This window comes from Sturnira hondurensis, unplaced genomic scaffold, assembly GCF_014824575.4.
Source record: "Sturnira hondurensis isolate 20B ecotype Veracruz unplaced genomic scaffold, ASM1482457v3 Scaffold0020237, whole genome shotgun sequence".
In the NCBI taxonomy this organism is placed as follows: domain Eukaryota; kingdom Metazoa; phylum Chordata; class Mammalia; order Chiroptera; family Phyllostomidae; genus Sturnira; species Sturnira hondurensis.
In genome coordinates, this window is record NW_028092868.1 from 3029773 (window position 1) to 3158326 (window position 128554).

Genomic DNA, 128554 nt, shown 5'->3' on the forward strand with positions numbered 1-128554 from the left:
ATACTGTATGGAAGCCTGACAACCAAGGAGTTAAAGGAGAAACATTCACCTAGACCAGTAGGAGGGGTGGAGACAGGCAACCAGGCAGAGAAGACTAGCAGCAAGGCAGTGGTCAGAGGACCAGGTGGTCCCACATTCACATGCAAATAAACCGGGAGGAACAACTGGGGAGCAAGATAGACCAAGCAACCCAGGGTCCCAGTGTGGGCAAATAAAGCCTCAAACCACTGATTAAGAGTGGAACAAACCGCACTATTCTCTCTTAGGCCCCTCCCCCACACTCAGCAGAGCAAGTGGGTTGCTCCGCCCTGGTGAACACCTAAAGCTCCACCCCTCCACCCCTAACAGGTGCGCTGAGACAAAAAAAAATGCCCCCAAAGAAAGAATAAATCAAAGCTCCAGAAAAAAATACCACTGAGCAACAAAAACATGGCCAACCTATCAGATGCACAGTTCAAAACACTGATAATCCAGATGCTCACAGAGTTGGTTGAATATAGTCACAAATTAGATGAAAAAACAAAGGCTATGCTAAGTGAAATAAAGGAAAATGTACAAGGAACCAACAGTGATGGGAAGGAAACCAGGACTCAAATCAATGGTTTGGACCAGAAGGAAGAAATAAACATTCAACCAGAACAGAATGAAGAAACAAGAATTCAAAAAAATGAGGAGAGGCTTAGGAACCTCCAGGACATCTTTAAACATTCCAACATCTGAATCATAGGGGTGCCAGAAAGAGAAGAGGAAAACCAAGAAGTTGAAAACTTATTTGAACAAATAATGAAGGATAACTTCCCCAATCTGGCAAAGAAAATAGACTTCCAGGAAGTCCAGGAAGCTCAGAGAATCCCAAAGAACTTGGACCCAAGGAGGAACACACTGAGGCACATCATAATTACATTACCCAAGATTAAAGAGAAGTAGGGAATCTTAAAAGCAGCAAGAGAAAAGGAGAAAGTTACCTACAAAGGAGTGCCCATAGGACTGTCAGCTGATTTTTCAAAAGAAATCTTGCAGGCAAGAAGGGGCTAGAAAGAAGTATTTGAAGTCATGAAAGGCAAGGACCTAAATCCAATATTACTCTATCCAGCAAAGCTATCATTTAGAATGGAAGGGCAGATAAAGTGCTTCCCAGATAAGGTCAAGTTAAAGGAGCTCATCATCACCAAGCCCTTATTATATGAAATGTTAAAGGAACTTATCTAAGAAAAAGAAGATCTAAAATATGAACAGTAAAATGACAACAAACTTACAGTTATTAACAACCACACCTAAAACAAAAAACAAAAAACAAACAAGCAAACAACTAAAACAGGAAGAGTGCCATAGAAATGGAGATCACATGGAGGGTTATCAGTGGAGGAGTGGGTGGGGAGAGAGGGGCAAAAGGGTACAGAGAATAAGTAGCATAAATGGCAGGTAGAAGATAGATAAGGGGAGGGTAAGGATAGTATAGAAAATGTAGAAGACAAATAACTTATATGTATGACTAACGGACATGAACTAAAGGGGGGGATGAGGGTAGGGTGTGTGCAGGGCAGAGGGGAATAAAGGGGGGAAATGGGACAATTGTAGTAGTATAATCAATAAAATACACTTTAAAAAAAGAAAGAATCTTAAAAGTAGCAAGAGAAAAGCAGTTAGTTACCTACAGGGGAATTCTCATAAGGCTGTCAGCTGATTTTTGAAAAGAAACTTTGCAGACTAGAAGGCATTGGCAAGAAACATTCAAAGTCATGAAAAGCGGGACTTACAGCTAAAATTGTTCCATGTAGAAAAGATATCATTTAGAATCAAAGGGTAGATAAAGAATTTCCCAGACAAGAAAAAAAAATGAAAGGAGTTAATCATCACCAAATCATTATTATATGGAAGGTTAAAGGGAAAGAAGATCAAAACTATGAACAATTAAGATGGCAATAAATATGTAACTATCAACAATTGAATCTAAAAAACAAACTAAGCAAACAAGAAAACAGAGACAGAATCATGGATACAAAGAGGGTTTTGATGGTTGCCAGATGAGAGGGGGTAGAGGGGAATGGGTGAAGAGGTGAGGGTATTAAGAAGTACAAATAAATAGTTACAGAATAGCCATGGGGATGTAAACTATAGCATAGGAAATGAAGTAGCTAAAGAGTCTAAGCCCTGGCTGGTGTAGCTCAGTGGATTTGAGCATGGGCCTGTGAACCAGACAATCGCGGTTCGATTCCCAGTCAGGGCACATGCTTGGGTTGCAGGCCAGTTTCCGGCAGGGGCCAGTTCCCTGCAGGGGATGCATGAGAAGCAACCATACATTGATGTTTCCTTCCTCTCTAAAGATAAATAAATAAAATGTTTTAAAAAAAAGAGTCTATATACATGACTCATGGACATGAACAATGGTGTGGGGATTGCCTGAGAGAGATGGGGGTGCTGGGTGGAGGAAAGCAAATGGAAAAAAATTGGGACAACTGGAATAGCACAATCAATAAAATATCATTTAAAAATAAATAAAAGGAGACCAAGGAGACATGGCAATAAATGTAAGGTATGATCTTGTATTGGATCCTGTGTGGGGTAAAATGTTACTATGAAGGGCACTATTAGGACAACTGGTAAAATTTGAATATAAATTGTATATTAAAAAGGTTATATCAAGATCAAATTTCTTGATTTTTTAAAGATTTTGTTTATTTATTTTTAGGGAGAGGGGAAGGGAGGGAGAGAGGGAAAGAAGCATCAATTCGCAAGAAATACATCAATTGGTTGCCCCTCACACACCCCCAACAGGGAATTGGCCTGCAACCCAGGCACATGCCCTGGGAATCGAACCAGTGAGCTTTCGCTTTGCAGGCCAGTACTCAGCCCACTGGGCCACACCAGTTAGGGCAAATTTCTTGGTTTTTATCATTTTGCTTTGATTATATAAAAGAATGTCCTTATTTTTAGAATATACATTCTGAATATTTTAGAGGTAAAGGGTAATGTTCTCTGCAAATTGTAACCAATGGTTAGGAAATGTAAATAAATAAGAATGGGTACATGAATATATGTTGTGTGTGGAGAGAGAATTATAAAGCAAATGTGAAACACTGTCAGGAAGAAATATGCATGATAAATATAACAAGTTTTCTATGCAATAGATAAACACATTGTAGTTTCTTCAGATAACTAAACAGAATGAACAACCTACAACTAAGCACAGAAATATGGGCGAATCTCATAAATAAAATGAGTAAAAGAAAGTAGATGCAAAAGAATATGTGCTGTATGATTATATTTACATAAAGTATACATATATTGTTAGAAATCAAGATACTGGCTACTTTGGGGGTCAGGGGAACAGTGACTGGAGGGGTCTTCTGGGGGTTGGTAATGTTTTATTTCTTTTTTATTTTTAAGATTTTATTTATTCATTTATCTTTAGAGGGGAAGGAGAGAGGGAGAGAAACATCAGTGTATGGTTGCCTTTCGTGCGTTCCCTGCTGGGAGTTGACCTGCAGGGAACTGGCCTGCAACCCAGGCATGTGCCCTGACTGGGAATCGAACCGTGATCCTCTTGTTCGCAGGCCTGTGCTCAATTCACTGAGCTACACCAGCCTGGGCCTGGTAATGTTTTATTTCTTAATCTGGGTGCTGGTTATGTGGGGTGTTCAATTTGTGAAAATTCACTGACCTGTACACATTTCTGAATGTGTTGTAACGTCAAGAAAAAAAGTGTCAATACCAAAGTGTATTGATTATCAATAATTGCATAACAAATTACTCCAAACTTAGCATCCTAAAACAACAAATATCCATTATCTCACCTATTTCTGAGGATCAAGATTCTGGGAGCTGCTTAGCTTGGTGGTTTTTGTTCAAGGTCTCCCACCAGGTTGCAATGAAGATGTCAGCCAGGGCTGGCTGCAGTCATCTGACGGCTGGAAGATCTGCTTCCAAAATGGTGCACTCACAAGGCAGTTAGCGAGAAGACTCAGTTCCTCACTTGCTGTTGCCAAGAGACCTCAAGTCCTCATACTAATTTCTCCTTATAGCTGCTTGAGTGAAATGAGGACATGGTAGCATGGTAGCTACTTTCCATGGAGCAAGTGATCTAAGAGAGCGGGATGGAAGCCAGAGTGCTTTCTATGACCTATTGTCAAAAGTCACACTCTGTTACTTCCACCATATTCCATTTGTTAGAAGCAAATCACTGAGTCCAGTCCACACCCTTGAAGTGAGAAGTAGCAAAGAATTTGTGGACATATTTTAACTACCACGCCAACCTTATTTAATTGAGGCAAAAACAGTTCTTTCAGCATTAGAAAAAGAAATCTGAATTCTGAATCATTTATAAATGAGATACAGCTGCATTAAAAATTTGACTGCACAAGGGTTTATTGTTTAGAAAGCATTGTTGCCTTCCACAGACTTCAAGAAGAGGGGGAGGTGTCAATGAACAAAACGAGCTTTAATTACTGGAGTCATTTTTCTAGTTTAGAGACACTTCAAACAAGTAGGACTGGGAATAGGACATTAAAATTAATACAGATTCTCTGCATCCAAGTCTCAATCTACTTCATGAAATTAAAGAAGCTGAATATGAATCAGAAAATTTCCACTTAAAAACTAGAGCTTGCTACCTGGCTGGTGTAGCTCAGTGGATTGAGCGCAGGCCTGCGATCCACACGATCGCAGTTCGATTCCCAGTCAGGGCACATGCCTGGGTTGCAGGCCAGTTCCCAACAGGGGACACATGAGAGGCAACCATACATTGATATTTCTCTCCCTCTCTCCTTCCCTTCCCCTCTAAGGATAAATAAATAAAATCTTTAAAAAAAAAACCCCACCAAACTAGAGCTTGCTAGAAATTAAAAGAAAAAAATCACATCCGCCTAAATAAAAATATTGACTCAAAAACAGCTCCTCAAAGTTATCAAGTAAGAGTTGACATTATTTGAACAAAAGTCAGAGAACTATATTTGAAGTTAGGTTTATAGCTACCTCCTCCCATTCTCTTGAGTATAACACCAGAGTTGTTCAGCAGCTAGAAAAATTTGCGTAACAAATACACTTACCACTTAACAGCGGCATGTTTATGTATTTTTAAAAAATCATTATTTTTAAAAAGAACAAATAGTTTTACTTGCAATTAAATATATTTTAATTTTTATTGATTTAGTTTTTACTTTAATATTTTATTAATTTAATATGCTAATGATTTATGTTAAAATAATGTATATCTAACAATTATATTTTTAAGCTTACAATTTTATATTTAGTTATGTATTTATGTATGTTTGTCTTTCAAAAGTAGTAAAAACTTTTTTTTTTTAATCATCACCTGAGGACATTTTTTCATTGCTTTTAGAGAGAGAGGAAGGGGGGAGAGAGAGAGAGAGAGAGAGAGAAACATTGATCAGTTGCCTCCCAGATTCGACCTACCAGGGATCAAACCCAAAACCTAAGTATGTGCCCTGACCCGGGATGAAACTCACAGTCCTTTGGTGTGTGTATGGGACCAGCTCCAACCAACTGAGCCACCCTGCCAGGACTGAGCTCTCATTAATTCTAAGCACCTTCCCCATTGTGGTTCAGGCCATCATCATTCTTGCCTGGATTACAGCAACAGCCTCTTACCTAGGCTCCCCTCTTCCAGCCTCACATTTCCTCCAGCCTCTTCTCCACTAGAAGCCAGAGTGACTTTCTCAAATACATATCCAATCATGTCACTCCCCTGCTTAAGATTATCTATAGTTTCTCATTCTATTTATGTTAACATCCTCAACACTAACCTGGCCTCCAGTCCCTGAGGTGATTTGGTCTCTGCCAGTTCTCCGGCTTCTGTTCGTTTCTAGCCTGCGTCATATACCCTAAGATTCAGATGCCCCAAGCTTTCTAAACGCTCATTTAGAGAACCTCGTTCTCTCTTTTCTCCGGGTGCTGTTCTCAGCTGTTTCCTCTGCCTGGAGTAACATTTCCTTCCACCCCATTCCTTTCTCTCTTGGACTTCACCTAGCTAACACCTCTCTACTTGCCCCTCAGGTTTTGGCTTGAATAACACTTGTCAACCCCAGAATGGGGTACCAGAAATGTACGGCCACATTACTTTGCCTTTTTCTTTGAATGTATCATCCACCAACGGGCATGTGGAAGGATACTGAATATGTTGGTTGAAGGAAGAAATGAGCTGAATGGCTTCTCTCAGATTTGTTGGAAGGATTGTCTAAGCCAGCTGGTTCATTTTCACTTTAGGTGGAGCTGACTCCTTTTCTCCAAACATGAGACCGGGGCCTGGCCCACACACCCTGGCCATGGGGCCACAGGTCAGGGCTCTGCAGGTTCCAAGTCAAGGCAATAGGGCACAGTCGGGGCTGAGATTAGGCCTCCTGCTTGAGGCATCAGGCAAAATGCTTTTAATTTCTACTGGCCTTAGAGATGTGAGGATGGAAGCAAACACATAGGGAAACAGAGCAAACAGTTGGAGTGGGACAGAGGAGAATAAGGAGAAGAGTATCTCCTCATTCCCATTGTGGCCTGGGTTACCCCTCCATTTTGGAGGACACTCTAAGCTCATTTCACCTGTTTACTTGTTCTAAACTCTAAGCTCATTTCACCTGTTTACTTGTTCCCTGTGGTCAAACTTACGGGGAGTTAGAGTATGATCATCCCCGGGCATGAGAGGCGAGAGGCAGGTGAGAAGCAGAACAGGCAAAAGCTGGAAGGCCGTAACCTGGTGCTGCCTTGTAGGAAAGGCAGGACGTCATCAGTCCGGTGACTCTCGTGCTTCATTCCAGAAATACTGAATAAGCACTCAGAGTATTCAAAGCAGTGCTTTTCAAAGTGCAGTACGTGGATAACAAAGTGCAGTGTCAGAATTCTCTTGGATGCTTCCTACTAACTAAATCAGAAGCTCCAGGGTCCAGGAATCTGCATTTAAAAACAGCTCTGTAGGTAAATAGCTCTGTACGTCACACAGTTCTAGGCATTGCGCTGGGTGCTAGGGACCTTAACACAGAACAAGGAACACATGGTTCACGAGTCCGTGTGTTTGTGTGTGTAAACAGCTGATCACAATAAGATGATGTGAGCGCAGGAACAGAACTAGGGAGATCGCATAGCCCGTGTGCTTATCCCAAACTGGGGGTGGTGGTCACGGAAGTCTTACAGAAAGGGAACCAAAGCTAAACCTGTACGACGGATCTGAAACTCTGGAGAGAAATCTGTACTTCAGAGTAATATGGGAGCCGTCAGCTTGTGGACAATAAGTGCAACCGTGGCCATGAGCGAAATGGCTAGGTACACAGTGAGAAGAGGGCGAAGGACCGACGTACGAAAGACCCCAAACCATGCCAGCCCTCCTTCTCTAACATTTCTTCCGTCCTTGCCTTTGCCGGTCCTTTCGCCCTTCGTGGAGCTAAACTCGCCACAAGAAAAACTCAAATCCCAGCCTTAAGGTGCAAAAACAAACGGCTATCGGTTCTGCTGGGACGCTCCCCCAGGAGCCCTGCGACTGCGCGAGACGTGCCCGCCCTGCGCGGTGACGTCAGTGCGCCGTGCGCGCTGGGAGTGGAGTGGGACCCTCCGGCCGGGAGGAGCAGAAGCTCCGGTAAGCCAGCCAGGGCGGGGGAGAGGAAGGGGAGGGGCAGAGAGACCCCTACAGTGCGGGGTCGCGGTCTGGACTCGTAGCGGGAGCCCTAGAGATGCTCAGCATCGCCTCTTCTCCCAGCAGGCCCTTCCCGGTCCGGCAATGGAGTTTCCGGACCTCGGGGCTCACTGTTCCGAGCCAAGCTGTCAGCGCTTAGGTGAGGGGCGGAGCGCGAGGTGGGGTAGGGCTGGGTGGAGAGGGGCTTGGAACTGCGGGTGTGGCGAAGGGTGGGTTCCGGGGGGCTGGAAATGCGGGAGAGGGGTGGGGCTCGAAGTTGGGGTCGTGGCTAAGGGGGCGTGGCTAAGGGTAATGGCCTAGGGCCGGGGTGGTTTGTTGGGAATAAGGTGGATGTTTTCCTTCCCGAGTGGAAGGCTTAACTGACCCGGAACGATGTCAAGTCCCCGCTGGACCTGCAGTCTGATGTACTCCCCGCAGATTTTCTGCCGCTCAAGTGCGACGCCTGCTCTGGCATCTTCTGCGCAGACCACGTAGCCTATGCTCAGCATCACTGTGGATCTGCTTACCAAAAGGTGGATGGGGTGGTCTGAGGGTGATGGGGAAGGGTGGAGGATGCATGCAGAATCCCCACAATCCCTTTGCCTCCAATTTTCTCTCCTTTATGGCCTTTTTGAAGTTCTTTCAGGACCAGGGATTTGAAGTGGAAGTGGGTCACAGACTGAGCCCTCTTCCTTAACTATAGGATATCCAAGTACCTGTATGCCCACTTTGCAATGTGCCTGTGCCTGTGGCCAGAGGGGAGCCCCCTGACCGAGCTGTGGGGGAGCATATTGATCGAGATTGTCGCTCAGATCCAGCGCAGCAAAAACGTAAGGTAAGTGTTGGAAGGGTTGGCCCCTCCAGCTGGGCCTATGGATGCCTGGAAACCGGAACAGCTATTCTGATTGGGTTGGAAAAGGGGGTCAGAGCCTCAGCAAAGACAAATCTTCCCACTGCGCCTCAGATCTTCACCAACAAATGTGAACGCTCTGGCTGCCGGCAGCGGGAAATGATGAAACTGACCTGTGAACGCTGTGGCCGAAACTTCTGCATCAAGCACCGTCACCCACTGGACCATGATTGCTCTGGAGACGGGCACCCAACCAGCCGGGCAGGGTAATTGCAGCTGAGTCTTCTACTTGCCTTTGGGGCTGTCCCACCCTTCTGGAACTGACTCAGCCTTGTTCACTACAAGGTGGGAAGCTTGATCCCTATCCCCTTTGAGTAGGCAGTCTTAGCTTCTTTTCAAGTGTATGTTTCCAGATTGTTTGGAGGAACTGCCCCCCCCCACCCCGCCCCCGACTTCTTGGGTTAGGCCTGAGGGAAGCGTGCACGCTGACTGCTCTTGGAGACACCAAGACTGTCTCTTCCCTACAGGCTTGCTGCCATCGCCAGAGCACAAAGTCTGACTTCTACAAGCACCATCCCCAGCCCAAGTCGGACCTTGCCTTCATCTACTTCTCCGAGCAGGTAGGCCTTCCCGTTTCTTCTCTCCCTTTTTCCCCTTCACACCTCTGATCTTGGCCTCTTGAATGTCTGCCTTAGAGCCACAGCCCGGTCTCCGTCACGGACTGCCCCTCCGGTGATTGCTTTGCAGAATGGCTTGGTGAGTTGGGCAGAGGTTGGAGGGACAGAAGCAAACCCACACAGAGTAGAGTCCGAAGCAGTTGGATTTGTTTCTCCTTCCGCAGAGTGAGGATGAGGCTCTGCAGCGAGCCCTGGAATTGTCCCTGGCAGAGACCAAACCCCAGGTCCCAAGGTACCTACTCTCTGGTGAAAGAGGGTGGGATATGAGCAAGGGCTCTGTTTGGTAGAGAGTTGGTAGGACCACTTAGACCTGTTGAAAGATAATAGTCAAAAACTTGGGCCCAAAATTCAGCTTGCTAACTATATGAGCTTTTTGACCAAGTTTTTTAATAGAGGTCTTAATTTCCTCTATAAAATGGGACTATACTAATCCCTTCCTTGTAGGGATGTACAGAGATTGAGATAATACCCGAGAGTACTCAGCACAGTGGTGCCTAACAGATCGAATGTTCACATTTTAGATATTATTGTCATCCAACTTACGCTGTCCCTCCCCCCAGTTCTCAGGAGGAAGAAGACTTAGCTTTAGCACAAGCACTGTCAGCCAGTGAGGCAGAGTACCAGCGGCAGCAGGTATGAGGATGGGGCAGAGGTGGGGTCCTGCACGGGGAGGGTGTAAGGAGTCTGGGGCAGGGGAGTGGTTCTCGCAGGTGGTTGGAAGTTTTGGAATGGAGGTTATCCTTCCATTCGCAGTGTGACCACAGCCCATGGTGAGCTCAGAAGTGATAACTGTCCCCTCATTTCCTTGACATGGCACCCTGTCTTCCCCTCTCCTTGCTCCAGGCCCAAAGCCGCAGCTCGAAGCCGTCTAACTGCAGCCTGTGCTAGGGCCTTGGGCTTGGGGAGGGAGGCTCACCTGAGGAGGACTGTGGCCCTCACACCTTTAGGGTCCACAGGGTGAGGAGGCCAGGAGCAGCCTGGAGTGAAGACAAGGATTGACAAAGAGGCTGTTTCCAGGGAGCATTAAGAAAATCAGCCTGTGGAACTGAGCCAACAGAAGGCCCTGCTGGCCCCTCCTGCTGCGTAAGAGAGGGCGGCTATGAAGTGTTCCCTGGATGGGCCCTCGGAGGATGCTGGCCAGGCCCACTCCACCCCCTGCATTGTGTCATCCATCCTACACTGGGGTTGCCCCTACGTGTAGGGACAGGGAGGGGCCTGGGAAGAATAAAGGACATGGGTAGTTAATTAGATATCCAAGCGGTGTGTTTCTTTTTTCCAACCAAAATCAGTAGAGTCCTGTCAATGCTCACCTGACCTGAGGGTGAACGCCCACTCCGGTGTGCCAAACCACGGAGTCACTGATCCGAGCACAGTTCATAGCTTTATTTCCTCAGAAAGGGCTTTCCTGAAAGGTCCCTTTCCCTCACTGTAGCCAGCACCACACCCCCAGAACAGGGTGAAATACGCCAGGGGAGAAGGACACATCTTACTCCCCTCTGAGTTGCCCTTTGGGAGGGAAGCGGCCACAACTTCGGTCACCATGCCTCAGACAGGTTTGGTGTCTTCAGAGACTTCTTCCTGGGCCCCCTGCTGCAGCTGCCACATATCAGCATATACCCCACCTCGGGACAGCAGAGCCTCGTGCCTGCAGCAAGGAGAAAGTGTAACTTAGCTTTACTACAAGAGTCCTCGCCACTAGCCACCAGCTCACAGAGAAGACTGGGGTTTGGCAAGAGCTCCTCCAGAAACCGCTGGGATTTCACAACCATATCCTGGGCCCACTGTGCAGAGGCCCAGCCCTGTCCACTCTGCTCTGTTCCTTACCGTCCTCTCTCCACAATGCAGCCATCCTTGATGACGAGGATCTGGTCGGCACCGACCACAGTTGAGAGCCTGAGGAGCCAGAGACCAGTTACGCACCACACCACCAGAGGCGGGCCCTGCTGCCTGCTGCACCAGTCGCATACCTGTGTGCCACTACGATGGTGGTGCGGTTGGTGCAGACTTTGGCCAGAGAAGCCTGGATGGCCCTTTCATTAGATGTGTCCAGTGCTGACGTTGCCTGCAGAGAGGGTCTGGGTATGACTGCCCCTGCCACCTGAATCCCCAGTGGAAGGAGCATGCAAGCTGCTGGTTGAGGCCTCGGGAAGCAAAAAGAACCTTGTTCATGCTCGAGCACAGGCAGGGCGGGAGGGGGGGGGGGGCAACGGCTGCCCAGGGCCCTCACCTCATCCAGCAGAATGATGTCAGGGGCCTTGAGGATGGTGCGGGCAATGGCGACACGCTGCTTCTCCCCACCACTCAGCTTCAGTCCCCGCTCACCCACCTTCGTCTCGTACCCTGTGAATATTGCCCACCTCCCAAGTCATACACAATAAACTTGGTTTCTGTGAGCAGATGAGGCAGGGAAGGGATGGAACAGAGGTGAGAGAGAGGAACAGGGCTGAACCAGGCCAGGGAAGCTCACCTTCAGGGAAACCCATAATGGCATCGTGGATGCCTGCAGCCTTAGCGGCAGCCTCCACCTCATCATTTCCAGCTGTGGTGCGGCCATAGCGAATGTTGTTGGCAATGGTGTCATTGAAGAGGACAGTGTCCTGGGGTACAACTCCGATGTGAGACCGGAGGGAGATCTGGGTCACCTGGGGCCAAGAGACCACATGCCTTGGCCTGTGAGATTCCCCACAGGCCAGGGAGGTAGGATGGGCCGGCGCAAAGCAAATGGGATGAAAGGCCCTGGGTAAAATTTCTGCTGCCACCACCCCAAATCCTAGGTGTGTGGGCGAATCACTCAGCCTCTCTGTTTCCCAGTGATGAGGAGAAAGTCCACTTCCTCTCCCTGCTTCCCAGACCCGAGGACCTCTGTGCCCTGGGCTGCACCGTACAAACCATTCTCGTGACCCTTCCTTGTTTAGGCCAGATGGTGCTAGAAAGGCCGAGGTCTCCCACCCCAGCTTTTTGCAGAGGTGACAGCTCCTCTTCCTGGATGCTCAGCACTTACATTCTTTTACACAGAGGCCCCTAAATGACAGTTTTCTCCCGAACAACCTCACCTGTGAAATGTCCTGACCATCTATTCGGATGCAGCCAGAGGTGATGTCATAGAAGCGAAATAGCAGACGCAAAACTGTGCTCTTCCCTGCTCCAGATGGGCCCACCTATGGCATTGGAAACAGAGGAAAACCATTCCTGGGCCCACTGGCTTTTAAGGCTTTGTCTCTAAGAGACCACCAACGTGCACATTCACTCCCGTGACTCATCATGACAGGGGTCTCTGACTCCCAGCCTGGGTTACAAGCAACCATGGGCACTGGAATAAGGGTAGGCGGAGGAGGCTGTGCCAAGTGGCTGGGTCTCTCCTTACCAGCGCCAGTGTCTGTCCAGGCATCACAGTGAAGGACACATCCTGCAGGTTCTCCCGCCTGCAAGGGAGAGTGGGCATGTTCAGCAGGCCTGCTGCACTCCCAGCGCCCCCTTCCAACAGCAGAGCACCTACTGCGCCCCGACCCTCCCCTGCCCAGGCTGTCTTCCCAAACAGCAGGGATGAGGGGGCAGGAAGGAAGTGTGTAAGTGGACGGTGGGAAAGGGGCCTCAGGGTGGCAGGAGGTGAGGGGCTCACCCATCGGCATAGCTGAAATGCACGTTCTCAAACTCAATCTGGCCCCTCTGAAAGCGAAGGGGCCCTGCTCCAGGAAGGTCCTTCACCTGGGAGAGCACCACCATTGCATGCCACAGTCATGGGTCTAGCACTCTTCAGACACAAGGAACACCATGCAGGCTCCCCCTCCCTCAAACCTCACCCCTCTGCCTTCACTCACTTCTGTCTCCTCCTTCAACAGGTCGAACATGTTCTCCATGTCAATGAAGTTGGTCTGGATCATCCTGCAACAAGAGTGCTGGTTGGAGTTCTTCTGAAGTGCTGGGGAAACAATAACGAATGCACCTGGACAGGTGAGGGCCAGGGATCAGGTTACCTGTAGTAGGTGCCAAACCAGTTGAGGGGCATGTATAGCTGGATGATGTAGGTGCCAAAGAGCACAAAGTCCCCAACCTGTGGACATCCAGGGAAGAGAATCAAGTCACAACGGGCCTTTGGTGTCACTCTGCCCACCTCCTGTCATCTCTCTACTTCCCACCCAGGAGCCTGGTGGCCCAGACCCAGGCTCCAGGCCCCTCTTCCCTGTCCCCTACACAATCCCCTCACCTGTAGCTTCTGCTCACTGACAAAGTACGCGCAGAGTAATGAGCCAGCGAGCAGCCCAAGTCCAATCACCAGGTTCTGAGTCTGATTTAGCAAAACCAGTGAAGCGCTCGACTTCCACTCCAAACCCTGTGGGAATGGTACAGGAAACGGGATTGTCACATATGTGCCTACTGTCGCTAAAGCCAAAATTGGGGCCAGGGACTTTCAACCTCACAGTCCAGATTTTACTCCTGTTGGCCCGGGCAGTTCCGTAAGGCTAGGTCATTGCTCTCAGTAGGCCGCAAACTAGCATCCTCACCTGATATTTTAAGATGGCCTCTCGATAGCGATCCACTTCGTAACCCTCCGCGTTGTAATACTTCACCTGATTAATTCAAAGCACCACTGTTTGACATGGCTGGAGCATTTGGCACCTGGATCATTGCCTCCAGATCCCAAATCCCTCCTACCTAATTTTAAACAGCACACCTCGCACCCCCCAACTCCTTGGCAGACACACTCCTCCACGTTTCTATGCCTCACACCACTACCACTGAGGTCTCTGTTACCGTCTCAAAGTTTAGCAAAGAGTCCACAGCTCGTGCCCGGGTAGCATTCTCCTGTGTGTTCATAGCACGTCGAAACTTCGTTCTCCACTCAGTGACCACAATGGTCAGGACTAGAGAGTGGAAGGAGGAGAGGAAAGGAGAAGAGATTGACACATCACTCCCAACAGCAGAGACCACATGTGTATGTCTGCTGCCCACTACCCACTAACCCTATACTACAGTCCAGGGACCCAGATTCTTAAGGGAGACTACCCTAAGCTCCTTGAGGGAAGGGGCTGTGTCCAAGACATCTCTGCAGCCTGTACAAAGCCTCGTATATAAAAATGTTTTGGGGCCCTGGCTGGTGTAGCTCAGTGGATTGAGCGCAGGCCTGCAAAGCACACGATCGCGGTTCAGTTCCCAGTTAGGGCACATGCCTGGGCTGCAGGCCAGTTCCCAGCAGGGGACTCACGAGAGGCAACCATACATTGATGTTTCTCTCCTTCTCTCCTTCCTTTCTTCTCTAAAGATAAATAAATAAAATCTTTAAAAAATTATTTTAAAAAATATAAATAAATAAATATGTTTTTGGCCTTGGCTGGGAAGTGGATTTTGGCCTTGGTAGGCTCAGTGGATTGAGTGTTGGCCTGTAAACCAAAGGGTCACCGGTTCAATTACCAGTCAGGACACATGCCTGGGTCATGGGCCAGGTCCCCAGTTGGGGGCACATGAGAGGCAACCACACACTGATGTTTCTCTCCCTCTCTTTCTCCCTCACTTCCCTTGTCTCTGAAAATAAATAAATAAAATATTTTTAAAAGATTTTACTTATTTATCTTTAGAGGAGAAGGGAAGGAGAGAGGGAGAGAAATATCAATGTATGGTTGCCTCTGGTGTGTCCCCTGCCGGGAACTGGCCTGCAACCCAGGCATGTGCCCTGACTGGGAATTGAACCGCGATCGTCTGGTTTGCAGGCCCGCGCTCAATCCATTGAGCTACACCAGCCAGGGCCCAATAAAATATTTTTTTAAAAGATTCTTCTTAGAAAATAAAAGAAAGAAAATGCTTTTGGTGACCAAATCAAAGCAAGCTGCATCTGTTTGGATGCACAGGACCCAGTGAGGATTCTCCTTGACCTGTAACCACAATGGGCATCTAATGTGACCAGGATGCTCTGGTCCTCCACCCAGGTTGAGTTAAGGTTCCCTTCACAGAGGAGCATGCTCACTACCATGTTGGGGAACAGCAGGGGACTATTCCAAGTCCACTAATCTACAGCATTCCAAACTGAGTCACCCAAGTGGGTCAGGGCTCATGCCCAAGGGAGTCCTTGAAGAGTGCAGGGAGCTGGTTTCACCAAGAAGCACTCACTGAGGTAAAGACTCATGCACAGGAACACAATGAGGCCAAACCAGGCGTTGAAGAACATGCTGAAGTAGACGATGCCAATGATGATGTCCGCCAGCGTGGGGATAATGTTGAATACCAGGTAGCTGGGAGGGGAGTCAAGTGACAAAGAAAGGTTTAGGGGCTCCGAGGCAGAGTTTCAGTGCAGTGCTTTGTTTTCAAGAGCCACAGACTGCACTCAAGCTAAATGCCCCTCAAGAGGTAGACGGCTAAATGCAACACAGCCTGCCCAAACTACAGAATGCTCTGGGTCAATCCTAATGAAGGAAGAAGATCTGCATGCTTGGCTGAGAATACGGCTCCACGCCGTTTTTGTTACTAAAGCAACTCTGAGAACGATTCCTGTGTCATGATACCACTTGTTTTGGGAAAAACCCGCACAATGGCATTTTAGCTCTGGGAGTCTGCACACATATGTAAAAATGCAAAGAAGCAGAACTTGTACTAAATGGAGAGGGAACTTCTAGAAAAGTGAGTGGAATTCAGGAGATTTGTTCACAGTTTAAGTTATTAGGAGAGAATATGTGCATTAATCTTATTAGAAAATGAAAGAGGGCCCTGGCTGGTGTAGCTCAGTGGATTGAGTGCGGGCCTGCGAACCAGACGATCGTGGTTCAATTCCCAGTCAGGGCCCATGCTTGGGTTGCAGGCCAGTTTCCTGCAGGGGCCAGTTCCCTGCAGGGGATGCACAAGAAGCAACCATACATTGATGTTTCTTTCCTCTCTCCTTCCCTTCCCCTCTAAAAAGATAAATAAATAAAATATTAAAAAAAAAAAGAAAATGAAAGAGGGAGGAGGGGCAGCTCCTCAGGTTGAGTCTGTTCTGACAGCCCCTCCATCCCTGCTTTTCCAGCCCCACCTTCCCCGGCTCCCTTTCCACAGGCCTGGCACCTGAGCAGTCCAGTGACACTGGATGTGCCCCGGTCCACGATCCGCAGCACTTCCCCTGTGCGGCGGCCCAGGTGCCAGCGCAGTGAGAGCTCATGCAGGTGGGAGAAGAGGCGCAGCTCCACCCTCCGCGATGTGAACTGCTGCACCTTGATCCACAGGAATGTGCGAAGGTTGCTCACAAAGCCTGGGGGGAGCAGGGGGAGGCCTCAGGAGGGCTGAGGGGCCAAGTGGCATCAGACTAGTACCCAGATGTGAAAAGTTGGAAAACACCAAAGAGCCCAGGGTAGAAATGCCTGTGGGAGGTGAACATCAGGAAGAGAGTAAAGGGTCAGTACAAACCAGGGTGAGAATCGCTCATACCTGTGCTGCCAGTGCCACCCCCCTGGAGGAACTTGAGAAAGACGTAAGTGGTAACAGTCCAGGCCAGGGAGTTCCAAGGTGCCTTCTCAGTCAGCAAGTTCACTATGGAGAAAATGAGTCAGAGCCCACTTATGGCCCCTAGAATTCTCTTCAGAAGAGGCTGCCCCAGGTACCAGCCTTAGCTTCTTTCTGACCACCCAGGTCCCAACTCTGTCACCCTAGATTAGGGTCCCCCCAGGTTAAGGTCCCCCCACCCACCAGGCCAATGAAGGACCAGGACATGGAGCTGTCACCCCCTTGCTCCCTCACCTATGTCCCTATAGAAGATGGGGACCAACAAATTCAGTCCCCGCTCCAACCCCATGAGCCCCAGGCAGATGACCACAACAAATTGCAGAGCTGGATTCCCCTGGGGCCACAGGTAACCACTCAGTAGGCGGAGCTTCCTGCCAAGGTCTTGCCAGGTAGACTGTGGTGGTCCCTCTGTCGACTGAACCTAGGGTAGTGAAGCACACAGGAGAGGGAAGCTCGGAAATCAAAAAGAAGTGCACTAGCCAGAAACCTCTGAGGGAAAATGTGGGATTATGGCTCCCAGGGGACTATTAGGCATTTTAGACCCATATGTAATCCCCAGTGGGGTCAGACAGGCTAACTCAGCACAATGTGACATTTGGGAAAGACAGAGTTTATTATGGTGGGGGAAATGATGGCAGAGATTAAGGCAGACATAAGATTCAGATACCAAAGGTATACCTGGTTCCTCTCTACATCTTGGTCCTCTTGATTGACACGAAAGGTGTATGACTGGGGACGAAGTCCAGGGGCCCAGAGCCCCAGGACAAAAAGCCCTCCAGAGACCACATACCGTAGCACCCACAGGCTAAACTGAACCTAGAATGAAACATATGTGGGGAGAGTATCAGATGGGGCCAGATGTCATTGTTACTACTTATAACACAGCTAGGGACTGCTGTAGGGCACACATCCAGGTCCGTCTTAGGGGCCCAGCATCTAACAAGCTGCAAAAAAAATCCACAATGACTCAGCACGGACACACCCCACCAGCCGGCTATCAGGTCCCAGCCAGTGCCTGCCCCTCCTGTCTCCCCTTTCTTAGAGTAAGCCCAAAGCTTGGAGCCAGTATGATCAGCCCCTGCCCCCCATGCTTCCCCTCTCCCCATGAGGTCCCTCACCTGCTGGCCCAAGTCTGCCCTTGCCCACCACCATTGTGGGCTGTTCCAAGACACCAGGGCCAAGTTTTCGGCTGCAAACGCCACAGTCCAGAGGAGCAGGAGACCCGGGCTGTGACTGAATTTGATCCAGGCGCCCATTGCTAGCTTCTGCCATGCCTGGTTCCGTTCCACGATGAGCAGCCCCAAGCCACAGGCGCTGGCCAGAGTCCCCAGTATGGAAGCCAGCAGCAGGTAACCTGGCAGCGGGGTCCCCTGGGCAGTGCCCACTCGACCAACCAGGCTGGCTAGCGGCAATGCTGCCTGAAGTGTGGCCAGAAGGAGCTGCAGCCCGTAGGGAGCAACATGAGGGCCAGCCCTCCAAGACAGTGCTTCGGCAACATCTGGCCGTTCCCGACGCTTGCAGGGAAGGGCCAGCACCAAGGCCAGAGCCCCCAGGGCCATCAGCGCTGAGGGCATGAGCGTGAAGAAGAAGCAGGGACTCAGGCCACCCTTTACCCAGGCTGGCCCCACGGGCCCTTCAGCCTCGCAGTAGTTGCCCACAGTCACCATGATAGTGCGTGGCCAAAGGCTGAGGCTGCAGCAACTGCAGGATGAGAGAACGAAACCGGCCGCTGGGGAGGGTCACGGACGCTGGGGATGGGGAGTCTCGGGTCATGGAGCCCCGGGGGGTCGCTGTCAGGGATGCACGTGGACGAGCCACACCGCCCACTCGCTTCGCGCACGCGCCACCACGCACTCACGCAGGGCACGTATGCCGTCTCCCGTCTGCGCCTTGCTCCCGGCTCAGGACCCTCTCAGGCTGAGTCCTTGCGACAGGAATGGTCATTGTCTGACTCAAGCGCTGTAATTCGCAGGAGCTCAGCCCACCGTGACTGCCTCCAGTTCCTTACCCAGGGTCCCCATTGGCCAAATGTCACTGAAGGGGCGGGGTAAATGGTAAACATGGGGAAGGCAAACTAGATCTGCGGAGGCAACTTGGTCACATGCTCGGAGCGGGAAATCTGACCGGCAGTCAGGCTGGAGACTTTGACCTCCAAGGAGTCAGGGATCGAAAATGGCCCTTGCACTAAGCCAGCTACCTCAGTGTGCCCGAGCCACCACATGGGCCAACTTTCCTACAGGGCCCGTCCTGGTCCCAAGCCACTTAAAGGGATCACAGGCACTTCCTTCTTCTGGTTCCCAGTATTATAGCTGCGCGAAACAACAGAGCCACAACCTGGTCAAATTCCCTTCTTTATTAAGGGTTATCAAGCTGTACACGGTCCCGACCGTTTTCCGCTGTGAGTTCAGGAAGCTGTGAGCTCAGGAAGGGCAATTCACCGTTCACCCGCAGCAGACCAGAGCTCAGTGAAGGGTGGGGCGGAGGGTAAGAGCTGAGTCCCAGCATGCAATACGGCAGCCCAAAGCCTAGGGTGAGGCCATCCTGTCGCCCCTTCGTCCACCTCTAGGGGACAGCCAGAGGCAGGCCACAGCTCTTGCTGGGAGGTAGACAGACCAGGGCACACTCCAACCCTGTCCCCTGTGTAGGTGGGGGTGGGGGTACAATAAGCAGTAATGGGGCACAGGAAGGCCTCAGTCTCCCAGAGCCATGAGGCTCACACAGAGCCCCATCCGAAAAATTGGACAGGGCAGCAAAAAAATTTGTCCTACTCCTGCAATTTAGAAAACTTCCCTCTTAGTGTCAAAAGGTAGCATGAGAGGAGCTGGGAACTAGGACCTCTACGCCAACACAAATCAAAAGCTGAACAGAAGGGGAACAAGGGAACAGAACCAGAGCTAGCAGCACACATGCCAATGATGTGCAGGAAGGAGAGGGGTGAGCAGGCTGCAGCACTGGGAGAGAACTGGGGGTGAGGTAAGGGCCACAGCCTGAGCTGCTCATCTGTTCTGGGCCAGGAGAGGGAGGCCACAGAGGTTGGGGGTCCAGGCCCAACCCCCCCATTCCACAGTTGGCACAGGTTCTCCCTGCTTGGCAGCTTCTGTGGTGGGCAGTCCTCTGGAGATTTGCAGGGTTGGATGCAAAGGTGGCAGTACTGGGGCTGGGGACCAGTTTCTAGCACCACACTCTGAGCCATGGGGGTTCCTGGGGATGAGCTTGCGTCCTTTGTGCCCTGGTTCCTAGGCCCCCAGCTTCTCTCCTAGGGCTGTGGTAAGCCCAGTGTTGGCACCTCCCTTGGCCAGGCACGGACATACAAACACCACACGCGTGGAGCCAGGCAACACTCAGAGAAGCCCTCCATGGCAGGCGGAGGGGATGGCAGGGCAACAGAAGCCTCCATCCTGGGGCACAGGGACCCTTGTCAGCCTTGTCTATACCTGTGGAGAGAAAAGGGTTGGTAGTAGGGACAGTCTTCGGCAGTTTCCCCAACAGAAGCATGGAGATAAAGGAAAAGGAAACCTTGATTCTTGGGGAGGTAAGTGAAGGAAAAATCAAGCCCTGGATTTCAGAGCAGATAGGAAAGAAAGAGGAGTATACTTTGGAAGGGAGGGTGCATTATCTGTGCTTGAGAGGCCCACCTTCCTCTACGTGAGAAGCTTTGACCTCAGCCTGAAAGTTCCTACTTCTGGCATTTTCTGGCATTTGTTACCAGGCCCTGGAGCCCTTACCTTGTGCACCTGAGGGGGAAGCTCATCCTCTGAGCCCTCCTCTGGCACCGGCTCTGGGTGCCTTGATACTGACTGTCCATCTTCAGCCCACCCTCCAAGTGGCAGCCGGGAGAGGTGAGAGGGAGCCCTGGGCACTGTGCCAGGATCTAGAGACACAAATGAACATACTCTTAGAATGAATACAAACAGGAAGGAGGAGAAGGGTTCTGGGGCTGCCCCGGGTGATGGCAGGGAGGAGTTACTCTCCTTGGCCTGGTTCCTCTGACGTCTTTCTTTCCTGAGAGGCCCCCAAAGAACCACCCTTCCCTGAAGGTTGTGTCCTCCTGTATGCCCACTGGATACCTGTGATGCCCCCATAGCGTTTCTGGAAGCCCCCTTGCAGGGCAGTGGTCTCAGGTGCTCCAGGCCGGGGTGCAGCACAGGGATAGCTGGCAGAGCGGGGGATAGGTTGGGGGGCTCGGGCACCCTCTGCCCCCTCTTCAGGGGCACTCTCCCCACTCTCATCACTTTCCCGGCGGTGCCACACATGCCGCTCCGGTTCAGCCTGAGCCTGCTGCTTATGGAGCTGAGAAGTGGGGTGTTCATTATTTGGGAATAAAAATATATCTGTCTGAAACAGCTGCTTCCCACCACGGACCAGCCACTTCCTACTTATACCACCTCACCAAGCATCACTGACCCAGAGTACCTATTGTGCCAGTAGTGCTCACGTGTACATGATGTTTCATGGGTTAACTCCTTAGCAGACCCCTGCAACGAGCTGTTGCTTGCACAGGTCACAGTAGTACTCATTGTATGTAGTTATTTGATTCAAGAACAAACTGCACATCTAAGTGCTGTGCACTCTTTTAGGTGCTCGGTATATAGCAGGGAAAAACAGACAAAGATCCCAGGCCTTGTGGGGCCAATACATTGAGGAGGAAGGGAGGGGAAAGGAGAGACAATAAACAAATAAATAAGAAAAAAATACAATATGTCAGATGGCGCTAAATACTATGGAGGAAAATATAGCAGGGATATTCAGAAGTGTAAACAATGGGGGCTTTTACTTAAGGTGGCCAGAGATGGTTTCATGGAAAAGGTAAGTGCAGAAACCCAAATATGGAGGGAATCAGATGGTATTTCAGGGAAGGGGATCCTTGCAGGGGAAACCACAGTGTGTAAAGGCCCTGGATGAGAATAAGCTTGGCTAAAAGGCTAGTAAGAAGCTGTATGTTGGAATGGAAATTACGGAGCAAGTAAATGACAGACCAGGGATTTGAATATACATCTTGCTTCTCTATGTCTAAAACCCTCTATTTTCCCCCCGCCATAACAAGGACCCAGCTCTGTCCACTATTCCAGGGATCCCCAACCCCAGGGGCTGTGGACTGGTACCTTCTGTGACCTGTTAAGAACTGGGCCACACAGCAGGAAGTGAATGGCGTGCAACAGGTGAGCAAGCGAAGCTTCGCCTGCATCACCACCTGAGCTCTGCCTCCTGTCTACCACTCCTCCACCCCCATCTGTGGAAAAATTGTCTTCCATGAAACCGGTCCCTGGTGCCAAAAAGGTTGGGGACAGCTGCTCTATTCTATTTTCCAACTGCCACCTTGGTTCTATGGCCCCACCCCTTGCTGCCCACTCACCTGGTGCATATAGAGGGCGTGCAGGCTCATCTCAGTGGATGCGTATTCTGATAGCACCAGGCTCTGCAGCTGTCCTTCCCACACGCTGCTCCCGGAGCTGGCTGTCCTGGCATCTACCCTGTCCCTCCCACCAAAGACATACAGCAGTCAACAACATTTCTGAGACCCACACGAGTTGCTGGGTGCTGTACTGCCATGCCCTCCCATCTTGGCCCACCTCTACTCACCCAGAGCCTGTCATGGTACTGGCAGCCCGGCCTGTGGGAACCTGACCAGGTTGCAGAGGGGAGAAGGAGCGCAGGGCAGAGGCAACTTCAGCTCTGTGCCTGGAACCTTGGAGGTCTCTAGGCAGTGAGGGGCCCCGGCAGGATGAGCCAGCTACCACATTTGCAATAAGGCTCAGTGGCTATAAAAGAAAGGGGTGAGTAGAATTCTCAGGGCAGGAGGGAGACCTCTGGGCCCCCCACTATTCTGCATATCAGGACTCAATGGCACAGACTGAACAGACAGAAGGAAAACTACAGGGATGGGCCCTTCCACCCCATGCCTAGTCCTTGACTGGAGTCCACTCTGCCCATCCACTCCCAGTCCCCAGGAACATACCTCAGACTCAGATTGTAAAGACTGGATGGATGTAAAGAGGGCATTTTCAGGAAGAAGACCCCCTTGGGCAAGGCCTGCTCCGTCCCGCTGAACCTGTTCCTTGAGGAAACCCAGGAAGGCTGTGCTCTCACGTGGCGGCTGCCAGCCAGGGTTGGTGATGGCAAAGTGCATGAGTGACAACTCTGTCTTCCCATCCTCAGCTTGTTGGTACACGGAGGCCTCGGTCTGACCAGCAGATAACCACTGCACAAGGAAGGCTACAGTGAGGACGGGCCTCTCATGGGAACCCTTCGGTACTTTTTCTGCTGGGGAGAGGCCTTGCCCCTGGAGGACAGAGACAGCAATGCACTGCTCCACCCTGTCTGGGGGCCCCGGTGCCTACCCCCGGAGTGGCCACATGCTGGGCTAACTGCCTGGTTTGTGCTTTTCTCAAGGGAGCTTCTTGGCCAAGGGTTCAAGTTTAGGGCTAAAATCTAACCCAGGCTCCTGTTTATCAAGCAGTGTGTGCCCTGGTACAGGGCTGCCCTTTTGTGATGTGTGTCCCTTTTTGCAGTTCGCCAACACCACCTCTGGCCACCTGCCCCAGTGGGTGGGGAATTCCTCTCCTGGTACCTGGGGATGCCCATGCTGGCGAACATCCATCTGGGCGAAGGAGCAGGTATCTCCAACTCCAACGACCTCCACAGTGAAATTACGGAAGAAGTCTATAATCTCCAGGGCCCTCGGACGCAGGCAGAAGATGAGAATGAGGGGTGTTACAATGGGGCTCAGTAACTCCTCCAAGATGAACACCTGAAAGGGAAAAGACCAAGGTCACCACAGCAGGAACGACCCCAGCCCTCACCACCGAGCTCCCAGCCAGCTTCTAGCAGGCCCTAACTCCAGCTCCACTCACTGCCTTGTACTGGAAGAGCTGGGCAAACTCGTCCCGGGTCTGCGAGCGGTGGGCATTACCCTGCCAGTGGTCAGGCATGTAGTGGATGTGAGCGAGGATCACGCGGAGCAGCTGCTCGGGGCAGAACACCATGTGCTGGTCCGGGATAAAGGATCTATGGGATCGGGGTTATGGTTAGAGGTCAGCCTTGCCAGGGAATGCTAGTTGGCTTGCTCCCACCTGCTACCCTGCCCACCTGCACACGGTCACAGTGACCCCCAGGAGTGTAACAGTGGTGAGGACGTGCTCCACAGCTAACACATCTTCGTCGTAGATGGTGAGAGCAATAAGCACAGCCAGGATGGAACCAGCAAAGAAGGCACCATTCTTGGCCAGCAGTGTCAGCAGAGGTGACAAGAAGCAATTCATGTACTTGGAGGCAGGCTTGTAGCCACGGTTCAGGCGGGACTGCAGCTCATGCTCCAGCTCGTTGAAGTGGCGGAGGTAGCAGCGGCCATAGAGTGACCAGCAGCGTGCTCCCAGGGCCCCTGGCTCCCGCTTCAGCACCTCAGCGTAGCTGAAGAAGGCATAGAGGATCTGCCAAATGAGGATGAGGGGACACAGCAGGAAGTTGGCAATGCCAATCCACAGGATACGGTTGCTGAGGCGCTGGGCCAGCTCCAGCCGTTGCCCCCCACGCTTGTACTCAGCCTTGAGGCTCCATTCATTGAGAAAGAGAGAACCAGGTCCCCAGAAGAGGATCAGCTCGAAGTTGTACTTGAGGCCACGGGTGAAGAAGACAACTTCCCCGAGGCCGGGCAGGCGGAAGCGCAGGGGCAGGAGGGATTTGTTAACCAGAGCCACCATGTAGTTCTGGAAACGGAGGATACGGTGGTAGATGTCCAACTCTGTCAGCTCACGCTTGTGGATGCAGATCTGGTGCTCTTTCTGGGTCTGCACAATGCGGGCCTGCACTTCCTGCCACGTGCAGTATGGAAGGGCTGACTGTGGGGTGGGGAAGAGATGAGGTATGGAAGGTGGGGTAGTTGGCCAGACCCCTTGCCCTGCATTAGCTATGAGGGTCAGGTGTCCTATGCTTAGCTGAGTGGAGCCTTTAAGCAGACACTTCCTGACCTCCCAATGACGGCTGAAGATGCCTGATGCCTGGGAATATGCCCCACCCTTCCCAAGCTGCAGGAGATGGCCTAGGTCGTGGTGCTAACTGCCGAACTTCCCAGTCTCACCATGGGGATGCGCAAAGCATGCAGATAGAAGGAGTGGATCTCCCAGTAGCAGCAAATGTTATAGATGAACTTGATAAGCCGGTGGACCCAGAAGACACCAGCAATGACCAGGATGGTGATGAGGGAGCCATTTTCCTGAATCCTGGTGGAGGAAAGAAAGGGGAAACAGGTGCCCTTAAGGAGTCTTGGCAGACATACTGCTCTGCTGGAGGATTCAGTGAGGCTGAGCCTGAGTCTGTGTTCTAAGGAATGTGTTACTGCCTCACATTCCACTCCATTCCCCACCTGCTAGCAGAACTACAGGCTCTGATGCCCTCCGAACGGCGGCCCTTACCTGGCACTACAGACTTGAGCAGGCAAAAAGGCATCTGGCAGAGTGACCTTGACGGGCTCGGTAGGGTGTAGACTGTGGTTCACCATCTTGTTGGCAAATAGGATGTCATAGTCCACACAGCTGACCAGAAAGGTAGTGAAGGCAACCACAAAGAGGAACTGCCTGGGGAGTTGGGAAGAGAGTACAGCCCGAGAGTCAGAGAGGTACCAGTGAAATAAAGTAAGACAGCAGTCTCGAAGCAGCAGAACAGGATTACAGAACAGCCTCTGGGAAATGGAAGGGCTGGAGAACTCCCAGAGGGCTATCTCTACAGTTTAGCTCCACAAACAAGCTCCTATTTTTCTCTTCTTAGCCTCAGGCCCTACAGAATCAATCTGCTTCCCCCACCTCACAGTAATCTCTGCCACAGTTTATAGGACTCTTTAGAAAGTCTTGTGATTGTTATCTCTGGATTCCCAATCCGATTTCCTTTTCATTTGGTCCTTAGAAACCCTTGGGGGATATTGGGGAGGGAAGGGAGGGTTTCCCAACCCCTTCCTCTTTGGCAAGGCCAGAGGGCTCCTTCCTCTTAGAAGGCTCTCTGCCCAGCAGCAGGCCTGAGGCGCCGCAGCCAAGGCAGAACAGAGACACTTCTTTCAAGTGGGTGGCATCTCCGAATGAACCATGCCCATCACATTGGAGCTCTGAGGAAAGAATCGAGTCTGAGTTATCTTCACGGAAGAGACAGAACTTGGGAAAGTTTTCCTCATATGGAAGATAAAAAAAGGCGAGGTTGTAAATTTTGGTGCCATTCCCAATCCCTGAACTACAAAGGTCTGCTGAATATTGAGCCCAGGACTGAAATGCATTGGCAGGTAGGGCCAGGGCTGAGGTCAAGGAGAGGAAAGACTGAGATGTATTCCTTCACCAAATCGTCCACCCCTTTTTATACTTACATGAGCTCAAAGATCTCCCCGATGAGCATACAAGTGAAGCCATTCTTCTGGTGTAGATTATAAACGTGTAATTCTTAAGAAAAAGTGGTTGGTAGAGATAGCAATTAAGAGCACAGACTTTGGTGTTACATACCTAGGTTAAGTCCTAGCTCTGTGACTTTATGGCCATAAGACTTTGGCCAAGTACTTAATCTCTTTAAGCTTCAAGTCTGCAGTGGTGTGTTTGGAATAATAGCACTTTCCTCAAAGGATTATTAGGTCTAAGATAATGCATGTAAAGTATTCAACCCAGAGGTGACAAAAAAGAAAGAGTCAAAAGACATTGTTATGGTTATTAGAATCCCATCAAAATGGAGGATCACCCTTGGAGAGTTCCCTTATAAATTAACACCACAAAGTGAAAGGAACATAGCTCTTGGTAAATGTGGGCCATCACTATTTACGATGATCATTACTTCCTCATCTTCTTTTAGCCTCAAGAGTTCCATCCCTCTTCCAGGGATTGTAGTCAAACCCACCCAAATTTCCCAACAGGGGCCCGGCTTAGAGAGGGGCTAAAGGTCCCAGGGCTCCAACACAGAGACACAAAGGATATTCGAGAGAAGAAGAGGTCAAGGTTTTCGATGTGGTGCCAAGGTGCTGTGTGCACAAGAGCAGAGATGTCAGAGCCCTGAGGGAACACGAACCCCTTGTTCCCCCAGTGTTCCTCCACCAACTCTCCCCCGTGCCCCAGCTCTGGCTGTCATGGCCAAGAACTCACACTTGCTCCCCTCAGGGACGTGCACCAATGGGTCCTCCTCTCCTGGGGGTGAATCGCTGTAGGAGGCCTCCAGGCGCTGGTATTCAGTGTCAAACTGCGCCATCACCACCGCCCCCTATCCACCTTATCTACCTGCCAGGAACGGGGAAGAAAAGACACTGGGTCAGCCCCTAGCACTGCGCGTCCGCTGCCCTGCCTACTAAATCCAGAGTGAGAAAGAATCTTTGGTCTCCACTACCAGTCTCCTTGGCTCAAAGACAGAGGAGGAGGAGTAATGAAAGGAGAGCAGCAAGCTCAGGACTTTGGAGACCTTAACTGACCAATGAGGTCAGTCATTCCTAGAGCCTTTGCACTTGATCTTAGCCAAAAAGCTGAGAAGCAATTCTTTCCCAGATCCTTTACTGAGTGTCTGTTGGGGCCTCACTGGCCTGAAGCCAGACTCTACCCCTTTGGGTGGGGGCTGTTTCATCTTCTATTGGTGGAGAGAAGCAGCCCTCCACCTGCCTTCCTGGAGAACCTGGTCTCCCAAGAAACTGGAAGTCTGGAAGCACTTTGTAAACAAAAGTTTGAAATAAGCACATGGCCTTACCAGCTCCATGGACAGTGTCTGCTCCACTCCAGCCCTTGATGCCCTGGCTCTGCAGCTGCCAGAAGAGGAGGTGTCAGGCCCCAGAGTAAAGAATGGGGACAGAAAAAACCCCAACCTTCCCAGGCACCCACCCACACCTCCTCCCCAACTAAGAGGAGGCCAAACATGGGGTAGGGGGGCATCGTTCCAATCTAGGGTTATGCATTTCTCCTCTGGTGGTACTAGTAGTACACACGGCCACTCATTCAACTCAGGGAGAGGCTTACTGAAAAGCTGTGAAGACTGAGTCAGTACAGGTCTGGGGTGGGAAGGCCCCTCTGAACTGTTTCTCCACTGCTTCACCTCCGCCTCAGAAATTAGGCCAACAGGGTCCACCAAGCCCCAAACCGAAAACCCAAGGTGAGAGTCACTTCCGAAGAGGCCCCTTCTGGTCGACCCCTTCCCCTGCTTCCCTAGCACCGAAGGCCCAGCAGGCGGGCACAGCTCCTGGATGCGAAGGCACGGGTCCAGGGCAAACCGTGTGTTCCGTAAGTCCACGGAGCCAGGCATGGTCTAGGTGGCACTCACCCAGTCCTGGAGCCCTGGAGCCCTGGAGCTCGGCCCAGCCTGACCCCGGTGGGATTCCCCGGGTTAGCGAGAAAGCCGGGTCCAAAGCAGCTGACCAAACCCCTCGGAGCTCACCACTCACCGGGGCGACGTGAACCCAGGGCCCATGGAACCCCGGCCGGCTCCGCCTGGTCTCAAGGCTTGCTGCAGATGTTGGAGGAAGAAGCCACTTCGACAGCCGCCCCCCAGGTGGGCTGGGTTGCTCCCCCACACCCAGCAGCCTCTACCCGAGCCCAGGGCGCCCCCGGGTCGCCCGTCACCAGGCCAAGGGCTCGGTCCCCTACAGCGGACAACCTTGCGCGCGGGCCCACTGCCCGGGCGCGCCCCCGCCGGCGCGCCCCCGCTATCAAAACATTCCGGCTGCGCGCCTGCGCCCCGCCCGCGGCGCCCCTATCCCCGTTACCCGCCGCGAGCTCACTTAGGTCTCCGCGGACACCCTTGGTCAGGTCGGCCCGAGCCCTGAGGTAACCAGTAACCAGTCTCGCGCTTCACCTCAGGAATCGTGACCCGGGTGATTCCAGGGACTCCGACGGTCCGTTGGACTCGACCTGATCCCAAGAGCTAGGCCCGGCGTCTGCCACTCACTGTCACCGCAGCCAGTCAGCCCAATGAGCACGGGGGGTGGAGACACAACGGGCAATTATTGGTCTCGGGGGCGGGACTAAGGGCTCGAGGCGGGTCTTGAGTCGCCAGAGGACCAATGGGAAGCTCGACGTGGGGCGGGGCCCACGTGTTGGCGCTACCATTTGTCCTCTTCGCTGCTCCGTAGTGACGAGATTGCTCTGCTGTTGCAGCAACCCGGGCTTGGAACTGGGGCTTCTGCGGGGCCGCTCAGCTGCTGGGGACCTGTGGTGCAACCTCTGAGGGCGGGGAGGAATACACGCGGAATAGTCTTTGCTGGAGCTGATCGCACGGTTAACGAAGAGCGGTCGACTAGGAACCTCAGTGATTTTATCTCTATTGAACTCGATTTGAAAGCTGGTTGATCCCTCATGTCACTCTTGAGTGGTCTGAGGCTGGGGGTTTGAGAAAGCGGGCTGAGGTCACGTATCTTTCCGTACCTGGGTGAGGGCTTAGGTGCCTTGCGGCGCGGTGCAGACCGTGGGAGGCGGGGGGAGGTCTGTTTTTTTCCTTATGCTCAGCCATGTCGCCGGCTCCAGCTGCAGCCCAGGCTCCTATGTCGATCTCCCTGTTTGATCTCAGCGTGGACGCTCCGGTCCTTCAGGGCCTGAGCCTGGTGAGACACCCTCCGGGGGAGACTCTGGCCCAGGCTCTGCGGACTTCCTGTCCAGGTATCCGGGAAGATTTGGGGTGGACCCACGAAGAACATGGCTCTTTGCAGTTTATTTTGCTCCTCCAGAGAATACATTGTTTGGTATTCCTGGCTTAGGAGCTCTTGTTGATATCTCTTTCCACGGGATAAAATTATCTTAAATTCACTCAATCTCTACGTTGTTTTTAGCACAGGCCCCTGAATTATCGCCAAACAAGTCTCATGCCATTGCTTATGTTTTATCTTATTAACACCACTGCCTGCAAAAACACTTCAAAATTCCTAGGTATTTTTCCAAAATTCCTAGATATAATCCAAGTTTACCTGGATTCCAATCAAATCATTCCTTCATGCTGAATATGAAACAACATATTTGATTTTGTACAATTTCAGTTTGTCTCTGGCTATGTTTTTTTTTTTTAAAGATTTTATTTATTTATTTATTTTTAGAGGGGAAGGAGAGAGGGAGAGAAACATCAATGTATGGTTGCCTTTTGTGCATCCCCTGCTGGTAGTTAGCCTGCAAGGAACTGGTTTGCAACCCAGGCATGTGCCCTGACTGGGAATCGAACCTCCATCGTCTGGTTCGCAGGCCCGCGCTCAATCCACTGAGCTACGCCAGCCAGGGCTCTGGCTATGTTTTTTTTAACCTTTTTAAAAAACAAACTGCACACTGTAATTGGAAATGTAAGCTAAAAAAAATGGCATTGGGGGAAGTGATTTTTGCACAATTAAAAAATAACCTCACCAAAATTTATGTTCTGCAAGATTATCTAAATCTCTTTGATTAATTTAAATACAATGCTTGACTTATAGTCATGTTGCACATATTTTTTCAGAAACATATTTATTGTATAAAGTGATTTTAGTACCATTTATGTCATGATTACTAGACTGTAAATTCCTTGAAGGCAAGGATATGCCATCTCTTCATTTTATATTCTCCTTTGCTTTATATATTAGACACTTATATATTTGGGCTCCCTTTCCACCTGTAATTACCCTTCCCTTATTTAGGTTCAGAGGAGAGACCAAGCCCAGAAAGAAAACCACTCCAGGGTCCTCTGGATATTTCAGGGAAGTTACTTTGCTCAACCTGTGACCAGACCTTCCAGAACCACCAGGAACAGGTAAAAGCTGCCAGGTACAGAACTAAAGGGTGGAAACAAGTAAAATGGTGGGTAGGGAGAGGTAGGTATTTGATACATCTTTAATGAATAAAGATCCACTTTTTCAAAAGGTCCTCACCCCAAGGATAGGTTTATTGATTTTGGAGAGAGAGGAAGGGAGAGAGAGAGAGAAACATCGAGTGGTTGCCTCCTGTACGTGCCTCAGCTGGGTATGGAACTCTCAGCCTAGGTAGGTGCCCTGACCAGGAATCGAACTCACAGTGGAACAATGCTCCAACCAACTGAGCCACCTGGCTGGGGCTAAAGGTCCATGTTTTGAATAAGGCAATTGGTGTTACCTCGTCGTACTTCCTGGTGTTCTGTTACTGGTCTTGGGTAGCATAAAAGGCTAGGCTGGGGCATATTTTCATATTCTGCTTCCCTCATTGATTCCTACCAGAGGGAACATTATAAGCTTGACTGGCATCGGTTTAACCTAAAGCAGCGTCTCAAGAACAGGCCTCTTCTGTCTGCCCTGGACTTTGAAAAGCAGAGCTCCGCAGGTGATGGCTGGTGGGAGACCTCTGTGGGAATAGGACATGGGGGTGGAAGAAGACCCTGTTTAGGAGCTGTGGAAAGTTGAAAGTTGGAGCACCGAACTTGGATGTCTTATGTTTCAGGAGATCTTTCCAGCATCTCAGGATCAGAAGACTCAGACTCAGCCAGTGAGGAGGACTTGCAGATACTACATGAGGAGAAGCCTGATCGATCCCGAGGCTTCCGCTCCCATCGGGTTCTTTTCCAAAATGCCCAGGGCCAGTTTCTTTACACCTATCGCTGTGTCCTAGGCCCTCGCCAGGCAAGTGGCAGCACAGGTTGTATGGTTAATTCCAGCTTTTGGTACACTCAGCCTAGAGTTTTGCTTAGCTTGGTCCATTTCTCACTTCCCCTCCTTCCTGTTGGGTGTGAGTGTTGTGCTTGACATCACAGTCTTGGATTGAGCGGCCTGAATCTTGGAAGGGTCAAGTGTAATGGAAATAAGTTTGGGAACAGACCAAGCTGGGTTTAGATTATGGTTCTACCACTTGATCTTGACTACATCTACAAGCCTCCTTATTTGTAAAGTAGAGACAAGCCGCAGGGTGGTTGTATTAAAAGAGATGTTGTTTTTGAAACAGTTAGCACTGGTGCTTGGTTTCTTACTGCCAGTTGCTGTAACAGATGTTTGTCCTGCTCTTCTGTTGTCAGGTGCCCCCGGAGGAGCCAGAACTGCTGCTACAGAACCTGCGAAGTGGGCGTCCCAGACACTGCGTGGTGCTCATGGCTGCGGCTGGGCACTTCGCTGGTGCCATTTACCAAGGGTGAGAGGGTGCTGGGTGGGGTTATGGATGGAGTGATGCTGTTCTTCTGGGAGTACCAGGTTTCCAATACTGAGTCTTTGTTGTCTGCAGAAGAGAAGTGGTGGCACACAAGACCTTTCACCGCTACACGGTTCGGGCCAAGCGTGGCACAGCCCAAGGACTTCGTGACGCCCGGGGTGGGGCCTGCCGCTCTGCTGGAGCCAACCTGAGGCGCTACAATGAAGCCACACTATATAAGGTAAGTTAGGCATCTAAGATCTGGTGGTCCACTAATGCACATTTTCAATTCATTAAATGTTACAATAAAAAGGTTGAACCTTGTAACTCCCAGTCTTTGTTATTTCTGGGTAGACAAAGGTAGAGTAGGATGGATCCCCAGGAATCTTGGTCCTTTCCTCCTCCTTTCTGTGTTAATTTCTACCTTTTACTTCCTATACATGGGGCCATTTTTTGGTTGGAGATTTAAAAATAACAAGTGAAAAAATACAGGACTGAGTTACTCTGTTCTCTAGGACGTTCGTGACCTGCTGGCAGAGCCAGGCTGGGCTAAGGCGCTGGGGGAGGCTGGGACAATATTGCTGCGTGCCCCCCGCTCTGGCCGGTCCTTGTTCTTCGGAGGCCAAGGGGCACCCCTGCAACGGGGGGATCCCCGGCTTTGGGATATCCCCCTCGCTACCCGCAGACCCACCTTCAAAGAACTACAGCGTGTACTCCATAAGCTGACCACCTTGCACATCCACGGTGAGCCTTTGATCCTGACCCCCAGACTCCCTAGACCTTCCTGTACCTTCTAACCCAAACCTCGGGCTCTCATTTCTGCATCCAGATGACTTCCTAGCTCTCGAACTGCAGCCCAATCACATCTTCATTGAGAAAGACCTGGGCTGGCTTCTCCTCAGCTAAACTGGAGCAACATCTTTTGTTTTATGGCAGGAGAAGACCCCCGGGAGACAGTCAGGTTGGACTCACCTCAGACACACTGGAAGACAATGAGAGAGAGGAAGAAGGCTATCAAGGAAGAACACAAGGTCCCCAGCGACGAAAATGAGACACTAGGGCAGAACGAGGACTCTCCCCAACAGGGTTTGAACACCATCTGTCAACTCTCAAGTCTCTATCTGGGTGTCTGTCCTGGAAATGCAATAGCAAATCCCTTGCTCTCACTTTCCCGTTCACAGATGAGCCTTTCCCAATATTCACGCGGGTCTGATTATAGTATGGGGTATAGGGTAGAACAGTGAGACATATTACTGAGACGTGTTTAGTGACCTTTCCAAATCTCCTGTTACTGATTTTGTTCCTCGATATATTACTAGTACTCAGAAAAGTCTTAACATGAAGTTGATCTTCTAGCCCTTGGATTGTAGGCCTCATTGGATACCAAGCAGTGCTTCCCTGGCTGCGCTCTTGGCCTGCAAAGCTGTCACTGCTCCTGTGCTTTCCTCTGTGTGCACCACCCCAAGGCTGCTCATGGGCGAGTGTAGGGACTTTTGTCACTGCCTAGCCTGGCTCCTTCTGGACTTGCCCTCATTTGGGCTGAGACCCTCATTTCATGTGACACTAATGGATTTAGGTCTTGATGTACTACTTTATCTTGGCTGACAATACAAATAATTTTATTTCAAGGTGATCGGTATTATCTCTTTATGTACATTCTTATGCATCTGGGGCAGCCCCTACCCTTCCACCCTCTGCTTTTTCTTCAGATGGATGTGACATGTCAAGTTTTTCCCTAGGTTCGGGGTCAGAAGGAGAAGATGGTTTCCAGGTAGAGCTGGAGCTAGTAGAGTCGACAGTTGGGACCCTGGATCTCCGTGAGTATGAAATATTGCCCAAGCGAAGGAGGAGAAAAAGGAATAAGAGGGAGAAAAGCCGAGATCTGGAGACTGGGGCAAATATGACTCTCCCCCAGCAACCTCGAGAAGAGGTCTTCTTACAGCCAGCCAAGGCACATGTAGTCCCTTTGGAGCCTTCCCCGGATGAGGCCAAGGTCCCTGGTCACTCAGAGCTCTGGGACATGCTTCTCGCTGCTTGCCGAGCTGGAGATGTTGGGATGCTGCAAAGCTGGCTAGCTGCTAGCCCCATTGACCCTGAAGTTCTGTCTCTGCTCAATGCCCCCTTGGGCTCCAGTGGCTTCACCCTCCTGCATGCAGCAGCCGCAGCTGGGAGAGGTTCAGTGGTTCGCCTGCTGCTGGAGGCAGGTGCTGACCCCACCGTTCAGTAAGTACGGGTCCCCACGCTGAGCCCTTCATATAGAGAAGATGATCTGAGGGCTAATGTTGGTGTTGGCTACTTGACAATATTTTCCTTGGTCTTGTTATGGGGTGTTGGCAGATGCACGAGGCAAGCTGAACCCGTTTGGGGTGTTTTCACACCTAGGGACTCCCGGACCCGGCCACCATATACCGTTGCAGCTGACAAATCAACACGGAATGAGTTCCGAAGGTTTATGGAGAAGAATCCAGATGCTTATGATTACAGCAAGGCTCAGGTCAGCTGGGAAAGGAAGCAGCAGCAGAGTGGGAAGGCATCATAGATCCTGGCTGAATCTTTTCTACTTTCTTACTGTTTTACGAAGGGTAGTTTGGATAGGCCTTACCTCATACTTTCTCGGAAATCCTCCAGGTGCCAGGGCCACTGACACCAGAAATGGAGGCACGGCAGGCTACGCGGAAAAGGGAGCAGAAGGCAGCCCGGCGACAACGGGAGGAGCAGCAGCGGAAGCAGCGGGAGCAGGAGGAGCGGGAGCAGGAAGAGCAGCGGCGATTTGCCTCTCTCAGCGACAGGGAGAAGGTGCGGTGGAGGTTCTCTCTTCCACAGTGAGACTTCCTTCCAGTGTGCAGCTGTCACTTGTAGGGGACTCTGTCCACCCTTGGAGGTTTGTCCTTAACGCAACTTCTCCCCTCTTCCCCCTTAGAGAGCTCTGGCTGCTGAGCGCCGACTAGCTGCCCAGTTGGGAGCCCCTGCCCCCCAGATCTCTGACTCTGCCATCGCCAATGTCCAGTATGTCGAGAGGCGGGAGTGATGGGTGGACCATAATGTTGGGGCGAGTTGAATGAGTGCCTCCATAGAGAGGTTGTTGAGGGGATTTCGGAAGTTCTTTGAACCTTTGGAGTGAAAACAGAAATGGCAAGAGGGACAGAGAACTTGGACTGGAAAGTTCCTGGGGTACCTGTCCACCCGTTTTTCTTCCTCTGTTCAGACGCTGCTGCAGCTGTGGGACATCCCTCCAAGGCCTCATTCCCTTTCACTACCTTGACTTCTCCTTCTGCTCCACACGCTGCCTGCAGGATCATCGCTGCCGCCAGGCCGGGAAGCCCTCTTCCTGACCTCTCATGGCTCCACCTGGGGTCAGCTCTAGACCCTGAGAGGGCACATTCACACTGGTCCTAGGTTTCCTCTTCCCTGAGAAACCAGAGTATTTGGAAGATTAGGGTGAGAGACACTCAGGAACCAGGGCAAAGATGGCCACGTAGGTGTGTGGAGCTGGTACTGTCTCTGGAACTTTAATTACAATAAAGTTTTTGGTAAGGGAACTGCACTTGTTCAGTTCTTGTGGCCTTTGATTCTTTGTGGGCACTGTGGCCAGTGCCAAGGAATCCATGTCCCAGGTGCAGGGTTACCTTTCTTTCAGTGCCCACTTAACTCCATTGGTTCGGGGGCACTTTGTGTGTCATCTGAGAGGGAATAGACATACGTCCTATGCAAGGTGCTATTGAGGATAGGACTATCCAGGAACTGGATTTGGGGTTGGGGAGGCACGTTTTCTAGCTCCAGCAATGTGATTTTGTTGAGCGCTCCTTTAGGAAACAGCAGGGGTCTTGGCACATAGAGGGTCTGTTGTGGCCCCCTCTTTGTCCAGTACCGGCCCAAGTTAAACCCATTGATCCAGACTTGGCCCTGCGGGGAGGGAGGAGAGAGGGAAATAAACAGGCAGTTCTCAAAGTGGTAGAATCACCCCCCTTTTGGGTTTATAATCTGAGGAATAATTTCTGATACCCCTTCCATGATTTCCCTGACTTACCACCCCCGACCCTGACCTGCCCCCCCACCCCCCAATGGCAATACCTTGGTCCATCCAGGTAGAAAGAGAAATGTGTCTCCACCTGAGTCTAAAACTTGAAATGTTGTAGAGTAGAAGGTGGGGCCGGAGGGAACTTGAGGATGCAAGCTTTTTGGCAATTGGAGGGGAAACCACCACTTTACAAGTTTATCGATTTTCAGAGGGAACATCAGCCACTGGGTAAGGATCATTTGCCCCAGAACTGGTGGCTCTAATAGGCCCTGTGAAGAAGGCAAATGAAAATTCAGCACTCAGTAACCTCTAAGGCGAAAGGTTCCCTAATCAAGCCCTGAGAGGCGACTAGTAGCCATGTCCACACCCCTACAAGACACTACACTTTGCTAAGGATGTAAGGATGTGGCTCTTCCTTTTATCTTCCATCAGGCCCCTCTCTTTCCAAGGGAGTGTGGTCATAAGGATATGGGGGAGAAGGGATGGACAAAGCTAGCTCACCTTGAAGTCACTGTGGTTAGACCCGAAACTGAGTCTCCCCATGTTCTCCAGCAAGACATCCAGCTTGGCCCCCATCTTCCCCATCAAAAATAGTTTGTGCTTTGTGTTTCGTTCCAGAACACCCTGAAACACCTGTAGATAAAGAGATCTATGAGGGGAAGGGCTCAGCATCTAGCTCCCAGCCACCAAATAGGAAGCCACATTAGCACACTTGTTTGGAGGGCAAAGAGAATGTAGCCCATCTGTCAATTACCCATCCGTTCTGGAACTCACCCTCAGTCAACTCTTGTCTCAGCTTATCCCTGGACCCCCTGCAAATGTGGGCAGGCAGTGGGAAAAGGTAGACAGGGGAACTTCAGGCTTAAAGGTGCTTGGGAGAAAAGGAAAGTGGGCCTCACAGGTAGCCTGGAATTAGGTGCATACCCCATCCACCATCACGTAGGCACGGTCATGGACTCCATTGTTCGGCACCCAGAATTGTGTTGGCTCAAGAACAGTGTGGCTTAGATAGGTCCGGTACAACATGAAGCCAAGGTCCTGGGTGTGGAAGATGACAACTTAAGATAAACTGATGAAAATTATACCGTGGGGAAGACGTGGAACTCGGGGAACCTTTGGCTATAGCTGTTGAGGAAAGTTGCCTTACCTACCAGATGTGGAATTATGCCTTACCTGCTTGACAGCCTCAAAGGTCATTGGCAAAACTGCATGGATGGGCCCTTGGGGGCATAGGAGGTGCAGAAAATCCAGCAAATATCCATCCTATTAGAATAAGGGGACGGCAAAAAAAAAGAATAAGGGGGCAGTATCAGAATAAAAGGAAGGTTTCAGAATAGGGAGCAGACAGGATAAAGGGCTACTTAGAGAATTGGACAGAATCAAGAGATGGAGAGGAGCTTACCAGGTACAGGGTCAAAGGTCCAAGCATCATCTTACGGCTGGGGGGAGGTAAAGGTCCCAAGGGAATTTCCTGAAACTGAGCCCAAATTCAGAAGTCATAGAAAAACCATACAACTCCTATTTCAAGACCCTAGCACAGGTTCTTAACCTGGAGTGCAGGGAAGGGCTTCAGGGGCCACAAAGATCCTGTAATTTTGCACATACTGGTGTGTATCTTCCCAGGGAGTCCCATTTGGGCAAGTGAGAAATGCTTCTGTGGGGTGCTCACAGGGCTCTGTGGCCAGACAACCACAAGTGATTCCTGGGAACCCTTTATGAACAATTTAGGCGCTCTCTTCCCCCAAATTAATAAAAGCCTTTAGGGCTTAATGAAGTGGTAGGGCACCTGGCTGATGACATTTCGAAGAGCAAAAAGCTTAGGTGTGGCGTCCCCTGCTTCAGATATGGGTGCATCATAGTCATAGCTGGTAGTAATCGGAAGGAAGCGTCCCTTCTCATCAGCACCTGTCGCCATCAGAGGGGGGCAGCTGTGGCCATATCCAGCTTTCTTCTAGATATCCTAATCCACCCAGCCTTCAGATTCGAATTCCTTGCTACGTCCCTGCTTTCCACCCCTCCCACCATCTGGACTCACCATTCCAGTATCCAAAGTTGGTACCTCCATGAAACATGTACCTGAAGTGGGAGAAGGTGGAGGGAAAGGCGCAAGCTGAGCCATGGAATCTCAACTTTCATCCCCAGCACCCAGTTCCAGATTCATGGTGACCCAGTGTCTGCAGTTACATGTTCACACTGGCTCCCAACTTCAGCATGTTCTCTAGTCCTTCGGTTACCGCTCTAACGGACCGCATGGAGTGATTCTGGCCCCAGTAATCCAGCCAGCCAGTGTAGTACTCAGAGTTCACCTAGTGGGAAGTGAAAGGAGCCATGAGCAAGATGGGGAACTGTACTCAACCCATTCCGAACCCCGACTCTTGCCTTAACTGCCCTCCCTTCTGGCTTCTCACCAATGGCCCGTGGGGTTCATATACCCTCTGCAGGGCAAACATTTGGGTCATGTTTTCAGCTGCAGAAAGGAGGCACAGGTGAAAAAGACATCACGGAAGAGGTGCCCCTTCCCCAGACTCCACTCCTAACCCCTGCTCAGGAGACCTGGGCCAAAATCTACAGTGGTATAGAGTCCCTCCAGAGAGCCACATCTGAGTCCTTCAGGCCCATCTGTGGTGAAGAGCAAGATCTTCTCCCCCAGCAGTGCACGCAGGAGCCCAGCCAGGTGCCTCATGTAGCTGAAGTCGCAGGCGCTATAGCTTCCGTATTCATTCTCCACCTGCCAGGAGAAAGGAAGAGCGGAGCTCAGCCGTGAGGTGGAGAAGGTTTGGCACCCCTGGCACCTCCTTCCCCTTGCCTGGTCAACTGTCTACTTGTACCTGAATGCTAATGATGTTGCCCCCATTGTGGTAGAGCCATGGATATATCTTGGGCAGCAAGACCTTGAACCAGGAGTCCACTGCGGCAAGGAAATCTAAAGGAAGGAGCAGTGCTCTGCTCATTAGGGCACCACCACCTCCACAATGCCCACCCCAGCACTGATGCTAGCGGCTTCATTCGGGGCTGCCTGAACTCTGGGCGAAGTCTGCGTCCCACTGTCCACAGCTGAACGTGGGAAGCAGTGACTCTTGTGAGAAGCAGTTCTCAACCCGAAGCTCTTATACATCTGCGTGGCTAGAAAGTTTGAGCACAGGCAAACTTGAAGCAGTGTTTCTTGTACATTTATTTTTTAACTGTAAGAAAAACGTTAAACACGTTGGCATGGAGCTACTGAGATCAGTGCCCACTTGAGATTGCTATGACGTAGCACAGGAATTCACAGAAGTGTAAGATGTCTGACCTGCGCCTCAATGTAACCCGACAATCCAGGGAACCTAAGTCATCAATTGAATGATCATTGTATTAGCTATCACGCCTTAAATTCTCAGCTGCTATTGTGATTTTTGTTGATTCCTCCTCATAGTCTTCCTGAGTGTTATTACCTTTGCCTGACACTTTCTCCTCACCCTCCTCTACCTAGCCAACTCCATCTCAGTCTTCAGGTCTTACCTTCTATTTCACTTCCTCAAGAAAGCCTTCAGTATCCCAGATTAGGGGAGATCCCCGTTACGCGCTCTCCTGTCACCCCATATTCCTCTTTCAAGCACATAACCAAGTGTAGTTAAGCACGTATTTCTATCACTGGGTCCTGTTGCTCCCCCGCTACTGAGCCGGAGCTTTGTCAGGTTCATTTGCTCGGTTCCTATCATTGAGGACAGTGCCCGCAGATCGCAGGTTCTCGAAGGCAGACGTGATGAAAGATATTTTGGAGGATATTTTTGTATTCTTAAAAGATGTAGCCCTGGCTGGTGTAGCTCAGTGGATTGAGTGCTGGCCTGTGAACCACGGGGTCACTGGTTTGATTCCCAGTCAGGGCACATGACTGGGTTGTGGGCCAGGTCCCTGGTGTGGAGCACGCAAGAGGCAACCACACAATGATGTTTCTCTCCCTCTCTTTCTCCCTCCCTTCCCCTCTGCCTAAAAATAAAATAAATAAAATAAAAAATATTTAATTCCTTTAGATTTTGTGTGTTCTGTATAAAGGAGACCCAGGTTTTATTGCCTTCTTTAATCCAAGCATACATTAAATTTCATTCAACAAATATTTATGGGTGGTGACCAAGCACCAAGCACTGTTCTAAGGGTTAGGGACATTGAATAGAACAAAATAGACAAAAATCTTTGCCTTTGCGGAATTTCCTTTCCAGTGAGGGGAGCAGATAATAAATGAAGAGGTAAAATATACAGTGGGTTAATGCCAAGGAGAAAAAGTAAAGCAGAGAAGGACAATGTAAAATGGTGCAGTGGGAGAGCTCAGATTTTAAAGGGTGGCCCAGGAAAGGCCTCCTGGCGAAGGCGATCTGCCAGAAGCCCCAGTGGGTGTGAAGAACAGCACTGAGGCCAGTGTGAACCATGAGAAGAGCAGGTGTCAGGGAGGTGACTGGGCCACCCGGGTAGGACCTAGTTGACCATCTGAAGGAATCTACGGTTCATATTTGGAATGAGATGAGAACCTGTTGGAGACGTTTAAGCAGAGGAATGACATGATCCGATATACAGTTAAACATATTTTAACAGGATCCCGCTGGTTGCTGTATTGAGAATAGACTACATGGGGGAAGGGCAAAGAAGGGAAATCATTTAGGAAGCTATTAAAATAATCCATCTGAGAGACGTGGTTTGAACCACGGTGGTGGCAGTGGAGATGGTAAGAAATAGTTGAATTCAATATATTTTGAGGGTAAAGCTGACAGAATTTTCTGATGGATTAAATGTGGGGTGTGAGAGAAAGAAAGGCATGAAAAATTATACCATAATTCCTGAATAAGAGTTCAAGTTGGAATTCTGATAAGAATCAGTTTCCAACTGATAAGTTGGAAAACAGATTTGCCATTAACTGAGACAGAACTGTCTCGGTTAAACGACTCCAACTGTCGGAATCGCTGGTTTGGAAGGCAATAACAAGAGTTTAGTTGTATCATTACAAGTTTTAGATCTGCGAATGCAGAAGTCAAGCAGGCAGTTGGATATATGTATTTGGAGGCCAAAGGAAGGTCCTGGAGATGACATACTTCAGAGTCATGAGCTATAAGATGGAATTCAAAGGCATGCGATGGATGAGATCATCCAGGCCATGAACACAGAAAAGAGAAGCATCCAAGTGCTGAGTCCTGAAACACTCAAGCATTTAGCAAAGACTGAGTAGTGGCCAGAAAGACGGTAGGGAGGGAGGCAAAGACGAGAACTGTGGCACCGTGGAAGCTGAGAGGGAAACGTATTTCAGGGGAGAGTGATCGGCTGTGCTGAGTGCTGCTGACTGGCCGAGGAGGATGAGGCCTGAGAAATCACCATGGAGTTAACAATAAAAAGGTCACTGGTTTTCTTGAGAAAAACAGATTGCATGTTGCTGTTTTTTCACTACTTTCTCTTTTTAAGTGTATTTCACAGTCAGTTGAGTTTGGGAAATGCCTTAAGGAGCATAAAGCTCTCCAGTGCCCTGAAAAGTAGTACAGCCCCTGGAGAGTCCTCAGCAGATACAAAGTGGTACTGGAGAGATCTTTCTAAAGACAAAATTAATCCCTTGCTCTAATGACTTCCCATCTGCACCTGAAACAAAATCCAAACTTCCTGAACTATTAGGCACCTCAGAGTTTAATTCTAAGTTCATCTTTTCCTTCTCTACACTCTTTCCCCAGGTGATGGCTCAGCACCCATAAATTTAAGTGCCATCTTTAGCTGGCACTTATTCCAAAATTTAACGCAGACCTCCGCCTAAGATCCACACTCACATAGCCTATTACTTACTTTAATAACCTCACTTGAGTTGGAAATGATAAAAACTGAACTATTTTCTCCCCCCCAAAGTTGTTCCTTTGCCGCTCCTTGTCCTCTCTATCCCCTCCCAGTCAGTAAATAGCAGCGCCATCGTGACTGGCCAGAAACTGCGTTCCTTTCTCTCCAGACCCTACTAACACTCTCCCCATCCCCACCCTTCCCGTTCAAATCAAGAAGTCCCGGTGATGTTATCTCCAATCTATATCCCAGTTCTGCTCTCTCCTCCCCATTTCCGCCGCCGCCGCCACCCTAGTGTGGGAGCCACTGTCTCCTCAACTATAGGCACAGTCTCCGAGTTGGTTTCTTCACCATCACTCTTACTCCCCCTCCCTCAATCCACCCTCCACACCCAGGCTGAGGTCACGTGAAAACAAATCCAATCATGTCACATCTCTGGTTACACACTTCCAATGACTCCACTATGCTGAGAATAAAATGCAAACTCCTTACAATGGCCTACAAGATCCTGCACCAACAATCACCATCTATCTCTGCTTTCACACCATACCACTCTCTTCCTTACCACTCTGCTCAAGCCATGCTGGCCTCAACCATGCCCTGTTCTTTCCCATCTCTGGGCCTCAGAACATCCTGTCCCCTCTATCTGGTTGTTCTCCCCACTCTTCATACGACCAGAGCTTTTCCTTGTCTCTGGTCAACAGAATGTCATCTTTTCAGGGAAGTATCTCCTGGCCTCTTTACCTAAAAGAGGCCCTCTGTATTATTCACTATCTCAACTCCTTATCTATTTTCTTGTGTGGTATTTCTAAAACTTGCAATATTACAGGTTTGAGTTCCTTTAAAAATCTGTTTCTTCCACTAAACTAGAAGTCCCGCTGCACAGGGGCTGGGTCTGTCTGGTTGCTCAGTTTCTAGCATTCTGCTGGGTATGAAAGAAGCGATGTGATCTCCAGTTTGAGGACAGTCTCTTGTGTTTGGGGCACCCAAGTGACCCATTTGTCATTGTTGTCTGCTTCTTTCTGTGTTACAATTTTTTTAATTATTTATTTTTAGAGAGAGGGGAAGGGAGGAAAGGGAAAGAAACATCAATGCAAGAGATATATCAATCGGTTGTCTCTCGCCCCCAAGTGGAGACCTGGACTGACTGCAATCCTGGCATGTGCCCCAACTAGGAATGGAAGCAGCAACCTTTCTTTCATTCAGCTCACAGGTGGGTGGGTGCTCAATCCAGTGAGTCACACCAGCCTCGAACCAGACTCTGGTTATGTGTTAAATTTTTCTGTCTCGACTTACCTGGATCTGAGGTCCTCAGACGAATGTTAGGTTTACGAAGCAGCCAGGATGGGAGACCCCCCTGAGACAAACATAAAGACAACAAAGCAGCTTGTGGGTTTTGTTGTCTGAGAAGTTAAATATTGTACTGAAAGTGGCCCTAGAGGATGGGCAGAAGGCACTAGCCCAGGGACCCCATCTGGATGGCTTTGGTTCTATCCCTTCTCCGACTAACTCACCATCTCCCACTCCGCACAGATGTAAGGTCCTGGTCTCAGTATGACCAACAGGTTCGCTAAAGATGCCTCATTCAGAAATGCAAGGAGATCCCGGCTGCCATTAAAGTTATAGACCCCAGGCTCTGGCTCATGGTAGTTCCAGGGCACATAACTGAGAAAGGAAGAGGTTAACAGGGCCCAAGGCGGGCATGGGGAGATGCCGGGGAGGCATAAGGGCTCCTGGCCTTGCAGGAAATCTCCAGGAAAAAGCTGTGGGAAGGAGGTACCGGCCCACCCTTCCCCACCCTCTGCCTGGAAATCCTGGAACTCTACCCCTCATCATACCCAGCCAGTGTTCCTGTCCCAACCCCCTTTTTAAGAGGGTGGTAGGAAGAGTAAATTCCACCCCTCTCCTGAGCTCTTCTTACAACTGTATGGTGTTGAGGCCGCTCATTTTCATTTTGAAAAGCCGGTCTGCCCAAAGCACCCGAGGTACCCGAAAGTAGTGAAGGCTGCCAGACACGTAGCGGAACGGGGCCCCATCCAGGAGGAATCTATCATGATCCCAATCCACTACGAACGACCGACTGTCTGCCTGCAAAGGGAGAGACAGTGCACAGTAGAGGTCTGGAGGGAGTGGGGTGCGGCGGTGGGACAGGTGGGGGTTGGGGTGCCGGCCGCTGCTCTGCTCAGTGTTTTGTTATTTTTCGCTTTCTCTCCTACGCCTCACCGCAAACTAGTTCAATCCTCTCATCTTACCTGGGGCAGCAGTAGCGTCACGGACAGCAGCAGCAAGGAGGGAAGACAGAGCGGCTTTTTGGGAGCCATGGCGCTTAGACGGCGGTCCAACTGTCACGTGGCGGATTCCTGGGAGGAAACCTCAGTGAGCAAAAAGGGGCGGAGACCACCTCAAGCTGCCAAGCAGTTAGCTAGCCTGGTTCTGTCTCCGGCTACTCTACTAGTTTGTAAAATCCTCTACATCTTGAACCAGTTTTATCAGCGTCACCTGGGAGCTTGTTAGAACTGCAGAGTCTCAGGTCCTACCTCAGACTTACAGAACCAGAATTTGTATTTTAACCAGATTCCAGGTGATCACAAGCACGTTCAAGATTAAGAAGCAGCCCTGGCTGGTGTAGCTCAGTGGATTGAGTGCAGGCCTGCGAACCAAAGTATCGTGGTTCAATTCCGAGTCAGGGCACATGTCTGGGTTGCAGGCCAGTTCCCAGCAGGGGACACAGGAGAGGCAACCATACATTGATATTTCTCTCCCTCTCTCCTTCCCTTCCCCTCTAAAAGATAAATAAATAAAATCTTTAAAAAAAAGATTAAGAAGCAGTGCTCTACTAAACTCCCCAGAGGTTGGGGGTGTCTTGTCCATCTTGAATCCTCAGCCTCTAGCACTGAGCCCACTCATGGCAGATGTGTGGGCCCAAATCTAGATGACTGTCAGAACCAGGGGGGCTAAGACAGGGTCAGAACCAAGGGAATCTGTAGGAAGATCATCCCAACCCTGTGTAAGGGAGGCAGTGGGGAGGCAGGTTGCAAAATGGATCTTTTATCCTGGAGAGGCCTATTTCAAACACCACCCAGGATATTCCATCTTCTTTGGATATCTACTCCTTTCCAATTTATCCATGCCCGCCCGGTCAAAGAGATGTCAAGGACAGCAGCTTGGTGCCAAGGCTTAGGAATTTGTGAATTTCTATTAGTCCTGCCTTCACAGTCCCAAGTGTGGGATGTGAGGACCAGGGTAATATTAAAAGTAATAATAATAATAATAACAACAACAATAATAATTCTGCCTGGCACTTATCGAGGGCTATGCATCAGCTATTTTGCCAGGCACTTCACATATCATTTAGTCTTCAAACAACTCCATAAGGTAGATAATTATCATTTGCTTTTTACAGATGAGGAAATTGAGGGACAGCAACATTAAGTACCCTGTCCAAAGTCACATAACTGGTAGAGGTGGAATTTGAACTAGGCAGTCTGGCCTCATGGTTCATGCACTTAACCTTAGGTACTAGTCTATTTTATAAATAGTAAAAGTTGAGGTTAAATTTGTTCGAGGTCACACACCTAATAGGCTTTATGAAACGACCAGATTTAGAGCCTCGTCTGGTTCAAGAGCCTCAACTCTTAATCAGTGAGACTAGGGTAGTGGGATATAGGCCGAGCCCCCAGGGTTGTGCAGATCAGAGCTCCAGGAATACAGGTGGCCTCCACCCACTCTTGGGCTACCCGGCGCGCCGGAGGTACGACGCCTCCTACCTCCGGCATTGGGAAATGGAGGTCCTGGGGGCCTCGGGCCGGCCCGGCTTTGCTCCCCCTTGGCCTAGGTGCTTGCGTCCTGACCCCTACTGAAGGCCAGGTGTAGAACCTTCACTCAGGTCCCCGAACCCGTCCTCCCGCAGACCTAAGCCGTCCACTGGTCAGCTCTGCGCCCCCACATCGCCCGGATGCCCGGCGGTTGCTAGGATACCGCGGGCTGTTACGCAGGCGCGGAATGATGACACACCACTGCTTCCGGTCCCTGGCGCTTCCCTCCTGTCCAGGCCAGGTCAGTGGGGGGGCTGGGCTGGCTTACCTGGGCTGTACCCGCAGAGGCCAGGGGTGGGCTCTGCAAGCGATAGATCCCAGCCTCCCACCCCCTGGGAACTACGCTATACCCTTGCCCACCTGACCCGATGGGCAGGGGAGCCAGGGCCGTCCGAAGGTGGGCTGGTGGTGGAGGAAGCCGTCTGGTAGTTGCTGCGTGGCCTGAGGCTTTAAGGCACCTGATCCCAGCCTCTTCGGAGATGGTATCGGCAGGGCCCGTTTTCTATAGATTCCGATACCTGGACCTGATCTCTCCACGTTAGTACTTCAGGGGTCGTCTAGGTTGTGCCCGACCCGCGCGATCCTGCCGTTCTTTCCCTTTCAGCATGATCCGGCGGGGCCCCAGCGCATCGCCTGGGAGAGCGCCCTCAATCTGGACGAACCCATTGGCAGCCTCAGACCGCCCTTGAGGAGGATGACTGAGACATTATGGGCCACGCGCTGTGTATCTGCTCTCCGGGAACTGTCATCATTGACAATAAGCGCTACCTCTTCATCCAGAAACTGGGGGAGGGGTGAGTGTTTGGAAATCACTAGTCCCCAGGATTATGGTGATTGAAGGACAGCCATCTGCACCTGATAGTGGCAGAAGGTTTTATTCTGTCACTTATCCTTTAACCCACCTTGCAGAGCCTTAGTGACATGCTAGTCAAGAAAGTAGATTCTGGAACCAGGCCTCCACCTTTCATGACCTTGATAGGCCATGGTTTCTTCATTTGCTTAATGGAGATAATTACTATCTTGCGTCACTGATGGGGCTGTGAGGATTAAATGAGATAATGCATATAAAATATCTCACCAGTGCCTAGTTCACAGCACTTAATAAATGTTAGCTATTTGTTGATGTTTATGAGCATCTGCAGAGCACCGGGTTATGATCACAGGGCTTCAAAGATTACTTTGCCCCAGCTCTGGAGCTCAAAGTGCAATAATCTTCAGGCTTCTCTTAGAGTCACATCTTGGGAGGGTTTCTATTAAATGGGAAAGACACCCCCTGTTCTCCCCAGGGAATTCCTCTGGGTCCAAGCAGTGTGGGAGATGACCATGGTCCTTCACTGACCCCTTTGGCCCACAGTGGGTTCAGCTATGTGGACCTAGTGGAAGGGTTACATGACGGACACTTCTACGCCCTGAAGCGAATCGTGTGTCACGAGCAGCAGGACCGGGAGGAGGCCCAACGAGAAGCAGACATGCATCGCCTCTTCCAACACCCAAACATCCTTCACCTCGTGGCTTATTGTCTGAGGGAGCGGGGCACTAAACATGAGGCCTGGCTGCTGCTACCCTTCTTCAAGGTCAGAAAGTCTCCTGGCTGTGGAGGGGTTGCAACAGAGGCACCGACCAAGAGCTATGTGAGCAGTCAAGTATGTGAGGAAGCAGAGGCTATGTCCTGGGTTTGACCACTTCAGATTTGGAGTTTAGAGGAATCCAAATGGGACTGTAGGGTGTGTGATGTGTGTGGTGAGAAGGTTGATGGGCTTTTGACATGGGGAAGGGACCAGGCTCCTGGAGCAGAGCCTTGAAAAACAACTGCAGGTGTACTTGTGTTACAGAGAGGTACGCTGTGGGACGAGATAGAGAGGCTGAAAGACCGAGGCAACTTCTTGACTGAAGAGCAAATCCTTCAGCTGCTGCTGGGTATCTGCAGAGGTCTTGAGGCCATTCATGCCCAGGGTTATGCCCACAGGTCAGTGGGAAGGCCCTGTATGCTTTTTGGGGCAGAAAGGAAGAGTTTCGTCAAGAGAAATGAGAAGTCTCCGCTCACCTCCCAAGGAACAGCCCCATGATTTTTTGCCCCCCTGAGACTCTAGTCTCCCTGTCCAGGGATGCTCATGGGTCATTTCCACTTCCTGACAGGGACCTGAAGCCCACCAATGTCTTGCTTGGAGATGAGGGACAGCCGGTTTTAATGGACTTGGGTTCCATGAATCAAGCACAGATCCATGTGGAGGGCTCCCGCCAGGCTCTGGCTCTTCAGGTAAGAGTCTCCAGGTTCCTTTGCCTACCTGTTCCCCAACCCTGACCTCTTCTTGTGCATTCCCCATTTTGTTACATGACCATAACCTGTGCCCCACTTTTGAGCTCTGGGGTCACTGTTCCAGGACTGGGCAGCCCAGCGGTGCACCATTTCCTACCGGGCCCCGGAGCTATTCTCCGTGCAAAGTCAGTGTGTCATCGATGAACGGACTGATGTCTGGGTGAGGAGCATGCAGCTGGGAGTCTGGGTGGGGAGGAGCACTGCTCTGTGCCTACTATGGAGTAGAGGAGGAGGTCTTTGGTTTCCAGTGCATGGGGCCCCAGGAAACATGTATGTCCCCATCCCCCTCAACTTCCTTCCTGGCAACTGTCACTGACACTGTACTTAATTGCGCAGGAAGTGGTATAACCCTGCCCTTTGAACAGGGGTGGTACGGCTGGTGCTGGGTCTGAAGACAGTGGCTAAACAAGGGGTGCAGAGGCGTCCAGCTAACTGGCAGTTTCTCTGGGCCCTGGTGGGGTCATGTGACTGAAGTCAGCATAGTCCTCTTAGCTCAGGTAGTGTCCTTTCACTACAGAATTAAGAGGAGAGTTATAACCTCCATTGATCCCCTTCATGGAGTAACCAAGTTATGCTCAGTCTCTAGGCTGTGTGTTATATGCTATGATGTTTGGAGAAGGCCCTTATGACATGGTGTTCCAGAAGGGTGACAGTGTGGCCCTGGCTGTGCAGAACCAACTCAACATCCCACAGAGCCCCAGGTGAGCAATAGAAGGGCACCAAGCGCTTCAGACTCTCCTTGACATTATTGGAGCCTTGGCATGACGGACGGGTGCCCCTTGGTCACCCTGCGGTCCTCCCCCAACAGGCATTCTTCAGCATTGCGGCAGCTGCTGGCCTCAATGATGACTGTGGACCCCCAGCAGCGCCCTCACATTCCTGTCCTCCTCAGTCAGTTGGAGGCACTGCAACCCCCAGCTCCAGGCCAGCACACTACTCAAATCTGACCAAACCAGTGGCCACGTTGAGGTGGCCCCTGTGCCTTGGAACCAGTCTGCCATCCCTTACTGGAACCTCTGTTCTTTCTATCCAGGCCTGCTCTCTTATGGTTGAAGGCAGGGGGGTTGGGGCAAGTCAGCTCAGCCTTCTATCTGCTGTGTTCTCTTACCCCAAGAACAACTGGACAGGGAACCTGAGTTGGGGTGGGTGAGGGTGGGGTATAGGGAAAGGGAAACTGAAAGAATATGGTAAAAGCTCTGAGCAGGACTGCTGGACTTACATCATGGTCTGCCTCCAAGTATGGGAGCAGGAGAATGTATAAATAAGAGAATAAAGTGAGCCCTGCCTGGTCTGGCTCAGTGGATTGAGTGCTGGCCTATGAACCACAGGGTCGCCAGTTTGATTCCCAGTCAGGGCACATGCCTGCATTGCAGGCCAGGTCCCCACTAGGGGTGCACAAGACGACCACACATTGATGTTTCTCTCCCTTTCTCCCTCCCTTTCCCTCTCACTAAAAAATAAATAAAATCTTAAAAAAATAAAGGGAAAGCAGCTTGGTGTGAACCTCAGTCTCATTGTTCCCAGAATAAGAGAGATACAAGGGGCCCAAAGTCTCGTTGCCACGTCCAAGGAACAGCCTAGAAAGAAGAGGGACTGGTGTAGAGTCAGGTCGGTTTAAAGTAGTCTTACTTTAAACCTGGCTGCTTGGCAATGGGCAGTTCTAGCTTGTCTAACTTAAACACTTAAAGCTGCTCTGGCTTGAGTGGGCTTCTACGCCAAGAACTGGGAGCAGGGGCCCCGAAAGGCCCATTCAACTCATTCTTTCCTTCCTTCCTTTCCCAGGGGTGGGTGGCTTAGTCAGAGCAGCCCAGCTGGTTTACCAGGCCAGTCTCTGGGTGGAGACACCTGAGGAAGCTTTGGGACAGCTACATACTAGGTCTCCCAGCCTCAGCCTGGGGGCAAAGGGAGTGGAGGTGGCAGCCATTTGGGTCTACAGTCTCTCCCCACTGGTTTTAGCTCACTCATGGTTAATGATTAATGAGGCCGGTGTGGTGTGGCAGTGTCCAGCTGCCACTTCCTGCCTACAGTGCTGAGTAAACAGAGGCCCTGCGTTTGCTGGGCTTACAACCTGTTCCCCAGGGAAGGGCACTGCGTCCCTGAATCACAGGGAGGGAAAGTAAGGGCAGGGCTGGCATCTCCTGCCCCTGAGATTGAAGCTTCTTTCCCTCAACCCTGCCCACCCCCAACAAGCTGACGTCAGTGTAGGTCCTGGGGTGCCTATTAGCAAAGTCGAAAATTTCCCTAGGGCCCTCACAGGAAGGTCCTACCAGCTAAAACAGAGGCTGAGGCCAGAAAGAAGGCACAAACAGAGGGGAGATGACCCGAGTTTTAATGGCACAGCCCTAGGCCCCAGCACAGCAGCAAGTCAGTAAGCTATGCAAAGCTGTTCATGCAGTAACATAAACAACTCCAGGAGGTGGCCCTGTTCCCTCCCATCCCCCAAGCTTATGACTAGGCTCCACGCCAAGGAACTCTGAGGCAGCTCAGCCCCACTCCCAAGCCCTTATAACACAGAGGTGCCTGGGCCAAGCCTTGCTTCCAGAGCTGATGAATGCAGAAGCCACAGGAAGAACAGTATCCTTGTCTTAACCCAAATACAGAAACTTCTGGACTGAAACTCTCACTTGGAAAGGAAGTGAAGACTCATATCCTTTGATAGTTTGTGGCTGGATGGACAGGTCCAGGATTCAGGCCTCATTTCCTCCCTGTCCTGGGTGTCCCTGAGGATCTTACATCAAGGACCATGGGGTCATGTTTCCTGGGCCTGGCAAGGGCTCCTTGGGAGGTCTCGCCTTCAGCCATGGAAGGGAAAAGGGTCATGAGCAGCATATAGTGAGGGCAGCAGCAGAAGCAGCAGCAAGCAGCACAAAGAAGGCAGCAGAAGCTCAAGTACTCACAGAGGGAACCAGAAACCGTGCAAGGAAACTGTTTATTTCGAAAGGATTTTGCAATAAACATAGTGGGCTCCAGGCAGCTGGTCTATTCTTCTCCCTCATCTTCGTCCTCATAGGAATCGATGCCTACTTCCTCGTAATCCTTCTCCAGGGCGGCCATATCCTCCCGGGCCTCAGAGAACTCACCCTCCTCCATGCCCTCCCCCACATACCAGTGCACAAACGCCCTCTTGGCATACATCAGGTCGAACTTGTGATCCAGACGGGCCCAGGCCTCGGCAATGGCGGTCGTGTTGCTTAGCATGCACACGGCACGCTGCACCTTGGCCAGGTCACCCCCAGGCACCACAGTGGGTGGCTGGTAGTTGATGCCGACCTTGAAGCCCGTGGGACACCAGTCCACAAACTGAATACTGCGCTTGGTCTTGATGGCAGCGATGGCGGCGTTGACATCCTTGGGCACCACGTCCCCACGGTACAGCAGGCAGCAGGCCATGTACTTGCCATGACGGGGGTCACACTTCACCATCTGGTTGGCTGGCTCGAAGCAGGCATTGGTGATCTCTGCCACCGACAGCTGCTCGTGGTACGCCTTCTCTGCAGAGATGACTGGCGCGTAGGTGGCCAGGGGGAAGTGGATGCGTGGGTAGGGCACCAGGTTGGTCTGGAACTCTGTCAGGTCCACGTTGAGGGCCCCGTCAAAGCGCAGGGAAGCTGTGATGGAGGAGACGATCTGGCTGATGAGGCGGTTCAGGTTGGTGTAGGTGGGGCGCTCGATGTCCAGGTTGCGGCGGCAGATGTCATAGATGGCCTCGTTGTCCACCATGAAGGCGCAGTCTGAGTGCTCCAGGGTGGTGTGGGTGGTCAGGATGGAGTTGTAAGGCTCCACCACGGCTGTGGACACCTGGGGGGCTGGGTAGATGGAGAACTCCAGCTTGGATTTCTTGCCATAGTCGACAGAGAGCCGCTCCATCAGGAGGGAGGTGAAGCCGGAGCCAGTGCCCCCACCGAAGCTATGGAAGACCAAGAAGCCCTGAAGTCCTGTGCACTGGTCGGACTGAAAGGCAAGAATGAGAAAGAGCAATGTATGTGGGAAGGGGCCTGAGGAGCTCTATCACTGGCTCCACAGAAGCCTAAATATCTCTGGAGCTAGGGCAAAGATTAATGAGTGTTCCATAGCAGCAGCATGCTCTGGAACATGTACAATTAGAGACAACTCCCTGAAAAAGATCCGGAAAAAGAAATGTCCCTGAGCATTAGCATCAGCATCTGGAAAGCTCCCTCCCTTCACACCAGAGTCTCACCAGCTTGCGGATCCGGTCCAGTACTGGGTCAATGATCTCCTTGCCAATGGTATAATGACCACGAGCATAGTTGTTTGCGGCATCCTCTTTCCCAGTGATGAGCTGCTCTGGGTGGAAGAGCTGCCGGTACGGGCCATTTCGGATCTCATCTGCAAAGGCATAAAACACATCGTCAGGGCCCAAACCACAAGGCTGTGCCAGCAGGGACCTCCCTCCCTCGCTGTGGTAGCTGCAGACAGATATGTGGAAGAGTGCATCCTTCTGCCAGCCTGAGATACCAGTGTGTGAGGAGCTCAGGCCCGCTGTGCAGGCCGGCCTATGATTAGATTGCCTTCTTTAGACTCCAACTGGGTGAGGAGTTTTCAGGGCTAGGAAAGACAGGTCTAGACACCAACTCTCCAGAAAGAAGCCTAGAGTCACTCTCCACTCCCCTCAATTCCACCCCCTTCTTTCTCTCACCGATCACAGTGGGCTCCAAATCCACGAAAACTGCCCGGGGCACGTGTTTTCCAGCTCCGGTTTCACAGAAGAAGGTGGTGAAGGAGTCATCTCCCCCACCAATGGTCTTGTCACTGGGCATCTGCCCATCAGGCTGAATCCCATGTTCCAGACAGTAGAGCTCCCAGCAGGCATTGCCCATCTGGACACCTGCCTGCCCTACGTGAACTGAAATGCATTCACGCTGCAGGATAAAGAGAGGGGACACAGCATAAGCCCTTCATCCATAAGTTCCACCTCTCCCCCCCCTTATCACCTATCAGCTAGAATGACTCAGTTGGCAAAAGTAGAGGCCTGGGGCTGGACACAGGTCAGAAAATGCTGGCAACCTGCCCCTCCCCCCCCCATAGGACTCCCCAGCTGGAGGCACCCGGTAGGGCAGGCCAGCCTCTTACCCTACTTCTCCATGGGGACCTTGTCAAGTAAGAGCTCTGGCTCCACATGACCCTGCCACATTCAGCGGACACTCAGGGAGGATGGAGAGGGCAAGTGCATGTGAGACCAGCAGAGACTGCAGTAACAGACAAGGACAGGAGACTTTTCAGCTGTTCCCAATTTCTACTCCCTCAAAACCAGCTTCCCCAGAACCTGAGAAAAGACAGGTTTTCCAGACCCATGAGTTTATAGTGAAAGACCCCCACGCGGTGAACTCTTTGCTTTGAGGATGAGCCACTAGAATTTCATACAACCCTCTCCCTCTTCTTTTCTCTGGGCTACAGAGGCATCTCAGCCTTCCAGTCTGGTGTCAACTGACCACCGAGACATCAGGGTGCCCTCTCCCCTACCTTTAAATCCCATCTGGCTCTGGAGATCAATCCCATCTGGCTCCTCTTCCCACCTCTACCCACACCTCCCCCCTCGGGAAAATAGCGATAATGCTGGTAAGCGCAGAGGGCACGTGCGGGCAATAAGGGTTGTGAGCACTAGGGCAGTCGCTGCCCTAGGCTCGCCCATGCCAGTCTGAAAGTAACCCCTGAAACGCCAAAGTGGTTCGGCGCCTTCCCTGACCCACACCGAAATGGCGGGGTGACGGCTTCCAAATGCTCAGAAAAGGAAGCGGAACCTGCGGTGAGGCCCCAAAGGTAACCCTCCTTGCCCGGAGCAGTATGAGTGCCCTCCTGCACCCCGGCCCTGTATTCGCCTGTCTTCTAGATTCTTTCCAATTACATCCCAGCGGAAAGCGGGGATTGGATTTCGGCCCCCGTTCCTTAGCTATAAATACCACCCCCTACACACACCTCTTTCCCCTCCCCCCAACCTGGCCTCGGCCCGAGCTCCCGCTCAGCGACAGCTGTCTCTGCCCGTCCGCGAAACCGGGCTCATGCTGGAGAGGGGCCGGCCCGCCTCACGAGACCGAACCCCATTCCTGGCTCAGAAGCGGGGTGCTGAGTCACGGTGTAGGGAGACTGTGGGTGAGAGGGATGTGCACACAGTCGGAGGAAAAGGGGATGTTGGACCCAGTAACCTGACCCCTTCCACCTTCTTGTGCCAAGCATGTGTTCGGTCAGTTCCAGGGACTGGGTGTGGGGGAGGCTGGCGGCGAGGGCAGCCAAGTGGGTCTCCCTCTCCCGCGGAAACTGGGCATAGGATTGCGTGACGCCCCTCAGGCCGATCAGGGCACAAATGCTGGGCGGAGCAGGAGGGGATTTCCAAGAGGGCTCCTCTTTGCTAGTGAAGAATCCCACTCCACTCCCTGCCCCTTCCCCAGCCTTCGAAAGTGGACAACACAGCCCGGCCAAAGTCAGTAGTAGGAAGGGGTGGGGGTGGGGGTACTGCGAACACCCTTGCACCTCCTGGAGATCCGGAACGCCAGATGGCGGTCCCCGAGCATCTCGCGAGGGGGGGTCCCTGAAGGAGAGGGGCAAGGAGGGAACCGGCAAGACCACGGTGGGGCCGCACTCACCATGATGAGTCTGAGTGGTGGGTCTCACGCAGAGTCCGGGTGACGGGTCTCAGTGAGAAGTGCGCTGGCTGCACTGCCGCACCGCTCTTATATGCGGGGGCGGGGCCGCGCGCTCCGCTCGCCCACTGGAGGCTGAGCGGCCGGGAGGCCACGCCCCCGAGGGGCAGGAGTCTCGGAGAGGTGGGGCGAGAGCGGGTCCCCTCCCCCACCGGGTCCCTCACCTGTCCGACATGCGTTCAGAGTAGCGACCCAGGGTTTAAAACCTGGTTCTCGGTTTTGAGCCGACCCTCCGGACTTTCGACCTCCGCTGCAGGTACGCAGGGCGCGGTGCCAGAGTGCGCCTCGCCTGCACCTGCGTCATGGGGGTGGCTCAGGTGTTCTGGCTTAGGCCAGATGCCATAGAGGCTGTTCTTCCGAGGTGGCTGCGGCGAGCCTTCGCGGGTGACCTCCCCGCCCCGCCTCCCTGGAGGCTCCAATAAGCTCTTTGGCTCTGGAGGGTCCTCGAGGGACCCCTTGCGGCAGCGCGCTGCCGGTCCGCAGCCGGGACGGCTGGCCTTCGCCAACGCCTGTGGGCGGTCGAGGACCGCGAGCTGCGCAGCCTGGGCCCCAGCGTGCCCACCCCTGAGAGTACCCCGCAGAGCTGAGCCCCGCAGCCTGTGCGCGGCCGCGGACCTGGAGAATCTGCCGCGGATCGGCGGGTGCCCGACGGATAGTGCCCTCGTTATCAGCATTGTCGCTCTTAGCGAGCCCTTGCCACTGCCACCTGCCCGCTTCTGTCAGAACCACCGGGGCTCTGGACTGAAGTCCTTGGAGCTAGGATTCACGTCCTGACTGCCCAGTCTTGGGCAAGTGACTTAACGTCACTCGGTCCTTGGCTTCTTCATTGCAGAAAAGGAGCCGATTCCACCCTGAAAGCATTGTTGTGAGCTATCAAAATGTTTGTTGACGCTGAAAGGAAACGAAGATTCTGATGTGTCAGATTTTGACTTTCAGATCCTCTTCTGTCCCTCAGTCACGGACAGGATCCCGACCTATGTCTGAACACACACCTTCAGCACACAGCCTTAGGGGGAAGCTATTCCTCCTCTCTGTGTTTCGTTTTCATTTCTTGCAAGAATCAGCTTTTCAATCTGCCTCTGTTTTACCTCCCGTCCCTTACGTTTTCTAGCTGTCTCCCTTCCCAGGAGAAATTCATCAGGAAGTGCCCCATGGGCCCATCGACACACCCTTAAGAAACCTGTCTCCCAGGCTAGTCCCTTGGAAAGGATTCATTTGCCTCTCCGCCACAGTGTTTCCCAGAGCCATGGCTCTCCGACAACATGACACAGAAGGATAAAATAACTAGCATGGCAACTTTCTATCAACAAAATAGCTAATCGACACCTTACTTAGGCAAGGCATGGAAAGGAATACAGTGAAATATGACAAGGTCTCTCTTCCCAGTGGACTTGCCATCTGCTTGGAAGAACAAGACTCATTCATAAAAAAGAAAACTGACGAGGGCCCAGAGTGAGGCTGCTTTGGGAAATGGGGTCATGGTCTCTGCAGAGCAAGAGCCCTTGGTGACCACAGAACACATGGCCTCTTGCACACCTTCCCTGGCTCTCTTTTCCCCTTGCGCACCCTCACCCCAGAGAAATGAATATTGGACAAGGTTTCAGCTTAGGCAAAACCCTAAGCCTCTTTGACTTTCAGATTCAGGATCTTCATTTGTAAAACTGGGGTAACTTCAGATTGTGACGTCCAAATGAATTTAGGAATGTGCACAGACATAGCAAAGCACTGGATACTTAGCCATGTGGATTCTTAGCCCATTTTATTCTTGTCTTATTTTTTTACTATTTAAAAAGATGTCATTTGTTTATTTTTAGAGAAAGGGGAAGGGGGCAGAAAGAGTGAGAGAGAAACTCAATGTGTGGTTGCCTCTTAGGCACCCCCAACTGGGGGCCTGGCCCACAAACCAGGCATGTGCCCTGACTGGGAATAGAACCAGCTACCCTTTGGTTCACAGGGGGACACTCAATCCACTGAGCCACACCAGCCAAGGCTTATTCATTAATTTTAGTGTGTGTAGCTCATCCTGCTGCATTTATTTGTATACATTTCCAGCTAACTACATAGCAAACTTGTTGAAGGTGAGGATTCTGTCTTCCTCATTTTTGTGGCCCTAGTGTATCTAGCATGGTGCTTAGCACTTGGTAGGCATTTGCAGAGTGTGTGTCAGATTAATTATTTCACATCAGAGATGGGACCAAACTTAGAGTAGAAGTCTAAGAAGCCAGAAGTTAAAAATTGGCAGCCTGGAGGCCAAATTCCCTCTAAGAAATGTTTTGTTTGGCCCTCACAGTGTTAACCCCTGTAACAGTTAGAATATGAACAAAAAATCAGGAATTATCTTTGCTTTGGAGCATTTCCAAGACCACCCCTATGTTAGGAGATTAGCTAGAAAGACTCAGAGGACTCAGCATAAAATCGTACCCACAACTAAGGTTTATTGCAGCAATGTAGGAAGGATGCACAGCTGGATTTTCAGGGGGAAAGACAAAAGGGGAGTCTGGAGGCATCTACGCCCTCTGCCTCCCAGAAGGGCTCACAAGGGTATTCTTCCTGCAGAATATAAACGGAGAAACCCTTCCCTGCAGTGTTTCTGCCCGAGGAAGCCCATTAGAGACTCTGAAATCAAGGCTTTTGTTGAGTGCTGGCCTCATAGACACCTCTGCCTAGCACACACTAAAATTCCAGACTCCTAGAAGAACAGCAGGTGTTCAGCACAAACTATATCGTTAACATGAACAATCTAGGTACCACGAGCCGTCATTGTCAGCTAAGTGCTGATCGGGAACATTGCAAGAGCCAAGTTCCCAAGTACCAGCCAAGGGCCTACCTTGTAAACAGGCCTTTCTAGGGATAGCAATCTCAGGCCTACTGTGTTGACTCTTAACAGCAGTCATAGAAAAATGCAGATTTCTAGCTTTTGAGGAAAAGACCTGAATGCTTGGCCATACTGGCCTGCATTCCCATTTAGCCACAGTGGTAGGCAGGATAATAGCCCTCTAAGGAGACCCACATCTGGATCCCCAGAATCTGTGGCTATTTACTTTACATGGCAAAGGCTTTGCAGATATGATTAAGGTGAAGATCTTGAGCCCTGGCTGGTGTGGCTCAGTGGCCTGAGCGCCAGCCTGGAAACCAAAGGAAGCATTGCTGATTCCATTCCTGGTCAAGGCACATGCCTGCGTTGTGGGCCAAGTCCCCAGTTGGGGACATGGGAGAGGCGACCATTTGATGTATCTCTTACACACTGATGTTTATCTTCCTCTCTTTCTCCCTCCCCTCTCTAAAGATAAATTTTTAAATCATTCCTAAAAAAACATCTGAAGTCATGGAGATCATTCTGGATTCTTTGGGTGGCCTCAGTGCAATCACAAGGATTCTTACAAGTGGAAAAGGAAGGCAGGAGGGTCAGAGTCAGGGAAGGAGAGGTCAGAGCAAAGGTCAGAGTGATGTGATGTTGGCTTTCAAGATGGAAGGCAGCCAGGGGTCGAGGCAAGTGGGCAGCTTCTAGAAGATGGACAAGGCGAGGAACAAATTCTCCTCTGGAGTCTAGGAGGGGCAGCCTTGCCAACACCTCAAGTTTAGTCGCGTAGGACCTTTGGACATCTGGTCTCTGAAACTGTAAGATAATAAGTTTGTGTTGCTTTAAGATGCTAAGTTTGTAGCAGTTTGTTACAGCAGCATCAGGAAACTATCATGGCAACAAATGGAGCTGGGTGGTGGCTGCCTTACGATAAGCAACAAGCTGCACCTGTTCACCCAGTCCCCACCATTCCGTGTCTCCCTGACACAGAAGACAAGTGCCTGTTACCCTTTAACATCACATGCTCGGCCAGAATTGCACTTTTATGTTGCCCTGGCCCAGGTAACAAGGAGTTTACAATCCCTGAGGAGGCTTCTGGCAGGGAAAATGGAGAGCACAAGGGTGGAGGGAGAACCACCCAAAGCACGTAAGTGAAATGCAGATTCTGCTTCTGATTTTGTGTGTGCACACGTGTGCACACGTGACTGGGCATGTATGTCCTCGGGATATACACAGATGCCTCTGAATTAGGGCCATAAGCACTGGGTGGGTGTGCAGGTAACATGGACCAGACTGAGAACTTTCAGACATTCCCACACATGAATCTAGAAGTTAATTTCAGACCCTTCTTCCCTCTTCCCGTCGAATCATCTATCTTACATGGGTGCCCAGCAAGTCACATTCTCTTTGGATCTCTTCCCCTCTTCCCCTTGCCCATTGCCATCTCCATCTTCTCTAACCCCTTCCCAGAACCTCACACGTGCATCTCGGAACAGTGCAACCAGATCCCCAAAGTTTCCAGTACTCCACCGACTCCATCTGGGAGGGAAGGGGCTGAGCCTTCGTGCACACCCTTCTGTGTTTTTCAGACGGGAGCACCTGCCAGCTGCCCCCCTCCCCACGGCTCAACCTTTCTGAAGGGATACTGTCTGCTCTCCTCCCCACTCCCCATGCAAGCGTGGTTCCCATGCTCCACTGAGATGCAGTTGTTAACTTCTCTGGTGACCTCCGTCTTGCCAAAGCCATAGGTCACATCTCTATCTTTACATTTCTCTGCCTCTCAGCTGTGCTTGACACAGCTGATCCTTCCTTCTTCCCTGAAGCGCCTCCTTCTTGGCTTCAATGGCGACCCCCTCTCCTAGTTTTTGTCATGGCTACTCCTCCTGGGTGGTCTTTGATGGCTTATTTCTAAAGGGACTTACCAGTACTCAGTTCCAAGCTCTCTCTTTCCTTTGCTTTTGTCCCTGAAAAAGCCACTGTTGAAAGTGGGTGATGAGTATATGAGGTTTTATATTATCTCTAATTTAAGTATACTTTAACATGTCCTTAATAAAAATTTATAGCATTTCTAGGGTTATCCAAAAGGAAAATACCTAGAGTATTTACATTCCCAAACCATAGTGAAAGAATGGAATAAAAAGAAAGAAATATCACCTATATGCGGATGACTCTCACATTCGTGTCTCCATCCTTGACCTCTTCTCTGACCTTCAGGCTCATGGGACTTTTTGTCTCCTTGGCATCAGGCATTAGCCATCTCAAAGTAGAGCTCTCAATACCCTCACCCCACCCCCTGCCAAGCCTGCTCCTGTCCTAGGCTGATGAGTCTGCGTGAACAATACCCCCTTCCACCCACGTGCTTAAGTTAAAAACCTGGGATTGTCAGGCATTCCTCTCCTTCCCTGTCTGCTTCTCCTCTTTTATTAGTTAGAATTTTTTCCCTGGCTGCAAATAATGGAAAGCCTAACTAACAGCAGCTGAAACAATGAGGATATTTATTATCCCAGAAGAAATCCGAGCGTGGGGCAGTTCCAGGGGTGACTAAGCAATGTCATCGATAACTCCAGTGTCTCCAGCACTTTGCTCTGGCATCCTTGGAGAGCTGGTGACATCTTCCCTCGTGATCACAGGATGCCTGCAGCAGCTCCAAGCACCCTGTCTTCATTTGACACTGTCCTAAGGCAGGAAGGGGGGTTCCTCCCATATCACTTTTATCAGAGGGAAAAACCCTTCCTTAAAGCACTCTGGCAGACTTCCCCTCGTATCTCACCAGGCCCATGCCCAAACCAGCCTCTGGGAGGAGGGAGTAGAATTATCATGAATGGTTTAAACTGCTCTATACTCACCTCTAGGTCTGGGGAAAGGCCATCTTCCTTGAGCAAGTGGAAAGGTAAGCAATTGAAGGAAATCAAGACCCTTCCAGTAAAGAAGTGGAGGCAGGAGGCAGGTAAGACTGTTGGGTGGGTCTGCCATACACATTAGCATATCATGTTACTTCGAACTCAGCTATTGATACTTCCCGCCATCCCCACTCTAGTCCAAGCCCCTCTCCCCTCACTTCTGGATGCCTACAGCAGTAGCCTCTTAACCAGTTTCCTGCGTCTACTCTCGAAGCCCTATAACGCAGTCTCCACACAGCAGTGGCAGTAACCTCTCCAGAACACAAAACGGGCCATGGTGCTTGCGGGAGCCCTCCCATCACACTTGTAATAAAACCTATTCTCCTTCCAAGTCCCCTTTACCTCTCTAACCTCACTTGTATAGCTCTCTCCCTCCCTCTCTTGGTTTCCTGGAACACGTGCAGCTCACTCCTTTGCACTCACTACTTTCTCTGCTGGAGCACTCTCATCCAGATCCTGCCAAGGCTGACTCCTTGTCACTCAGTCTCAGTTCCAATGTCACCTTCCCAGAGTAGTAGCCCCCACCTCCCATCTCTGTCTGTGCCATTATCCGGTTTGTTCTCTTCACGCGCTTATTGCTCTCTGCAATGGTCTTCTTTATTTGGGATGTGACTCCCCGTGAAAACGTCAGTTCCTAAAGAGTGCAGACTGTGTGTCCACCGAGGTATCCCTGGCATCTGAAACAGTGCTTGGCACATAGCAGACACAATACATATTTGTTGAAGGGATTAAGAGCATTGGCTGCCTCCTAATTTATGACTTAGATACATTAATATGCTTAAAAAATCTGTCCCTTTATGCCGTTATACTTAAGTCACCTCCCCCCGCCTGTCTTTAGTGTAATTTTCTTCCCAGAGTCGGTGATACCTTGGTTGACTCCGAGCTTGTCTGGGAGACCAGCTGGGAGAAGCTGAAGGGCTACACAAGAGAGTTTTAGGCCCAGTGAGCCTTCTCGGCCCCAAATGCCCCCATCTGGATAATAATTCCTCAGGGTGATAACCACTCAGGACTATGGCTTCATGGACCAACCCTGTGGAAAAATGGGCTTCCTCACCTTTGAAGTGCTGGTTGGCTGTGTCTTCTCTCTGGGGATCTTGGCCTCTGAGTTCCAGGTAGGAATGAGAAGACTTCAGTCCACAACCAAAACCAGAGTTAGCCATCTGGATATTCTGGGCCACTCCCTAGTACACCCTACCTCAAAATGACCCCCTGATTTGCCACAGCAACTGAAATTTCACAGTAGCAACTACTGATTGGCCAGAAATTCATTTTTTTCATATAATGGCTCTAATAGAGCTTAAGAGTCTTTAACTTCATTTGAAACAGTTTTGTTAGATTGTATTGTGAGAGTGTCATATCAGCATACATTTTGAAAAACCTCAAAATTGGTAAATTTTGTGTAGCCATTTTAATATTGAAGATGGAAGAAAATATACAATATTTTCAGCACACTATGCTCTATTATTTCAACAAAGGTAAAAACACAACTGAAGTGCAACAACAACCACAAAAAGATTTGTGCAGCACATGGAAAAAGTACTGCGACTGATCGAGTGTGTCCAAAAGTGGTTTTTGGCCTTGGCTGATGTGGCTCAGCAGATTGAGTGCCGACCTGCCAACCAAAGGGTTGCCCAGTTCAATTCGCAGTCTGGGGCACATACCTGGTTGCAGGTCATGTCCCCAGTAGGGGGCGCACGAGAGGCAAACACACACTGATTTTTCTCTCCCTTTCTGTCTCCCTTTCTTCCCCTCTCTAAAAATAAAATTTAAAAATCTTTTTTTTTAGAGTGGTTTACAAAGTTTTTTGCTGGAGAGTTCTCGCTGGATGATGTTCCACAGTCGGGTAGACCAGTTGAAATTAATAGTGATCCAATCGAGACATCAATTAAGAACAAGCAACTTTAGCCCTGGCTGGCGTAGCTCAGTGGATTGAGCATGGGCCTGCGAACCACACAATCGCGGTTCAATTCCCAATCAGGGCACATGCCTGGGTTGCAGGCCAGTTCTCAGCGGGAGACTCACGAGAAGCAACCATACATTGATACTTCTCTCCTTCTCTTCTTCTCTTCCCTTCTAAAGATAAGTAAATAAAATCTTTAAAAAAAAAAGAACAAGCAAGTTTATACCACACAGGAGATAGCCAACATCCTCAAAATATCAAAATCAATAAAGTTATTGGTGAAAATAAAATGTTTTTTTTTTTTTATTTTGTGGAAAAAACTAAACAGAGTCTTTGGCCAACCCAATACTTCCTGCGTAAGGTTGCTAGATAAAATTCTTTCATTTGCTAAATGTGGCATTCCTATTCCAGGTCATGGTTGCTATTTGGGAAAGTGACAGGAAAGATGTAGTGTGGTTTCCAGGCAGCATTAGGGTTCACCTGAGGTCATGAATTTGAAGTCAAATCCATCAACGTGGTTCTGGGTTTTTCCACGGTTTCTCTGGGTCCATGCAGGCACAGAGCTGGTGAAGACATGGATTCAACTAGGGTTGTGGGTCAATCAAATGAGGCTGCCAAAGCTAGAGGGAGGCAAGGGAGTTGGGGGTTATGCAAGAGAGTGGTCACCACTGACCATGAAATTTAAAATGGGGAGGCAGATATGAGGGACGATGGCAACTCTGCCATGTGGAAAGAGGAGAAGCACTGGGCTGGAGTCCCAGATGACTCTTAATTCTGCCACTAATTAACTCCCATGTGACCTTGGGCAAGACAGAGGAGGCTTCCATTTCCTTTTCTTCGTCTTGGGAATAGAGGCTCTGCCTTGCTTACCTCACAAAGTTGTTGAGGGACTCAAAGGAGATGAGGGGCGAAGCTGCCTTAACAACTACAACGTGCATACAGACGTGAGAGATTAACATTTTGATTTCATAATTTTGCCGAAAGCCGTAGGGCGAATTCCTCTGTGGAGAAATCAGGCCAGGCTAGACCAGCAGCAACTTGCACGGAAATAGGGAGAAACACTGACAAACAGCCTTGAGCCCTGCTCATCAGCCTGCTCCCTGCATGGAGGACAACAGCAATTCTGGACAAAGCGCTTAAGAGACTTTGTACTTTAATCCTCACAATACTACCTCTCCCTGTTATGCAGATGAGAAAAAAATGCAAAAAAATTTAATGCTAGAGATGGAGCTAACACCGAGCTCCAGTATCGTGTGTTCTTACCCAGAAGGCTCTGAGGTTACCTCTTGCCCCAGGACTCCTTAGTTCTAGTTCCCCACAGACTCTTCATAACCCCACCCACATCCACCTCGCTCCCCTATTTGGGCCCAGGCCCAGGACTTGCCTGCTGCTTGGTAACCAAGTCAATAGACCTGCCCTCCTGGGGATGTTTCTAACAACATTCCCACCCTGAGAACGGACCAGAAAGTACAAGGAGGCCAGAGGCTGTGGGTCTCTCGAAGACCCTAGACCCTTCCCTGTTTTCCTTCCAGCAGCAGACAGACAACCCCAGCCAGCTTCCAACCGAACAGCATGGTGAGTGGAGGTGGGGGGCTGAACATGCAAGTGAGGGTCCTAGTGGACTCAGGTGGGTGGTATGAGGGAGTCCAGATACTCATGGGGCTACAGTGTATGGACAGATCGTGTGGGGAAGGGAGAAGGAGACTTTGTGCCCCTTCCTAAAAGTGCTGGTACATGGGGGGCATGTGCAGGGGCTGAAGGACAGGGTGATGGAAACCAGGAGGTAAGTGTGAGCCTGGGCTCAGGAGCAGGACTGCTAAGGGGGTTTAGGGGTAGGGAGTGTGGGGTTAGTAGGATTGGGGCACAAACTGGAGGCACTGCCCTTCAAAGCCTGGGCCCCACCTCCCAGCTGTGGGATACATCCTCATAGCCCTGCCCAACTGCAATTACATACCAGTGGGGAGAGGGGGGAGGAGGAGGGAGAGAGAGGGTGCTCCCAGTCATTGAGAGGTGGCTAGGCATGGGATCATTTGATATCTTTAACCTGTCTCCAGACCAGGCAGGAGAGAAGAGCATTTAAGAGCATGGTTAGGGCCAGGGTGTCCCAGCTTCCAATAGTCCTCATTTTGCTCATGAGCTATTTGCTTAACCTCTCTGAGAGTCAATTTGCTCATCTATAAAATGGGTTAATAAAAGTACTTACCCAGGGGGGTTGTTGTGAAGATCAAATGAAATAATGTATATGAAGCACTTAGCATAGTGCCTGGAACCTAATTAAAGCTTAATATATGGGAACTAATCGACATAATGACAAAGCTTGTTGCATACAGGTAGGAGATTATGCTATTTTTACAGTCAAGAAAAAGGAGCTAGGGCAGCTGAGGTGAAGTAATTTGTTGTCATAGACAGATGGGGCTTTGAGGCCAAATCTGCATGACTCCAGGGGCTTTCTTTGCTCCAAACCTGCTGTCCCACCATAAGAACCATTGATCCAGCACTTCAGGCACACCTGAGGGGTCAGAAATGCCTTACGTGAACCAGCAGTTGTGGGGGCAATGACAGCATCTAGCTTCCTAATAGAGCCTGGCCAGGCTCAGAGGTGCGGCAGCCGGCCTTGGCCTTGCCAGGTGGTTGGTGAGCTGAGCAGCTGAGTCAGCTCTCTCTGGGACAGGGGATTTCTGAATTCCTCTGGTCTCTAAATCCCTCCCAGATTAATTCATTAACTTCTCTTACTATGACACCAGCAACCGAGGGGTAGGGGGGTTGGTAGGGAGACCCAACATATGGTGCACCCTAGCAAGTGTCATAAAACGAGCTAGGCAACGTGCATGTGCTCTTTCATTCAACCCTCAGGGGATTTCTAGGAGGGGGCTCTTACTATTGCCCCGTATTATAAGGGAAGACATTGACAGAGAGGTTAAGACTCTCGTTCAGGAATAGTAGAGAAGTAAAGGGGTTAGGATACAAATGATTGATGGATTAATCCCAGCCACCTAAAAATCATAGTCAATGCCCTTATGTCACTAAAAATGTCACTGACATGCTAAATTCATGGAGAAAGCACCCTCATTAAAAAGTTATGAACTATTTTAACCCTGGCTGGTGTAGCTCAGTGGTTGAGCTTGGGCCTTTGAACCAAATGGTCACCAGTTCAATTCCCAGTCAGGGCACATGCCTGGGTTGCGGACCAGGTCCCCAGTAGGGGTTGCACAAGAGGCAACCACACATTGATGTTTCTCTCCCTCTCGTTCTCCCTCCCTTCCCCTCTGTCTATAAAAATAAATAAAATCTTTTTAAAAATGTATAAACTATTTTAAACATGCAGAAAGGTATAAAGACTAATACAACGAACACCTGCTACCCATTTTAAGAACTAGAACATCTTCCTGGCTGTGTGTAGCTCAGTGGATTAAGTGTGGGCCTGTGGACCAAAGGATCGTGGTTCGATTCCCAGTCAGGGCACATGCCTGGATTGCAGGCCAGTTCCCAGCAGGGGATGCAGGAGAGGCAACCATACATTGATATTTCTCTCCCTCTCTCCTTCCCTTCCCCTTTAAAGATAAATAAATAAAATCTTTAAAAAAAGAAAAAGAAATAGAACATCTTTTCAATTTCATTCACCTGTACCAAAGAGAACACTTATTGCAAATTTAGTGCTAGGATTTTCCTTCACTTTCTTTATTTTTGCAATATACACACATTTTATGTGATCATATAGTGAATATATAAATTTATCTGTAAATGATGCATAGTATTTTTTTACAAGTTAAAGATTTATATAAATAGTATCATATCATATGATCCTTCTTAATTTGAAGTACATCAATTCAGGCTCCTGAAAGCAGTGATGAGAATTCACGTTTCTTTATTTCCTTCACGTTGTTAAGCCTTAGCATTTGGGGAAATTTGATGACAGTGTTCATTTTGTTTTTAGGGTCTGTGGTAGTTTCTTCTCAAGCAGAGAGGCACTCTGGTAGCACCCAGAAAGGTATTCTGGGAGATGCACCCTGGTTCCCCACTCACCGCACTGTCATACATCTGTTGATGTACGAATCTCTCCCTTCCCTAGACAGTGAGCTTCCTTGACTGTGTGGTAGATGTTACGTGTCCCCAGTGTCAGACATGTTCGGAACACGGTAGAGGCTCAGTAAATCTTTGATGGAGCAGGAGGGTCAAGCCTTCTTGATTCTCATGGGTCTCCCTGGGAAGGACTCTGACCTTTCGCTTTCCTTACAACAACAGACTTATCCCAGCCCTGCTTCAGGGGCCAAGAGTTCTTTGATTACCAGCCTGGAACCGTGTGGGGAAGCGACCTTTCTCTCCAGTCCCACCACCCTCCAGAACCACAACACACCTGAGAGAGGAAAGAGTGGCGTGTGCACATTCGTTCCGGGCCTACTTTTTCCTTCCTCACTGGCATTTCTGGCTGCCACATGAATCCAGGGCTCTTTCTGCTTTTATAAACCTCTTCCTTATCTTTTAACAACAATTTTATTTATTTATTTTTAGAGAGAGGGGAAGGGAGGGAGAGAAATACCAATGTGGGAGAAACATTGATTGGTTGCCTCTCACATGCCCGCAAATGGGGGGCCTGGCAGGCAACCCAGGCACATTGCCGTGACCTGGAATTGAACTGCTGACCTTTCAGTGACACCCAACTCGCTGAGCCACTTCAGCCAGGGCCTTTTCCTTGTCTTTGACCCCTGAAACTTCACTTGGATCTTGCTTCCCACACCAGTGGCCCCTGATTTCTTTCTGAAGAGGAGTGGGTTGAATTTGTGTTCTACCAGACTCATCTGATCCCTTCAACATTCTTAAAGACGCTTAGTCACTGAGCAAGACTCTATAATCTGAGGACTGCCCACATCTTCTGCTTCCCCTGAGGGTTTTGGCCCAGTGCTCCCCCCCCCACCCCCGCCAATGCCTGTTGGTGCTCACCGCCACCAGTAAATGCTTAGCCACAGGAGGTGGGGCAAAGAGAACAGAGTCCAGGAACCTGTGCCCTCAGCCAACCACTCAAGGAAGGAAGGAAGGCAGGAATTGTGTCCAGGCATGGTACCCTTCTCTCTGTTGAGGGTATTTTCTGCCCTTTGTCCTTTCAGCGTGAATGCATCTCAGTCCACGTGGGGCAGGCCGGCGTGCAGATTGGCAATGCCTGCTGGGAGCTCTACTGCTTGGAACATGGGATCCAACCAGATGGGCAGATGCCCAGCGACAAGACCATCGGGGGAGGGGATGACTCCTTCAACACCTTCTTTAGTGAAACGGGGGCTGGAAAGCATGTGCCCCGGGCGGTGTTTGTGGACCTGGAGCCCACCGTGATTGGTGAGAGATGGCCCGTTTCTGCGGTGGCCCTGTCCCAGGCACCACAGTGGGTCCTTCTATGTAGCTGAGAGCACTGGAGTCTGCGGTTCCCAATTGCTGCAGCCAGTTAGAACTCCAGATCTGAAGAACCCCTGTCGCTCAGCTCCAGCATCTCAATGTCACCCCGCATCCCTCTCCTTCTCATTGATGAACACTTAAAATCAAGGGCAATAGCAGCAGCATGAATGGGGCTCCTCCAGGGTAAAACTCAGGGCCTAGAGACCCCACTTCTACTGGGTACCCTGGGGGTCTGGGAGCCAGGCTGCAAGAGGAAGGGGCCTAAAACTGTCTTCATTGCAGATGAAGTTCGGACAGGCACATACCGCCAACTCTTCCATCCAGAGCAGCTCATCACAGGCAAGGAAGATGCTGCCAATAACTATGCCCGTGGCCACTACACTATTGGAAAGGAGCTCATTGACCTGGTGCTGGACCGGATTCGAAAGCTGGTGAGAGAAGGGCTGAAGGCTGCGGATTCCTGTTGTGCGTTCTGGAGCCCAAAGAGAGGAAGGGCAGCTTCAGCCCTTGGGAGAGCCTCCTGGAAAAGTGTTCAGCCTGCCGGATCCAGGCCCTGCACTCTGATAAGGGGAGGCAGAGTATGGGATGAAGTCTGGGGCTGGGTGTCTTCTTTATCTTCCATAGCAACCCAATGCTGGGCAGTGTGGCCGCCAGGGCAGACCTGTCCATGGGCTGCCTGGCCAAGCAATGGGGATCCATAAGCATTCCCAGAATATCACCTCGTATTATAAGGGTGTGGGCAGAGGCCCTGTGAAAAACAGGGGTACAAGTAATGCTGGCCCAAGGTTCTATGACAGACTTTGTTCTACCTCCTATGACTGTTAATCTCAGTAGAGAAAACCCTCCAGAAACATCCAAAATTAATCAGGGAGACACAAGTATGGATGGAGCTGGCAAATCACAATGGGAAAAATAACTACGTTACAAGAGTCAGGAGAACGGTCTGTTAGGGACCTTGGGAGGTTTTAGAGAGAAAGAGGAGTGAGGAAGAGACAGTGGGCTGACTTAGGAGGATCTGTCTTGTGCTCTTGGAAAAGTCTTCCAAGGATTCCCCTTTTGGGGAATTTGAAACAGTGAAAGCTGGTTCCTTCCTATTTGTCAGCTGTGTTTCACACCCTGCATTCTCTCTGCCTTCACCTTCTAGGCTGACCAGTGCACAGGACTCCAAGGGTTCCTCATTTTCCACAGCTTCGGCGGGGGCACCGGCTCCGGCTTCACCTCCCTCCTGATGGAGCGGCTCTCTGTCGACTACGGCAAGAAATCCAAGCTGGAGTTCTCCATCTACCCAGCCCCCCAGGTGTCCACAGCCGTGGTGGAGCCTTACAACTCCATCCTGACCACCCACACCACCCTGGAGCACTCAGACTGCGCCTTCATGGTGGACAACGAGGCCATCTACGACATCTGCCGCCGCAACCTGGACATCGAGCGCCCCACCTACACCAACCTGAACCGCCTCATCGGCCAGATCGTCTCCTCCATCACAGCTTCCCTGCGCTTTGACGGGGCCCTCAACGTGGACCTGACAGAGTTCCAGACCAACCTGGTGCCCTACCCACGCATCCACTTCCCCCTGGCCACCTACGCGCCAGTCATCTCTGCAGAGAAGGCGTACCACGAGCAGCTGTCGGTGGCAGAGATCACCAATGCCTGCTTCGAGCCAGCCAACCAGATGGTGAAGTGTGACCCCCGTCATGGCAAGTACATGGCCTGCTGCCTGCTGTACCGTGGGGACGTGGTGCCCAAGGATGTCAATGCCGCCATCGCTGCCATCAAGACCAAGCGCAGTATTCAGTTTGTGGACTGGTGTCCCACGGGCTTCAAGGTCGGCATCAACTACCAGCCACCCACTGTGGTGCCTGGGGGTGACCTGGCCAAGGTGCAGCGTGCCGTGTGCATGCTGAGCAACACGACCGCCATTGCCGAGGCCTGGGCCCGTCTGGATCACAAGTTCGACCTGATGTATGCCAAGAGGGCGTTTGTGCACTGGTATGTGGGGGAGGGCATGGAGGAGGGTGAGTTCTCTGAGGCCCGGGAGGATATGGCCGCCCTGGAGAAGGATTACGAAGAGGTGGGCATGGATAGTTTGGAGGGAGAGGGAGAAGAGGAGGAGGGGGATGAATACTAGGGGAATCCTTCATGTTTGCCCTAAATAAAGTGCTGTAATCTTATTGCCTCATAAATGTCTTCTTCTCAGGGAAAACCATGGGGTGGTGTGTGGAAGCTTCTTCTTAGCGAGAGTTAGGAAGGCAGGTATCTTACCCTGGGCTCCCCAGAAAGTAGATCTGATTTCAGACTTTACAATAACAAGGGGCACAGTTCCAGAAGCAGAATGGGGTAGAGGGGAGTAAAGCAGGGAAAGAGGGAGACTTCACCCTGGAGTATGTGCAGTTGAGTAAACAGCATCTAAGCACTATTCCCTGGGTGAGGGTGTATGAGTGGTGGTGAGGGAGGGGGAATCCATGCACTGACTCCATCCTTCCATTGGTTAAGCCTTCAGTCCATTAAGCATGAACCCCCTTGCACTTCTGGGTTACATGCGCGCACACACACACACACACACACACACACACACACACACACGAGCTGCAGGGTCAACAGAGAATCCCCAAGACAGGAAGTAAGGTGCTGTTAAATTGCATGTGTGTGAAGTTGCTCCGAGCCTCACACGAATGCAGCCAGAGCCTGGTGAGGCCAGGAGGGTGTGAAATGGTGCTTAGAGGAGTCTGATATAGCTGACATGGTCTGACATAGCTGGTGTCCATTCACCCTGTAGACTGGGGTTCTATCTTCTTCCGGAAGGCAGTTTGGGTTTAGAGGGAGCCGAAGCTGGCATTAAAGCAGAACAGTGGCACAGTGAGAGCAACCATGGGAGAAGCGTTGGGGACAGGCTGGGTGTAGCTCCCAGGAAACTCCATCAACACCAAAGAAGACAATTAACCTCCTGATATACAGAGAGGGAAAGAACTACCTTGGCTTCTTCCTTCCTCTCACCCTCAATCTCCAGGCAGTAGCTCCCATTGGCTGAATCAAAACAGAAGCTAGTTGGCAAAGGTGCCCACGAAAAAGAGGGTGCAGCCTGCAAGATAGATACAGAGCAGAGCGGAGAAGGTGGGTGAATGGATCTCAGAGAAAACAGGCAAGTATTACACACCCACGCCCAAGTCTAACACTGGAAATGGAGTGACTCCTGCCCTTCTCCAGGGACCTACTATCTGTCCCTGTCACTCTTGTCCCAATAATTACTTGGAAGTAGAGGACANGCAGTAGCTCCCATTGGCTGAATCAAAACAGAAGCTAGTTGGCAAAGGTGCCCATGAAAAAGAGGGTGCAGCCTGCAAGATAGATACAGAGCAGGGCGGAGAAGGTGGGTGAATGGATCTCAGAGAAAACAGGCAAGTATTACACACCCACGCCCAAGTCTAACACTGGAAATGGAGTGACTCCTGCCCTTCTCCAGGGACCTACTATCTGTCCCTGTCACTCTTGTCCCAATAATTACTTGGAAGTAGAGGACAGAGTGGAAACAACAGGGTGTGGTGGGGGAGGGGTTAGAGAAGAAAGTGGGTGTGCCCAGTGTAGCACTGTCTTCACTCTAGTCTGGAAGCATTTGTCCAGACAGAGCAGTGTTCTCAACTCCAGTCGGAGGGTTTAAGCTCGCAGGAGAAGGTTTGTCCCCGGAAGAAAGAGGCCTGTAGTTGTGTGTATGTGTGTGTCTGGTGCTGGTGGTGGACAGTAATTTAATTTGGAGAGAGTATTTAGAAGTCCACTTTGTCTGAAGAGCTCAGCTATATTCTCAAATCTGTTTATTTTTCCACTAAAAGGACTGACTTCCAAATCTTGACTCATGTCAAACTTGGGAAGGGAAGAGAGTTTTTTGGGGAGCATTTTAATGTCATTTATTGAGCATCAACTACGTAATGGGTCCAGGATCCATATTATCTTCTTTAATCCCGAGGTAAATGCAGTTATACCCAGGGGACTGGAAGCTTCATGGGAACAAGGCCTGTTCTGCTCTCAGTACCAGAATGTTGTCCAATATATATCAGTTAGCTGGATATCTGTGGAGCAGACTTGTTAAATGAATGCCTGTTTTATAGATGTGGAGACTGAGGCTCAAAAAGTTATGTGACCTGTCCAAGGTTACTCAGCTAGTAAAGGGAGGAGTAAGGATTCAATCCCAGGCCAGCCTGGGCCAAAGTTTGTGCCGCTGCCCTTCCCTTCTCCAGGTGGCTTCCTCTCCTCTCCTCCCCACAGCAGTCCCAGGCACCCCTCCAGACACCACCTCCTCTGGGCCTGCCAGGTCTCCAGTTCACAGACAGTGACTAAGGTGCCTAGAAGGCAGGGAGGGGGTGATATTCCCTTTGACACTACCCTGCCCAGGCACTGTGGTGGAGGGCATGTGTTGCAGGGTGTAGGGACCCAGTTTCTGGGCTGAACACGGACAGAGGCAGAGGCATCTTTGGGGCCATCAGTGACCTCTGAAAAGCCTTCTCCCTAACACCCAACATCTCACAGGAGGTGAGGTGAGAGCTTGGGAGAGGCCAGCAGGGAGGGCCAAGATAGGAGGTGAGTCTTCACCTGCCGGGATGGCTGGGCATCCAGAGACGTGGTTAGGCTCCCCTCCTGTTGGCTGTCCCCGCCAGCCTACCCTGGGCAGCTGTAAGGCCATCTCCTCTCAGACCCTGAAAGGCCTCTCAGCTAGAAACTCTGCTGGCAGGTGCTGGCAGGCCTAGGTTGGGTTGGGTGTGGGTGTGGGTGTGGAGCGGTGGCAACTCTGGCCTCTACAGGGCAGCGGGGAATGCCACCCAGCCTGGCTCCTGGGGACTCCCTCTGAGCAGGGGAATGATTTCATCCCTGATGCTTCTAAAGCCAGGCTACAATTATCTCCTGCAGGCAGACACAAGAGACAGATTCCCAGCCTTGGATCCCACCAAGCACCTTTATTTCCAGGCCTCTGATGTGTCAGGAACAGGCCTGTCTCCAAAGCTGCATTCTCACCATTCCCCCTTCTGCAATGCCACCTCCCCCTGCTTAACTCAATGCTGCCATTCCTTCCAGCTTAGGTCATGGTCACCCAGCACCCATCCAACCCTGGGGAGCTCTGCCTCCTCGAGATTCTCTTGGCCCCTACTGTGTCTCCATCACTCATTTGGTACTTGGCATGGACTGCCTTGAATGGTAGCACTTGGCTTCTTGTCAGTACCCTTTTTTCCCAACTAGCTTTCTAAAAAATTCTGTATGTATTTGTACAGTTATTGGTACATGCTTCAGAATTCAAAAAGTACCAAACATATCTACAAACAGCAAAAATAAGTTTATACAGTGAAAATGTTTCCTTTACTGGCTCTCCTCTTGGCAGCCATCACTGTTAACTTTTTTGTCAGTGTTTCCTTCCTGAGGCATCTATATATATAGTGATGTGTGTATACACATCTAGATACATTTCATTCTCTACCTGTTTTTTCCCCTTAACAATAAATCTAGGAGATTTATCTAAGTCTACATCAGAACATATAAATATGCCTCATTCTTTCTGGTGGCAATATATTATTCCATTGTATTCATTCCATTACTTGTTTAACCATTGTGCTATTGATGGGTATTTAAGTTGTTTCCAACTTTTTGCTTTTGAAAAGAATACTGTACCTCTTGCACATACTTCTTTGCACACAGGTACAACCATAAATTATTAAAATTGTAATTGCTGATCAAAGCATATGCACCTTTAATTTTGGTATACCTCATATCGCTCCCTTCAGAAGTTACACTCAATTACACTCCCCCACCAGTGTGTGAGAATGCCTGTGCTCATGGCCTTGCCTCAATGCCGCATTAAACTTTGTGATATTCGTCAGTCATCTGACACAGCTTTCTTGTAGAATTCTTGTTATGAGAGACTTAAACTTAAACCTCTTCGTATTCCTGCTCTTAATATAATATCGCAGACATGGTAGGTGCTAGACATGTCTAGGCAGAATGTCTGTGGAGATAAGAGAAGTAAGAAGAAACAGATTCGGAAGGTTTTGGAGTAATTTAACCTTAACCATTCCTCCCTCTCATACCAAGATCAGTAGAACTCGTAAACAGCAGAAACTAACTCTGGCAAATTGAAACAAGAAGTCATGGCCCTAGCCCGGTGGCTCAGGTGGTTGCAGCATTGCCCAGAACACGAAAAGGTTGCAGGTTCAGTCCGCACTTGGGGTGTGTACAGGAGGCAACCAATCAATGTTTCTCTCTCACATCAGCGTTTCTCTCTCTCTAAAAATTAATAAACATATCCTTCGGTGTGGATTAAAAATACAACTATTTTTAAGTATATTTTTTTACCAATTTTGCTATTACAGTTGTCCCGGTTTTCTCCCTTCTCCCCCTTTTCCCTGCACCCCCCCCCAAAAATACAACTCTTTAAAAAAAAGAAAGAAAACACCAAGAGACCTGGAGAGATACTGGGTAGCACACGGAATCCGTACGAGGGCTCCCAACAGGCCTCTGCAAACAGGTAGGCACCAAGGAAACCTAGGCAGCATATAGTCAAGGTCAGGGCACAAGACTGCCTGCCTGAAAGACCCCTGTCTCCTCTACCCCCTGCAGTGAGGCCCCCTCCCAACCAGGCACTGAGGCTGACCTTTTTCGTCCAGACACTAGAGGCCGCTGCTGGCTCCGCTGTCATCACAGAGCAGAAATGAATTCTCAACTGCCCCAGCTTCTCCTTGACTTGATCCAGATTCAAACTCCCAGTGGGAGCTTCTGACTAGGAGAGATTATGTCTTTTGCCTGCACCCTTGGAGCCGAGAAGTCTAGGAGAGCAATGTCCGGGCTTTGAGGCAGGTCGTGGCGGGCATGCCTGCCACCAAGACCTATGCAATGGGAATTTCCCAGATGTGGGCAGGAGGCCCAGACTGTGGACAGGCGGGACAAGTGGACAAACACACACCACTCTTCTTTTCTCATATCTGGCTCAAGCTTTTCTCTTCGGTGAAGATTTTCTGGGTCACTAGCCTAAAACACTCTTCTGGACTCGTATAACCATTGCTGCTTGGGCCAATAATGATGCCAGAGAAGACTGTGCTAAAACCTACTACTCTATACCCCACCTCTTCTGACTTTTAAACAGCCCTGGACGTTACCTGTATTTAGGGAGGAAAAACAGTTCTCAGATCTTCCCAAATCACAGAGCAGTGCCAGGTGGCAAACCCAGGTCTGTCTGTTTCCAAAGCCTTGGGGTTTCCCAGGGGGCTGTATGAGTGGGCTGGTATCTCACCAAGGTGGAGCTCTGGGAAGGCAGGGGTTGGGCCACCTTCTTCTTTTTATATCCTGGCAACATCTACTATGTAGAAGACACTCAATTAATGCTTGGTGGATTGGCCTGAATGAGATCAAGCAGGAGTCAATTCTGGAAGGTTCTCTAAATATCCCATGAGGCCTGAACTCAGGAATCACTTTCAGGTAGAAATCTTACTCAGGATCACTTTGAGCAGAAAAACCTTGAAACCAGGAATTCTCCTTCTCCCTCCCTCCCTCCCTCCCTCCCTCTTGTTTTCCTTTTACCCTTTAACCCCACTTCCCCAAATGTGCCAAAACTGTCAAGAAGAGGTTCACATCTGCCCATTATTAATCATCCAATGGTTACTTTTGAACCCCACCACTGCCCTTATACTCTAGTAGAAAAAGACACAAGCCCTGCCCTGTGGAATTTACAATTTAGCAGGGGAAGTGAATGTCCATCAAATACACAAATGCCATTTGTAACTCTGACAAGAGCGGTGAAGGACGGCGCCAGGTGCGATGAGAGGCAGGTCTGACCTCCTCAGGTGAGTCGGGGCAGCCTCTTTTGAAAACCTGGGGCTGGAGCTGGAATTCGAAGGAGGATTTAGCCCAAAGGGAACTCTGTGAGTCCTTGAGGTGCCGATTTCCTGCAGGGTGAGTAATCATGGATCATCGAGCCTGTTTCTAGAAAAGGGACAGGGACCAAGAACTAGGTGGCGTGCTCGTTGGTAAGTGCGTCATGCCCGGATGGAGCCGGCCGGCATCTCTCGGACTCAGCCGGGGATGACGTAGTCCTGGTGCAAGCCCAAAATAGCTGGCTCCGCCCCTATCTCCCGGCAACCCCTGCAGCACCCTCCCCCTCCCCCGTCTGTATGCCACCATCCCCCGGGTGACAGGCCAAGCCGGCCTCCTCCGAGTCTCTAGTAGTTTCGGTGCAGCTGACGCAGGCCTGCACTCACAGCTGGGCCGGGAGCGTCCTACGCAGTACCCGCGAGCCCGGCAGCGGGTGCCAGACGGTTCCCGGCGGGTTGCAGGGGCGGGGCAACGCAGCAGCCCGAGGACTCTGGGAGGAGGAGGTGCGGGCAGGGTGCCCCGTCAGGCTGGGGGCCCTGGGCCTGCCTGCGGAGTTAGGAGACTGCGGTAGGGCTCCCCGGGCCTAGGCAGCGAGATAGCCAGTGGCACCGGCCTGCAGGGGCCGATAAGGCTGCCCGACCGAGCCCAGTGACCCGCAGCAAAAAGAGCCGAGTTGGGCTCCGCTTCCCACTTGGGAGCACCTCCCGCCACTCTGGGGGGCTTCAGCCCCAAGGAGCTGCCCTTGGGTCTTTCTGCCTGACTTTTCCTTCTCTCCTACAGCCCCTCGGAAGCCAGCCTGACTGCAGACAAGTTGCCATGGCATCCTACTACGAGATCCTAGACGTGCCGCGAAGTGCGTCCGCTGATGACATAAAGAAGGCGTAAGTGCCTCCGCTGGGCACCACAATGCCTCTCAAACCCCTGGGCCCTGCCACCAGCACCTTGGGGCCCTTCAGAGGACGTGCCCAAGGAACCAGGTCTTTGACTTCTATAGGGAGTAAGGAGACCCCTGGATGGGTAGGAGAAAGTCTGTAGCTGTGAAGTTCGGCTGGGAGCTGCTCTGTGGGTCCTTCTCTAGTGAACCCTCCCTTCCACTCCTCTCCCCACCCCTAGATGTGGGCTTTCTTAGAATGCAGGGCAAAGATGCCCAGGCAATGTGACCAGGAGGGACGACTGCCCTTCTACTCTCCATGGAACTCCAGCCCCAGCGAGCCCCAGGGAGGGTTTAGGGCTGGGACCTTCTCCCCCTCATGTTACCGTCTGTTAATACAAGCAGTCCTAGCACTGGCTGCAAGAAGGGAGATAGGGAACCCCCATTAAAATACCTCGTCAGAGGCAGCTCCAGCAGCTGGGGTGAAAGGACATTGGTTGGCTAATGGGAAAATGGGTCATTCTGTTCCCTGGTGGAAAGTGGCTACATTTGTCCCTTTCCCCTCCCCTCCGAACCCACTTCCTGCAGGTATCGGCGGAAGGCTCTACAGTGGCACCCAGACAAGAATCCAGATAATAAAGAATTTGCTGAGAGGAAGTTCAAGGAGGTGGCCGAGGCATACGAAGTGCTGTCAGACAGTAAGGCCAGGGTCCTGGCGGGAGGTACCCATCACCCCCACTTCATGCCCTGTCACACTCCTTCCCAAAGCTGTGCCTTTTCCAAGCTGGCATTTAAGTGCCCCCCCTCCCACAGGGACTCTGGGGCTTTTTTCCCTTTAAATGAGCACCTATACTATGTGCAAAGCATTGTTTATTTTTCCCCTAATTGCCTGTGCTCAGTGCCTGCTCCCTAGCAGCGTGGGTTCTGACAAAGGAAAGGCTGCAGGGCAGGCAACCAGTGTGTCCTGAGCCGCCTCCGTGCCAGGCATTGGTGGGTGTAGCCTCCGTGAGTCCTCACAGCCATCCCACCAGGCAGGAGTTATCAGCCCCATTTTACTGGCAAGGAAACTGAGGCTGGGAGAGGCGAGGTAATCTACTCAAGGTCACACAACTGGAGTGTGAATCCAGGTCTTTTTTTCATTCATTCAAAAAATACTTATTCGGATGCTTATGGTGCTGGGCCCTTGCTGGGTATGGGGTAACAATGGGGGACAAGCAGGCACTGTCCTCATCCTGATGGGCTTATCACATTTCGCTTGGGAACACTGACATTAACCAGGTAAATAAATAGATGAGAGCATTCCAAAGGAAAGTTGCAGGGGGATGTGACAGGGACTAACAGGCAGCGATTTTTGTGGCCATGGTCCTAGAAGTCCCCTCTGAGAAAGTGACATTTAGGCTAAGCTCTGATCAATAATAACACCATCATAATAAGCTCACATTTATGGAACACTTACTACGTAGCAGGCACTGTGTCAAGCCATGTACATGAATTATCTCACTTCATCCTCAACAGTCCTAGGAGGTAGGCATTGTTATCATGTCCATTTTACAGATGAGAAGGAGTCAGTGTGTGAAAGGCTGAGCTGCTGCTAACACCTGTAGCCCCTGTCCCCTGTGCACCCTGCTGCCCCCAAGTGTCAGCCTCCAGGCAGTCCTCTGAGGGTCTTAGCCCAGCAGGGGAGGCCAGCATCCCAGAGGGAGGGAGAAATGATCTGGTCTCTCCTTCCAGAGCATAAGCGAGAGATCTATGACCGCTATGGCCGGGAAGGGCTGACCGGAGCAGGTAGGTGGGACAGTGGGGCCCAGGGACAGAGTGGATCAGGGAGGTGAGGGGGAGGGCAGATTCTTGCAGTGGATGTTTTCTCAGGGCTCCTGGCTGTGCCTTAGATGGGGTCCCCTGGCCCAGGTAGTGTACTCGCTAAGCCCCCTTCTCATCCTGCCTCTCCTCCAGGAGGTGGCCCATCTCGGGCAGAAGCTGGCAGTGGTGGGCCTGGCTTCACCTTCACCTTCCGTAGCCCTGAGGAGGTCTTCCGGGAGTTCTTCGGGGGCGCAGACCCTTTTGCAGAGCTCTTTGGTGAGTGGACTCTGGGGACCTCGGACTAGCTCGGCTTCCCCCTCCAGACCTGCCCTCCATCCCCTGGGACGTCCTCAAGGGGAGGCGGAGAGGGCAGCAGAATCCCACAGACTGAAGATTTTGTGTGGGTGGATCCAGTGAGAGCGAGGACAGAACCTTACACAGGCCTGAACTCACATGACCCTGTAGTGACACTTCAGAGACTTGTCTTATTAAACGATAACAATAATACATTGTTAGTCCCCCACAATGATAGCCAGGAAAGCAAGCCTCAAAGCCTCACGTGACAGTAACAATGCCATTACAAACAACAGCAGGTACCATTTTTTGGAGTGATTAATGTGAACCCTGTGAAGCAGATAATTTTATCCCCATTTGCAGATGACTGAGGCACATTCAAGTAATTTGCTTACAGACGCACGGCACGCGGGAGCGCGGGTCTCACAGCTGTGTCAGCCCGACCCTGTGCCATGCTGGTCTGTCGAAGGAGCCGCCTGTCCTCCCTCCCTCTTTCCCTCTCTCCTCCCTTCCTTTATTCTCTATTGTGGACAAAACTCACCAGGGACCTGTTTCATATATAATACTGAAAAGGAATGTAATTTGTAAGTCAATCCAAGCAGAAAGGAAAAAGCAATCAGAAGCGTACCCAGTTGCTTAGCAGCTTCTGTTTCTTGTAAGAAGGATTTACACATCACATTTTGGGGGGGAGTGTCTTCGCCAGATGATTGTTAGTCTGCTCGCTTGTTGCAGATGACCTGGGCCCCTTCTCAGAGCTTCAGAATCGGGGTTCACGACACTCAGGCCCCTTCTTCACCTTCTCCTCTTCCTTCCCTGGGCACTCTGGTAAGTGCTGTCCCTTCCCATTTTCACAAGCTCTGAGTCCTGGGTCACCTCAACTCAGCTTGTGGCTCTCCTAAGCCGCTCCTCCGGTGCCCCCGGAGCCCTGCCTGCAGGGAGAGCCCACAGGGGCTCTCGGGCCCTTGTCACTGCAGACAGCCCCCGTCTAACCAGCTCTCCTCCTCTGTCCCAATGCCAGAGTTCTCCTCCTCGTCTTTCTCCTTCAGTCCTGGAGCTGGTGCTTTTCGCTCTGTTTCTACATCCACCACCTTCGTCCAGGGACACCGCATCACCACACGCAGGTGAGGGCTCCTCCTGGGACCCTGCCAGGTGGAGGAGGAGCTGCAACCACGGGAAAGTCAGCCCCTTGGAGGCAGAGCCCTGTGGGTCCTGGTCACCGCAGCATCTCAGCACATACACCCGCAGCGCTCAGGCATGCCCACTGAGTGACCTGCGCTGCCTCCCACAGGATCACGGAGAACGGGCAGGAACGGGTGGAAGTGGAGGAGGATGGGCAGCTGAAGTCGATCACAATCAACGGTGAGGAGCGGCTCTGCCCCTCAGTCCCTGGCAGGAAGCCCCAGCCTCAGGCCCCTGAGACGGTGAGGAGCGGCTCTGCCCCTCAGTCCCTGGCAGGAAGCCCCAGCCTCAGGCCCCTGAGCCCCCCCCCCCCCCAAGCTGCTCCAGTCGGAACTCCCTCGGGGCATGGCGGGAATGGCCACCCCAGGCCAGACTGGCAGGATCCCGGACGGTCGTCACATGGAAGGGGGCCAGGACAGCAGATTGAGGAGCCTCAGAGGGCCAGCCAGTCACTGTCGTCATTAGCAGGGTGTGCATCTGCGGAACTACACTGTTTTCAAAGCGCTCACACATTCCATATCCCCGTATTCCTCACACAGCCGGGGGAAAGCAGGGCAGTTGGTGTTTGCCCTAGTTTTCATCTGAGGAGGCTAGGCCTCAGCACAGTCAAATGGCCGCGGTCCCAAGTACCCCCAGGCCCGAGGCTCTGTCCTACTTAGTGAGGGGGAAATCCAGGAATGAAACTCAGGATTCCTGGAGCTGAACTCTTGCCCCAACACCCAGCTGTCCCAGTTGTTCGCCATGGCTGCCCTTTTATGCCACTCGCCCTGNCGGATGGTCGTCACATGGAAGGGGGCCAGGACAGCAGATTGAGGAGCCCCAGAGGGCCAGCCAGTCACTGTCGTCATTAGCAGGGTGTGCATCTGCGGAACTACACTGTTTTCAAAGCACTCACACATTCCATATCCCCGTATTCCTCACACAGCCGGGGGGAAGCAGGGCAGTTGGTGTTTGCCCTAGTTTTCATCTGAGGAGGCTAGGCCTCAGCACAGTCAAATGGCCGCGGTCCCAAGTACCCCCAGGCCCGAGGCTCTGTCCTACTTAGTGAGGGGGAAATCCAGGAATGAAACTCAGGATTCCTGGAGCTGAACTCTTGCCCCAACACCCAGCTGTCCCAGTTGTTCGCCATGGCTGCCCTTTTATGCCACTCGCCCTGGGACCACTATGCTCTCTTAGTCAACCAGTGGAATGTTTTGACAAGGTAGACATTCTCATCATTCCCGTTTTATCGATGAGGAAAGGGCAGCTCAGGGAGGTTGAGTAACTTGCTCGAGGAGATAGCTTATACCTACGGCAGCACCTGAACACCTGTGCATGGTTGTAACCACTGTGCTAGGTGTTAAAACATACGCACAGCAGATCCAAGAGGGGCTGGAAGTGGTCGGAGTCGTTGCTGCACGTGGCAGCCTGGCAGGATGCCCCTGGCCTGGGCCAGAAGGCCTCACGGCGGCCATGACTCCTGCAGGTGTTCCGGACGACCTGGCACTGGGCTTGGAGCTGAGCCGTCGCGAGCAGCAACAGTCTGTTGCCTCCAGACTTGGAGGCACGCAGGTGCAGCAGACCCCTGCCTCCCACCCTGACAACGACCTCTCCGAGGATGATGAGGACCTGCAGCTCGCCATGGCCTACAGCCTGTCCGAGATGGAGGCAGCTGGGAAGAAACCGGCAGGTGGGCGGGAGGCACAGCGAAGACGGCATGGGCGTCCCAAGGCTCAGTACCAAGATCGAGGCATGGGGGGGACTCACGAGAGTGCAAGGGGTAACGCAGCCAAACCCAGCACACCCCTGGAGGAGAAGGCCTCTCGGTGCCTCATCCTCTGATTGCCAGGCTCAGCCCACCCCCATTCCGGATGGCCCAGGTCCGCTCACTGTTAGAACAGAGAGGGGTGTGGCCCCTCCAACTCCATGCTCCCTCTACAGGCCCCCCCCCACTCCAGGCTCCAGTGTGGACTCGGGCCTTGCCCTGCTGAGCTGACAGGTCCCTGGTGAAGCGCAGAGTGGGGGCCTCAGGGCTGTGGGAGGGCCTGAGGAGCCAGGATGCACTTCTTATTTGATGGGGGGCATCTAAGGGGCATTAGTGGTTTGGGGCAGGCCTTGTGTGCCCAGGGCTTCTGCCACCTGTGCTGCTGCTGATGTCAAGGAAGGAGGACTTGGCCTGGGGTTCTCTGAGCGCTCACCGGCAGCTACGCCGCGGGGAGTCTGCGGCTCTCCTTGTTCAGCTGCGGACACCCCACCCTGGTTTCTGTGCAGTGTTGAGCTCTGACTGTCTCTGTTGCTTCCCTTCTGGTGCTGCTTCTTCTTCCTCACACTCTCCTCTCTGCAATTCCCCGTGGGCCACGTCGCTTGCTTTCACTGCCGTCTGGCTAGGACTCCCTTCTTCCTTCCCCAAGGAGGCCTCAGTGTGACGAGGAAGATGCTGTGGCCCGTAGGGCCATAAGGTCTTCCGGGGAGGCTAGCTGGGTGGGGCGGGAGCCTCTCGGCCATCCAGATTCGGAACCGGAGCCCACTCCTCCTCCCTTCCTCTTGCTGCCTCAGCCTGCCCCAGGCCTCGGGACTAGGCAGAGGTGAGGCCGGCAAACCCTGGAGAAGTGGGATAGGGCCAGGGTGCCCCAGGAGGGAGGCCTAGGAGGGGACTGTGCCCTGTCCTACTTCACCATGCATCAGGGCTCAGGGAGAGGCCACAGGGCTAGCCCAGGTCTGCATGCTTAGTGGCACCATCCTCCACGGCTTGCTGCTGACCCTCTCTCCTATCACCCACCCCCGCTCTCTCCCCAGATGTGTTCTGAGCTGGATGTCCGGGATCCAGAGTTGATGCACAGTTCCAACAGGACAGCGCCCTCCCCTGTGCGCTGGGAGGGGACCCTCCATTCCTCTCCCTCACCTGTGCTAAGCATAGAGCTGGGCCTGGGCCTGGATGGTGGGTGGGAGCCGGGTGGGAGGCGGCAGTAGTCTTAGCCTATAAACTCTTCACTGGGTGTTTGGTGCTGTCTCTTGGGGACTACTAGTCCCAGAATGCAACACACCCTGACTCATTTGTAATAGATCATGCTTGTGGGAAACGGGTGTGTGGTTATGGAGCTGTGCATCTTGGGACATGTAGTTCCAGCCCAGGTCAGCCTGTCACTCACTGTGAGATGGGGAGATCTTATCCTTTGAGTCGTCCCTGGCAGGGGTGATGAGAATGTGGATGAAGGGGTAATGGTCCAAGCTTCCATTTCCCTGACACCCGTTGCTAGCACCGAGGTTAGAGAGGTTGAGTGTACAAATGAAGGCCCTGTGGCATCTGGGAGCAGCTCTTGTCCTATGGGCAGTGCTGGGCTGAGGAACAAGCTGGGATGGGATCACCAAAAAGCCGATGGGTGTGGATCGGTGGAGAGCTTGCAGAGAAGGGCCCTCTGGGACGTGTATGTCTGTGTCTGGGACTGGCATGCAATGGGCACTCCAGGCATGTTGCTGCTTGTGTGGCTTCTCTGGCCTCTGCCCCTGCTGCCCATTCTCTCTCCAACACCACAGCTGAGCCGCCTCTCCTCCTCCCTGCCGGGGGAGCCCAGTGGCTGGGGAGGGGAGGGCGGCGCCAGGGCATTGCCAGGCCCTGTGCCACTGCATCTCGGAGCCCCATCGAAGCCAGCTGGGCTGAGCTTGCACCAGAGGGAAACACTGGAAGCCAATAAAGCTGGGTTTCGAGAGCTCGGTGGTATGCTCTGTCCTGTGTTCTTCCTTCTAGAGTGGCCCAGGGACCTACAGGGCCGGTGCTGATGTGCCTCCCTTTATTGTCCAAACACCTAGAGATTGTGAGCCTTCCTAGCTGACAGCAGATGTCCCCTCTCTGACCGGGCTGCCCCCACCCCTGAGTGTGTTTGGAGCCCCTAGAAATGCTCACGTTCTTCTGCCCTCACCCCCTGGGCCCCACAGATGGCTTTCCCCAGACACCTGTGGTGCCCTCACCTGGGGACCCACCACCCAGTACTCCGCAGCAGTAAGGACCTAACTACAGTGTGACGTGACTGAAAGCACCAGGACCACCAAAAGCACGGAACTGCAGGAAAATGCATGTAGACTCACCTCTTCCCAGGTTTCCTTAGCCCAGAGCCAGTGGCGGGTCTCAGAGGCCCGCCTCCCCCACGTGGAGCCGCACAAGTCCTTGCCACTCAGGGTCCAGGTCCCCAGCTCATCAGGACCCAGGGAGGAGAAAGCCAGGTACCGCTCCTGTCCTCCAGATCCCTGTAGAGACGCCCCTGCGGCCACGGGACGAGCACCTGTCCACTGCCGAGCAGGGCAGTGCAGCCCCCCACAACTCCCTCTTCCTCTCCAGGACATGCTCGCCTTCATCTTCAAGAGCCCAAGGGCCTACAGTGTATTTTTCTCAAAGGAAGCAGCCTGCCCTGAAAGAATTTCAAGCCTCTGTCTTAGAGGGAATTTGTTGAAGTTTGTGCAGTGGCTGTTTTGACAAACTTCTAGCCTTTGAGAGGTCAAACATGCTGAAGTGGACGCACCTGAACCGAGCCCGGGTGAGGCGTAGAGGACCGCAGCTGCTCGCTGGCGCCTTCGCTCCCTGCGCGGGACAGGTGTTAACTGCCCCATTTTCCACGTGAGAGGGCTGAACCCTGGCGAGGTTAAGGGGCCCTCAGTCCCAAGTAGCTCCAGGCCCTAGGCTCATTCTGTCTCAGTCTTTGTCCATCACCTTTATCCAAGGGTGACACACAGGCGAGGGCTCCTCTGGGACCATAGCAGATGGCCAGTTCTGGGAGCCAAGGGACAGGGAAGAAGGGGTCCCTTGCCACCAGGTGAATGTCCGCTGTGACATCTCACAGGCTTGGTCTATCCAAGTTTAGCTAATTTTTGCTTAAGGTGTGGAAGGCAGTTTGTTTTACTTTATCCTCAATCCTACACGATGTACATTTATTCCTGAGGCCCAAGGACATGAAGCAGCTGCCCGAGAACTGAAAGGCAGTGAGGAGGTTCAGCGTGCCTGGGTTCGAATCCTAACTCCACCTCTTACAAGTTGTGTTACCTCAGGCAGGTTCCGTGCCACAGTCCCTTCACGTGTAAGATTAAACTTGAGGGTTAAACAAATGAATGTGGGCACCCGGGAGGCTGCCCGAACAGACGCAGGAAGCACAGAAGAGCGAAGGCCTGGCCGCCAGCTCCCATCCAGACCCCAGGGAGCCTGCGCGCACCCCAAGAACACAGCAGCCCGGCTCCAGACAGGCTGGGCTGCCGTCTGGAAGCAGAGCAGACAGAAGCACGTAGGAGTCGAGGTTGCAGCTGCACACACAACACACTAACTTTATTCACATTGATACAAAAGTAGAGTTTTCTAGAAATGTTCTCCTGTGCCAGGGGGAGAGTTGAGTGGCACGTGGCGGGAGGGCCGGGGGCTGGGGAGAGGAGCTGAGGGACAGGGCAGGGGGCTGGGGGCAGAGTGTGGGTCAGCGAGCCAGGGCAGTGGGCAGCAGGGGCTGGGAAAGCAGCGGGAGCTGCACATGGTGGCCCCCCCACCCTGTTTTGTCTACACTGGGGCAGGGCCGGGGTGTCCCCACAAACATGTTAGGAGCATCCAGAATGGTGAAAGATGGGGGCCAGGGAGGTCAGGCAGGAGAAGGCCATGGGTACGGTGCCTGCCCATGACTTTCCTCCTCCTGGCTGGCTGCCAACTCCCCCATGGGTCACCTGGGGCTCCAGCATGTGGGAGGCTGGGCGGGCCTGCCCCTTCCCACTTCCCTTGCCTTCCTTACACACTTCTCTGGGAAGGGGTGTGCCCTGGGGGGGGCCAAGGTGCAGATGGGGGGATGAAGCGTGGGTGCGCAGAGGGATGCTCACACAGGCAAAGGGGACGGAGCCTGGCCGTCCGCTGGGCGGCTGGGGGCTCACTGGGGCAGGGCCTTGAGGATGGCGTTCACCTCTTCCGCCACAGCCGTCAGGGCAAATTCAAACTGGTCCTGGGAGGGCAGTGGGAGGAGGGTCAGGGGAGGCCTGGTCTCTGCTCCAGCCCCACAGGGGTCTTTAGGAACGGGAGCTGGGAGGTCACTTGGAGGGGGAGTCCTCCGAGGAGGTAACAGAGGCAGGGGGAGGGAAGGCAGGGAAGGCAGGCTGTGGCTGGTTTGCCTGGGGAAGGGTGGCAGTGAGTGAGTGAGGTCTGGGTTGGGAGGAAGTCACCTTAGAGCGGACAAGGCCAGGCCGCTGGTCACGGACATGCTCCAGCGTGGCAGCGATGTCGATCTCCTTCACTCCTGAGTGTGGGGGGCATGGGGTTGCTCAGGGGGTGTCCAGAGAAGGACAGGACCTAGAGAGCTGGGCCATCCTGGGGTGGGAGGCTAGGAGGACTGGGTGAAGCCTGGACCAGGGCTGCAGGTACCACGGGGGCGGCCTCACCTTTTGCCATGCGGTTCAGTACCATGTCGACGAGGATGTAGGTGCCAGTCCGCCCTGCGCCATCACTGAAACAGCATATGGTGACACTCAGCTCAGCAGCCAGTGGGAAGGGGGAGGGGTGCAGGAGCCATGAAGGTTTGGGGCGGAGGGGACACTGGTGGAGACACTAGGGCTTGGGAGGGTATCAGTGAGCTGGGGATGAGGGGCTGGCCGGTCATAGCACCCGGCCCCGGAATGGGCCTTGAGTTGGGAGCCTGGGACCCACAGGGTGTCACTGGGCCGTGGGCCAATGAGAAAGGAGGGCCCGGGCTCAGCCCCGGGTGCAGACAGCAAGAGGAAATGGGAATAGGCTTCCAGCCTCTGGCCAGGCTTTTGTTCAACAGTTTTTTTTGTGTGTGAATGACCAGGTGGTAAACATTCCCAACCTTGTGGGCCATGTATAGTCTTAGTGGTGTATTTTCTTTTCTTCCTTTAACCCTTAAAATCGTGTGAACACCATTCTTGGCTCATAGGCCATTAACCAAAACGTGACATGGTGACTTTGGCCACGGGCTATTGACTGTCACCAGGCATCAAGGGGACAGGTGGGCAGTGTGCCTGGGAGATGTGCACCAGGATGTAGGACCAGAGGGACGAATTTGAGGAAGACCCCACCTCAGGGCCCTCTGGCCGGGACCCCTCCCATCCCCACCACATCCCACAGCCCCCTGCACACACCTGCAGTGCACAATGATGGGGCAGGAGCGCCCCCGGTAGCACTTGTTCACCTTTCTGCAACGAGAAATGGGTGAGGGTCAGGGGGCATCAGCAGAGGGAAAGGTGGGCCGAATGCACACCTGTGGGCCTCAGTCTCTTTTCTCCCACATGCCTGGGACAGAGGAGGAGGAGGGTTGAGAGAGGGGTCAGCTGGAGGCAAAGGGCCGGAGGTGGCATGGGTAGCTTTGGGCTTTCCTTGTCACTCGCAAGCTCTGCGCCCAAACTAGGCCCTGAACCACTGGTTTAACCTCTTTGAGCCTGGGTTTTCTCACCTGTAGGGTAGGGATGATAATAATAGTGACCTTCCCCTGAGGATTCTCACCATGATTACATGAGATAATCCACGTAAAGAACTCAGGACAAGGTCTGGCACACAGTAGGTACTTAGGAAATGGCAGCTACTACTGACAGTACAGAACAATATGAATAGCCACTTCTGCCAGAAGTACAGGGAAGACAGGCTTTCTGGTGAGTTCAAGGGTGCTAGTCTTGCCACATCACCGCTTGCCCCTCTGCCCTCCTCTACAATTGCCCAGGCTGACCCCCGACCCCTCGGGCTCCCTTTGGTTTGGCCAGCAGAGGACAGTCCTGCAACTTGGAACATTGTGCCGCTGCCTATCCCCTGGATCAACCTCACCTCAGTGCAGGGGCTCTGTGGTTGCGTCATATGCGGACTTGGGGTCCACTTGGACCTCAGACTCTTCCCTACTGCCCTGACCACAGCTTACCATAACCTTCTTGCTTCAAGAGTAACCTGCAGAATCCTGATCCCCACAATGGGCCAGGACTAGGGAGGACCTTCTTGGGGGTAATGGATTGTTTTAGTGCAGGTGTGGGACTTAGTGGTCCCCCACTCTGATTCCTCCAGACTCGCAGGGGCCAGGTACTTGGGATGGTTTCATAGGAATCCACGTGGTTTTCTAGCACATTGGCGTGTATGTCAGAGGGCTGGAGTTGAACAGAAGTCTCAGTAGTGGTTTCCAGTTGTTTAATAATAATGATAATAAATGCTATCTAGAATTAATTGAGCCCTGCTATGTGCCAGACACTTAAACTGCATTTCACAGACTTTATCCTATTGATTCTTGCCATAGTCCACTAGGACGGGTCATCACCCCCATTTCACAGGTTAGGAAAGAGAGGGAGGTCAATGGACTTGCTTGGGGTCACTTTCTGAGACTTTAAAAAATCATTTTACCTTCCCTCTGGCTGACCTTCAATAAATACTATGCTTATTAAATAGCAATTCATTTATTCTGGGTGTCTAGTGCCTAAAGCAAGGGAACAGAACCTTCTAGCTTATCTGTGCGCTCTTAAAATGGGTCCGTGTTCTCTGAGGACTTTTAAAATACGGGACAGGAAAGAGCTCTGATGCCCCTGGGGCGACTCAGAGAAGCCTGTGCCCCAGGCCCTGTGGGCCTTGGTAAGAAACCGTTGTCCTGAGGCTCAGAAACTACCCCTAGGCCCCCGCCCCCAGCTCTGCTCCTCTGCTCTCTGTCCAGCCTCCAGAGACTGCAGGCCAGTCTGGCAAGGGGCAGAGAAGCAGGAGGAGGCCTCAGGGCCGGGGTGGCCCCTGCCAGCGGCAACAGGCTTCTCAGCAACCTGTCTGGGGAGGGAAAGCAGTGGACGCTGGAGGCCCAGCCTGGCTGTGGCTTCCATGTCAGAGCAGGTAAGCCCCTCAGCTTCCAGCCCTACCATTCCACAGAGTCCCCAAGAATCCAGAGATCCTCAGGTACCCCCTTGGGTAGTATCTGTCTCTTCTCTGTGTCCCCCCCAAACCCCAGCCCTCCCAGCAGCCTTTGGGGTGGCCCCTGGGCCACGTGTCCTATCTGTCCTGCCCATGCCGCAGCCACACCTGCCAATGGTCACTTTTGTGACTATGCAACTGGAGCGAGAATGCTAGCTGCAGATCACAAAAATGACACTGGAAGCTGTGAGACAGACAGAGAGAGAGAGAGAGAAAGAGAGAGAGAGATGCAGAAGAGGGAAGGACAAAGAGAGGGAGACAGACCAAAGGAGGGGAAGATAGAGACATAGAAGGGAGAGGACAGAGACAAAGAGAGGCACGAATAAATAGGCCGAGATGGGAGGGGAGTGGAGAAAAAGGGGTGGGGAGAGAACAAGAAAGAGGTGCAGATGGAGAGACGCGGGTAGAGAGCAAGAGTGAGACAGCGATGCAGAGAGATGAAGAAATAAGGAGGAGAGGGTGGGGGGAGGGGAGACAGATGGGAAAGGGACCGGAGAGAAAAAGAAGGGAAGATGGAGAGGAAGAGAAATAAAAACAGGGGCAAAGAGATGGAGGGACATAGAGAACGGGAGCTGGGCAGGAGGGAGGGGACAGCTGACACAGAGAACAGTACCAGAGGCTGGAAGAGAGAGACAGGAGGAAATAAAAGGAGAGTCAGAGTCAGTAGGCAGGGGCCGAGGAGAGGGAGAGGAGAGAGGGGAGGAGCCAGAAACAAGGTGAGCCTCTCCTGGGAGAAGCGCGTGAAAGTGGAACCAGACAGAGCAGCAGGGAGAAAAAGAGGGCCTGAGAGGGAGACAGCAAAGACCTAAGAGAGCAGAAAAGGAGCTGGATCACAGGGGTGGAGGGATGGGCACTTCTGTGCTTTGAGGCCATCAGGAAGGGGGCGGGTCAAAGGCCAGGCTCTGGGTCCCGAAGGGTCAGCCTCCTAAGGCAAGGAGGAGCTGGTGGGCTGGGAGAAGGCGTGGAGCCCAGCTCCCGGCCCCCTGCTCCTGTGCTGCTCGCTCCGGGCTTCCCCAGGCCTGCCTGAGGACACCCCATCACCGCTCTGCCCGGCCCGCGACCCCCAGGGTCCCAGGGCGCTCACCTGCGGAAGTCCAGCAGGGGCCGAGTGGAGGCCGGAGTGCCCTCTGCCGGCCAGCTGAGGAAGTGGAACTGCGTGAGCGTTCGCGTCTCTTGGGTCTGCACGTTCTTCAGGTAGAAGCTCCGCACCAAGAAGTCCTCGCACCAGATGTGCTCAGACACCAGGTTCACCTGCCCGGGAGTGGGGACCGGGCAGAGCATGTCAGGGTCTCTCCAAATCCTCCCATCCTCTTACGCCACCACAAATCCTAAATCCTCCATGAAGTTCACCCAACCACCTGCCCCAACTGTCCCCAAGAATCCTAGCTGTCTTGTTGCTTATCTACCGCTTAGGACAACTGGTGGCTTTGCCACCCGGACATAACTATTGTGAGCTTCTTGAGGCCAGTATATCCTCCCTCTTCCTCGCATCGTGTAGCCAAGTGTCTGTATCGCACACACATAAACTGAAATTCTGTACCATTTTCATTTGGGATTTTTCTTTAACCACAAGCAAGACCAATAAACAACCTTTTTTTAAAAAGGGTGTTGAGTGTCCACCTCGTGGTGAAAAATCTACTGTGCTCATCTGGTGATGAGAAGCTTCTGTTGGCCTCAGGTCTTACAGGAGGGCCACCTCCCGTTGGCTGGGCACTGGTCTTCCTTTCGCCACCTTGCCTCAGCCAAGTTCGCTCCCTGTCCCCTCTTCTAATGAAGAAGTTTGTTCCTATTTTTCATAAGCAATGTGTGACTAGTGGTATTTTTTCTTCACTTTGGTCTCCAGGGACCTCAGAACTAAACTGGGCTCATTTAAAGTAGGGTTAATCAGGGTCTTGGGGCTCCCTTATCTTCCCTGTCTCTTGGTTCTTAGCTTCTGACCTCAGTTTCAGCAGTTTTATAGCTTTGTGTCTGTGCCATTCATGATAGGTCCTTACAAATGCTTTTGGGCCCTAAACTGGACAGGCACACCCACACACAGATATATCAGTGTGAATATATGTGTGTGTGCACATGTATGTTTACTTACATATATATTCACACATGTATGGATGCTTATGGTCCACTCTCCCCACTCCCATTGTCTCCTGGCCGGGGGCCCTGCTGACCTCATATATGTGGTACAGGGAGGAGCCCTCATCTGGCCAGTAGCGGTCACACTGCTTGACACCGTCCTCCACCAGTGGGGTCAGCATAACAATGACAGTGCAGCCACTCTCCCACACCATCTAGGGACAGAGACTCAGGTAAGCTCCATTCTTAATCCCTGGCCCCTGGAGAAACCCCTCCTCCAAGAGCCCACCTGCCAGAAGTCTGCGATGGTGTGGGACAGCGGGCCCTGTGTGGCTATGTAGGCCGGCATCCGAGGGTCGTGCTCAATCTGGGCACAGGGAAGACACAACATGAGCCAGGATGGGAAGTGCCTCTATGAAGAGGCTTGGTCAAAGGGAGAAGGCCAGGGTCTGGGGGATCCTGCGAACCCCGCACTCCCATGCTGGGATATCAAGCCCCACAATTCCAGGACCTCAGGTGGGATGGGTAGGGATCATACAGGAATGGAGTTTAGGGGAGAAGAATAAACATGGAGCACAGGACGGGGGAGGAGCCAGGGCCACTCACAATGGGGCTGGCGTTGATGTAATCACTCCGAGAAGGGCTGCTCTCCACCTTCAGCTTGATGCGGGCGTGGTCATCTGCGCAGACCCCACACCCCATCCCCAGTGCCCCTCCAGTTACTGGGGTCCTGGCACATCTGCCACCCAGCCTGAGCCAGGAGCCTGGCCCCTTCCCCCAGGCCCTCCAGAGCTCCCACTGAGAGAGGGCTGGCCCAGGTTGGCCAGCAGAGCTCACTCACATGGCACGAAGTCTGGGTGGCGATTCTTTTTGAGGTTGCCCTCCCCCTGGGCAGTGGCGCAGGTGTTGGGTTCTGCTTGGTAGGCACACAGGGCCTGCCACTCCTTGGCCAAGCGATCCCGGTTCCGCAGGTGGTCCTCCATGTAGGCCTGCAGGGACACTGCCGCCTGGCTCCGGCCCACTCTCTCAGCCCCACCTCTCATCACCTTGTCCCCTCACCCCTCTGGGCCCAGGCCCAGTCCTGACCAGAATCATGTGTCCCGTGGAGATGTCCATGTTGGCCTGGGCAGGCTCCTCGCACCAGGACGGCGTGCTGCTGTGCGAGCTGGGGCTGGCCTGGGCCGCATCGCTGAACTGGGAGGACACGCTGCTCACCCGGGAAGGCTCCGGCGGACCCTCTGCACGGTTGAACAGGGACTTTGTAGCCATGTGCTGGCGGCACAGATCCTGCAGAGAAAGGATTGAGGGCAGCCCCAGGGGCTCCTGAAGGCTTCCAACAAGATCTTGGGTTCAATCCTGGGTCCCTAAGTTGATCCTTGATTAATTTTAAATGACACCCCGCTCCTCTGGGGTAGAGTTTTCTGCGAGGGCCCTTGTCCTTTTGGGGGCTGCTCTGTGTGGGCGGTACCTATGACGACCTCATATATTATAAAGTGGTGTCCCAGGACCCCAAAACCACAGCACTGGGAAGAACTTAGGGACTACCTGCTCCCAATTCTCATCCATTCAAAACACCCCACAGCACCCCCACCAGGACTCCCCCAGCACCCCCAAACATTCCAAGGGATGGGTGCTCACACCCCATCCAACTCTCAGCCCTCATCCTGCGTGAGATCCAGGACCCCAAGCCCCTTCTATCCCCTTGCCTCAACAAGCTCCTGGGGTCGCACACCTGGTACTCAAATGTAGTGTCACCGTGGGCCCCCTCGGGTCCCAGGGCTGCCAGGCGCTCCTTGTCTCGTTTCCGAGCATGTTGCCGCACACACACAGCCACTGCCAGAGCCACCAGCAGCCCGGCCACACCCGCCAGGGCCACCAGAGTAAGCAGCACTGAACGCAGGGGAGATGCTCCACGGGCTGGTCGGGGAAGGACGGCAGCTGCCTCCTCTCTCTGTGGGAACAAGCGGGGCTTCAGTGGAGGGAGAGTTAGGAGCTGCTTCTCACCCCTGTCCCACGCCATGCTCCCAGCTAGGATAAATCCTGGGGCAAAGCTGGGAGGGCAGGGGCATGGTGTCTGGGCCAAAGGCCTCAGCTGGCCCCAAAGCCCTCCTTCTTGATCCACATCAGACCAACTTGGCCACAATGTACTGCCAGAGACTTAAAAGTGTTTGCATTCAAAAATGGACATAGAGAAGAGAGAGACCCAACACATTGAATGATAGACTGTGAGGAATCCGTGTTGGATGCAGAACAGAAATATATTTTGAGTTTAGTGTCCTTTCTGTGCAAGGTTGTCCCTTGGAATTTAGAGATTGCTCCGAAGGCTGTGGGTATCTCAGCCAGTTCTTGCTAAGCATGCTGCCTTCCTACATAGATGGAAGGCTGGTCCTGCAGGGAGGAGCCACTGGGGCCATCTGCTGGCCAGAAAAAGAACTGCATGGCGAAGGGCTGCTTTGGAGAAGCGCAGCTTTGGAGAAGCGCTGCTTTGGAGAAGCAGGCGAGCCAGCCAAATACATGAGGTTTCAGTTCCGGATCTCCTGTCAAGTTTGCCTGTATCTCTGGTGGGCAGTATCAGCCCTCTGGGGCTTTGATGGATTCCCCAATCAGCTCATACCTGACCCACTCCCGTCTGCAAAATCTGGAGCCGTGTCTGTGCCTCCAGTTGAGACTTCACCAGCCCTGTAGAAAGGACATAGGTCAGGCTCTCTCCAGCCTCACGTGGTCCCCACCCCATGCCAGTTGGCAGGCAGGGCCAACGTGGACTTAGAGTATTTCAAGGGGAGCATCAGTCACGGGCCTCGATATATCTTACTAGGGCTAGGGCTGGGGCCAAGGATTTACCAGCTTGCTGGGTAACATCAGCCAAAGACAGGTTCTGTTCATTGTGCCGGATGCGAAAGGTGAGAGCTGGTCCCACCACACTGCCGAATAGGAGCTATGTTACTACTTCACCCACCCTAGGCCCAAGACTCTAAAAGAGAGGCCAGCTCTGACCCTCTCCCCATTGGAGGAGCCGGTCAGAGACGCCCTCTGAGGGTGTTTGAGGCCAGGGAGACACTGGATGGGGGCAGCAGCAGGACTGGGTGTGACTGTGCCTTCAGTGCAGCTGGGAGCACCTCCGAGCCCACCTCAGACTGTTCCCTTCTTCCCCTGAGCCCCTCCAGCCACCTCCCCACTCACGCTGCCTTCTGGAGCCCTGCCCCCCCAGCCAGGTGCCGGCCCCACCTGATGTTGATGAAGCTGCCCGAGGATATGTGCGCGTGCTCAGCCAGGATCTCCAGCAGCTTCACTCCTGCAGCCAGACTCAGAGGCCTGGAGTGGGCAGGAGGCGGAAGAGAAGGTGGGGACCCTCTTGGCCACCTTCTTGAAAAGGCCACCCCCCTTTCTTCCTCACTTCTGGATTTCTAGTCTCTGCTTCCTTCAGGCAGGCCAGCCCAACCCCCAGGGGCTGGAAGGCTTCCCCAGGCTGGAGCCCTTACTTCTGGTCAGTGACAATGTAGCCATACTCCTCTGCTGATGGCCGAGCTAAAGGCCGCCCTGCAACTGTGGGCTGGCTCTGGCCCAGTAGACTTTTCTTCTCCATCAGGACAGGCATGATGGGGGAGCCAGCAGCTTTGGGAGGCTCAGAGGATCCAGAGTTCAGCACCTGCTGGGCTTCACTGGACGTGGGGTGGACAGTGGGGTATCCAGATAGAAAGGGTGTGGGGGATGGAGGCTCCGCCATGTCTCCACCCTGCACCTGCTCCTCCATTGTCTGTTTAGAAGAGATGGTAGAACTAGGTCTCTGGACAGTGGAGGGGAAGGGACGGGGCTGGGGAGTGTTAGGGGTCTGCTCCATGGACCCTGAGCTCCCTAGAGTGGTGACTGTTTCTCTCTGTATCTCCAGGGCCCAGTGCAAGGTTTGGTACAGAGAGGGCACCCAGAAAAGAAAGCCAAGTAGGTGAATAAACAAAGGATTAAATGTGTGGAACAGGATCAGTAGTAACCCCCAGGATGGGGCTGGAGAGAGGAGGGAATCTCTGGAGCATGGTGGATATAGGCAGGCAATGGTTTTTAGGCTTTGGTTTAGCCACAAAATCTTAGAGGTGAAACAGATAGGGTTCCTCAAGTTCCAGGGGCATCAGGACCCCGCCTGCTCACAGCTCCCCTCTTCCCCTAAGGATCCTTAGAGCATGGTTTCAAATGACTGTATTGAAAACAGCAATAAATCAAGAATTTTAGCTTCTAGTCTGAGCTCTGCCATCTACTTGAGATGAGACTTAGGCAATGGCTCGCTGTCCATGGGCCTCGGTTTTCCCAAAACGAGGGGTTGGGTGTTACAGATTCTGGGTCCTGATCCTGGGGCTTAGATTTCAGCAAAGGGGTCGCTGCCGTGGGGCATGTATGGGTCAGAGAGGTGCCGGGAACTCACTTTCTTAATGTCAGCTCCAATAGCCACAACCCCTCCTGCAGAGACAGGAAAACAAGACTCTGGGCACAAGGCCAAGGCCAAGGTCCACACGACACAGGTAGGAGGAAGGGCTGGAGGCCTGACCCTGTTACTTCTGCTGTGGCCTCTTTCCTTTCAGCCAGTGCCTGAGACTGTCATTGGTCTCATCTTTAGCACGTCCTCTTGTCCCTGTTCTTCAGCCTGAACTGTTTTATTCACTTATCCCTGTATCACTGGCCACACCTCTCAGAGCTTTTTGCGTGGTCCTCCCTCTACCCACGAACATTGCCTTCTCCTTCTGATTGGCCACGCCCCTTTAGGTCCTCAGTATCACCCACCCTCCCTTCTCAGTGCCTCCTGATTGCTGCTCACTCCCGCTATTGACTTCTTTCTTATTACTTCCACCCTCCAGTCCTTACCTGGTCTAACTCCTCAGCTCATTCCTGTACCCCTCGCTCCCTGCCCTTTGCTGGCAATGACCCCATGTGTTGAAAGAACTCTCTTCCCGACCCTGACCTTTCCCCTCTAGGCTGCTACATTTGGTCTTGAGAGGTGGGGCAAGAGGCCATTGCTAGTCTCTCTGCCAGGACACTCACCCGGATTTCGTCCTGCACCCTTGGGCAGCAGCTGCAGCAGGGTCGAGAGAGTGGAGAGCTGCTCAGGGGCCAGCTGATGCAGCTCCACCCCGTAGCCCGCCAGCACTGCTGCCAGTCTCTGCAGAGTTGCATCTGCTGGGAGCCAGACACAGAGCTAAGGGCTGCTGGCAAGATGAACTTCAGGGATTCAGATGCATGGGTTGGGGGTAGGTAGGGACTAGCACACTTAAGAGCTTTTTCGCAGATACCGAGACACTAATGCCCTCCCCTTCCAGCCCTTGTCCACACTTTGGGGGAAAGACCTTCCTGGGGCCAAGACCCAAGTTCATGGACATCTTGACTCTCCAACAGAAAAAGTCATGTCAGCGCCCCGCACCCCGCACCTGCAGCCCCCATATCCACACTGCCTTCCTAGTGCCTGGCGTGGATCTGGTTGTCAGCACACATTACTTAAGTGTAGGCATGACTTCAATGACAAATTAACAAGTGCAGGGACAGTCAGAAAGGAGCTCCCCCAAAGCAGCCCCCACAGGCAGGGAGTAGGTGCTGAGGACTCTGTTACCTGGCTTCTCTGATGGGGAAGGAGGCTTCTCCCCGAGACCCTCTAGTCCTCCCTCCTCACGGCCCTCTGAGGAGTCCTCCGCCTGACTGCTGTCCCCTTGCCCTGGCAAGCTTGGTGCCCTGGCTCTGCTGGGCACTGGCAGCTCCTCGGCCAGGTAGAGCAGGCCTGACTCCTGGAAAACCTGAGCAGGCACGGGGCCTGGAGGGCCCCCATAGGAGTAGGCAGAGTGAGCCCCGAACACGCCCTTGGGGGCAGTTTTGCCGAAGAGGGCGGAGGGTTCAGCCTTGGACAGGGAGCCGGCATTGCCCATCCCTGCGGAGCTCTCTGAGCCCCGGGAACCACCGCGGGAACCAAACTGTGAGAAACCAGAGATCCAGGTAAGAGCAGACATCAGGCCTGGGGGATTGGGGTGGGGTGGGGCAGTGTCCAGGGCTCACCTGATGGAACAGGTAGGGCTGCAGCAGGGTAGGTTCATAACTCAGGGCAGGGTGAGGGGGCTGCGGGGGCAGCAGCAGATGCTCCAAGAGAGGGGGCAGCAGCTCAGTCTGCACTGGGGACAGGGGGGACCCAGCCCCAGCTCTGTCCCCACCCACTGGAGGTCGAGGAAGTCGGTGTGGGGCAGCAGAGCCAGTGGGGATACTGTGTAAAAGCAGCTCCCCAGTGGGACCAGGTCTCCTGGGCACCAAGCCAGATCTGGGGAGGAAAGCACAATGCATGTGGGAAGGGAGAAGGCTGGCTGTGCAGGACAAGGGCATCCAGAGCCTACAAAGCAGAGCTGGTGGGGCCAGACAGGCTCAGCAGCTTAGAGTAAGCCTGACCTCTTCGGAAAGGAGGCAGCCTCAGTGGAGGAGAGAGTAACATGCAGAAGGGCTGGAAGGCCTAGTTGGGGGCAGAAGCTGTTGCCTCCCTGGTAAGCATGCCTAGGTCCCTGAAAGGGATCGGGTGCTAGGGGAATGCGAGGCTAGGGGTGGAGAGGGGGAGGACAGCAGCAGGGGAAGGCAGCCGGTGCCTCCCCGGACAAACTCTGGCTGCAGCTTCCCCCACTGCCTGTGTGCGTGTCCCCCCCACCTTCGCCCCCGCCACACCTGGCTCTCCATATAGGTCCAAATAGTTAATACTCTGCACCCCACCCCAGTCTGCCCACCTCATCCTGGCATCATCCTCCATGCCCCAGGCCCTCACTTCCTTTCCTCTGCTTTGCAGGGTCTGAACAATGCCCTCAGAGGCCCTAACCACAAAACAGTGGCACTACCTCCCACCATATACAATTCTGTGCAACAATGAAACTGAGCCTTAAGTAATGGACTGAGACTTCAGTCTAATTCTAATTTTTCTAATTATTCTAATTTTTCCATGGTGACTACTCTGATGACTCTTTTAAAATACCAGACATCCCAGTTTTTCACAACACTCAAAAAAATACCCCTGCGGTGCCTGGATCCTCAGGGATGAACTCAGCTCCGACTGGGAGTGTGCCCATTCTTGAACCCCTTACGCTCATGCCCCAGCCTGCTGACCTCGATGCCTGCGTCCCTCTCCCTTCCCTCTGTCCGTCAGGGAGACCACAGACTCCTCAGCCTGTGCTAGTGGCTGAGAAAGAATGCCTACCTGTCCCTTGGATGGGGCTCTGGGGGGCGAAGCCTGGGGATACGCTCCATCTCCTGGGAGATCACATACTGGGTGAGGTCATCGTGCCAGGACAACCCTGCCAGGGGACAGGACAGGGTAAGGTTGGCTCAGGGTGCTCTGAGGGCCCAGTAACAGGCATCAGTGGAGACCAGAACAGAACTCCCGTCCCTGCCGTGTATTGGGTTTGGCATAGCAGAGGGGCAGTGAGAGGGGGTCTGGACAGCTGGTGGGTGATCTGAGCTGTCCTCCCACCCTCAGGAACAGATTTTGGAGTCAGACTGCCCAGTAAAACTGGGTTTGAACCCTCTGCCATTTACTAATTGTGTGACCTTGGGCAATTTCCTGAACCTGTCTGAGTCTCAGTTCTATCATCTGTAAAGTGGGGGTTTATACCTCCTAAGATTGTTAATTAAAATAACACAATACAAAATGGTTAGAACAGTGCCCATCACATAGTGAACCCCCAGTAAGTGCCATTACTGTTATAATGATCACACTTATTCCTATCTTCTCCTTTTAGGTGATCCTGAACCTTAGTTTTCTTTCTTTTTAAAGTGGAAATAGCATATACTTCATGGGGCTATTATGATCATCAAATGTGATCAAGGAAATGAAAATGATTGCAAAATGCTAGGACACTAGAAACCCGTTTCACACCTCCTCCTCCTCCATCACCACCATCATCTTATCCCGAGGCGGACCTGTTTGATGTCTTCCCACAATGAAACTGCTCTTGGGAAAGATCAGTCACTTATTCTAAGGAGCAACCCCCCACTCCCCCCGCATTCCTTCTTCCCTGATCCTAGATCAACAGTCTGTGCTGGCTCTTAAGCCCTTTCTGGGGTCTGCCAGCATCCACACCTGCTTTTGTGCCTGTTAACGTTAGCTGAAGTGTCTGTGTTCTTATTTAAGGCCAATTCCTCCACTTGAGCCCTAAATTTCATCCCCTATTACCTATCCAAGAACATCGTCCTCACAGTTCTCTTATGTCCCACATCATCCTCTCCTGTTCCCAACGGCATGCAAACTCCCATCAGCATGCAAACATGATACCGTTTCTTCCATCTTAAAAAACAATGCTTGAGCTCCCATCCTCCGCCATCACCCCATTTCTTTGCCTTTCTTTATAGCAAAATTCCTTGAAAGCTGTAATCTATACTGGCTGCATCCAATTCCTTTCCTCCCGCTCCCTCTTAATTCACTCTATTAGAGATTTTATTCCCAATTATTCTTTTTTAAAAAAGATTTTATTTTTTGTTAGCAGAGGGGAAGGAAGGGAGAGAGAGGGAGAGAAACATCTACGAGTGGTTGCCTCTCACACACCCCCTACTGGGGACCTGGCCTGCCACCCAGGCATGTGTCCTGACCGGAAATCTAACCAGTGACCCTTTGGTTTGCAGGCCAGGGCTCAAATTCACTGAGCCACACCAGCCAGGGCTTTACTCCCAACTATTCTAACAAAACTGCTTTCATCAAGATCACCAGCAACTTCTGCATATCTAAATCCAGTGGTCAGTTCTCAGATGACATCTTGCTTAACCACCCCTTGTCATGTGACCCTTTGGTAACTGCTTCCTCCCTGATATACATTCACTTGGCTTCTAGGACAGCACGCTCTTGCTGTCTCTCCTGTCTCACTTGCCTCACTACCTCCCTCCCTTCCCAGTCTCCCTTCTTGGTTCCTCTCCTTCTCCAGGTCCTTTTAGGGCCCTTCCTTATTAACACTCACTCCTTAGATTATCTCATCCACCTCCTGGGTGTAATTACTATCTATAATACACACCAAAGAACTCCAAATTCTACCTCCACTCCAGATCTCTCTCTTTCTTTTAAAACCCAGTCTGAAGTACCCACTCTACTTGAGTGGACAGTTTAAACTCAATATACTCAAAATTAAACACTCTTTCTCCCAAGTTGATTCTCCTGCATAATTAATGTTCTTCATCAACCCAGCAGTTTGGTCAGTAAAACCTGGGAGTCATCTTTCACTCCTCCCTTTCTTTCATGAAATCACGCTCACTACCTTAAAAATACCTGCGGAATTCTGCCATTCCTCACTACCTCCCTGCAGCCATCCTGCTCCACATCGCATTTCTCTTTTCCATGACTTGTGGTGGTAGCTTTTAATGGTTTCTCTGTTTCTACCCTTGGCTCCCTAAATTCTATTCTATCTATCTATCTATCTATCTATCTATCTATCTATTCTATTCTATTCTATCACACAGCAGCAAGAGTGATCTTTTTAAAAGAGAAGTGAGATTATGCACCCCTATGCTCAAAACCTTATGATGGTTTCTTCTTTTCCTCAGAGTCAAGCCAACATCCATACATTCCCATGAGGCTCTACAGTGATCTGCACGCCTTCCCCATCACCTACACTGCTGCCTCCTTTACTCTGCCCCTCTATCCCTCCTGTACAGACCTACCGTAGAGGTGTTCTCCACGGTGTTCCTCAGATTCAAGCTCCTACCTCAGGGCTTTTGTTCTAGCTCTACGGTTGGCTTGAAACACTCTTGCTCTAGACAGCCTTCTGGAAAACACTTCCACCTCCCTGATATCTGTTTAAATTTCATAGTCTCAATAAGGTCTATCTTGATCACTTAATTTAATACTGCAACTTCCTACCTCACTATTTTCTGGTCCCTTTATCTTGCTGTAATGTTCATTTTTTTCCATGGCACTTAGTACCTTTTGATACACTGTTTGTATTGCCTCCCCTCAACCTTGAAGGTAAACTCCAGGAGACAGATCTGTGTCCGTTTTATTCCCTCCTACATCCCAAGTACCTAAAGCTATGCTCGCCACACAGTTAAGTACCCAATAAACACTTGTTGGATGAGTGAACTGGATGGTTGGGATGTTCTGGTCGAGGACTCCAGAATTCATGGCTCTGGAGCATTCAATATCAGGTAGTGGGGTGGTCCTAAAGAGGCGGGTGGGCCTCTTCCAGTGGCTTCTTCTAGAAGCCTCCTCTGGCCTCCTCCAGAAAGCCTAAGTGTGCATAGCCCATCTCTAGGGTTCCACCATACTTCTCTCTTGCCTCCTTCTCCAGCAAGGTCTGGGAAGGTGAGGCTCCAGGAATAAGTGTGATAGAAATGTCCCATGAAAGAAATCCTTGAATCAGGTAGCCCCTCATTCCCTCATCCTTATTTGATTAAGTTCCAGTCTCTTTCCTCCACGGCACCCAGACCTCACCTTGGGACATGAGCTCTCGGAGCACACCTTGTAAGCGCTGAAGAACTGGGGAGGTTACTTGCAAAAGGGGCCGGGCCTGCCCCACTCCCACCTGGCACTGTCCAAATAAGCCATCTAAGAGCACAAACGTTGCGTTAATAAGGGGCATGAACAAAAGGCCTTCCAAAGTCCAGGCTGCAAATAGGCAGGACTCTCCTCGCTTCCTTTCTTGGCTTCAGAGGGTTCTGTTCCTCCAGGCCAGTCACCCTGCTGCCCAAGCCCAGCACCCCTCCTCCCTTCCGGGCCTCTTCCCCAAGTCTTCATTGTGTCCCCCCACCTTGTAAATCCTATGCCCAAGCATCACTCACCCTGAATACAGACTTCAAGGTGAGAGCAGAGTCTGCGGTCAAACAGGCAGCCTGTGGAAGGACAGGTGAGCAGAGATTCAGAAAACCACACCCTCGGAACGGGCAGATGAATGGACAGGCTGGAAAAGGGGGGAGCAGACGAGCCCATTGTTTCATCCTAGGAAGGGTTTCAGCTGAGAGGAGAGGAGGGAAGAGGCCTGGTATTCTTAAGGAAACAGAGGATTTGGCTTTGGATTTTGAGGATCTGTGAGTCTTGGACTCTTTCTCTAAAAGGCTCAGTTTGACTAACTGAGGGATGGGGAAAAGGAGCGTTCCAGACACATGGAGGTAAGATCATACACTTCTAGCCTCATCGAATTACTATGGGGGAGTCCGTGGCCAAATTCTGAGGAAAAGGGGACTTTCCTTCCCAAATCTCCAAGAGCATCCTAACTATGATGGCCTGGGACTCAGAGGAGGTAAAAACCCTAGCACACCTCCTCTCTGTGTGGGAAAGGGAAATGGGTGGGGTGACTCTAAGGCTCCCCAAACCGTCCCTCCTGTGCACTCCCCGGGCTGCTGGCGCTGTCCGTGGTGCTGAAGCCCTGAGCCCGGGCTGCCCAGGGCTCGCCCGGAAGCAGTTACGGAGGAAGGACGGGTGACAGGGCGAGGAGAGCCTCTACGGGACGTGAGTTCTCCCCCACTCCAGCCTTCATCTATCCCCCTACCAGCACAGCGCCACAGGAAGTATCCTTCATTAAGCCGCCAAGCCCGTGGTGCAGGAGGGCGCCAGGCGGCGGGGCTGCGCCCCCTCCCCCACGCGCCCCCCACCCCCACCCTCCCCCAGCCCATGAGTCAGCGCTGACTCTGTCCGCTGAGATGTGAGTCAGCACCGGGCCAGGCTGTGTGGAGAGGACCCTGCCCACTTCACCCTCTTTCGCCCCCTACCCCGGCTCTCCCCCTCTCGTTGGAGACCAGATCACAGCAATGGCCCCTCTAAGCTTAAAGAGAAACCCCGACTCTCCCCTCCGCCTGCTTTTCTACCGGGAGCTGGGACTCCGATGCACACGCCCCGACTCCTATAGCCCCGAGCTCAGGGTCGCCCGCCCTCCTCCCACCCGCCTCTCCACCCTTCAGCACCGGTCGTCAGTTCTTTGGCGCCTCGGTAGGACTTGATTCACCCGGGGACTTGTACCCTATCTCTAAGTCCCTCTGTCCATATGCACCCCCAGTCCTCTTCCCAACCCCGCGATCTTCCCGAGCCCACTTCTCCGAGGTCCCGCCCCCGTATTGCCTGCCCCACCTCCAGGCCTACGCCCCTTTCCTCTCAGAAGCCCTCGCGTCTTCCCAGCTTACAGTGCCTGCCTGGACCCCACCGCACACACTCTGCCCGAGCGTCCCGCCTTCCAGCCACTTCCTCGCCCCCGCCCTCGCTGAGTTTTGCTCCCCGGCACCATCCTGCTCCACCCGGCTGCCCCTCTCCTCCTGACCGTGGGCACTAATGGCGCTGCAGCCTCCCGGGCGGCAGCTCAGCAGCAGGAGGCAGAGGAGCGCCCGGAGCCCCCCGGAGCCCCGGGGACCCCCAGGCCGCCGCGGGCGCCGCATCCTTCCGGGCTCCGTGCGCTCGTCCCGCAGCCGGCGCCGCAGAGACACGGGCAGCAGCCTGCCCGAGGGTCCAAGGCGGGGCCTGCCACTCCCCACCCACCGGAGAGGCGGGGTCTAACACGCCCCTCTCGCGGCACGCCGGCCAACCCCGAGCGGGTGGTGACGACATCTCCACCTTCGGCTCTGACGCAAATGCTCATTTGCGTCACACGTGGCGTAAGAGCACTGTCCGAGCGTGGGAGCTCCCCGCCCCCTAGCCCTCCCCCACCACACACTGTGTGCTCCTCCCTAGAATTCCCACTCGGCCCTACCCGTTTCGACGTAAGCTTTTCCCCTCCGAGCACCACCACCTCTATTACCCAGTGACAGGGTTGATGAAAAGGCTATAGTTGGGTGGGGACCGGGAAAGATGCGCGAGTGGAGTAGTAAAAACCCTAAGATAAGAAGCAGAAAAGTGAACAGAACAGGTGCTCTTACTCATCTCCATTAAGAGCGGGAATGGTTCTCCGTGTGTGCCTGATCCCAATTCTCAAAACGCCACCTACTGAGGATACGACTTGGGGCAAGTTGCTTACCCTCTCTGTGCCCAAATTTCCTAGTACGCAAAGTGGAGGGGATAATGGCTCCCAAATCACAAGGTGGTGGTGAGGGTTAGGGGAATTAACCACACGGGGGTCTCTTGGAGCAATGATTGCACTGTCGTTTACTAGACAATCGACGAATACTTGCTTTTGCTTTTAGCCTTGACTCTCCTTCTTTTGCCTTCTTCCACCTCGAGTCTATCAAAAAATCTCGCGGTTTGTCTGCAAAATACTCTCTCCCCTTGGTCCACGTCTCTCCATATTCATCATTTTGTCTCAACCACTGTGCTCTTTCTTCGCGACTACAGTGGTAATAAGCCAGCTGGCGTTTGGCTTCCGCTTTTGTCACTCAATGAGCCAGGGAGTGTGCTCGCTGAACTTCACCTTTCATCACTTTACTCCCTGAAAAGTAAAAGTTTTCCAAAATACAAAAAATGATAGTAGGGCATAGTAGCTCTAAGGAAGGGCTTATAGATTTTCTTAATTTAGTGTATCAAATATACCATATTTTACTCTACTTTTAGCACTTTTGTTTCCTCTTTAAGAAATCGTTTACAGCCATTAGGACATGAACTTATTGTCTTATACTCTCCTTCGAATGCCTCATCCACAGTTTTGCAGAGTAGGAGTTCAGAAAAATGAAATGCGACCATCAAATGGCTTAAAGTAATGGAATAAGCGTCATTGCTTAACTCTTCACATTGATCTATAATCCACCTGGATCCCGTTTGTGTGTGTGTTTTAAGTGACGGACATAAGTGACTTCTCCTCTACAAGGTTACCAAATGGTTCCCGAACCATTCATTGGAAAGATTACCCTCTGCTCCGCCATCTTCGTTAAGAAACGTCTACCCTGCACGTCTGTCCCTGGCCCTTAGTCTCATGGATCTGCCCATCCATCCTCCCATCAATACCACACTTTTTAAATGACTAGTTTCATACTAAGTCTTCACATCAGGTAGAGCAAACGATGACAACTTCTTTTCAAAAATAATTTGTCTTTTATTCACTCTTCACATTGTTGAGAGGTTCATAGTTATTTATTATATTATAATGTATCCAGTAAAATGTACAAACTTGTTTATACCTATAGAGCTACTATTAGCATATGTTTACAACTCCATGACCTCTTAGAGACACTAAATCCTAATACCTGCCTGTTTGCTTACACCTGTGAATATCTGATCACTGAGAAGTATAGAGCTCTGCAAATAGGATATCCCAGTGTTTGGTTGGGCTGAGCATGGGGGTAGGATTACCCACTCCCTTTAAGATTTTTTTCTTTTATTTATTCTAGATAGAGGGAAAGGGAGGGAGGAAGAGAAATGTCAATGCAAGATAGAAACATTGATCAGTTGCCTCCTGCGGGCACACTGACCAGGGACCAAACCCTCACCCCAGGCATGTGTCCTGATGGGGAATCAAACCCAAGACCTCCTGGTCTATGGGATGACACCCAACCAACTGAACCACGTGGGCCAGGGCCCTGTTCCCTTTTAAAATTGTAAGCTACAAGGAACTAACTGGCAAGAGCCATTAAAACAGTTAATGTGTGTACACTTTGCAGCACTTCTCTGTTGACTATTGGGAGCAGGATGAGTGGGAGAGCCCTGGCAAGAGCTGTCATGCCAAAGGTGAAGACTAATAACACAGCGGGGTGCGGGCCTGTGTGACATGGAATGGTGGGTTACTAGGCCACACAATGCAGCTGGGTGCTGGTGGGGAAGGCTGACCTTCCAGCTGGAGTCCCACCCCCACTTCCCCCACTTTAGGACTAGTCACAGGGAGGAAAACGAGACAGAGACCAGCCTCCATCAGCACCAAGGGGCTGTGCTCTCCTCACTCCACCCCCTTTTGTGGTCCCCCTTCTCTCACTTCGGAGGTCCTGGCCAGGCCCAGACCCTGCCCATCCTGCCTCAAGACAAGGCACAGGAAGAGTTGGCATGAGAGTCCACTGTAATGACCCAGATTTAGGTCATCCTAGAACTCCCCCCCCCCAGAGGACAATGAGGAGGGAACTGGGGCAGAGAACTTTCACACAGGTCTTGATCAGCAACGAGGTTGCGTCCCACAGTGGAGCTCAAAGGGGGCTCAAAGAAGCCCTAAAACAAGAAGAAACAAAGGATTGGGGTCAGTATGTGGCGAGGTGGCCCCTTCCTCTCCTACTCTTCTTCCCCAAATGCTTCCGTTTCAGCCTGATTGACGAAGCCCATAGTGACTCAGCCCACAGTGACTCAGCCCACCACTCACCTGTCCCCTTGGCTTCCACATATAGTTCACCCTCCCTCCTGTGATTTTCCCCTTGGGCTCAGGGTTGGAAAGAATGACTGCACCTTGTTTGCATTAGCAGAAGCACCACGGTAACCGGTCCCTTCCTGGTAGGTCTGCCATTTAGCTCTGAGTGCGTTGACCTAGCAACCAATCCAGACTTAGAAAGCCCAAGTGCCACCTTACAGGAATGGGAACCAAGGGAACCAGTTTCCTAGGAGAGCCTGGAAGCCCCCTGAGGTGCAGGCTGCCTCTGGATGGAGCGCACGGCCAGCTGGGGGCGCTGGTTCCACTGCCACCACCCCAGTCCAGGCCAACTCAAGTCTCCCCAGGATCAGGACGGTGGCTCCTTCCAGGCTTTTTAGTTTTTATTCTTGCTCTTCACAATCCATTCCTTAACATCACTAGAGTGGCCTTTCAATGAATTCATATGCCACACTATGAAATCCCCTTCCTTAAAATTTCCGAGTTAACTTGCCACTACACTTAGAATAAAATCCAAGTTTTTTACCAGGTTCCATGAGACCCTGTATGGTCAGTCCTGGGCCTGCTTCTCCAACCTGATCTTCCACCCCTGGCTTCTCTCGCTGCTCCTTGCACTGGCCACAGTGTCCTTGTCACAGAACACTTGTCATTGCAGTGCTTTCTGTCTGAGAGGCCCTCCCTTCATACTTTCTCTGGCTGCCACCTTCTCCTAACTGAGATTTCAGCCCCCCTCCCCCCACCAGACTTCGGTCAACGTGGAGGAGACTGATGTTTGGAACAGCCCAACCCCTACTGTGGTCCCAGAGAGGAAAGGCAGAGGCCGCAAGGGCCCCAGGGGAAAGGGCTGGGTCCAGTGCTGCCTCTGCCTGGAACCTGCTATGCAACTGTGAGCAAGTCCCTTGACCAGCCTGCACCCCAATGTCCCACGTAGAAAGTCAGGAGTGCTGGATGGGTGTTTCCAATATAGATTTTGAAGAATTCAAGCATCTCAAGGAAATATCCCTGAACTTTACCAGCTGACTAGCTCAGGGCGCAGAGCAGAGCAGGGTAGTGGGGTGTGAGTGTGTGCGTGTTTTGAACGTGAAGGCCTCTGGGCCACCTCTCCCATTTATCTAAAGGAGTTTTGCTACCACTTGCTATAAAGAGGGAGTGCATGGAGAAAAGGAAAAAAAATTTACTTAATTTTGAAAACTCTGCAGCTCCATGCTTACACTTGATCCTATAGACCATTTCATTCTTGGAGGCTCCCAGCACCTGCCCTCCCAAACTCCTATACAGATACGCACAGATGGTCTGTAGGAGAGAAAAGGAAAGGGGTACGCTTCAACTGGGAAAGAAAAGATCTTTCCTTGGGTTTGTCCATTCATGCCGTCATACTCATTCCCTTCTTCATACCTGCCCCCCCTCATTTAAAAAGGCCCTTGGAGGTTCCAATCTCACCTTGAGAGGGTTGGCCACCTGTTGTTTCAGGGCCTTCAAAACCACTTTGAAGGTAAAGAACTGACCCCTGTTCACCTGGACCATTGGGCTCTGCGAGGAGGGAAGCGGGGTCAAGAAGGAGACAGAAAAGGGTGGCAGGGCTCCAGAGGAAAAGAGAAGGGACCCGAAGTCAAGGATTTAAAATTCTTAAGAAGACAGAAAAGTCTTACCTTGGGGAACAGGAGTCAAAGTTTCTCCTCTTGCTTGCCCCTAGAGAGACGGAAATGACCAATGGGACCGAGACTTGCTAACATCCACCCCCTCTCCCTTGGTAGGTATCACTAATGGCTCATGGAGCTGTTCCTTGCAGATCCCAGAGAGGACCTTTGATTCATTCTCACTGCATTTCTGGCAGCTCTTACCTGTAGCATTAATACTAATTCCCTCCCAGCTCAGTCCATATGACAGACAGTGTGGCCTGACCATGGGCCTCATGTACCTCACCCCAGTGGTTTTGGTGGGAAAGGATGTCTGCCCATCCCTCAGACAGAAATCTTGGGGATGGAGTCTGCTTATGTGTCCCATCTTCTGGGTCATCACCTCCTGGGTGATGTCACTCTTCTGGAACAAACCTTCAAAGTGAAAGGATGGAGTGAATTGACACTTGGGACACTCTAGCCCACTCCAGGGACCAGGTGAGATCAACACTCCCTCTCTCCCTCAAGTAGGTGAACGATCACCATTTGTGGACAGAATTAAATGAGATAGTATTCCACAACTGCTTAGCATAGTGCCTGGCGTGTAATAATATTCCATGGATATTCCAGGATTAGTGTTAGATTCTCTTTGCTGATTCCTTTGATGCTATCCTGAGGATTAAATGGGATTAGCGAGGTAAAGAGCCCCGACAAAACTCTTAAGGCAGTGATTCCCAAATATTAGTGTGCGCCAAAATCTCCTACAAGAGTTTCTGATTCAGTAGGTCAGGAGGGAGCTCAAGAATTAGCAATTTTCCTTTTGTGCCCTGAATGGGTCGGGCATCATCCTGCAGACCAAGGGGTTGCTGGTTCTAATCCCGGTCAGAGCACAGGCCTGGGTTGCAGGCCAGGTCCCTAGTTGGTGGCATGCAAGAGGCAACCAACCAATCGATGTTTCTGTCAAACATTAATGTTTCTCTCTGTCTCTCCCTCCCTAAAAAATAAAATACAGTCTTTTTAAAAATTAAAGAATAAAATAGTTAGCATTTTAAACAAGTTCCTTGATGATGCTGATGCTGCTGGTCCTAGGACGCACTTTGAGAACCACGGCTCTAAGGCACTACACATGTATTAGACACCCGTAGTAGTAGTAACATGAACTCAAGGCAGATTTCTTATGTGATGCTCCTCCATTCATGAAACTCTGCTCTAAGGAACAGTCAGCCATCTGTCTCCAAGAGACTCTCCACTCCCTCTCACGCCTCATATCTATTTGTCACACAATTTGCTCTTCTTCCCACTCAGACATGGGGGTAGATGTGTGTTTTCCACGCTGAGAATTTAAGGATTCCTGGTTCTAGAAAAACCAAGATAGGGTCAGGGGTTGGGACTAGTTTGAAGGAGTTAGATCACGGGTGTCAAACTCATTTTCACCAGGAACCACATCAGCCTTGCAGTTGCCTTCAAAGGGCTAAAATAACTTTAGGACTGTATAAATATAACTAACTACTCCTTAACTGTTAAGGAGTTGAAGTTACATTTAGCCGTTTGAAGGCAACATAACTGTTAGATGATGACTTATTTCAGGGACTTCTGCTAGAAACCTCTGCTGGGCTCTTCCCAAGAGTGTCAAGAGTAAACATTCATCCATCTCCACTCCCACTCCAATGTCCACCTCCTCCATGAGGTGAGCACAAGAGGAAAGCTTCAAGTAGAGATATGTGAAGAAGGCAGATTGCCCTCAGATCAAACAGCCTCTCACTATCCCACTGCACTCATATCTGGCCATGCCCCAGCCTCTGTTCTCCAGGTCTTCCTCACCTTGGGGCATAATCTGCTGGAGTACAACTTACAAGTGCTGGGAGATGGGGGTGGGGAATCCTTGGAAGGGCCAGAGCTGCCCCACTCCCACTTGGCCTTGACCATCTCAAGGCAAAAGAGTGGCATCAGCAAGGAGCTTGGCCAGGAACTTGGCCAGGAGCTTGCCAAGTTCCAGTTGAAAAAAAGAGCAGCTTCCTCCCACTATGACCTCTGAGTTCCCTGGTCTCTCTCCTCTCACCAGATCCCTTCCTCCTCCCAAGGGTCCTCCCAAGGGTTGCTTCTTTTCATTTTCCCTTACCTTGTTCTTCAGCCCCTGCACCTCATTCACCTTTGGTGCCAACTTCCAGGTAAGAACAAAGTTTACAGGTAAAGAATAGCCTGTAGTCTGTGGAGGTCGAGGTGAGGGGAGACTCAGACAGGTACACACATGAAATGCACAATCTGGTGAACAGGTGGGGCATGGGAAGCAGGTGAACTGATCTTGGGGTACATGAAATGCACAATCTGGTGAACAGGTGGGGCATGGGAAGCAGGTGAACTGATCTTGGGGTAGGATTTGAGGCCTGAAGGGGATTAGAGAGGAGGCCTGAAACCCTTACAGCAGGAAGTATTAGTATGCATAGGGTTTGAGTGTCTGGATCCCTGTCCTGACAGCCATGGTTAACCAATTGTGCATAGGGAAAGGACAGTCCCTGGGGACAGTCCCTAATGCTATACACACCACCTTTCTTTTCATTTATTTTTAGAGAGATTGGAAGGGAGGGGGAGAGAGAAACATCAATGTGTGGTTGCCTTTCACGCACCCCCTTATGGGGACCTGGCCCACAACCCAGGCATGTGCCCTGACTGGGAATTGAACCTGCAACCCTTTGGTTCCGTTTGCAGGCGGAAGCTCAACCCACTGAGTCACACCAGCCAGTGCTGTACACACACACAACTTTCTTATTCCAGTTAAATGTGGTAGGGTTGGCGGAGAGTCCATTTTTTTCTATAGCGTAATTACCATGCGTCGTTAGGGACCAGCTTTAAGAAAAGGGAATTCTCCTTTCCAAATGGATCCTAGTATCAATTTTCTGGCTTTAGAAAGGACAAATTCCAGCACCCTACTGAGAAGAAAAAGCATTTCTGGAAGGGAGGATCATTCTCCGAGACATTGCTCCCAGGATTGATAGGGGAAGAGGTGACTAGGACACCCTCGGTCAGACCCACGGGACACTAGGCACTGTCCGTGGTGCTGAACGGTGGCCAAAGCCTGGCACAGAAGAGGCTCTGGGCAGTTCAGAGCTCGAGGTTATTTCCACGAAGCTTGACCATCCTCCATCCTCCACCCTCGCCTCTGCGCTCGCCCTCTCCTGTCATTTGCCACTGGGCCTCCTCTCACAGCTATTCCCGAGTCCTCTGGTTTGGCCTCTAAGCTCAAGAATCAGGAGGAAGAGCGGGCTCCAGCCGGGGAGTTTGCGCCGTCTTCCCCGCGCGCCTGGCGCGGAACCCCCCGAGTCTGCGCAGTTGGCCTCCGGCCGCTCAGACCTGTGTCCGTGCGGATCTACACTGCCAGCGCAGAGCCGAGCGGGAGGAAAAGGAAGACCCTTTCCCCTTGCATCCGCTTCCACTCTACCCTAGCCCTCCCGCTTCTTAATAGTCACCAGATTGCTCGCGCCAGGCTCTGAGGGCTTGTGAAGAAGCCCCAGCTCGTCTCTCGGCCCAGATTCTCTCAGGAGCCAGGACCCCGATACCCGTGGTCCCGGCTCCTGTACCCCGAGATCCTGGCCCCCTACCCTTCCCTCAGTTCGGGCACCTCTTCCCTGGCCATGTGGCGCGTCCGGCTTTTCCTGTGGTCGCATAGGTCCCTTGGCCCATTTCCCCGTCCTCCTCCAGCATCTTCAGTTCTTTTAGGTCTGGATCCCACATGCGGAGCGCCACCCAAGGCCTGCGCCTCTTTTTACATTTATCTTTTTTCATGCCCCCACTCTCTTTTCCTCCGGTGTGTCTAACCTCTGTCACTTCTTTCAGGATCGTTCTCTGGACCTGCCCTCAGCCCCCAGGTTTCCTTCTGACTGCGGCCACTGAGGTTTCTGCAGCCCCCCACCCCCACCCCCACCCAGTGGCTGTTCAGCAGCAGGAAGCAGAGGAGCAGACGAACCCCCCGGAGCTCCCCGGCCACAGTGAGCTCCGCATCCTCCCCTGCTCCGCGCTCTGGTTCCTCACCTAAGTCTCAGCGAAGGAGGAGACCAACCGCCGCGGAGAGGCTAAGCAGGGCTGATGGGGTTGAGATCTGCGCATCCCTCTCCTGGCAGCTCGGCCAATCGCCGGCGGGCCCTGCCGCGGCAGCGGCCTACCCAGCTCCTTCCGTTTGAGGTCCCCATCCCCAGGCGCCTGCTCCTGTTTTGTGTAAGCCTTGTCCCAAGGACCACCTACCACCTCTGCTCCAGTTCCGGAGTCGGAGAAATGGATTGCACGTAAGATGTGAGTGCAAATTGCGCCTACCTCTAAGGTTGTTGTGAGGGTTAAATATGAACAAGAACTGGACAGTAGACAGTGTATTTAGTCAGTTTTTATTGTCCTCGACGCTCACTTTACCCTCGTCCTCCTAACGGCCTTCAGCATACGTGGATTTGACCTGCAACATACACTGCACATGTGTGCACTCTGCCCACACCACTGCCATCACCCTGGTCCAAACCACCGTACTCACTTTGCACTAGACCTATTGCAATAACTAACCAGATAACGAACTGGCTAATCTCATTTCCACTCTTATTTAATCATAGGTGAGCGTGGGGGGCTTTCTAAACCCTAGACTGGCGATTAATTATTTTGTTTCTTAAGTTTAAAATTTTTATTATGAAAATTTTCAGTATTAAAAAAAATGAATGCCCATATACCTACCACCCAGACTAACAATTATTGAGATTTGGTCACAATTGCTCCTTTCTCTTGATAAAGTATTTCAAAGTGATTTACAAACATCGTAACATTTTACGCCTAAATAATTCAGTATGCATCTCTTAGAATTCAGGGTCATTTTCCTACTTAACCACAATACCATTATGACATCTGAATAATGGCCCTGGAAGATGTTCACATCTGAATCCCTAAAGGAGACATTCCAGGAGTGATTAACCTTAGAAGGGGATTAACCTCAGATGAGTAGATGGTCCTGGATTTTCAGGGGTGCCCAAGGTAGTCAAAAGTACCTTCATAAGAGAGAAGTAAGAAGGTCAAAGGCAGTGGTGGGAGATAATGACATTGGAAACAAGAGGTTGGAGCAATGCAAGAAAGGAGCCGCAAGCCAAGGAATGCAAACAGCCTCCAGAAGCTGAAACACACACACACACACACACACACACACACACACACACACACACACACACATTGGTTCCCCACCCCACCCCGACCCCAGTCAGACTCCAGAACGGACACAGACTTGCTGACATCTTGTTTCAGCTTTCTGACTTCCAGAACTGTAGAATAACAAATTTGTGTTGTTTCAAGCCACTAAATCTGACATGATTTAGTACAACAGTTACTGGAGATGCATGCATATGACATCTAGAAATATTTACAATTCCTTAGTTCACGTAATTCTGCTTTGTGAGTATTTTCTCTAACTCTGAGCACTTCATTTTAATTTTCTTAGTAGCGTTGTTTGAAGGGCAAAATAATTTTGAGGAAGTCCAATTTATTCATTTTATTTTTTATGGCTAGTGCTTTCTGTGTTCTTAGAAATGTTTGCCTACCACCTTAAACTTACAAAGGTTTTCTCCTGTTTTTTTCTCCAAAAGGTCTGGTTAGGCCGGCCTCCCGAAGTCAGAAAGCGTTGCCTCTTTGTTATGTCTGAAAGTCTCTGTGTATGATTTGTGTTACTTCTCCTTTAAGTGTTTAGGGCTGGAATTTCTTTGTGAGAAAGATTTATTACAATTCCAAGTTCTTTAGCTATTCAGATATTCTATTTTCACTTGTTTTAGGAACTTGAATTTTTCAAGAAATTTGTCTATAACATTTCTCACACTTGTTAGCATAAAGATGTTGTTAATATTGCTTTATTATTTTTTGTAGCTAGAGATTTAGACATTTTATTGATCTTTTAAAAGAACTGACTTTTGGTTTTATTGCTTTTCTCTATTTTTTTTTTGCCCATTTCATTGATTTGGGTTTTATTTGTTTTTCCAGCCTGGGTTATATTTGTTTTTCCAGCCTGTTGAGTTGATATCTTACCTCATTGATTTAAATATATTCTTCTTTGCAATAAAGGCATGTAATTCTATATATTGCCCTCTAACCATTGCTTTTTTTGGTTTTATTTATCAAATAGTTAACATTTTCTAAATTTTCTTGTGATTACTTAGACCCATTGATTATTCAAAAGGATGTCGCCATCATGGATGGAACTGGAAAGCATTATGCTGGGTGAAATAAGCCAGGTGTTGAAGGACAAATACCATATGATCTCACCTTTAACAGGAAGCTAAACAACAAAACAAACAAGCAAGCAAAATATAACCAAGACACTGAAATAGAGAGCAGGCTGACAGTGACCAGAGGGAAGAGGGGAGGGAATTTCAGGGGAAATAGGGGAGGGATTTAAAGGAACATATATAAGGATACATGGACAACAACTGAGAAGGGTGGAAATGGGAGGGAGGGGGGAACACGGGGGGTGGGAGGGGATGGGAGTAATAGACAGAAAACTGTACTTGAAAAATAATTAAATAAAAAATTTGGAAAAATGTTAAAAAAAACAAACACAAAAGGATGTTGCCATAAGGAATGTTTAATGTCTTTGTTATTTATTTATATTTAATTTTGATGTGGTCTGAGAACATGTATTGCATAACTTCAATTGTCTTCATTTTATCGATTTTATTTCATAGCTCAGCATATACTCTATCTTGGTGAATGTTCCATATACCTGTGGACAGAATATGCATTCTGCATTTGTCAAGTTTAGTGTTCTATAAATGTCCAGTAAGTCATGTTAATTAATATTCAATGTTTCTGTATGGGTATTGATTTTTGTCTGCCTGATCCATCCTTTATAACCAAATTTATCTATGGAATTGTCTATAGTTCTTTTAGGCTCTATCAGTTTTGCTTTATGTTTTTGTGGAACTGTTATTCAATGCATCCATATTTAGGACTGTGGTGCCCTCTTGAAAGATTGAGCCTTTATCATTATATAATGTCCCTAGTAATACCGCTTGTCGTAGGCCTACTCTCTCTGACATCCCAATGGTCACAGCAGCTCTCTGTGGGTCAGCGTTTTCATGGCATATCTTTGATCCTTATTTTGCTTTCACGTAATCCGTGCCATTATCTTTAAAGTACCTCTCTTGTAAATAAGACATTGTTTGATTCTTTTCTTTGAATGCAGACTGTAAATCTCTGCCTTTTATTTGGATTGTTTAGTTATTTATACTTAATGCAATTATTAATATGTTGGCTTTAAATTGTTTTCTATTTGTCTTATTTGTTTTCCTTTGTTTCTCCTGCCTCTTCTCATTTGAAATAATCAAGTAATTTTTAATATTCAATTTTATTTTATTGATGTATTTATATTCCTTTGTATTATATTGAAGATGTTGCTTTAGAGATTACAGCAAGCATCCTAAATTTATCACAACTTCTTTAAATTATTATTATGCCTTAAAATGTATACACCTTACAATGCAATTCATTTACCCCTCCCATTGTGTATTATTGTTATATATTTATTTCCATATAGTATGTAAATCATACAATAGAAAAGAATTTTATCCTCACCTGAGGACATTTATTTTCCATTGTCTTCAGAGAGAGAGGAAGGGGGAGACAGGGAGAGAGAGAAACATCAATGAGTTGCCTTCTTGTACGCGCCCCAACTGGGCATTGAACCCACAACCTGGGTGTGTTCCCTGACCTGCAACCTTGTGGCCCATGGGACACCACTCCAACCAACTGAGCCATGCTGGTTGGGGGCTCAGTACTTTTAAAGTTTATTTTTGCCTTCGTAAGTTGGTAGACTTTTAAAGACATTAAGAAAAAATAGTATTTTATATTTACTCATACATTTTCCATTTCTGGTGTATGCTTTTTATTCATTTCTTCAGATTTCAGGTTCTATATGAGATCATTTTCTTTAAGTTTCAAGAGCTTCCTTTGGCATTTCTTGAGTAGGTCTGCTGACAATGACCTACCACACCTTTTGCTTATTTATTTATTTATTTATTTATTTTTAAACATATTTTAGATCTGAGAGAATTTTTTTTTAAATTGTGGGTATCAGTTTTTGTTTTTTGTAGTTGTTTTTTAAAATCTTTTATTTATTTATCTTTGGAGGGGAAGGGAAGGAGAGAGGAAGAGAAACATCAATGTATGGTTGCTTCTTGTGCATCCCCTGCTGGGAACTGGCCCCTGCCGGGAACTGGCCCGCAACCCAGGCATGTGCCCTGACTGGGAATCGAACCGCGACCGTGTGGTTCGCAGGCCCGCGCTCAATCCAATGAGCTACACCAGCCAGGGCACCTTTTGCTTATTTAAAAATATCTCCATTTCTCTTTCATTTTATTTTTTTTAATTTTCAAAAAAGATTTTTCATTTATATTTTATAGAGAGGAAGGAAGGAGGTAGAAAGAGAGGGGGAGAAACACTGATGTGTGAGAGATATATGGTTGCCTCTCACACACCCCCAAGTGAGAGGACGCAGCCAGCAACCCAGGCATGTACCCTGACTGGGAATCAAAGGGGCCACCCTTTGGTTCGCAGGTCACTGCTCAGCCCACTGAGCCACACCAGCCGGGGATCTTTCATTTTAAAAAGCTGTATCCACTATGCATAGAATTTTGGGTGTACCTTTTTTCTTTCAGCATTTAAAGACATTCTATTGTCTTCTGGCTTATATTTCTAAAAGACAGCCTTCATTTTTAGTATTGCTTCATTGAAAGAAATATTTTTTTTCTCCATCTGCTTTAAATATTTTTCTCTTTAGCTTGGTTTTCAGCAACTTGATAATGGGCCTATATGTGACCTTTTCGGGTTTATCTCCCATGGGTTCGCTGTGCTGCTTCACCTGTGGGTGAAGGTATTTCATCATATTGAAAACTGTTTAATCCTTATCTCCTCAAACATTTTTTGGTCCCTATTGTGTCTCTCCTCTCCTCTGCGACTCCAGTCATACACGTGTCAGCCTCCTTGCCACTATCCTCCAGGTCTCGGACTCTGTGTGCTCACTTCGTTCTGATCTTTTTCTCTCATTGCTTCTGTTTGGATAATGTCTACCAATTTGATTCTTGCTTCTGCTTCTTCCAGTCTGCTGTTAAACTTATTCAACACGTTCTTTCATTTCAAATGTTATTTTTTCATTTACAGAATTCGAGGTTCATTCTTTCTTCATACTTTCTATTTCTCTGCTGAGGTCCCCCAGTTGTTTATCGTTTCTTATAAATTATTTAACATATTTATAACAGGTGTTTTTAATTCTATTTCTGCTCACATCTGGTTCACCCATGCATTTGCTTCTACTAATGATTTCCTCTTGATCACAGTTTACATTTTCCTACTTCTCTGCCAACTGATTTTTTATTATATATTGGACACAGCTGGTTGAAGCATGGTAGAGACTTCGAGTTGTCTTCCTTTAAAGAGCGTTGACTTTGTTCTCATAGGCCATTACATTGTTGGCAGCCTGGTCAAGGCAAGAGTATTTCGGTTCTGTCTTAATCCTAGGCTGTATCCCTCAGTCTGGGGCTTCGTACTCATGGTACACCGAGGGTGTGGCCCTTTTAGGATTTCAGTGAAAACCCCAAGTCTTTTTTTTACCAAGTTCCTCTAATTTATGGGTCCTGAACCCCAAAAGTGGTCTCCCTAATACTGTGGCATCTTCCAAAATTTCAGTTCAGATATTTGACTTTTCCACTGGGTTCCTTGAAATCTCGCCCTGCACATCTCGTTTAGAAGGTAGCTAAGAATTTGAGCGGACTTCGTATGTGGGTTTGGGTTTCCCGTCTTGGCAGCTCGCTCATTTCCCAGATCTTGTCCTCAATGTCCAGCTGCGCTGATGTTTCAGTGCGACTTTCTGCCTGTGCCGTATCTTCCCGTGTGCAGCAGGGAACAGTGAGGTGTCCTCCAGGGAAAATGTGTAACTCACCCTTTTTTCAAGGATTGTATTCCACCGAGTTTTTCTTGCTTTGGGTTGGTCTCCATGCTTTCCCACAGTTATTTTTCTTTTGTCTTCTTAGTAGGAGGATCCGGCACAAGTGATTTTGTCCCTCCAGGAACTGGAGGGTTGTCTGGCTATCATTGATTTGTCTCATACACAATGTTTTCAAATTATTGCAGAAATAACTTGAGGCCTAGGAGCAGATGGGTGTGAACCTTCTTGGAGAAGTAGAATGTGATGGGGAAAAGGGACGTACCGCTCTTTGGGTGGGTTGCACACAGGTGGGTGTGCTTCTCTCTCTTTTGAGATGTCAAGCTACCAGGGAAATAGCTATCAACATGAGCAATTATATTTGCATTTACACTGTGCTTCTTTTTGTTATTTACTCGAGGGAGTTCTAATGCTGACAGTAATATTCTCAGAAGACCAAACAGGTTCTCGGGCCTTTTGGACTTGGGGTTTGAAGGAAGTTCCTTTCCTAAGGGGAAAAAGACCCCCCTAAAGTCTGGCAGAAGGAGCGGGGAGTGGTTGAGGAGGTTCCAACTTGTCTGTGGTGCTACCCAGCCTTGCAGTCACATTATAAATGGTGCCTGGAAGGAGGAAAGGATCAGAAACCAGGTCTCCATCTTCCACCAAGGATCTATTCTCTGTCCCACCCCACATGGCCCCTCTATTCTGTCCTGTGCAGTTTGCTTCAGAGGGTCTGGCTGGAGCCTGCCTGTCCTGACTCCAAACAAGCCCACGATAACAGTTTCAACAAAACCCGCTTTAAAACCTGGCATAGGTTGTCCTAGAACATCTCCTCCAAATGGCAATGCAGGTGGTGGGGGATGGGGTGCCTCAAAGTTTTGCTCAGAGAAGGAAACCATTCAAGGAAGCTCTACAATGGGGGAAACATGGGATTTGGAATCTGTATGCCTTTGTGTTGGAGGACTCTCCCTCTACAACATGAACATCACCTCCCCCAATAAATGACCTGCTCTGAGAGCCGTCCTGGTTTGGGCAACTCCTGATGCAGCAACTGCCTGACAGCTGGCCTCCCCTCGGCTCCGGCTCCGTGTCTGATCTCCTCTCCTTCCCCTGAGTTTCCCTTATGTTTAGTCAAGGACCCTGACCTGGAGAAGAATAGGGTTCCATACTTTAGCACTATGGCAACCAGCTCTTCTTGTGGGGATCAGCCACTTAGTGCTGATGTCACCCCAGCGACCAATGCAGACAGATGAAGCAAGGTTGTCATGGTGACAAGAGTCAGAAGTCGTTTCCTTGGAGATCATGAGTCTGAATACCCCCCAAGGTGCAGGCTGCCTCTGGGTAGAGTCCATGACCAGCTGGAGGTGCTGGGCCCCACTGAGAATGCCCAGTGCAAGCCACCCAGTGTCCCCGTCTAAAACAATACTTCCTAATAGGTTTATCTGCTCCACTCTTGCCTTCTACCAATACATTCTCCAGCAAGCGCTAGCCAATGGTGGAAGTCCCAATCCAAGTTCAAAGGCCTGAGAACCAGGGCCACTGATGTCCAGCTCAAGCAGACGGAGCAAATTCTCCCTCCACCTTTCTGTTCTCTTCAGGCCCTCAGTGGATTGGGTGATGCCCACCTGCATTGGTGAGGACTGTCTCCCTTACAAAGTCTACTGATTCAAGTGCTAATCTCTGCCAGGAGCACCCTGACAGACACACCCAGCAATAACGTTTTCCCAGCTGTCCGGGCATCCCCTAGCCCAGTCAAGTTGACCCATAAAATTGACCATCAAGGTGGGCAACTGGGAAGGAACCCTGCTGCGGAGACCCCTGAGGATCTGTATAGAACTTGTCTCAGATTTACCCCACCAAAGGAAGGATATGCTGGAATATTTATCCACTAAACTCAGTCCTTAACTGGTAGAGGGCTGCCTCTGGGGGTGTTAAGTCCAGACACTCTGGGTTGTCTTGGGCACAGGTAGGCGAGTTCCTCCGGCATCCCAGAAACCCACAGGAAGAGAAACGAAGAGCCCAGGGCTTGAGGGAGAAGCTGTCCACCAACAGCTGCAGGCGAGCCTAGAGTCAGGCCAGAGGCTGTGAGTCAGGGCAGCGACGGGATCTGCTGCACAGGTATCCATCAAGCATTTACGGAATAAACGTGTCACATATATGATTCACATCTGTGACTAGTCTGCAATGGCCTTGAGGCAGGAACTATGTATTGTAGTGGTGAGACACAGTCAATGTATGATAAAAAAAATTGGGTGGGTTGTAGGGGTCAACTTAGCTAATAAGAACTAGGTACTCTGTACATGTATATGGTGAGTGTTCCATTTAGCCGTGTCCTTAGATGCAAGGATGTAGGGGAGAAGACATGCACTGGCAGTATGATTAAGCCTGTATGACAAGAGGAGTGTGTTCATTTCTCTGGGTTCTATGAATGGGTGGGTAGTATGGTCTGAATGTTTGTGTCCCCATCCCCAAGTTCATGTTGAAATTCTAATACTCACGGTGATAGCATTTGGAGGTGGGGCCTTTGGGCAGCGTTTAGGTCATGGAGACCTCATGAATGCAGGTAGTGCCCTTATAAAAGAGACCCCAGGGAGATCTGTGGTCCTTCCTACCATGTGAGGTTAGAGCAGGAAGGCACCTTCTATGAACCAGGAAGCAGGCCCTTAGCAGACACCACATCTGCTAGCGCCTTGATCTTGGGCTTCCCAGCCTCTAGGACTGCGAGACACGAATTTCTGTTGTTTCTAAGATACCTGTGCTGTTTTGTAGCTGCAGCCTGAACGGACTAAGACGGTGGGCTGGATACTTCCCCACGTGGCCCCATGTGTGAGGACCCAGTGAGCTGAGTGTGAAAGTGCATTGAGAATTATATAACTCGCAAAGCATGGGACTCTGGAGTTTGTGTGTGTTTAGCAACAGCAGCTGGTCTCCGTTCTCCCAGGGGCATTAAAATGTTAAGTGTGCAGAGCCTTCCGTTGCAGAATTATTTGTGTGATTTCTTGGGATCGGGGCTGGCATGTCCACTCTGTAGGGAACCCTTATGCCCAACCGGTAGAGTGAACTTTGGAGAGCAAAGGCCCCAGGCCTGCCTGGCCAGGGCTTCTGGACAGAAGAATTTCCTTCTACAAATGAAAGGAAAACTAAGGAGACATTTGAAAGCTGTGAGTGGGGATGTCAGTCGTGCCAGCTGTGATTTCTCCTTGCCTTTCACCTGCTTTAGACATGATCTGTGGGAGGAAGGGATCTGAAACCAGACCTCTGGCACGACCAGTACACCCCACACCCCAACCTTCCTGTCTCACTTCAGACCCTGGCCAGGTCCAAACTCCACCTGTCCTGCCTCCAGAAAAGTCTATAGAAAGAATTTGATTTGAAATTGGCTTTAATAATCCATATTTGGGTCAGCCTGAAATTGCCCTTCTTGAGAACACTAGGGACAGTTGGGGTATGGGGGGGCTTTGACACCCCCACTGCAGTCCTTAAACACCTGTAGGAGGGTGAGTCAGAGTAAGATAGGGCTCAAAGACATCCTAAAGTGGGGAGAAACAAGGGATTTTCAATGAATGCACTGAAGCATGGGTGCCACTCCCCTCCCCCCTCTGCCACCAATTTTTTTTTAAAGTCTCAGTAGCAGTCTTGATCTGAGTAAGTCCCAAAACCAGTGATTTGGCACTTCTAAAAGTTGGAGGACTTCTGAAGTAGGTTTTTGTAGGCCCTTTCCTGATCCCCACCTCTAATCCTGTCTCCTTCCTGGAACTTTCCATTAGACAGGTGTGGTTGTTCCCTGAGCCTGGAGGGGAGTGGCAGCTCCCTGTTTGCATACTTGATAGAACCATGGCAACCACAAGGTCCATCATAGGACCAACCTTTTCAAGCTACAGAGGCCCAGCTGTCATGGTGACAGGGATGGAGACCAATTTCCTTGAAAGGGGAGAGGGGTTACAAAGCACCTCTGGGATGCAGGCTGCCTTTGGATGGAGCCCAGCTAGGAGCTTCCCAGTGAGGTTACCGCCAGATCCCAACTGGCCAGGGCTAAAATCAGACACGTGCTCTCTCTGTTCTATTCACTGGACTTCTGACAGTTCCACCTGCACCCCTACACTCATTCCCTTCCCAGGTGGTCTGTCCTCCAGACCACAGGCCTTACCCACCTTGGCCCCATGGTCGCGCTGGCAAAGCTTGCCTGCCCATCCCTCATGCAGGTCTCTGAGGCATGGAACCTGGGAATCTTCTGGGTCTTCCCATCTGGAGTGACATCATCCTTCCAGAACAGCCCCGCAGGGTGAAAGGATGGAGTGTGTTGATGCTTGGGAGAGTCTGGGTGGCCCACCCTGAAAACCAGAATTTGCTTTCCCCACAGTGCATAGGGACTGTGAGGGAATGGAGGGACCAGAGAGGGGATGCAGTACAGAAGTTTGCTTTCTGCCCACATCAGCATCTGAATCTCTCGCTCTTGCTAGCTCTGCGACCCTGGGAAACTTAATGAAACTTGCCACCCTTCAGCTTTCTCATCCGTGAAATTACCAATCTCATAGGGTTGGTGAGAGAATTAAAGGACATAGTGCATATAAGTTCCTTAGCACAGTGCTTGGCGTGCAGCAAGTGATCAAATGGGAATTCAATAATGATGCTGTTGTTCTCAAGTGGGTTTGAGGATGGAAAGAGTGCTTTAAAACATTAAGGTATTACACATTAGACAGTGTGATTATCAGTAGCAGGAATCTGAATTGAAAACAGATCTCTCTTCTGAACCCTGCAACCCCAAAACTCTGATTTTGGGAGGGGCCGGATGCATTTTTACGAGGCACCACCTCCCACTCCCCACCCCTATCTTTTGTGTCTTCCATTGCCATGCACTCTGAGCTGCCCACTGTCCAATTCAGAGTCTGGGATACGTGGGGCGGGGGGAGGGTTCTGGCTGGGAGCCCTGTGATTCCAGGCTCTGGGGCATTCAGACAGCACCAGGGTGTTGGGCCTGTCCCAAGGAGATGGATGCTGTCTCTTCTAGGGACTTCCAGTCACCCCTATGGTGCTTCTCTATAGAGCACAGGTGTGAACAGCTTCCCTGTGAGGTTGGAAGACCGCTCCCCACCCCATCTCTCCCAGGGTCTGGATAGGGGAGGTTCCAGAGGTGGGTATGAGGAGAAAGCTCAGGCAGAAAATTTTGGGAAATGAGATTTTTTTAAGAAACTATTTTACTTATTTATCTTTAGAGAGAAGGGAAGGGAAGGAGAAAGAGAGGGAGAAAAACATCAATGCGGGCTGCCTCTCATGCGTCCCCTACTGGAGACCTATCCTGCAACCCAGGCATGTGCCCTGACTTGGAATCGAACCAGCGATCCTTCGCTACACAAGCCTGTGCTCAGTCTACTGAGCTACACCAGCCAGGGTTGGGGAATGAGCTTTTAACGTCAGGGTGGGGATTTCCTCTCTACCCACGTATCTGACAGGCCCAGCCTCTTTCGTCCAGCAATTTGGGTCTTATCTCAAGGCACAAGTTGCCGGAGCATACCTTGCCAGTATTGAAAAACTGGGTTGGTGACCTCTGGGGGGGGCCTGGCTAGCCACACTCCCACTGGCTCCGTCCCTCCAAGGGCACAAGAGTGGCATCAGTAAGGAACCTCGAACAAAAGACTTCAAAAGGTCCCAGTAGCATCCTCTGGCACAGACTTTCAGGTAAGAGCAGAGTCTTCAGGCAGGGAGGCAGCCTGTGGACAGACAGGTGAGCAGAGCCTCAGATGGCTCCAAAAACTGAGTGGACAGACAAGTGGGCAGGTTAGGAGTGAGGGACGAAGCTCCCTGCTTCCTGGGAGGAGAGCTGCAAGGAGTTCTGGGATCCTTAGAAGGGTAGAGCATGGAACCCGGCTTCAGACAGTTAGGGCTGCCAAGTTCAGGTTCTCTTCCTGAGAGCCACAGTGTACCCACCAACACCATGTGGGGAATGACCTTTCTATTACACAGCCCCTCCTCAATCCAACCCAGGTAGATGGGGTGGGAGACAATCTCGGTTTGTTTGTTTGTTTGTTTTTTCTATCCTGAATCTCTCTCCTCCTCCAGTTCACAAGCAGACCCTAACAATCATGAAAAAAAAAAAGGCAGAGACCTCAATAAAAAGACAAATATCCCAATTTAAAAATTTAAGAATTTGAATAGACACTTCTTCAGAGAAGATGTTCAAATGGCCAATAAGCACATGAAAAGATGCTAAAAACTATTAGCCACCAAGGAAATGCAAATCCAAACCTTGGTGAGATACCCCTGCACACCCACTAGGCTGCCCAGAATCAAAAAGGCAGATGATAACAAGGGCTGGCAAGGGCTGGTGGTGTGCTCCTTACACACTGCCCGTGGGAGCACACAGTGGTCCAGCTGCTGGGGCGGGTGGCCTGGCAGCTCATCAGAAGGTTAAACACAGAGTTACCGTATGACAGAGCAGATACACTCCTGGCTACCCACACAAGGGGAGCGGAAACGTCCACCCGACTTCTGTACAAATGTTCACTGCAGCATTATGCACAAAGGGTAAAACCAACCCAGATGTTCGCCAACCGGTGAATGAATAAATACATTATGGTCTATCTACATGATGGAATAATTCATTAAGGAAAAAAAACGAAGTACGGATACATGCTCCTACATGAATGAACCCCAGAAACATTAAGCTAAGTGAAGCCAGTCACAGGAAAATTACGTGAGTATGGTGAGATTCCATTCCTGTGGACTGTCCAGGACGGGCAAATTCAGAGACGGAAAGGAAGTGAACTGGCAGTTGCTTGCCTAGGCCTGGGGGAGGGACGGGCGAGGGGGGAATGGCTGTGGCTGCTAAGAGGTACAGGTTTCTTTGGGGATGATAAAATGTAATAAAATCAGTTGTGGTGAGGGTTGCCTAACTCCGTGAACACGCTATACACCATTAAATGGAGCCATTATATCTCAGCACATTTATTTAAAAGTCACCAACAAATTTACTTTACCAAAATGGAGGCATTATGGCTTAACACAGCCTTCCCCAAATTTCAGTTATTTGAGACAGGTTTTTTGGCTTATCTTTGTACCATTGTGCTTTTGTTGGCTTACTTTTCAAAACTGATTCATTTTTTAATTCAAGTAAAAGTATTTTAAAAGGAAGCATTGCCACTGTAAGTGGAAAATCATTCTCTCTATAGCCACCATAGACAGCAGTAATTGTAAAAAAGGAAAGAAGAAAATTTTAGAGAGAGAGAGGGGAGAAAGCCCCATCCCTCCCCAGCAGCCTACAGTGGGGGAAAGGGCTTGGCGGGGCAGCTGGGCGTTTGAGGCGGCGACCCCAGCACTGAACGGTAAAGGGAGGACGGACCCGGGTCAGCCCCAGCTCTCACCGGTACTGAACCCTGGGCTGGCGGCGGCCAGAGGTGGCCCCCGAAGAGGGCCGGCGGTGCAGGTGAAGGGGCAGAGGCACCCCCTCGGGGCCTGGCTCCCCTCGCGCCCACCCAACGCTCTATGAGCCCCAGCGCCTCATGACGTCCTGCGTGTTCGTGTCCAAACCCAAGGACCCACAGAAGAACCGTGAAGGAACGGAGGAGGGTGAGCGTGGGGAAGGGTGGGAGCCCTCGGCATCCTCGGTCGCGCGCTTCCGCAGCCGCCCTCCCATCGGAGGTCGCGTTGCCCCAGCGCGGGGGAAGCCCGGGCCCGTGGCTGGGCCCAATCCTCCCCCGCGCCCCCCTCCGAGGTCTGGGTGCCCGCCGCCCGGCCCCTCCGGCCTTCTGCCGACCGCTCAGCTGCAAACACCTTGCCCTGGCCCTCGGGCGTCTGCTGTTTCTTCCCTGGTCCCGCGGCCTAGTTCTCCGTCCCTGGGCCCACTCGGGGGTCCCTTCCGCTCCCCTGCGGAACCCCCATCTCCCGCTACCACCAAGCCCGCTTCTTTTTGTCCCACCCCATCTTCCGATTTCTAACGCCAGTCTCCGAGATGCCTCTAACTTCCCCTTCCCACCCCGCAGAATTTCGGAGCTCTGTGCACCCCTCCTCTTCGGACCGTCCCCGTCCTCCCCGGATTTTCCTCCGCACCCTGGGGACTAACGGTGTCAACAGCAGGAAACCTCGGCCGTGGTAGGTTTCCCCGGACCCCGGCGGCAGCTCTGCCGACCCCCCTCCGGCAGCACGGCCAACCACCGCGGGTGGTGACAAGGCCCTCACCTGGTGCACCCTCAATCCGTCTCCGCATCAGTCAGGCTTTTAAGAGCGGGCTGCTCTTGACACAGTCGCCCCCCTCCCCAGAATCCGCACAGGACAACCCCACCCCACGCCCAGGGCCTTCACCTCCATCCCAGCTCTAGTCTCCAAGGACTGAAGACGGCGGGAGAGGGGTCGATACCCGTAATTGCGCTTTGGTAAACCGCACTTGGGTTGGCGTTCTTGCGGGGGTCCCCTGCTTGGGCACACTCCTCGCTCAGGGTGAGATTGCCTGGGGTCAGATCCTGGCACCTGTGCGCAGCTCTTTCACACCTGCGCCCAGTTCCTCATGTCTGTCTCCTGTGAGGACGGTAACAGTGTCCAGCTGGCGGTGTTCTTAGGACTCTCTAACTTCGTACCCAAGAAGCATTTAGAAACATGACCCGACCGGCCCATTGTAAACACTCAGTTACACTTCGCAGACCCTGCCTTCCTATCAGTGGTGCGCCCCCCCCACCCTCCCCACCCCCACTCCCCCAGGCAGATAGAGTTTCTTCCTGCAAAATTTTTCTCCTGTCGTCCATATTTTCTCCCTACCCTAAGCCACCGCCCTTTTCAAACCACCACCATCTTTGACCTGCTACTGGGAAGGCATCTTACCTGGTTGTCGGGAAGACTGGTAACTGGGTCTTGCCCCAGCAGCCTGCAGTGGTGTCCAGCGCATTGTAGGCGCTGGATAAATATTCTCGTCTGTTCGTTGTTCCACCCTTGCCTCCCTATAATCTCTTAACATGCACCAGCGGAGTGTCCTAAAATACAGACCGAAGCATGTAACTCCCTTGCTCAACCTTCTTCCACGGCTTCCCTCTACACTGTGGAGGCTCTGCCCACCACTCACAAAGTGCAGCAGGATCTAGCCTCGCCTTCCTCCCCAGCCTGGCTTCCTCCTCTCTCCTTCCCCTCTGTTCCAGCCCCACCAGCCTCCTTCCCATGAGTCCCGAATGAAACTGAAGTCAGGGTGTCAGCCAGGGCTGTCTTCATCTGAAGGCTCTCCAGGGGCTGGAAGACATATGTCCAGTGTGACTCCCTCAGCCTCCTGACAGTTTGGCGCTGGCTGTTGGCAGGAGGCCTCAGTTCCTTGCCATGTCATCCTCTCCATATGGTTACCTGAGTGTCCTTACAACTCAGAGGGAACAAGGCAGAAGCCACCGTGTGTTTGTAACCTAGCGTCAGAACACACATACCATCATTTCCACCACATTCTATCTGCCACACAAACCAACACTGCGATGTTGTGAGACAGGGCTACATAAAAGCATGAATAACAGGAGGCAAGAATCACTGGAGGCCGTCTTGGAAGATAGGTACCATGTGCAGTGTGCACGTGTGGGTGTATGTGTGGGGTAGTGTGTTTGTGCATGTGTGGGGTGGGGTGCTTATGCATGTGTGTGCATACGTTTGTGTGCATGTGTGGGTTTGTACGTTTACATACTGGGTGCATATGGGTGGGTGTGTTCAGGTGTGTGTTGTGTTATATGTATTTGTGTGTGCATATATGCACCTGTTATATAATTGTGCATGTGTGTTCATGTAGGTACATTGTGTGTATATGCCTGAATAACACACATATAACTATGTATATGTTATTTTTATATGTGTGCATGAGGCATGTGTGTGGGGATATGAATATGTGTAGGTATATGAATATGAGTGTGTACATGCTGTGTCAGTGTATAAATGTGTGCTGGCACACACTTGTAAGAAATGTCCCTGGCTACGTGGCGGAATCCAGAATATGTAGTTTCATGGTTCTCTCTGCATTTGGCTCTCCTTTGTCAAGGCTTCCTCGTCCATTCATTTATGTCTGAACTTTTGAGTCTTCCCTGAGCTATGCGTTAAGCAAAAGGCTGACTCCAGCCCCTGGAAGCTGAATTCAGTGGAGAGCAGCGCCCTCTGGGGAAAACAAAGGGAGATGAAGCAGGGGAAGGGGATTTTCCCGGGAGAGCGGGACTGACCCTCTCATCTATTGTCTGGCCTGGGCCAAACCTGGAGCTCCCGGGTTTCTTCCGCAAGAAGCGGGCAGTTCCTTACTTCTGATAATCCAGTCATCATAGAAGCAACTCCTCTTCCTGTTTAGAATGTTTCTGAAGCCAACTTTTGTGTTTGGAGGCCTTTATGCTTTTTTTTCTCCTTTTCTAAAAAGTACTTTTACTTTGTGATTGTGAAAAGTAGCGCAGATAAACAAGTGGGTAACATGTAAAGGCGCAGCTCAACAGATTATTCATGTGAACCACTGTGTGACCCCATCCAGGCCACAGAGCACCGCCTTGTGGCTTCCCGATGACAGCCCTCCCTCTCTCCTCCTCCCTCCCAGAGTTAACCACTCTCCTGACTTTGCGGGCATCGCGTCCTTCCTTATCTGGTCACCACACAACGGAAGTAAGTACACATTTGTAAGGAGTAGTGTTTAGAAATGTAATTATACCGATTGTTAGCTTCCTAGGGTTGCCACCACCAATTACCACAAGCTTGGTGGCTTGAAACAGTGGGAGTTTATTCTCAGTTCTGGAGGCCAGAGTCTGGAACCAAGGCGTTGGCAGGACCGAGCTCCTTCCAAAGGCCCAGGGGGGGTCCTTCTTTACCTCGTCCGTCCGTGCCTCCGCTGTTGTCACTTCACCCTCCGGCTAACATCGTGCGGGAGCTCCCGTTGCTCCACCTCCTCACCGATGGGCCTCGCTGTGTGACTTGAACATGTTTGCCTGTCCTATCATGATCCATTCGTGACAGGTTAAACCACACAAAATCGCCAGTTTGTGGGTCCAAACGGTCAAACACAGGCAATCTCACAAGTCGACTTAGTATTTCTCTGTCGACGAATGAAGTAGAGCATGTTTTCATGTAATTAATGACCATTCGGACTGACTCTTTTAAGAAGCGCCCGTTCGAGTGTTTTGCCCATAAGAATGCCCCGAGCAGCGTTAGCATCACAGCCAGACACCGGAGTAGCCCACATGCGACCAGTAGGAGAATGGATGTTAAAGGACCATGGGATGCTCACAGAAAGGAATACTAGTCAGCAATAAGAGAATGACTTCCGCATGCAACAACACAAATAAACCTCAAAAATATTCTATCAGTAAGAAAAAAGCCTGACCCGTTTGGGGAAAATGTGTAAAAAAAAGAAAGCGCACATGCCTGTCCATGGATGAAATTTGTGAAATTCAGAGCGTCACATCCATAGTGACGTCCCCTCTGCGTATACTTGTTTCAGGTGTGTCACTGGGAGACGACGGTGACTTTTAGGTGGAGTCTGACGCTTGGGGTTTTAACTGAAATGTGTAGTTCATGTATTCTTTTTTGAATAACCACCTTACTGAGAGGCCAGTCTGCTTATTCAGAAGGTTGTACACAACTGGATGCGTCTGGGTTTAATCTGTCAGCTTATTCAGTGCTTTGTATCGCTTCACCTCGTTTTTCTCATTTCTCCCCTCTTCTGAATTTTTAACGTCCCATTTCTAGTATAAAAATGGTCAAATATAGAAAAAATG

General features: G+C 51.2%; 11 protein-coding genes across 26 annotated transcripts; 5 read left to right on the top strand and 6 right to left on the bottom strand.

Moving 5' to 3' along the window:
- Positions 1-7492: 7492 nt before the first annotated feature.
- On the top strand, positions 7493-10389 carry ZFAND2B (zinc finger AN1-type containing 2B). Of its 3 annotated transcripts, none has more exons than XM_037029355.1 (10): positions 7493-7576; positions 7697-7772; positions 8051-8145; positions 8316-8447; positions 8577-8728; positions 8990-9082; positions 9158-9218; positions 9304-9371; positions 9700-9772; positions 10087-10389. In XM_037029355.1, the coding sequence occupies exons 2-10, from the start codon at positions 7718-7720 to the stop codon at positions 10123-10125; spliced, it is 768 nt and encodes a 255-aa protein (XP_036885250.1). In that variant the 5' UTR covers positions 7493-7576; positions 7697-7717; the 3' UTR covers positions 10126-10389. The 3 variants fall into 3 exon arrangements, with proteins under 3 accessions (XP_036885250.1, XP_036885248.1, XP_036885249.1); XM_037029353.1 differs by having other exon boundaries at positions 7494-7576; positions 9983-10389; XM_037029354.1 differs by having other exon boundaries at positions 7496-7576; positions 7700-7772; positions 9983-10389.
- Positions 10390-10501: 112 nt separating this feature from the next.
- Positions 10502-18589, bottom strand: ABCB6 (ATP binding cassette subfamily B member 6 (LAN blood group)). Its single transcript, XM_037029352.1, has 20 exons — positions 18462-18589; positions 17722-18304; positions 17282-17419; positions 16838-17024; positions 16529-16630; positions 16169-16352; positions 15242-15363; positions 13892-14001; positions 13642-13707; positions 13344-13469; positions 13114-13190; positions 12958-13021; positions 12759-12844; positions 12504-12561; positions 12193-12297; positions 11607-11781; positions 11367-11479; positions 11107-11201; positions 10964-11032; positions 10502-10784 (listed from the first exon to the last, which is right to left on the bottom strand). Exons 1-20 carry the CDS (start codon positions 18545-18547, stop codon positions 10685-10687), a joined length of 2646 nt encoding a protein of 881 aa, XP_036885247.1. The 5' UTR covers positions 18548-18589; the 3' UTR covers positions 10502-10684.
- Positions 18590-18937: 348 nt separating this feature from the next.
- ATG9A (autophagy related 9A) lies at positions 18938-28491 on the bottom strand. 5 transcript variants are annotated; one of them, XM_037029356.1, is made up of 16 exons: positions 28320-28491; positions 27296-27350; positions 26707-26838; positions 26542-26585; positions 25947-26011; positions 25012-25173; positions 24678-24819; positions 23690-24438; positions 23455-23608; positions 23172-23351; positions 22560-22802; positions 22184-22362; positions 21957-22074; positions 20671-20893; positions 20329-20474; positions 18938-20037 (listed from the first exon to the last, which is right to left on the bottom strand). In XM_037029356.1, exons 3-16 carry the CDS (start codon positions 26807-26809, stop codon positions 20032-20034), a joined length of 2514 nt encoding a protein of 837 aa, XP_036885251.1. In that variant the 5' UTR covers positions 26810-26838; positions 27296-27350; positions 28320-28491; the 3' UTR covers positions 18938-20031. The 5 variants fall into 5 exon arrangements, with proteins under 5 accessions (XP_036885251.1, XP_036885253.1, XP_036885252.1 ...); XM_037029358.1 differs by having other exon boundaries at positions 28394-28486; XM_037029357.1 differs by lacking the exon at positions 28320-28491 and adding an exon at positions 27984-28235.
- ANKZF1 (ankyrin repeat and zinc finger peptidyl tRNA hydrolase 1) lies at positions 24910-35180 on the top strand. Of its 3 annotated transcripts, XM_037029362.1 has the most exons (13): positions 28656-29193; positions 30192-30304; positions 30744-30846; positions 30964-31142; positions 31532-31644; positions 31735-31882; positions 32157-32385; positions 32578-32727; positions 33381-33864; positions 34024-34135; positions 34270-34437; positions 34562-34647; positions 34847-35180. In XM_037029362.1, the coding sequence occupies exons 1-13, from the start codon at positions 29046-29048 to the stop codon at positions 34971-34973; spliced, it is 2160 nt and encodes a 719-aa protein (XP_036885257.1). In that variant the 5' UTR covers positions 28656-29045; the 3' UTR covers positions 34974-35180. The 3 variants fall into 3 exon arrangements, with proteins under 3 accessions (XP_036885259.1, XP_036885258.1, XP_036885257.1); XM_037029363.1 differs by lacking the exon at positions 34562-34647 and having other exon boundaries at positions 28655-29193; XM_037029364.1 differs by lacking the exons at positions 28656-29193; positions 30192-30304; positions 30744-30846 and adding an exon at positions 24910-24914 and having other exon boundaries at positions 31038-31142.
- Positions 33354-45414, bottom strand: GLB1L (galactosidase beta 1 like). Of its 4 annotated transcripts, none has more exons than XM_037029367.1 (17): positions 45208-45414; positions 43693-43800; positions 43362-43528; positions 42955-43105; positions 42737-42797; positions 38488-38582; positions 38213-38387; positions 38068-38126; positions 37844-37965; positions 37695-37735; positions 37446-37564; positions 37062-37136; positions 36833-36922; positions 36584-36697; positions 36161-36292; positions 35713-35928; positions 33354-35544 (listed from the first exon to the last, which is right to left on the bottom strand). In XM_037029367.1, the coding sequence occupies exons 2-17, from the start codon at positions 43759-43761 to the stop codon at positions 35275-35277; spliced, it is 1956 nt and encodes a 651-aa protein (XP_036885262.1). In that variant the 5' UTR covers positions 43762-43800; positions 45208-45414; the 3' UTR covers positions 33354-35274. The 4 variants fall into 4 exon arrangements, with proteins under 4 accessions (XP_036885262.1, XP_036885260.1, XP_036885263.1 ...); XM_037029365.1 differs by having other exon boundaries at positions 43693-43812; XM_037029368.1 differs by lacking the exon at positions 45208-45414 and having other exon boundaries at positions 43430-43528; positions 43693-43783.
- A 33-nt stretch (positions 45415-45447) lies between these two features.
- On the top strand, positions 45448-48931 carry STK16 (serine/threonine kinase 16). 3 transcript variants are annotated; one of them, XM_037029371.1, is made up of 8 exons: positions 45449-45496; positions 45860-46049; positions 46610-46829; positions 47088-47221; positions 47392-47512; positions 47637-47732; positions 48152-48273; positions 48381-48931. In XM_037029371.1, the coding sequence occupies exons 2-8, from the start codon at positions 45964-45966 to the stop codon at positions 48517-48519; spliced, it is 918 nt and encodes a 305-aa protein (XP_036885266.1). In that variant the 5' UTR covers positions 45449-45496; positions 45860-45963; the 3' UTR covers positions 48520-48931. The 3 variants fall into 3 exon arrangements, with proteins under 3 accessions (XP_036885268.1, XP_036885266.1, XP_036885267.1); XM_037029372.1 differs by lacking the exon at positions 45449-45496 and adding an exon at positions 45521-45652; XM_037029373.1 differs by lacking the exon at positions 47637-47732 and having other exon boundaries at positions 45448-45496.
- Positions 48932-50482: 1551 nt separating this feature from the next.
- TUBA4A (tubulin alpha 4a) lies at positions 50483-54268 on the bottom strand. The gene is made up of 4 exons (XM_037029370.1): positions 54172-54268; positions 52230-52452; positions 51771-51919; positions 50483-51523 (listed from the first exon to the last, which is right to left on the bottom strand). Exons 1-4 carry the CDS (start codon positions 54172-54174, stop codon positions 50552-50554), a joined length of 1347 nt encoding a protein of 448 aa, XP_036885265.1. The 5' UTR covers positions 54175-54268; the 3' UTR covers positions 50483-50551.
- Positions 54269-63270: 9002 nt separating this feature from the next.
- Positions 63271-69381, top strand: LOC118975343 (tubulin alpha-1D chain). Its single transcript, XM_037029219.1, has 4 exons — positions 63271-63403; positions 66931-67153; positions 67493-67641; positions 68355-69381. Exons 1-4 carry the CDS (start codon positions 63401-63403, stop codon positions 69336-69338), a joined length of 1359 nt encoding a protein of 452 aa, XP_036885114.1. The 5' UTR covers positions 63271-63400; the 3' UTR covers positions 69339-69381.
- A 5957-nt stretch (positions 69382-75338) lies between these two features.
- On the top strand, positions 75339-82888 carry DNAJB2 (DnaJ heat shock protein family (Hsp40) member B2). 2 transcript variants are annotated; one of them, XM_037029163.1, is made up of 10 exons: positions 75340-75555; positions 75833-75933; positions 76512-76621; positions 77655-77708; positions 77877-77999; positions 78750-78842; positions 79036-79138; positions 79306-79376; positions 80662-80865; positions 81972-82888. In XM_037029163.1, the coding sequence occupies exons 2-10, from the start codon at positions 75869-75871 to the stop codon at positions 81980-81982; spliced, it is 834 nt and encodes a 277-aa protein (XP_036885058.1). In that variant the 5' UTR covers positions 75340-75555; positions 75833-75868; the 3' UTR covers positions 81983-82888. The 2 variants fall into 2 exon arrangements, with proteins under 2 accessions (XP_036885057.1, XP_036885058.1); XM_037029162.1 differs by lacking the exon at positions 81972-82888 and having other exon boundaries at positions 75339-75555; positions 80662-81114.
- Positions 82889-84274: 1386 nt separating this feature from the next.
- PTPRN (protein tyrosine phosphatase receptor type N) lies at positions 84275-102523 on the bottom strand. 2 transcript variants are annotated; one of them, XM_037029161.1, is made up of 23 exons: positions 102369-102523; positions 100900-100950; positions 100553-100666; positions 97337-97433; positions 96166-96421; positions 95729-96083; positions 95167-95298; positions 94553-94587; positions 93621-93895; positions 93367-93453; positions 92983-93062; positions 92756-92820; positions 91874-92092; positions 91228-91428; positions 90983-91130; positions 90748-90821; positions 90431-90508; positions 90237-90356; positions 89156-89322; positions 86286-86339; positions 85569-85633; positions 85353-85426; positions 84275-85135 (listed from the first exon to the last, which is right to left on the bottom strand). In XM_037029161.1, the coding sequence occupies exons 1-23, from the start codon at positions 102481-102483 to the stop codon at positions 85064-85066; spliced, it is 2934 nt and encodes a 977-aa protein (XP_036885056.1). In that variant the 5' UTR covers positions 102484-102523; the 3' UTR covers positions 84275-85063. The 2 variants fall into 2 exon arrangements, with proteins under 2 accessions (XP_036885056.1, XP_036885055.1); XM_037029160.1 differs by having other exon boundaries at positions 95167-95301.
- A 1984-nt stretch (positions 102524-104507) lies between these two features.
- Positions 104508-111209, bottom strand: RESP18 (regulated endocrine specific protein 18). Its single transcript, XM_037029227.1, is given in 6 exon segments — positions 104508-105166; positions 106758-106847; positions 107241-107368; positions 108755-108859; positions 110810-110899; positions 110902-111209. Coding segments are annotated over 6 exon segments (678 nt in total). The 5' UTR covers positions 111035-111209; the 3' UTR covers positions 104508-105034.
- Positions 111210-128554: the final 17345 nt, after the last annotated feature.

Excerpts from the sequence above, each read along its gene's own strand:
- ANKZF1 (XM_037029362.1), top strand. The coding sequence starts at position 29,046 with ATGTCGCCGGCTCCAGCTGCAGCCCAGGCTCCTATGTCGATCTCCCTG. Across the intron at positions 34,136-34,269 it reads ATGATTACAGCAAGGCTCAG|GTGCCAGGGCCACTGACACC; the intron begins GTCAGCTGGGAA and ends GAAATCCTCCAG. Across the intron at positions 34,648-34,846 it reads TCTGCCATCGCCAATGTCCA|ACGCTGCTGCAGCTGTGGGA; the intron begins GTATGTCGAGAG and ends TCCTCTGTTCAG.
- ATG9A (XM_037029356.1), bottom strand. The coding sequence starts at position 26,809 with ATGGCGCAGTTTGACACTGAATACCAGCGCCTGGAGGCCTCCTACAGC. Across the intron at positions 24,439-24,677 it reads ATGCTTTGCGCATCCCCATG|TCAGCCCTTCCATACTGCAC; the intron begins GTGAGACTGGGA and ends CCCACCCCACAG. Across the intron at positions 23,352-23,454 it reads AGCTCTTCCAGTACAAGGCA|GTGTTCATCTTGGAGGAGTT; the intron begins GTGAGTGGAGCT and ends TTTCCCTTTCAG.
- DNAJB2 (XM_037029162.1), top strand. The coding sequence starts at position 75,869 with ATGGCATCCTACTACGAGATCCTAGACGTGCCGCGAAGTGCGTCCGCT. Across the intron at positions 75,934-76,511 it reads GCTGATGACATAAAGAAGGC|GTATCGGCGGAAGGCTCTAC; the intron begins GTAAGTGCCTCC and ends CACTTCCTGCAG. Across the intron at positions 78,843-79,035 it reads TTCCTTCCCTGGGCACTCTG|AGTTCTCCTCCTCGTCTTTC; the intron begins GTAAGTGCTGTC and ends TCCCAATGCCAG.
- TUBA4A (XM_037029370.1), bottom strand. Across the intron at positions 51,920-52,229 it reads TTTGGAGCCCACTGTGATCG|ATGAGATCCGAAATGGCCCG; the intron begins GTGAGAGAAAGA and ends ATGCCTTTGCAG. Across the intron at positions 51,524-51,770 it reads TGGACCGGATCCGCAAGCTG|TCCGACCAGTGCACAGGACT; the intron begins GTGAGACTCTGG and ends CTTGCCTTTCAG.
- PTPRN (XM_037029160.1), bottom strand. The coding sequence starts at position 102,483 with ATGCGGCGCCCGCGGCGGCCTGGGGGTCCCCGGGGCTCCGGGGGGCTC. Across the intron at positions 86,340-89,155 it reads CCCCTGCTGGACTTCCGCAG|AAAGGTGAACAAGTGCTACC; the intron begins GTGAGCGCCCTG and ends TTCTCGTTGCAG. Across the intron at positions 85,136-85,352 it reads CTGGCCTTGTCCGCTCTAAG|GACCAGTTTGAATTTGCCCT; the intron begins GTGACTTCCTCC and ends CTGCCCTCCCAG.
- ABCB6 (XM_037029352.1), bottom strand. The coding sequence starts at position 18,547 with ATGACCATTCCTGTCGCAAGGACTCAGCCTGAGAGGGTCCTGAGCCGG. Across the intron at positions 16,353-16,528 it reads GGGTGGCACTGGCAGCACAG|GCTTTGTGAGCAACCTTCGC; the intron begins GTATGAGCGATT and ends TGCTCCCCCCAG. Across the intron at positions 11,202-11,366 it reads ACATCATTCTGCTGGATGAG|GCAACGTCAGCACTGGACAC; the intron begins GTGAGGGCCCTG and ends CCCTCTCTGCAG.
- LOC118975343 (XM_037029219.1), top strand. Across the intron at positions 67,154-67,492 it reads CCTGGAGCCCACCGTGATTG|ATGAAGTTCGGACAGGCACA; the intron begins GTGAGAGATGGC and ends TCTTCATTGCAG. Across the intron at positions 67,642-68,354 it reads TGGACCGGATTCGAAAGCTG|GCTGACCAGTGCACAGGACT; the intron begins GTGAGAGAAGGG and ends TTCACCTTCTAG.
- STK16 (XM_037029371.1), top strand. The coding sequence starts at position 45,964 with ATGGGCCACGCGCTGTGTATCTGCTCTCCGGGAACTGTCATCATTGAC. Across the intron at positions 46,050-46,609 it reads ATCCAGAAACTGGGGGAGGG|TGGGTTCAGCTATGTGGACC; the intron begins GTGAGTGTTTGG and ends TTTGGCCCACAG. Across the intron at positions 48,274-48,380 it reads AACATCCCACAGAGCCCCAG|GCATTCTTCAGCATTGCGGC; the intron begins GTGAGCAATAGA and ends CTCCCCCAACAG.
- GLB1L (XM_037029367.1), bottom strand. The coding sequence starts at position 43,761 with ATGGCTCCCAAAAAGCCGCTCTGTCTTCCCTCCTTGCTGCTGCTGTCC. Across the intron at positions 38,388-38,487 it reads GCAACATCATTAGCATTCAG|GTGGAGAATGAATACGGAAG; the intron begins GTACAAGTAGAC and ends TTCTCCTGGCAG. Across the intron at positions 36,923-37,061 it reads GACCTTTGACCCTGTACCTG|GATGGATATTTGCTGGATTT; the intron begins GTAAGCTCCTCT and ends TTATTCTAATAG.
- ZFAND2B (XM_037029353.1), top strand. The coding sequence starts at position 7,718 with ATGGAGTTTCCGGACCTCGGGGCTCACTGTTCCGAGCCAAGCTGTCAG. Across the intron at positions 8,729-8,989 it reads CACCCAACCAGCCGGGCAGG|GCTTGCTGCCATCGCCAGAG; the intron begins GTAATTGCAGCT and ends TCTTCCCTACAG. Across the intron at positions 9,773-9,982 it reads CAGAGTACCAGCGGCAGCAG|GCCCAAAGCCGCAGCTCGAA; the intron begins GTATGAGGATGG and ends TCCTTGCTCCAG.